This window comes from Stegodyphus dumicola, chromosome 7 (genome assembly GCF_044657685.1).
Source record: "Stegodyphus dumicola isolate Sdum_Otavi_A_Nest chromosome 7, ASM4465768v1".
NCBI lineage: Eukaryota > Metazoa > Arthropoda > Arachnida > Araneae > Eresidae > Stegodyphus > Stegodyphus dumicola.
In genome coordinates, this window is record NC_140774.1 from 14,498,868 (window position 1) to 14,622,877 (window position 124,010).

Here is a 124,010-nt window from a genome sequence, read left to right on the forward strand (position 1 = left end):
AAAAAACAAGTCTTTGGCCTATGGCGTTTTTTTATTCCTTGTTGAATTTTGATGCAATAAATGCACGCATATTTTTTTTTATCAACAAAGAAACCACCTACTGGGCATCGAGCCCGACGCTCATGTATGAAAACACTGGCATTTCAAGTGATAGAAGATTATAGAACGACAAGAAGTCAACAAGGAATGCTCCTACAAAGCCTAAAAGTAAAACTGGGCAACAATGAGGCCGACACACCTCCTGCTAAGAAGGCAAAGACGACATATAAAAGGTATGCTGAATGCGGGGTCAAATAAGACAGAAAAGATAAATTTGTCTGTGAATAATGTGAAAAACATGTATCCATGGTTCATATGGCATGAATTTGCCGAAAATATGCAAATTAAAGGTAAAAATTTTAATATATGTTTAAAACTATATTTTCTCTTCCATGTTTTTGTTCTTTTATACTTTGTGCAGAGTTAATGGTAAATTAGAGGAAGAAACCGCCCTGGGTATGTCACACCCAGCAGGTGCAATTCCGTTCTTTTTTCTCAAGCGAGTAATGCCGAGTTAAATATGCTTTGCACTCGTTTGTGTTTAATGTTCTTAGTAGTCTGAAGTGCAACTATTGATCGAGCCCTGTGATAATGAGAAGAGTTGCACGAGTACTTTTGTAGAAAATTCCAGAACGTTAAAGTCTTCTTTTTGGTAAAATAAATGTTAATTCTTTGATGCTTGCGTGATTTTTGCAGGATCTTTTTTCTATAACAATAGTACTTTTCTGCAATCCTAAAAAAATCCCACTATGGGTCCCGTGATGATTGTTTCATGAAATATATCCCGGAACGAGCGAACGTCACGTAGAGAAACTGAGAACTGATGCTTTCATCAGGCTTATGTAGTTTTTACCAGGCCACCGAGAAACCTATAGTGTCTTCCATTCTTGAACTTACTCATAGGCATGTGCGATTGAAGTTACAATACCAATTACATGTTATACAGGGACCGGACCAAAAATGCTATCAATACATTACGAACCCGTAGCCAAAAAACTATAAGGTGTTTTTCCCGCCTTCTTAGCTAGCCTTCGTGGTGTAGTGGTCAGCCAACACCTCCTAACAGAAGAAAGCATGGACACTGGATTGTGACGTCACGAGTAGTCGTCTGAGTCGAAACCCCGAGAGGGTAAAGAAACGAAATAGATTACGCGCTTGTGCCATACTTAACAGTGCTTTCACTATTTGATATAGATATTTAGGTTGGATTTCATTCAAAGATTAAACAATTTTGTTGTTTATAAACAGTACGATTAATATTTCTCAGATTTTAATAAATTAAGAAAATAAACAAAAAATAAATAAATAAAAATCTGAAATGTTTCAGATTTTAAATTACGTCCAAAGGGGCGTTTTTTAACATTTTGTGTGTTACCTTTCTTTATTAAATATCATGTTCCTCGCACTTAAACCATAAGATCCAGTGCAACAGCAATATCGCAAAATAGTTTTAAACGAGCATATCTTTAGAATTTCCGATACAGAGACTCACGCGCTGGAGATAAAAATGTTTTTTCTGCACAACGTTGCCATTGCTCGCTTTGAAATTCTTGAGTTTGTTAATCAAAAATTCGTCAAAGTTTTAAAAAATAGGAAATCAATCATAAAACAAATTTCAAATTTCAAATTTGGTCTTCCACATGCTCATATTCGTTGGAGGATTACGTTATTCAAAATTCGATGACTCTGTGTACCGTTATTTTATGACAATGTGAGAAATATACATACATTTACGCAGATTTCCATTATTTAATTTCTTCAAATATAATGCAGTACTCTAACATTTTATGGCAACAGTTTGAAAAGTGAACCGACATTTATCCGTCCGACGCAAAATGCCAAAACGAAACTAATAGTCCTTCGGGATTCAAATCCCTTTGGACTAATAAGATTTTTATAAATTCTTTGGCCAAAGAACGCTGCAACTTATTCAAAAATGGGATTCTTAATCAGAAAAGCGTCATGATGCAGCATCTTACGGAGTACTTTAAAGTTGCATATCATTTTATGTAATTGGAAACTTCAAGAAAACTAGCTTCAGAAATTCCACAATGATTGGCAGATTTCGTTAATATATTCCTAGATTATAGAGTAAGCTAAACCATCATATGTTTTGCAAATTTCTTCTCGTATAAAAGCGTCAAGAAGAAATGGATTAAGGTACTTTTCCTATGATAACTTTATGCAGACTGCAAAATATTCGAAAAATATTTCATCTGAAGAATAATAATCATGTTAAAATCTACACAAGGTAAGATTCTTTTATGGTTTAGTAACAATAACAAATTGAACAAAGTTATGTTTTATTATCTTCATCTTATTAAGATTCTATGCACTGAAAATATTTCTTTGTTTTGCATGATAAGTTTAAAGGCATGGGTATACTCACTGTGCCTGAAAAGTCTTTTATTCAACTTTTCTATTCGCAATCATTGCTCTTAGATATTTACTTTCCTACAAAATGATTTAAATGAACGCAAATATACAGGTTTGGCCCTTTTAAATTTAAAATTCTACTTTGACAAAATTTCGAAATCGGAGGATTTAATAAAATCCTCCGATCACCGTAGTAAGTAATTTACCGTAGTTTATTAAATATTTAATAATAATAGAATAAAATATTCTTTATAATGAGCCTCAAACTAAAATTGCATGAGCGTCGAATAAACTGCATAATGTGAGAAAAGCTGACTGGCCGTACGTAGTAAATGAAGTATGTAAACGAAGTATTTTAACAGCGGAATGTTTTGGGTATCATCTCTACATATAATAAAAGAAAGAGTGTGTGTGTGTGTGTATGTGTATGTCTTTCGTTCGTGCTGCGCGCAAGCTAATAGACCCACGGCTACGAAATTTGGTACGTAGGTGCATCTAGACAAGAGTCAGTGCACCTCGAAGAGTTTCATTCTTTTAGAAATATGGGTTTGGCACCAATTTTTCATCGTTTTTCTTATGTCACTGTTTTTAAGAGAGTGGTATATTTCATTGTCATATTTATATATATATAATACATTTTTATTGATTTTTTTGATAAAGTTGTCGTGCAGAGTAAAATTCTGCGCGAAAATTTTTGTTTTTTGAGTTTCTTTCATGTTATTTTTTGCTTATTTCATTGTCTGTAAGATATTGAAAAGTTTTGCATAATTTATTTTTTCTTCAACGGAAGGTTGGTTAATTTTTTATTAGGATGATTAATATTTTTATTAAGGGATATAGCTTATTTCATTGTAACTTTTTTCTCTTGAAAATATGAGATAAAACATCATTAATTATACTTTGCTTTTCAGAATTTTTTGTATTCTTTTATGTTATTTATTGCTCATTTCACTGTTTTTAAGATATTGAAAAGTTTTGAGTGATTTTTTTTTAGGAAACAAAGTTCTTAACCTCCTTTATACCATTTGAGTTCTTGAGATTTTGCAAATGGAAGTTGGTTAATTTATTTATTAGGATAATTAATATTTGTATTAAGGGATATTGCTTATTTCATTGTAATTTTGTTATGAAGTGAACTTTTTTTATGAAGTTGTTCTGCAGAGTAAAATTCTACGCAGTTTTTAAAATTTAACGTTTGGTATTCCTTTCAGCCATTTTTCCGGTACATTTAAAATCCAGACGAAGGCTGGCAGCGAAGCTGCTAGTATTTAAATAAAATATCCATTTCGACCCTTCCCTAATTCATAGAACATTTTTTGTGCAATGTCAGTATTGACACAGATTGTTAATTGGATTAAATATTGATTTTCTTCGTGACCTCTGTACGTACGTATGCATGTATATTGCACAACTTTAAGCGATTATTCGTAGAAAGTTGAAATTTTGTATATGGGACTGGTATAACATCGATAGTTGTGCATATCCCTTTTTAATGCGATCTCCGTAGTACCGAAAGTATATATATATATATATATATTTAAAACATCTAAGGTTAAAATTCAATTAGAATCAAAACAAGGCAATTCCCCAACAATATTAATAATCGCAAGCGTGGATAAGAGTTTTAATACAGGATCTAAACAAATCCAAATTAAAATAAAAATTCGTCAGTAGAATAAACCCAAAAAATAAAAATGCGAAAAGAAAAAAAAATATAAAAATAAAAATTAATCTCCTTTAAACTGAACTCCTATAATCTGAAACCCTGATTCAGAACTAATTAGGGGGGAAAAATTAAAGTTTCATAGAAATCGATTAATATGCTTCGTTCTTCTAATTCATTTGAGATCAACATCCGAAAAAAGATTCCATTAAATTTTCATTTAAATACGAATGAATTTACACAAACAAATCAATCAGACAAAGAATATAAGTATTTTTTTAATGCGTACATATTCAAAATTTAAAAATACGCACATGTAAGCTTTGTGAATGAATCTGTAGACGCAGATAGTTTGGGCATTTTCCAATTCAGTACAAATGGAAGTACAAATGGAGACTGCTTATACTGTATAAAAATGCGTTTAATAACTGCAAATTTTTCCTGTTTTTAGGAAAAGTGTCAAAAACTGGAACTAGCAAAGGAGGTGAATGGAGCCCTCCTCTCGTATGGAATAAAAAAGTTCCAAATGCAGAACTTGACAAATTTAAGAAAATCATAGAAAAGAAACACAACCTGCATTTCAGTAAGTTGACAAAGTGCTTAAACTGTTTATAATATTACTGTGATGTTTTTTATATTTCTTTTAATCATGTTAACTCTCCATAGATACAATTAAACGTAACTGTACGATAAAATTCGTACATATAGATGGAAAGGTAGGTACAACGACAGAAACCGTTTTGAAATACAGAATTGTATTTAGTTTTATACACGTTTCTGTATTTATTGTAGACGTTTTATATATAATACAAAGTGAATGAAAACTTCGTAAATTGAAGCTTTTTTCCTATAATATAAAAACATATATGCCTCTGATTCTATTACAGATTCTTATTGGGATTTTCATAAGTGGTCTATAGAAAACTATGAAAAATTTTGGGAGGAAGTATGGAAATATTTTGATGTCATTGCATCCAAACCATATGATCAGGTAACTATAATCTTCGTAATTATCTATATTACTGTTGCTTGCGTACGGGTTCATAAGAGTTTGAATACACAAGTCGATAATAAATTTAATAAAAATTTATTTTTATTAAAAGAAATATTTCAGAACTCTGAAATTTTCGATAGAAATATTTGTACAAGTTTTCACAATATTACACCGTACAATCAGAAGTTATACTTCAAACTACTAAGAACGTTAAACACAATTCAGTGCAAAGCGCATCTAAAGATAAAAATAACTCGGATTTACCTCAGTTCACGCGGAACTACAACTCGCAACAAGAATAAGTAAGCAACTGGAACTCAGATGCTCTCTTTCCGGGCTTTTATAATTTTCAACCGGCCACCGAGATATTTCTAGTTCTTTCTGTTTCTCGAAATTACTGGGGAGCAATAAGACTGGAATTACGGTTGCAGCCAACACAGCAGTCAATTATATTTCTTCAATTTCAATACATATTAGGGAACGGAACACAATGTCGCCAAATGGTCGTCAAACAAAATAAGATGCCAAAATATTTGTCAGCTTGGGGATATCTCGCCAAACAAAAAAACAAATTACACAAAAAATAACAGTTTCACATATATCTGCACTACAAATCATCTATCTATGGACAAAATTCGTAACATTATCTTTTAATCTATTGTTAATGCGCAGTTCGGAAATGGAAAAAATGTTTTAATAATACTTGACGAATCATGTCTGAGTGCATTTTTGCTTATTTATTTAATTTTTTATTTTGTTATGATGTTTGATATTGCTTTACGAGAAATTAAAAAATTGCGCTGAAGCAAATTATGGAAATAAATATTGTTATTCCATAACAGAACATACAAAATAAATATAAAGGATATAACATAGAGGGAGAAAATATATGTGTTTAAATGTAAAATTATGGTTAATGATAATATGAATGAATGAAATTAAATCATATGGAATACAAACGAAGATTTAAAAGGAACTTCTTTATGTTGGCGCATTTTTCGTAACATCTGATTTCTCGTCATGATGAGCACGAAAACTATCTCAAAATCTATATATTGTTGCGTTCTACGGGTTCGGGAATTAGGAGTAATTAACCAAAAAATTGATAAAGAATTAAAACACAATTTTGCGTCAGTATTTCATATGACAGCTCCAAAGAGCGTTCACAGTCATCGAAAAACTATGACAAACACGCTGAAACAATCAGCATCGTAGCCTTTAGGTTCTCAGGCTATAATGGTGAAGATAACTTCTCATCAAAGCTCTAAAGTACAGATCCCGACTCGGTCGATAACTCTGAAGCTAATCTCTGAACTCAGAATGAGTTTCATGATAAACTGCTACTCCGCGTACATGCAGGGTTTATATAGCTTTTGGCCTGCATTCGAGAACATTTTGGGGAAAACCGGCACGAATCCTTTCTAGAAATATCCTCGCTCCGTCTAGGGCCTATCGCCGATTTTGTCGCCAAATGGGCTATATCGTGCTAAATCTAGCAACCTTGTCTTTCCTTGCCACTTTCTGGCAAACCTAAGCCCGCTTTGTGGGTGTTAAATATAAGTTTGTGATTATGTATCCTAAGATTTCCAAAAGATGGGGGTAGTGTTTATTTGTAAAAGGAAACTCTGATGTCATAATTGTGTATGTGTAACAGTTCGTCATCGGTGTTTGTGAAAAAACGTTGCGTAGAATAACGCTCTCTGTTTATTACTTTAAATTCTATCCAGTCTGATTTATTATAGACTTATATTTTTTTTTTATTAGAGAAGCTATCTTACCGCAGGTGGGCATTTCGTGACAAAGATTGTATGAAGAATTTATCTTCAGGTTTAAAGGGAATTAGACAGCAAATTTTATAGACATTAGAATAGTTACGTCAACGTAACAATTTAAAATAAGCACTTCAAATTTATAACTCCCCTCCCCACATTTACGATCTTTAACGTATGTCACCATCAACTGATAAAGATAATTGGGGTGTTATAGCAAATTAGAGCATTCGACTTCATTTTCCTCAACCGTCGTTGTCAGAATTTGCATGGCAGAAATGGACACGGAAAGGAAGAAAACTCAATTGTTTTATTTAACTGTTAAGAAACATCTATAGAAAAATATGAAAGATTATTTCTACGAATCAGGAGGCTAAGCATACCTCAACAACATATAAATAGAATATGAATTCACACAGGTTGTGTTTCTTTTCTTGAGTTTAATATCACCAAGAATATTTAGACATCTATGGTCATGCCACACCCTGTAGTCGTCCAAAATGTTTTTAATTTTTGGACGACTGCAGAGTGTGGCTTTTTTAATTTTTGTTCATTTTTGGGTGACACCACTCAGTCGTAACCAATGAGGTGCTTTCTTTGTTGATAATAGAAATTATAGATGCGTTAAAGTTTTAGTCTTAGCATTTAGATTTGTAAAGAATGGAAGACAATTCTCGAAACGAAAATCAATGAGAGGTTTTGGGAGTTTTTGAGCTATAAAGTACTCGAAACATTCCTATTGTTAGAAGAATTAGCATAATAAAACTTTGAAACCTCAATCAAATATGCCAAAATTGGCGAGATAAAACTAACTGTTAGGCTTAGCCAATCAGCTATGCAACTAATTCTGCTATTGTACTATCCATTCCCTTTGGAAAATGATCCTGCCTCAAAAACACCCTGCCTAAAAGTTAAAACTGGAGTTACATTTAAAAGGATAATTAGTTTATGTAAGGTTTTTTTTCCAGCATTTGTAATTATTAATTTATTTTACATGTTTCTGAATTTTTCAACCTATTTTATTCCATTCGACGGAGTACTATTTCTCATTTCTTAAATAAAGAACACGTGGTATAAGGTATTTTTTCCCTCCCTTCTTCATGTCTTCGTGGTGCAAAGGTAGCATATTCGCAGGTATTCGAGAGGTCCAGGTTCGAGTCCCGCGAGAGCTTTGCTCATTTTTCATGTATTCTGCTTCAAATAGCCTAATGTCTCTACAGTTGCGCCTGAACTAAAACGGTGGGGAATATGATTCTTCGCCACCAGGACTTCGCGATTGGGGTCCCTAATCTCTAGTCGACCTTTAAAAGGAGGAGTATATAAGGTATTTTCTCCCATCTTTCTGTGTGCCTTCGTCGTGTGACGATAGCACACTCGGCGCGTATTCATGAGGTCCAGGTTCGAGTCCCGGCGAGGTCACTTCTCATTTTTCATGTCTTCTGCTTCAAAATAGCCTATTATTTCTACATTGAAAAATATCATCGTCTAACATATCGTGGTAAAAAAATAAAATGTCTACAAATCATCACATGACGATAACATCGCACACATGCGTTTTTCAGGTTTCAAAAGTTGTAAATGCATTTTCGCATTCATATTTTTGAATGAATTAATGACTTTTTGTTGAAAAAGTGTAAAGATCGTGACTTGTAAAGATCATGACTTGTAAAGATCGTGACTTAAAGAGAACGTGAAATATAAATAATAGGATAAAAATTTGCATTTTACGGTGTGGCAACAAGAAGGGATTCGGAAGATTTTTATATATTTTGTTTAGAGAGTTTAATGTTTAGTATTTTAATAGTTGTAAGAGTTTAACTGTAATAATTAAGAGTTTAAAATTTTGATAGTTAAGAGCTGCAACATTTATTTTTTTTTGGTTCTGTTTTAAAATTCAAATAAAAGTATTTTGTTCATTCTGAAAATTTAGCTTTGTTCTTCCTACAAGGTTCAATATCCGTTATATTGAAATAAGGAAAGAATTTTTACTAAAAGTAAGAAGAAAACTTAATCATTTAAAAATTGAAAAGAGTATTAATTCAACTTACAACACTTAAATTTAAATTTACACGCTTGTCAAAGTTTGCACGCTTTTTAACATCTCCAACTAATTTACATTGTTCTGATTGTCTAGAGCGGTTGTTTAGCGATACAAGATACAAGAGATTATTCATATTCCATGGTTTGCTGATGTCTTTGTGAAGGTACAAATGCTGAACAATGCTCACTTTTCATTGCTGGATACCGCTACTAAACGGTAGCTATCATCTCTTTGAAAGGTTACCTAAGCTACATTAAAAGAATTGCTGAATTAAATTTTGCAGATTAATCGTTTGGTGTACATACGGTAAACAAGAGAAAAAATTTTGTGCACAAGCATTAGATTTTTTTGACGGCAGGAAACGGGAAAAATGAACTGTGTGGCAATTCGAACCGTGCTTTTTCCATTTGCTAGGTACGCGTGCTATGATTTTCACCACGAGAGCAAGGGCTGACAGTGCGATAAACTTCTGACCCACCGAAAGAGGGATTCCTGGGGAAAGGCGGGGAGTATGATACGCGAACGACCAAATCCTTGTGGTGAGGATTATATTGAACCATGCTTTAATTTAGACACCATTGTGGAGACATTAGAATTTTTGGAAGCTAGAAACGTAAGGGAGCTACTTGTACCCTCAGGGAATGGACTCTGAAATAAGCATTTGCTGAGGTTACTACACTCGAACTACTAATTACACCTACCACTCTTACCGATCAGGGGAAAATTGCATCGAAGATAATAAGTGAACATCTTCCTTTTCGGTGTTTATATGCATAAACTACAAAATTTATATCAAATTGCTCTTTTATAAGCGTCAAGATTTCGTTAATAAGCCACAAAAATATGCGACAAGAAATTCCTTCATAATTCAAACAAAGAAATATGCGAAATATTTTCAGGAGCTTTTTTCAAGGCAGATTTCACCAAGGCTTGGATAAAGAGAATCGTATGCGTATGTGTGTGTAGTTAGGCAGAAAATTATTTTCATATTAATTTTCCAAATAAGTCATGAGTAGAAGACGTATTCTCACCTGTATAGTACTCGTGACTCTTATGCGAAATGATAGGAGAAAAAATTGCACGCCTTGCCATGGTAATGTTTATGGATTTATTCTGAATATGTCAGTCAAATGAAGTGTTGTAACGATAATAACAAATAAAAATCATATTGAGTACAAGATTACCTTAATAAAAACTATTCTACAATTTTACAAACTGCAGAAATTAAGCAGCGTAATTTTCGCAAAAGCTAAAAATTGTTATGGTACTTCAGTAACTACGTATTAGTGGTAGATACTTTAAACTGATACCTACCTTTCAATTTGTATTGCAGAGATTATTTTAATTTTATAATATCTATTTTTAATTTTTAAACTTTCTCCTTTTCTATCTTCAATTCCTTGCCAGAATGAGTTATCAGTATCGCGTTTTAGGTAGATGATATCGAACCAGTATTTAAAGGGGAGTTCAGTCTCTTCCGTAAAAGACTTCAAAAGTTCTCAGTAGAGCGTGTTTTGCCTTCAGGCCACGTTGTTGGTTTAAACCTATCTCATTACGTACACCGTAGTCTTACGTGCCTGTTAGTATTGTTGCGTGCGTACGGGTTCGTTACGAAATGAATACACAAGTGCGATAAAAAATGAACAAAAATTTATTATTATCACAACAAATATGATTAAATGTCCTCAAATAATCGTGCAGTATTACAATATCTCACAGTAGTTATCTTTTAACTACTTAAAATGTCCAATAGAACGTAATTCAAAACAGCTAAAGAACGCTAATCCGCGAATTCGCTACAATCAACAAGAGCAGTTTTCTAAACAACAACAAACTAAGCAACTACTACAAACTGAGATGTTTTCCTCCTTTTATAAGATTTTAAAATCACGCGCTAGAATTTTCCAGTACTTTCTCGAAATCAAAAAGAGATATTTATTTATTTAATGCACGCGCTCTTGTATTTTCAATTTTCCGGCTTAGCTTTCTTTTAATATTCGTCACGCGCTGCACTGCGCGAGAAATAAAACCATTTAATTTATAATTGAACTAACATTAGCTTTTTAAATACCAAATTCGTAACACTGCCCCCTTCCCAAGGACTGCACGTCCCGGGCAGTACAATCCCTGGACAGGAAGTTAAACTTACAACTGTGGCATAAATGCAACTGAGGCATAAACATTACATTACAATATCAAACAACATGAACAATAAATGCAATAACTAACTTAAACAAATCAAATACTATCAAATAATAAATAAAAAACAAATCAAATACACATTTAAAAACAAAAAGGACCATGGTCTGGTACTATTTACAATTATTTTCATTATGTACTATGGCCATAGTAATAAGCTAACCTGTCGTAAGAGTTCGAAGACTCACGGATCCGAACCACGACGTTATTCGTGTTCAGCACTGTATATGGACCATCCGAAGGTGACTGTAATTTAGGACTCAGTCCTTTTCGTTGAATTGGGTTCCACAACCACACCTTGTCTCCTTTGTTGGATCTCTGTCTAGTAGCTCTTGTGTCGCATCTGGTCTTCATTTTCTCCGTCGCCAAGTTGACTCGCTTTCGTGCAGAACGGTGCATCTTGGATGTGTTCCTCAGGCGATGAAGGCGCATCCGTAGGACGACTAAACAGGCGGTCACAAGGCAGACGAAGGTCTTGACCGAAGAGCTTCTGGGATGGAGAATAGATGGTAGTCTTGAGTTTCCTTTCGACCCTGGTATGATTTCGGCAGCTTCCCGAGCTCGATCTTTCGGACAAGGCGTCGACATTTCCAGGCGAGGATCCCTTTTGAGGATAAATAATCATGCCATCAGATGCTGAAAGCAGCTTATTGTTTTTGAAATCTAAGGAAAAATTGTATTTCCTTAAAAAGTCCAATCCGAGTATGCATGGATCTGTAATATCCGCCACATATGCCGTGTGATGGTAGGCGACACTTCCAAACGTGATGTTTACGTTTAACTTCCCAGTTATGTCGATCTTGTCACCAGACGCAGTCTGAAGGGTAACACAGGATGGCGTCCAAATAAGTTTATCTTTAAACTGTTCAGCTAAATCTTTCCTAATGATGGTAACATTAGCTCCTGTGTCAATGATCATATTGCAAGGAACTCCATCGATATTCCCATTGATGGACAGTCCGTTATTGTTGCCACTCACTATAGAGATCTTGAGCGCTTTAAAACAGGGTTTTTCATTATCTGGCAACCTCCGTTCCTTGATATGGTCATTAATTTGTTTCCTGTGTTGTTGCTCAGAAATTGTTTCAATTTTCGTACCCTGGGGTGTTCTGCAATTCTTTGGTACGTGGCCTTCAGCTCCACAGTTCCAGCACTTTGGTTTCTTGTCAGTCCTTTTCCTTCCCGTGGCATTTAATTGTTTGTTTAAATCGTATGCCTTATTTTCCGTGCTCTGGGGAGTTCTGCATTTCCTTCGTAGGTGGCCTTCAACACCGCAATTCCAGCACTTTAGGGTCGGTTTTGTTTCACCACTATTCCGTCTTAAAGCATTCACTGGTCTTGTCAACTCATACGTTTCATTATCCGTGCCCTGGGGTGTTCTGCAATGCCGTCGTAGGTGACCTTCAGAACCACATCTCCAACATCTTACAGCCATTTTGTTCTCACTGCTACTCCGTATCAAAGCATCGACTTGTCTGGATAAATCATCTAAACGAGCCATCAATTGGTCCCCTGGGTCGTGGATTCGCACAGCTCTGACTGGGTAGCGATTCCTAAGAGTTGCTTGCTGGGCTGCCTCCAATTTCACGGCGTACAACAGAGCGCTTTTTACATCCTTTACATCTGCCATTCGCAGTGCTTTCTGTATTTCAGGGTCCCGAATGCCATCGATGAAATATTGCAGCGACAGGATTTCTCTCGTTTCTCTCGGGCACTCCGTAAAGGCAAGGTGGGACAGCCTTTCAACATCCGTGGCTAGCTCCTGAAGTGTTTCGGTGGGCTTCTGCTGACGGGATTTTAGTTGAAGCCTGCTGTAGTCTTTTAAACACTTCTCTCCAAAGCACAGCTCCAATGCGCCAGATAGAGCTTTAAAGTCTAGTCTTTTGTTTTCGGGAAGAGTCTGAAGGATATCCACTGCGTCGGCTCTTAGAGAAGCGGCGAGATGACAAGCCTTAGCTTGGGAATCCCATCCACTCGCATCCGTCACGATAGAAAATTGTGTCTTATACACCTGCCAGGAGGTCTTCCCATCATATGTGGATAGCTTCAGAGGTGGACGAGCAGGCATTGGTAAGAATTTAAAATCATCACTCCTGTTCCCTGCCGACGCTACGAATTTCTTTAATGTATCCATTTCTTTGGAAACTGCAGAAACTCTCTCATCAATTTGTTGTTCGACTTGGTGTTGGACGGCACAAACTCTTCCTTCAATTCGTTCCTCTACAGCAGAAACTCTCCCTTCTATATGTTCTTTTACAGAAGAAACTCTTTCTTCTATTTCTTCTTTCACCGAAGAAACTCTTTCTTCAATATGTCCAACTTTATTTTCAACTGCGTCAATTCTGCCTTCCATAGCTTCAAATTTATTTTCTATTATGCAAGTAATTTCTCTTTTCATTTCTTCTTGACCAGCTTGAACGGCTTTCATTTCGTCCTTAACGGATTCCTGGCCCAATTTCATTTCTTCCTTAGCGGATTCCTGGCCCAATTTCATTTCTTCCTTAACGGATTCCTGGCCCAATTTCATTTCTGCTTTAACGGATCTAATCTCTGCTTTAACAGAGTCTTTCATCTCTTCTTTAAATGATGCTTGGCTAGCTTCCATCTTTTCTTGGAATGCAGCAAAAGCATTAATGAGCTGTCTCAATTGTTCTTCCATCGCTCTTGTTATTGACATTCAAATCCCACTTCTGACACCAAAAATTGTTGCGTGCGTACGGGTTCGTTACGAAATGAATACACAAGTGCGATGAAATATGAACAAAAATTTATTATTATCACAACAAATATGATTAAATGTCCTCAAATAATCGTGCAGTATTACAATATCTCACAGTAGTTATCTTTTAACTACTTAAAATGTCCAATAGAACGTAATTCAAAACAGCTAAAGAACGCTAATCCGCGAATTCGCTACAATCAACAAGAGCAGTTTTCTAAACAACAACAAACTAAGCAACTACTACAAACTGAGATGTTTTCCTCCTTTTATAAGATTTTAAAATCACGCGCTAGAATTTTCCAGTACTTTCTCGAAATCAAAAGAGATATTTATTTATTTAATGCACGCGCTCTTGTATTTTCAATTTTCCGGCTTAGTTTTCTTTTAATATTCGTCACGCGCAGCACTGCGCGAGAAATAAAACCATTTAATTTATAATTGAACTAACATTAGCTTTTTAAATATCAAATTCGTAACAGTATTCGCCGGTGAGGTTTAATTACGGGTCAACTCGATTAGTGATCTTTGTACAGCTTCGGTTAAATTCTAGCCAATTAGAATTACTAGTTTAGTTCCTTATTTTCTATCTTAAGTTAAAGCCCAAGTGAAGGATTTCCTGCAAGCCCGAGGGAGGCTGTCTGTAATATTTCTTTGAGTAATAAAAGAGTATCCAACCCTCCTTTGGACTTATATTTTATAGTTGTAAAAAGCTCAGCGAAGAGTCGCTAGATACCTCTTTAAGGTTCTAGCAGCCAAGGACATGTAAATTAATTAAACTTTATAATGTAACAAGACAGCATTTTCATAGGTTGTAAAGTTTATATTAATTAACCTTTTATTTTATTAGCTTTGTTTTACTTCTACGTTTCTTCAGCCCTCACAAGGATACAAATTACATACGTGTACAGCGTACTTTGGATTATCTGGGCTCAGGGAAGCGGATTACCGATAACTGGAAAACATGGATAATCCAAATTTTCAATTTTCTTGCATATTGTTATGTGTTTATTTCTTAAAAAAATCAGAAGGTTTACTTCGTTTGTGATAACACTTAAATATTTATTCGAATTTGACTATGCTTGTTTCAAACTGCTATTTCAAAGTGATTCCCTTTTGGTCAAGGAAGCCCAATGAAATTTAAAACGAAAGCATTGCTGTTCTCGGGAGTAATGTAATTGTCAACACCTTCTTAGCTTTAGATTTTCAGTGCCACTCTCTTTCCTTTCAGTTCTTGTGATATTTGAAAGGATATCGGCATCATTTTTAATTATTATTATTCATTATTAGCTCTAAAAGTTTTCATCAATTTTTAAATGAATATGAAGGAAATATGCGAAAAAATAGGTACAAAACAAAAGAATCTAAGTGATCAGCAGATACGATTTTTTCGACTATGTACATCCAGAACGAACTGTACGAGGTAATCGTTAAAGCTAAGCCTAAAAATGCAATTCAGAGGTTTCAGTTTTTAAAGTGTTGAACGGACTTCATAGCGTGCGACTTTTGTACGCACTCTCGCGCGCGCGTGTGTGTTGAGTGTGCTTGCTTTGGCACAGCCACATATAGATAATCTGCACCTGAATTATCGTGGCTTTTTTTATATGTACATGTTGGAGCCAAAGCTGTGGCAGCAACGCTGACTGTTGTGCTACTTCATCCCCTGTTTTGGGAATTACTTTAGACCGGTCTCAGCTTCTGCCGTGTTGCTTAAGTAAATTAGATTAGGTTAAGCCAACGCTTAATAGGATTTTGCATTTACGAATATCCAAAGATAATTACTTTCAGTTTTAATTTGCATTATAAGTTAGTTGAATACAACAAGCTGCAGAAATTATTTTGTAAGCACAAGTTCGGCATTTGTTAAGTTCAAAGTTTTAAACAGAAAAGTTTGTTCAAAACTTTCTCTGAGTTTGTAGATATAGTAGGGGATATAAATCTCTGACAGTCACAAAAAGGACCAAGTCAGTTAATAGGCGAGTGGCCCTACAAAGTGAGTAATATTTTATGCAAGCATCGTGACCTTTTTGCAATTTAATTACAGTCAGAGGTTTCTTTAATGGTTCCCACAGCTTATTATTAATAATATTTGAATGCGTTTAAATTAAATTAGGCAAAGGATTTCTAATAAAATTACACTTTAGTTAATGTGGAACTGAAATGTGCATGCATAGATGTTTATGTAAATATATGTGGTGGTGGTGTGAGTTCGTGTATTTGGGGTGGTTTGTGTGTTAATATCCATTTCTGTATGGCAAATTCACTAATCATTTAATAAGTAAGTAGTATGAACTAAGGGAACGTCAATTATTTAAAAAAATATGATAATTATCAGATATTATAGAATTTCATACAGAAAATTATCATATGAAAAATATTTAGAATTTCAGTTTTAGAAAATGCCTATTCTATTTTTTTCAGGTTGTAGTGAAAAAGGGCGACAGTCTTATAGATTACGATTGGTTTCCTGGTGCAGCTTTCAACTTTGCTGAAAATCTATTGAGGATAAGAGACGACAGAATTGCTCTGAGTTACATTGGTAATTTATACGATTATTTCTACAAACTCCATTTTTGAATCCCTATTCACAACACGATCTTCAGTATGTGCAATGAAGACCAGAAGCATTTTTCCTTATATACAGGGGTTGGACAAAAATATGGAAACACCTTTAAAAAAACATGTTTCTTTGCTTAATATGGTGTAGGAAACCCGTTGGCATCCAAAACAGCTTGCAGTCTTCTCGGAATGGATAAATACAGTTCCTGTATGTTTGCCAAGGGAATATTATACCATTCTTCCTGCAAAACGGTGGCAAATTCAGATAACGATGTTGGCGGTGGATAACGAGAACGCACTTTCCGTTCCAATGTAGACCACAAAGGTTCGATAATATTCAGGTCTTGTGACTGTGGTTGCCAGGGGAGATAGGACAACTCATCCTCGTGCTCAGAAAACCAGTCCTGGACAATGTGAGCTGCGTGAACAGGGCCTTTGTCGTCTTGGAAGACACCATCACCATCGGGGAACAAAGTTTGTACCATGGGATGAACTTGATCGGCCAAAATGTTCACATAAGTCTTGGCGGTCATGTGCCCTGACACAGTTATCATGGGGCTAGCAGAGAACCACGATATGGCTGCCCAAACCATAACAGAACCCCCGCCATGTTTCACTCTTGGCAACAAGCAGTCTGTATTATAGGCTTGAGATGGCGTTCTCCAGACGTAAACTCGGCCAGAAGTGGGAAACAATGTGAAAGAAGACTCGTCAGACCATATTACTCCCTTCCACTGCTCTAAAGTCCAGGCTTTGTGACTTAAACACCACCTTTTCCTGTTACGGGCATTAGCATCACTGATGAGTGGCTTCTCAATTGCAGCATGGCCAGCAATTCCCTGTTTATGAAGCTCCCTTCTAATTGTTTTGGTACTCACAGGGTTCGGTAACACAACATTCATTTCAGCAGTAACTTTTGCAGCTGTGGTCTTCTTATTTTTCGTCACAATTGCCCTTAATGATCGTCTGTCACGATCACTCCGGACACACTTTCGTCCGCGCTGTTATTTAGCAGATGATATTTTTCCGCTTTTCAAATATGCGGAATAAATCTTCGATACAGTATCTCTTGAAACACTAAACACTTCGGCTACCTTGCTTACGGAAGCACCTACCATACGTGCTCCAACAATTTGCCCACGTTCGAATTCCGTTAACTCTGACATAATGCAATGACAACCTCACATAACAGTACTCCGACAACAACTGAACTGTTTAGCACATTTACGAAGATGTATAGGTGGCGTCAGTAGTCAAAAACGCCAGCGCCACCTACATATTTCATTAAAATCAATCTTTCTTTTCAAACATGCATTTCACAAGGTTTTTCCATATTTTTGTCCATCCACTGTACGTTATTCTACATGTTGTTATATGAAATTATATGTTGTTCTTAGAATGTGTTAATAAGTTTCCAATATGCTATTTTAAACGTTCAGATATCATGAATATACGTTTATTCTTCTATTTAAGGCACTCTAGATTTAACACCCTATTCATTATTTTGTACATATAAAGCCCTCATTAAGGAATCTTATGATGACATTTCGCTTAACCTGCAAATTGTATTCCATTTCTATTGTTCTATTATGGATAAGAAAATAAATTACGAAACTTGTTATTTTGCCTAGCATATATCTATTCAGACATTTGTAGAACCTTTAGCTTTTTTTGGAGCAGGAAAAGGAAAAATTAGCAATACCTTCGCTTGGAACCGAATTCCAGATCTTCGGATGCTAACAGGACGTGCTTTCAATTACACCTCGAAGTTAGATGGTAAATAAAGACAATATTCGTCACATTTTTTTCTACTTAATGGGCGACTAGGGAAAAGGAGATGTACTCGTCAAACGAAGTAAAGACGAATTATCATCCACCAAGTTTTAGTTCAGGAACCGTTTGTGACTGAAAATTTTTACAAGTTATGTTTCACATAATTACAGCTAAAGAGAGGGAAAAGGTAAGATGGCAGGCAAGATTGAAAGAAGCGAGAGAAGGAATACAATGTGTTCAAGATGAAAGTTTGGTAAAGACTGATTTTACTTCATTTCGATTCAGTTTATAAACATTTCAGTTTATAAACTTTAAAATTATTTTTGGCTGAAGCATTAATTAAATGTCTGCATTATTAGTGTTATTTTACACTCATGCGAGAAGGATAAAATTGAAAATGATACAGTTTGCAGCGATTTATTATAAGCAGACAATAGTTTTAGAATAAAAAGGGGAAATTACAGGATTTAAATTAAGATTTAAGAGGCTACTTCGAATTATATTTAAAATTTTGATTTCCATATTTTTATCTTCATACACCCACATCTGCCTAACCACCCAACTATATTCTCTACCCCCATATATATAAATATATATTTAAACTTAATTTAATTTTTTTATTCACAAAAGTCATTTTATTTCCTAAATTGTTTTTCTAGATGAGACCGGATATGAAGAAACTCTCACCTATGCTCAGATGTTCGAAGAGGTCAAGTTGTATGTTGCAGCTTTCAGGAAACATGGCTTGAAAGTAGGAGATCGAGTAGCTTGTGAGTAATAATTAAAAAGTTCTGTATAGTGAGAAAAATGACATTTTTAAGCCTATTATCATATTATGGATAATAATCAAGGTAACCTGAAGCTACGCATTCTGATCAAGCAACTTATTTAGTTATTTTAACAACTGCTGTTAGAATGTAGTTATATTTTGCGCCTTTTAGCGAAATTATACTTTTATAAGATATGTTTGAATAAGATATATCGATATGATATATCGTTTGTCAGAAACGCACTAAAAAATTTCCTGTCAATATAATAGCACCTCAAACCTGAGTTTCACTAAAAACTGAACATTTTTTAGTCCAAAGGGATTTGAATCCCGAAGGACTATTAGTTTCGTTTTGGCATTTTGCGTCGGACTCATAAATGTCGGTTCACTTTTCAAACCGTTGCCACAAAATGTTAGAGTCCTGCATTATATTTGAAGAAATTAAATAATGAAAAATCTGCATAAATGTATGTATATTTCTCGTATTGTGATAAAATAACGGTACATAGAGTCATCGAATTTTGAATAACGTAATCCTCCAACGAATATGAGCATGTGGAAGACCAAATTTGAAATTTGAAATTTGTTTTATGATCTATTTCCTATTTTTTAAAACTTTGACGAATTTTTGATTAACAAACTCAAGGATTTCAAAGCGAGCAATGGCAACGTTGTGCAGAAAAAACATTTTTATCTCCAGCGCGTGAGTCTCTGTATCGGAAATTCTAAAGATATGCTCGTTTTAAAACTATTTTGCGATATTGCTGTTGCACTGGATCTTATGGTTTAAGTGCGAGGAACATGATATTTAATAAAGAAAGGTAACACACAAAATGTTAAAAACGCCCCTTTGGACGTAATTTAAAATCTGAAACATTTCAGATTTTTTTTTTTTTTTTTTTTTTTTTTTTTGTAAAAATAAACTTAACACATATAGGCTTAAATTCGGCTCATATACAGATTTAACATTTTTGCTGAATTTTTGCCGCGAATTCTTACTTTTAGGCTTATATACAGATCGCCTCATGCTTGGAAATTGTGTCTGCGCAGCAGAAGATATTGAAATAAAAAGTTCTACATTTGTTGTTCTTGTTTGTTTAATATCCGAAGCCTACTTGCGCGCGAGTTCAAAGAGTGTCTTTAGAAGGAATTCGAGATTCTGCTCCTAAGACCGATCTGGAACAGTATACCTATATCTGAGCCTATTCAGTGAACTGAATTAGATGAAATCTGTAAACTTCATAGAACTTCCCTGTTACTTTTATTTAATATAGCTTTTATTTTGGCAAGGAAAGAAAACAGATGGTGAACAGCTGCAAGAACATAACTGAAGTTCAAATATTTAAACCTATCTAAACTAAGCGTAGATTTTCAGATTTGTTAATTTGTTAATATTATATTATTAATTTGTGAATATTATATTATTAATTATTATTTTTAAATTATTACTAAACAAAAAAAACTAAAGTAAATATGAAAATTACATATAAAACCAATATACCAATATTAGTTTTACATCTAATTTTTGAATTTAACTATTAAATGAACTAATATGTCTAAGTGTTCACCTCTTTCGGAGCATGCTGAAACCAGAGAACACTGGTGTGCAAAAATTGAGGACGAAGTCGAAAAATTGGCATATCAGCTGAACGAAGAGGCAGAGCGGACAGAAAGACCAATCAGGAGATTAAGTAAGGTGATGTACGGTAGCACATGCGCAGATATGCAGGTAGACGTAATGGGGGAGTGTCTGAGTAGTATAAAGCATGTTGTCGGTGTAAGATCAGTATTTCTGGCAAAGAGATTGCACGCCGTATAGCAGTTAAAATCACACCGAGTTGCTGCCTCAGCGAGAAATGGCGAATAATCAATCTGTTAGACGACATCTGGATGCTTTTACCCGAGGTCGAATCATTGGGAAGTTGGAGGAAGGCCGCAGTGTGACAAGTGTGGCTGCAGAGTTCGGAATTGCTCACAGCATCGTTTCACGACTTTGGAGACAATTTCAAACTACAGGAACAGCTATCCGGGGGTTTAGTAGTGGTCGTCCACGAGGAACCACACCCGCAGATGACCGGTATATTGCCTTACAGGCCAGAAGAAACAGGCGGCAGACAGCGGGAGAAATCGCTAGACACACGACACAGGCGACTGGACGACCGATATCGCGTTTTACCGTGGCCAGAAAACTGCACCGTGGTGGTCTGTTTGCACGACACCCTGTACGGTGTGTACCTCTAACGCCTGCCCATCGGAGAAGGCATTCTCTGTGGTGCCGGAACACCGAAATTGGAAAGACAATGAATGGGGACGAGTACTCTTTACAGATGAGAGTAGATTCAGTCTGAGTAGCGATTCTCATCGCATACTCATCTGGAGAGAGCGGGGAAGCCGCGATCATCCCTCGAACATCATTGAAAGGGACAGGTATGGAGGTGGCGGTGTTCTCGTTTGGGGAGGCATCATGCTTGGTAGTCGTACAGACCTTCACATCTTCGACGCAGGTTCAGTTAACGGGACCCGTTATTGTAACGAGATTCTTCTTCCATATGTGCGTCTTTTTAGAGGCGCTATGGGTCCGCAATTCCTTTTCATGGACGACAATGCACCATGTCATCGCACAGTAGCTGCTGAACAGCTCTTAGAGAGTGAGGATATTGAACGTATGGATTGGCCGGCACGATCTACGGATCTCAATCCCATCGAGCATGTATGGGATTTTCTAGGCAGACGCTTGGCAGCTCATACCTTACCACCAGTAACGATTCCGGAGCTTCGATTGCCGCTGCAAGACTAATGGGCAGCAATGCCTCAACAACTCATTGACACCCTCATTCTCAGCATGGGCAGACGCTGTGAAACCTGCCTAGGAGTCAGGGGAGATCATATCCCCTATTAAAGACCGGATGTTTCTTGCTGGACACCCATCACAGGGATGTTTCGGCCTTCAGTCGCATTGCGCTCCATGCTACGTTTTCAATAAAGCTTCTTTTTATCCCTCTGATTTCTCTTTTAGTAAGTGTTGCTTACATTACTCATGTCCTTACGTATTGGGGATCTTACGGTATTAAATGTGTTGATTTGGAAAGCTTTTGTACAAAGTTATATTGAAAAAACCGTCTCGTCCTTAATTTTTGCACACCAGTGTATTGTGGCAGCCATGATCTAATTTCGATAACATATCCTAATTTCTGTTCGAAGAAATCTGTACCAATTTGACCAGGCTATTTCTTTAAAATCGGTTTTATCCTCCATTTTAACTTTGCGATCATAACATGCGGAATCATCCCCGCGTAGCACTTATTTGCCCCGGTGTCATTTGAGGATGTAGTTCGAGAAGGTCTGTACTCATGCATGTCTGTAAAGCCTTGTTTTCTATTTGGACTTGCATTTGGAAATCATATGCTAACCTCTATTTCTTAATTTTCGTCTAGATATGACGGAGCCATAATTGGCTACTGACTGTGAGTCAGACAACTCGGGTTTCAAATTTAACTGTTAGGAATTTTAGAAACTTTGCTTTATAAGGCCTGAGCAAAGTTTTGTAGTAGTTTTTCATGTTAAATTAGACAAACGTCTTAAGACTGGCATTCGAGAGCAATAAACATAAATATAAATTTTTGATCTGATGCAAAATTGAAACGCAGAAACCTGAAATAAAGTGAGAAAAAATTCAGAGGACTTCTCTACGTTTCTCTGCAAACTCTACCATGATCAAGATAACAAACAAAGAGAAAGAATTGATCTTGAGGTGCTTATCCTAAAATAGCTGACAAAAGGAATTCCAAACAATTCCAAACAGACTTCTAAATTAGATGATTATTTCCTGAGATTTTACAAAACATAGTTAAATGAATTTTAGTCAACATGTCTCCAAAAATTAAGTTTTTTTACCTACTAATAAATACTTTAGAAATATTCAAAAATTAACCTGAAAGAATTTGAGACTTGTTTTAATGTATAACTTTATGAAATTCTAACCATCTTAAAACTAATACGAACAACATTCCGGAAAATCTAAAAAAACTGAGATGCGTGATCCCTCGAAACGCCAAAACAAAAAAGTTTTGATTTTTCTGACTTTCTTGACTAGAAAAATCAAAACAAAAAAGTTTTGATTTTTCTAGTCAAGAATTGAAAACTTTAGACTACATTTAAAAAATGAATTTATTAATGAATTAATTAATGAAATTAATGAATTTCTCTTTTATATTAGATAAACTCAACTCAAAACTACGCATTTTTTCGTGTTTAAATACTAACACGTCTATGTTATTTCTTAAGTATATATATTTGAATGAGAGAAATGTACACTTAATTAGAACCTCTTTACAGGTTACATGTCAAACAGAAAAGAAGCTATCCTTACCTTTTTAGCTGCAACAAGCATAGGCGCAATTTTTGGTGCAGCTCAACCATTTTTAGCAGGAAAAGTAAGTAACATGACTTCAAACTTTCTATAATATGCTTTGATAGAGCAAAACCAGAGCTATACAGAATTTGTTATCTTACTATGTCGTACATTATATTTCGAACGAGATCCTATTATCATTTAATTTTTTGTTTGTAATTTTCCTAAAATTTTCAAAATCTATATCAGCCCAATATTTAGTGTGACCAGTTAAATGTGGATACTATAAATTAAGAGAATTAGATTAACAGACATGTAGATTCTTCATTATTTAATAGTAAATATTAATTAATTACTAGATATTTGTACTGCTGTTCTGTATTTGGATAATTTCTGCTTCCAGTTTAATACAAATGCTTACCTATGAAAATTTAAAAGCGCGGACTCTCGTTCCGGTAGTGGAGTTGTCATTAAATGCACAAATGGAAATATTGTTAAAATAAAGAAAAGAAATTCTGATTTCACTTCGGTGTTTAAGAGCTTATAGCCATATAAGAGGGACTAAACGCTGTTTCGTCCGTTACAGATCTTAAGGCAGAATGGATTTTGTCTGAGAGTCGTAGTGCCATCCAATATCTTTCAAACTGGCGAAGAGTTAGTTGGTGAAAGGCCGGAACTGCAATTCTTAGCAAGCTTAAATAGGTCTCGTCACTCTGAAGTGCACTTTCAGTGGATTCCTTCCCATGTTGACATATGGGGGAATGAAATGGCAGACATTCTGGCGAAGAAGGGTTCTGATGAACCCTCCTTCGCTAATTCATTGACCAGTTACAAATTCATTGGCATATCTTGAACTGTATTCCATTAGAAGACATTCAGACAGGCAAATTTGGCTCGTTTCCCCGAATCATCCCCTGGTATCAAGCTGATTGTCTCTTGCTATTGATTGCGATAGATGTGTTCAGACAACACTTTCCCGATTCTTCAGTGGACATCTGAAAGGACTTTTGAGAGATGTCTCAAGATGCACCCAATTTGTTCTAAATGTCAAAATGCACCGGCATCACCGGCACATATCCTTGGGTGCCTGGAGTTGTCTCTTGAGGACCTTTACAAGTCTCCTTAGCTTGGTTTCGATTTTCTGAAGGTGAATGGACTCGTGGACCTCGTCTAGTATATTCCTAGACATGGAGATTAGTAAGAACAACAACTATGAAAATATCTTCAAATAATAAAAGATGTGTCTGAACACATCTCTCGCAATCAATAGCAAGACATCTTCCAGGACAATCAGCTTGCAAATTTCTTGAAATTTTCAATATATACCTCAAACAGCGAATTTTTTCACTGAAAATTGTTGCACAACCCCCCAAGCTATAATATTATTTCTATATCTGTTGATCTTAATGATCTGTATGGATAACACAACTTCGCCTATTTCTATTCCAATTACGGGCAAGTATCATCAAAGAAAACATTGCGAGGTATCTTGCCTTTTTCTCTTTGCCACCAACACTTCAAGATTTTTAGACAGGCCGATATTAAAGCCTCTCACTTTTCATTGTGGAGTCCTCATCTCGTTAAAAGAAAGTACACATATAGATTTGAATGTTATTAATTTATTTTGAAAATTATTATTCATTTGCTTCATATTTCAGGCTTCTGCAAACATTATTGGGGTCATGGACGCCAAATTTTTAATCATTGTAGATTATCACAAAGGATGGGGCGAAGATATCAGTCTTTTGGACAATTTGCCCATTATATTAGAAAGTAAGTAACAGGAGCTTTTAAGAGCTTTTATATCAACTTCAATATGAATTCTTGTTTCAATGTAAATATTGAAAGTTAAAAAAAATAGAAATAGAGCTGCTTTTAATAAGGTGCCAGTCGCAATTCCGCGGCAAAGAACAAAATGTGGTAACTCTTTATTGCACCTCACGAATAGTTCTACCAGGCATTCAAAACTTTTTCTCTCGCATCGTCCGCTTTTAAATACTTTTTTTTAATCGACCCTCTTACATTTTTCCATATAACAGAAATTATACTGGACAATAAGAACACGAATTGCAAACAAAAATTTAAAAATAACAACAAGATTAAGAATATAAGTTTTAAAAAAATGTTTAACTAGATTTATGTTTAATTATTTTTGTATTATTATTATTTTTAATTTTTACAAATATAAAAAAGTTTTCAGAAAAAAATTCGCGTTATTCTAATGGTACAAAAGTTTAATTTTAATGAATGTGATGTCTGCGCTTTCGAATTGATACAGTTTTTATTTAATATTTGACTTTTTTTTTTTTTTTTTTTTTTTTTTTTTTTTTTTTTTTTTTTATAATTTGCTTCATTTAAATGACTCCGTTCAAAAACATTCGACCTGTTTCTTTTTTCCATTCACTTTTGCTCTCTTTGTATATTTTCTGTTTGTGTTAACGTTTTACTTCTTTGTAATGCATTAATGTAAATATATATATATACATATATATATATATATATTTAAAATAAAACATCACTTTTTAAAATACATTATATAATTTTAACGTTACCCCTTACATTTGTTTTATATAATTTCTCCTATGAAGCAGCTTTACATTAATAAACAATTATTATTCCAATGAATTGCCGTTGCGTATTCGGTTACTCACCCGAAAGAATGCTGGATTATCCATACTAAATACATTTTTCGAAAAAACCCACCAAAAAGAGGAAGAGATTTTATTTTACTTTAATTGAGTGCCAAAATGGTGATGCGAAGAAAGGTCGCGTCTTGAAATTTGAGGCTCACTGAGGCGGATCATACATTTCTGTTTTGATAGCGATTTGATTCACTTATTTTCCGGTATAAAAATTGCTCATAAGTGCTACATTTGTTGTTCTTGTCGTTGCTTATGTTCATTTGTCTGAAGTAGTCAGTCGAAGTCAATGAAAATTTTCGTGGCGAAGAGCACTAGATTACACCTGCCGTTCGCAACAGCCTTGAACACAATTCAGGTGACCGTGCGATTTGGCTCAAGTCCTGCTCAATTTTGATAGCGAGCGCACACCAGGGGGACGGGTCCGAGGGTCTCTCAAACCTCACGAGAAAACTTTCGGCTCGCCGAATATTTAGAGTACCGCCATGCCGCACCGATACTATACATTTACAAAAGGCCATGCCTTCTCCGGGATTCGAACTCGGGCGCTTCGGCACAGCAGTCAGCGACGCTAACTACTATATCGGTTGGACGGCATTACTACTGCAGGCGACAAGCAACGAAGGACGTGGACACTGTCCCTTTACCATTATGGTTAATCAGTACAGCGCCACGTCCACCTATATCTAGAGCGGACTGATGGAATGGCTTCAAAAGAGCCTCTCGCAGGGTGCCCAAACTCGGCGTCCGGACCATCCGGTGGGCAGTCCAACGGACCAAAGGTGCCAAAAATGTCCTCGGGTATGCACTCCCGCCCAACTGCCCGGGCCCAGCGTTTATTTAAAATCAAAACAGCTGATACATTGCCAAACAGAGGCTAATAGAAACGATGAGAGTTTACATATATAACTGACATTTACATAAATGAGTACATAATCAAAAAAGAACTATTATAAACAATAGGACATTGGTGGTGCATTTTGACATTACATATGTTACAATTGGCCATCATAATATGGCGTGCATATACATTGCTACTGCTGCGATCCCGAGGCTCTGGTAGTGCGACTTTTTTTTTTCTCTGGTAGTGCTTGCTCGTGTCGTTATCTATTACCAGTGATGGGAAGTGCGGCGTACGAGTACTCTGTGTTCTTGGCGATGTTAAACGACTTTGGAACTCGATCGTGGAACGGTTATATGACAGCTGAATACCATAACACTATTGCAATAGAGCTCCTGTGCCACAGTTTACGACATTTTAGCTGCCTCATGGTGTGAGCATTAGATTTCCTCGGGAACCGATACGCTGGAATTTAGGGGTGGTCAAACTCCATGTCAGTAAGGGCCGCATGTTGGATGTCAGGAAACTTCCAGAGCCACAACTAGATCTTCCAAAAGCCACAAGTCCGTACATGCATCATTTGAAAAGCAACGAGATAGCTTTTAAATGGAATTAAATGTCTGATTTTAAGCAATCATTCAATCTCAGTTTGCCTTTAACAAGTGATAACGTATCGGAGACAACGCGAAGTTTAGTAGTCTCTTTATTTTCTCTAATTACAGCTAGATGCGGTAAAAAGTACGTTTTTTATTTTTTAAGTACTCCGATTTTTCCGTGATACATTCTTGTAAATTTTGATTTATAATTGCCCGAACCGGAGAGGCAGAATTTTAGATTTAGAGAAGCATTAAGTATTAAAATTTAGAGATCGATTTTTTTTAGAATTTAGAAGAGGTATTAGGTACTTGAATTAAAAGAAAATGCCTAGCATCATACCTGAAAAGCTTTCTTCATACTCACTAGCGTAAGAGCAGCCCTGTTCGCCTGCGGGTGCCACACGTAGCCATCGAGCCGCGCTATGGCTATATCTGCTATATTTTAGCAATATTAGCTATATTTCAACGAATGGAACACTATTGAATGAACATAATTTTAAATTTTAAAATTGGAGATTTACTTATGCTTATAATAAGAATATTTTTAAAGTTTAAAATATTCTCTGAAATTTAGTTCACTTTCTTGGCGATTGTAATTTATAAATTATAACAAATAATTACTAATTCAATTTCAGAATCCCCGACACTAGAGAAGGTTATTATAATAGCCACCAAAGATGAAACTTTAACAAGCGGAATCCCACGCATCCGAAATGGGTAATTTTTTAAAAATCCTCTTTTGCCATTCAATTCTTTTTAACATTTCCTCTGTAGTTAATTAATTAATAGCTATATATTATATAATATTAAGTATATAATCATAATCTTTAATATTAGGGGTTAGTGTGAAAATTTGTTGCGTTCTTATACGCTACTTTTTTTTTTTTTTTTTTTTTTTTTTTTGCTACATTATCAGGATGGGCACAATTGGTTGTAACATGAAACAATGCATCCCAACACAGTCACTCTTAACTCTCCATCGAGATGACGTCAAGATTAAAGTTATACAGACGAAAATAATTTTAAGTCATTACAATGGCATTTTTGAGTCTTAAAAATTTTTGAGGCATTGTCTTAGTCTTTTGGCGGCTTTGAGAAAAAGGTTAGGCGGACGTACAATATCTTGGTTGTTTTTTACATTTCTTATGACTTGTTGCACAGTGTTTCGAGCACTGTGGTTTCGAGCACTTCGTACAGTGTTTCGAGCGATAAATAATTTGAATATGATTTAATATACGTGCACATAATTTATATATGATTTGAACTTTGATCTTTAACAAGTAATTTATGTTACAAATGTTAACATAGATACACATTATTTGGTCCATACATTCAATATATTGTTCATATATGTTAAAAATGCAACAGAATGCTTTAGACTAGATATAGATTTAAAATGTACAACCCTTAGGTTTTCCATTAAAGAACATAGTTGATAGATATTCTAATAGTCCAATAGTCAATAGAATTCATATTTAACATAGTGTCCAATGCGACCATTACAAGTTCCACGCTCAATGTTTTTTTTTTTAATAATAACCGAGCACGTTATTTAATAGCCATTAAGCTTGCGCCACTATAGCGGCCTAATGTGGTGGCCATTTCATTGTGGAAGCACCTAATAGGCAGCCGCCGTTGAGTCCTAAGGAAGGATTGACAGTTGCAACCATGCCTTTTCCGGGATTTGAAACAGCGTCCATCGCTACCGTAGTTAAAGTCACTACCTGCTGGGAAATGGCGTTCACAGTAAGTGTAGTGGCCTTTATTTTCAATAATCATCTGTCAACGTTGAGAGAGATGTTCGATTCATGGCCTACATAACTGAAGTGTTTATTAGTTGAAAGAGTCAGTTAGCCAAATTTGGAGTACACTTTCATCAAGAAAGAAATCTTCCTGAGTTATAAACTGGAAAACACACAAATGGTAACCCCTAGATGCTGTGCAAAGGAGGCTTAACCCCCGGTCAACCCAGGCGGGAAACTTTTGTTTAACAAATTCTAGGTTTTTCAATCGCAAGTCAGTAGAGGATGGCACAAAATACATCCACCAAAAATGAACCAGGTTTGACATCGATCGCTCCCCAATGTTAACCAAAGAGAGCCAACCCGCCGAGAACAGCCTTCGATATCAAACCAATTAGCGTCCCCACAACCAAGAACGTGATATTAAATAAGTAATATAAACACAAAAAAATTAATTATAAAAATTCAAAAATGGTTTGTAAAGCCATCTTGGTAAGAAAACTGAAAACTGATAGGACGAACTGAGAAAGACTGAAAAAAAACAGAAACATATATGTCAACACTTAACGCAGCATCGGGAATTCTGAAGTTACACTGCTATGTTGCTTTTAAATTTTTGTAATTTTGTTATTGAATTATATATGGTACGATAGCAGAAGAAAATAATGCTTAATAATAAAGCTAAAAAGGCAGAAAAAAGGCTTAGTAAGAGTGAGTGTAGCAGACTCGTAGTCTCCGAAATCTACGAGAGAGTAAAAAAAAAACATTAGAAACACATTTGGGTGACGGTTAAAGTATGAAAACTTTCATTTTGCATTCCAGAATTTGTTTTTACATTTTCATTTAATATATTTAAAAAATTTAGAGAATAAGGACAGTTTAAAAATAATCACACAGGAATTATCCCTTAGAATTGACGAAAGAGCTTAATATAGTATTTTGCAGCAGAGTATTGGATACTCTTAATTTCTATGCTGTTGCACAAACTGTTCTATATTCAATATTCGTTTACCGCATTGATTCTTAGCGTGCATTTTGCGTGCGGCTCATTTCCTTTACTTCCCTTCATAAAACGTGAAAAACTACAAAAGTACAAAATGAATTGTTAATTACACTCTTCCAAGCAAATAATTATGCACTAAATTCACCAAAAGAAATTAATTTCAGGTAAATACTTCGTAATGCAATGAAAACTTTAGAAAGAACATGACCTCACCTACTGAGAGGGGACGAAAAAACTTTTAAAAGACGTCGCAATACGTTGACATCATATTGGTCTTCTCAATACAATGGACGGCGAAAGAGAATCGCATAATAAATGAAAAGAATTAACAGGTCTGTATTTTTTTCTTTTCAGTTATTCGTTAAAAGAGTTCCTTCGAAGTGGTCGACGTGCAGATGGAAGTGTTCCAGACTTAATATTCGAGCAACTTCCAGCTAGTCATCCCATTTGCATCAACTTTACTTCAGGTACAACAGGCATATCAAAGGGCCCAATGCATTCAGCTGTAGTAAGTCGTTACACTTTGTTCCTAGATATATTTTCAGGAAGATCATTCCGTTCGTGTTGAACAAGATATTTATTATATTCAGATATAATTAACGCTTGTCAGTTATGGTTTCTGTCAAATCCGCTATCTGTCAAAATGCTTTTGAAATTTAAAATAGGTAAGAAAAGAGCTTTTAGAAAATTTAGATTTTGAAGTGATTAAGATTTAAAGTGGATTTTGAGTTGTATTCAAAATCTATTTGTAAGGTTTATGTGAATCAAACAATTATTATGATTTGAACCTTTAATATAACTTCTTTCCGTAGTCGTCGGTAGGATGTAAAATAGTTAGGAGATTATTTGAGCCAAGTAATTGAATGTTTTAGAGTTAGAGCATTTGGCAATCTTGTTTGTAGTTTACGTTCTGCCACCAGCTCTGCTAGAATTTATTCGGGCTTTAGCCATTTTGGTATCTGCCGATAAAAACACGCCGTTAATTACTTGATGTAGGATAAATAGATAACTTTGAATAGTGTCTGGCTAAGTTACTTAAAGATAAACTTAAGGCCACTCATAAGCGCAGTTGGCTACAAAGCTCAATGTAACTCCTATTGCCATTTCCAATTTGTGGGAACACTTTCAGAACGAGAAGACCTGGAGAGATTCATATTAAGAAGACCTGGAGAAAGTCGACCAAGATCCACAACGAAGAATGAAGATTGTTATTTGGTACTTTTTCAGCGCGGCAACATCACAACTCTCACGTGAACTGTATGCTTCCTCTGGAAGTGTTTCACAGTCGGCAGTAGCACAAAGGCTTCATCAGTTAGGACTGTATACCAAAAAAAAAAGAACAACTGTTTGCGTCCCACTCACTGCAGCACACAAGAGAAGGGTGTTTGTCATGGTGCAGACAATCTGTGACTTGGATGAGACTTCAGAGGAGCATCATGCTTTTTACAGAAGAATCGAGATTCAAACTGGAACTGAAAAATTCGTACTTACATCTGGAAAGAGCCTGGAGCACGATACTATCCCTCCTTCATCAGGGAAAAGAATCATTACGGTGGTGAAAGTGAAGTGGTTTGAGTAGGCATTATGTTGGACGGCAGTATTACCCTGCATGTGTTTGAAAAAGGCTGCCTGATTGCTATGAGGTACAAAAAGGAGATCTTGGAGCCCTAACATTGACTTTTCCGGCGTGCAACTGCCCTGGTTTCCTTTTAGTTTAGTTTAGTGACAGAAGACGTGGGCACCATCCCTTTTCCGTTATGGGTAATTGGTAATAGCACGACGTCCACCCTTAGCAAGAGACCAGTGGGACCACACAAGGGCCTCGCATAGGACGCGCAAGCCCAACGCCCGGACCATCCAACTGGCAGTCATACCGAACAAATGCCCTCGAAATTGCACACTCAGTCAGCCGCCCAGGCCCAGTATTTATTGATATCAACAAAAACTGAACATAGCCAAACCAGGGCGTAAATACATATGAAATTGACGACAATGCTCGTCCATTCAGGGATTAGCTGGTTGACGGTTACATGCTACTTTTGAGCTGCATTAGAGCACCATTAATTGGCCAGCCAAATTTCCTGACCTTAACCATATAGAGCATATCTAGGATGCTCTTGGAGCTCATAATCTAACCATTTCTCTTCCAGAGCTAGTCCAAAGTTGAAAAGTGCCTTGCTGCTGGAGTTTGATTGACTGCCACAGGAATTCCTCAATTGCCTGCTCTCCTATATGCCGGCAAGCTCTGCGACCTATCTTGATGTGAGAAAGAATCATATTCCATATTAAACACATTTTCATTTCGATATCACAATGTGGATTTTGGACATCGTGGGACTAGAGCTTACTGATAATCATGTGCACATGAAATGACTTTCGAATGGCTCTCTTTCTCTTTTATAATTGTATATCAAAATTTAAATAAACCCTGTCTATTAGTTTTTCGGAAATTCGACATGAAGTGCAAATTCTCTTAACTTTGTTTGCGAGTGTATTCATAGCAAAAAAAAAAAAAAAAAATTATAAATTGTAATTGCAATAGACTTTTGTGGTGTTGTACAAATTGTAAAGAACTCCATAAAATAGTATTATTTTCTATTATCGTGCGTTTTAAAGTAAAGATGTGTACATTGTTTTTAACAAATTTTTCACTATACATGAATTACAATTGTTTAATAATTAAAAAAAATCTGGGATGTTTCAGATTTTAAATTACGTTCAAAGGGGCGTTATTTTAACCTTTTGTGTGTTATCTTTATTTATTAAATATCATGTTCTACGTACTCAAAATATTAAATTCAGTTCAATAGCAATATTGCAAATTAATTTTAAAATGAGCATATCTTTAGAATTTCCGATAAAGTCTCGCTCGGAGATAATTTTTTTTTTTTTTTTTTTGTATAGTGTTGCCATCGCTCGCTTTGAAATCATTTAGTTTTTTAATCAAAAATTCGTTGAAGCATTACAAAATCTGAAATCGATAATAAAACAAATTTCGATTTCAAATTAGAGCTTCCACATGCCCATATTCTATGGAAGATTACGTTATTTAAATTTTGATTGCTCTAAGTACCGCTGTTTTACCACAATGCGAGAAACATAGCTACATTTACGCAGATTCTTCATTATTGAATTTCTTTAAATATAAGGCAGGGCAATAATATACGGTGGCAACGGTTGTAAAAGCGATACACCCTTTTAACGTTTTCGACGCAAGATGCCAAAACGAAATTAATTGTCCTTTGGGGCAAATTGCCCCTTTGAACTAATAAAATATAAACAAACAAAATCTCTGTATGCTGTTGGATAAGGCTCTGTAATTAAATCTGTATGCTTAAAAGATTATCAACGATTCTTCTGACTTTCTTACTGTTCATAAATTTAATTATAATTTAAAATTTCCCAATGCATAAGACATCTGTATCTACGATATTCCAGGTGTGTCAAATCACGCTTGTAAAACGTATAAAATCACAAATTTTGTTTAAACTAATGGAACATTTCTTTTTCGTTTTTCAGACACTTCTTTCAAGTTTAGTTTCTATCGTATTCCACCACAACTTGACAAGTGAAGACATCTTTATGAATCCTTGTCCGGTAAATTCATTTCTCTAATTTTTTAAATAAAACTTAGGAGAGTCTGAAATCTGTTTGCAAAAATAACTTTGTAGAAGATTTATAAAAGAAGGGGAAAAGGCGCTGTATGTGGATCGGATAATATAAAAGGAAATGTGGTTTTCTATTAATTTATTTCTACTTGAAAATTAAAGATTTTTATCTGCTTCAACGGATAACTATGAGATTTCAATGCATTACAAATGCGATTACATAAGATCTACTAATTAGAAAGAAGGTTTCAGATATATTATAATAAGTATGATGAAAGAGGTTTAAAACTCAGATGAAACCAGTAAAATAACTGTTTTCAAAACGTAGAACGAGACACAAGAGTTTTCTAAATATGGGTCAAGAGAATTTTTTGTGAATAAAAAAAAAAAAAAAAAAAGCATTCTGAAATTTTTAATTCGTTACATAATTATATTTATTTATTTATAATTATTGATTTGCTGATTTATGAGTACTGATTAATAGTTAATGATTCGTTTGAGATTCTAATATTAAACAATGATTTGTTTACACGCGATGATTACTTCGTTGCTTCATTGTTATCTTAAGGCTATCTTTTCCAACATGTTATTTAATCAAAGTAGTTTTTGCATATAAGTCTCAATTAATTAATTAAACACTTAAATACTATAAAATGTGGGAAGTTACGACAGAATAGTTATGATCTTTTACTATTAGATGAGGCTGTTCTAGAAAAAGCAACATTAGTTTAATCATCGACAATGGTGCAAGCGAAACGTTATATACGCATTCTTCTATCATCAAATTCAGCCGTAAGCTGTTCTGTAAGTTCAAAGTTTTTTATATATAACATTACTACTCAAAATTAAAGTAAAAGACAGATCTGCGAATAAAAAATACGGTGATGATCTGTTCGATATACCGCTTTTAATTACTTAATTATTTCATAGATGGTACGGCGACACTAATACATTATTAGTTGTATACTGCTGTTATTTATGCTTACTTTTTTTACCTTAGCATCAGCCCAAGCCTACGAAATACCTCTTAGCAAGAAGCGCCAGTTTACGCTTGTCGCGACTTGAGCACCTTACAGGTGATGGTGCAATTTGCTCTTTTCCGCCCCTAATTTTGCTGGAGAGCACCCAGGGGGGGACTGGTCCGAGGGTCACCCCCCCTTTCATCAAACCACACGAGAGGACTTTCAGCTCGCCGCATATTTAGAGTGCCGCCCTGCCGCACCCACACTATTCATTTACACACACACGGGATTCGAACCCGGGTCTTTCGGCACGGCAGTCAGCGACGCTAACCACTATATCGGTTGGTGCCTATCAGTTTTATTTATGAATATACTAAATAGGAATAATTACGAATGCATAAATGTAAATGATCCCAGTCATTAATTCCCCGTTGCTGCCTGTTTATTAGTAATAAAATTTCAACTTTACTAAATTGTAAAAGTTGTATTTTTGAAATAATAAATGGCAGCTTGGAGTCGGTCCCTCTTGGGATAGCCGGTAGTAGGTAGCCCCATATCATGGACAATCAAGCGATATGAATAAATGGTGGTACGGTTGTGTATGTTATTGTTCCCTGCCCTGCCTGTTTATTAGTATACATTCGTTTAGCATTTTAAAATTTAGGTTCTCTAGGCTGCGTTCAGACGGCGGCGTAAAGGGCATACAGGCATACTCATAAGGGCATAAAATACGGGAATTCCGTTCACACTTGCGAGAACGGTGTGTAAGCCGTGGCCAATGAGAGAAGATAAATTTGCGCATGCGTGGATGTGTCTGCAACTTTCCCGCGCTGTTCACCTGCTCGATTGATTTCCCGCGTTCGGTCTGCTTATTTTGTAACAGCGAAATCTTCTGTAGAACGCCGCTTCGTTTTAGCTTCGCTCTGATTGGTCGACGATTATCCCAAACTCGGCGTAAAGTTGAAAACCTTGAACCCTATGCCACGAGCCCTAAACCAGATTTTGTGACGTAGCAGAGACTGGTTGCCTTGGCAACGGAGCTCGGCTTTAAACAATTGTGCCCTTTACGCCCTCGTCTGAACGTAGCTTGAGCGCACTGAGGAATGGGGAAATTGCGCTAATAATTTTTAAATTTCTATTAATTGTATCTAAAAAGCTAGGAGTTAAAATAAACTAAAAAATACCGCAATTAATGTTAAATAAATGTGCTCAATCTTGTTTCAGAATATTTACTCGGCTAGAGTGGACAAATTCTTGTGTAAATGTATCATTTCCTATAAAACATCCAGTAATAACCAGCAAAAATAATTTTTTACTTCTTCAAAAGGATTGAAAATGAACCAAACGTTAGCGAAAGTATTCATTTATCGCTTAGAAATTTCTAAATATTTTTTTATAACGTACAAGAATTAAAAAGTGTTTCATAATTCTTTTCCTGCTTTATTTATTCATAATTCTTTTTTTTCCTGCTGGTACTACGTTCATTAAATGTTATATTTTCAACAAAAATGTTTAATAATTACATTTCCTAAAAGATGTGCCATTTTTTTTTTAAATAATTTTTGTATTAGCTTTTTAATTTGGATTTCTTTTGTATTTCAGGCAGGATGGGTCATTTGGGATTTTTATATTCCATGCCTAGCAGTTGGCGTCAATCTATTTCTGTACTGTGGAGTTCCTTACCATGTACGAGATGGAGTGAATATATGGGATATAATGGCTAAGCATAAAGTTACGAGTGCCAACCTTGTAACCAGCGTCGTGGACAGAATGGAGAAGCTGGAGATCGTGCCAAGTGAGTCATTATTCAAAAAAATTTAATAGTATTGCTACGGTTGAGCCTATATATGATATTTACCGTATATTCTGGCATATAATGCTCACTTTTAATACAAAATATGAGATCGAAATTTACGGGTGCGCTTTATACATCGGATATTAAATAATATATTTAAAAATAAGGAAAAGATGAGTATACAAAAATTAGATTTCTAATTATACCTAAATGATGTTTTTTCCTTAAAAGAAATGATATTTCTTATGAGCTTAAAAAACTTCCTTATCTGATAACATGAAAATTTCGTCATAATCGTCTTCCCATATATATTCATGCACATCATCGAATTCTGTTTCAACTTCAGCATCACTGCTACTCTTATCCATAAATACATGATCATCTTCCGTTCCATCTAGATTGTTCAACAAGACAGTGCTGAATTAAAACTATGTAAAACAATATAAACACAAAAATTAAAATCTGCATTGAAAAATATTACAAATTACAAATATCTAATTGCTGTCTGATTCATATAATCATTTATGGCTAAACTATCACATTTACTACGGAAATAATATTCCATTTTTAGTTTACGTTGCAGTAAAGTTATGTTCACGAATTTCTTTTTGGAAAATATTGCATTCATTTTCAGTTTTCCCGTTGAGCTTAACATTAGCATATATGGTGCAATTCTGCTCTAAAATGAAAAATACTCTAACGCAGTTCCCGCTAGGGTTAATGATAATATTATAAATCTACTTATGTATGGAATAATAATATTATGATTGTTCATAAAAAGAAAAATATGAATAATCTATTTTTATGTATGAAATATGTTTTAAATCATATATAAATATTTAAAACGAGAAATTATTAGACTATAGACAGAACATTTAGTATTGCCATGAAATGTCCAGTGGTTGAGCAGTGAAATAGCTTCTCCGCAAAACGAGCTTAAGGTTACCAGAAAATGACGGGAAAAGCAGGGTTTCCAGATTTGGAGCGAAATTGTGCATTTGGCGATAAAACTGACGACATGCAATAAACGGAGCCAGAACGTTCTAGAACGCAATTCTTAGGGGGTTTCCAGGGAACATTCTGAAAGGTAGATTACAGCTATACGTACCCTACCTGTACGCGGAGAAAGTAGCGTCCTAAGTCCAGAGGTTAGCTTGTGAGTAACAGCCGAATCGGGAGCTGTACTTTAGTGCTTTGCCGTCAAGCTGTCTTTGGCACTGTCCTGTGAAATAGTGCTTACTGGCAAATAAATCGTGTTTTGATTCTTCATCAAGTGTGATCATCAATTACTCCAAGTCCACGGACCCGTAGAACGCAACAGTATTTAATTTAAGTAACAAATTTGCTTCTGTTTGGAATAAGAGCAGTTTAATTACACACACGGGCAGATTTGCACTTGTAGTGACCAACTTGCATTATTTCAAAGGTTTGCGAAAGTGGCGTTTAAGCTTTGTGATTTGAACTCAGACTAACAACCCTTAAACATAGGTTTATTTAAGCGTACTAGAGCTATAAGATAAATATCAAAAGAATTTAATTGTTGACAGTGTAAAGCACATAACAAATACATGCTATAAATAAAGCTATAACAATCCTTGCTATAAATCTGAATTTTTGAAGTGAGTTTTGTTTGTTTTTTCATGTAACGTTTTCGTAAATTCATTACCAACGATTTTTAGGAAAGCTAGAATCAAGCAATGAAAAAAAAAAAAAAAATGATTAGGATCACTATGAAAAGAGACTGTTGTAAAATGTGAAAAAGTCATACATATCCGGGACTCCGCTGTTGCATACTGTATACCGAATGTTTCTACGATTGTGAAAAACAAAAACGCTATTCAAACGGCTAAATGTACAAAGGGGATGAAACCAATTGAAACTGTAGACGTTAGAGTACGTTGAAAAATTGCTTTTGATTTGAATAGAGAAAGCATTTATGTACAGTACCATGTACAATGCTTCCTTTACTCGGGATATATACTTCATCTAGAGCATTTGTATTTTAGCATTAAATTGCGTTCCATTAATATTAAAAGAATTTCTTTATAAGAACGGGTCAATTATTTTCCCTTAGCTTTTCGTTGAACAATTTCGTTTCGTATACCTCCAAGCATCTGAAACAGATTAATGTTGTATACGGAGTTTGTAATAAGACATAAGTAATTGACTTAAATGTACAAAAAATGAGTCTTTATTAGCAGTGCTTTATGATAGTTTTCTTAACCCAAAAAGGCGTTAGTCCAGAAGGGTTTTAGTCTCGAAACGGCATTTTGCGTCGCTTCAGTAAAAGCTTTGAATGGCTTTTCAAATTGTTGACACCAAACATTATGGCCCCGTACTATATTTAAAGGAACTAATTAATGAATAATCTGCATGAATGCATGCATGGGTCTTTTATTGTACAAAAACAACGGTACCTGGAGCATAGAATTTTAAATGACGTCATCCTTCACCGGAATATGGACACTTGGAAGCCCAGATATGTGAATTTGGAATTTGTTTGATCATCTAATTCATATTTTGTAAAACTTCAAAGAAATGTTTATCAAAATACTCAACGATTTCAAAGCGAGCATTAGCAACACTGTAGAGAAAAACCACTTTTATCTCCAGCTCCTGAGATTGTCTACTCGAAATTCTAAAGATACGTTATTTTAAATACCGTATTTACGCGAATCTAATGCGCATCGTTTTTGGCCAAATGTAGTATTCAAAATTGGGGTGCGCATTAGATTCGATGGCGTATTAGATTCGAGTGCAAAGTTCGCCGATGACGTCAACCAAATTTCTCGACTACATTTACCGTTACATTTATCGTTGACACATTATTGCATAGAGGATACAAACTGCAGAGTACGTAGTCACGAAATGGAGGGCAAACAGAGAAGAATGTCATATGACGCTACTTTCAAACGTAAATTAATTCTTTATGCTGAAAAAAAAAATGGCAATAGAAAGGCAGGGAGAGAGTTCAACGTAGCTGAGAGCAATGTTCGCTTGTGGCGGCAACAGAAATTGACATTGTTTGCAACTAAAGCTAGTAGAAAGAAATTCACTGGCCCTCGCAAAGGAAGACACCCTAAAATTGAAGAAAAAGTTTTGGAATTTGTACGGGAAAGGAGGAAGAATGGACAACCTGTGACTAGTGACACCATAAGAAATAAAGCAAAAGAGGAGGCTGAAGTTCTTGGAATACCGAAACAAGAGTTTAAGGCTAGCCGTGGATGGGTGGATCGGTTTATGAAGCGGATGGGTTTATCTCTAAGACGCCGTACAACAATATGCCATAAGCTTCCTGCAGATTTTGAGGGAAAACTACTAACATTTCAGCGGTGTGTCATCACACTTCGGAAGGAAAAGAATTTTTCAATGGGGCAAATTGGTAACGCTGACGAGACGGCGATTTGGTTTGATATGCCTCGTAATTACACCATTACGGAGAAGGGGACTAAGGAAGTTATCATCAAAATTTCGGGATGTGAAAAACAACACGTAACAGTGATGCTAGCAATAACAGCAGACGGGTGCAAACTTCCCCCTTTCTTAATCTTCAAACGGAAAACATGCCCTAAAACCCCTAAGAATGAAAAGCTGTTCCCAGATGATGTCCTGATTCGAAACCAAGAGAAGGGGTGGATGACGGAATCATTAATGCTTGATTGGCTCCGAAATGTATGGAAACGCCGTCCCGGTGGGCTCTCTAATCCATCATCAATACTTTGTCTGGACACATTTCGTGGTCATCTCACCGACGACGTAAAAAAGAAGATGCACAGCCTAGGCAGTGATCTTGTTATCATTCCTGGAGGGATGACGTCTGTGTTACAACCCCTGGACGTTAGTATAAATAAACCTTTTAAGGGGTACGTTAAGGCGGAGTACGAAAAATGGTTTTGTGAGCCAAACCGTGTATTGACCCCGACAGGAAAAATTAAGCGTGCTGCACCGCACATTGTTGCACACTGGGTTTCTGGTGCCTGCTGCCTGGAAAAGCATCGAAGCACCAATGATTGTGAAATCTTTCAAGAAATGCTGCATTGCAAATTCATTGAATGGCAGTGACGATGACGTGCTCTGGAACGCCGAGGATGACGATGACGATGATGAGGAAAGAAGAAATAATTCTGCTTCTGACGAAGAGAGCTGCGAGGATTCCAGTGATGAAAACATTAGTGAATAAAGACGTTTACTATTAATCACTGATTGTAGAAACTGTTAGCTAGATAGAAATGTTACGATTTATTTCATATTCATATTTTACGATAGGTACCGTATATACGGTAGTGCTAATTAACAATGATTGTTTCACATGTCACATGACAATAGCCCACTAATAGGTTAATTCTATGTTCTGCTACTTTATGTATAAATCCATTGTTGTATAAAATATGGTATCTAAATTTAAAGAAAATTATCATACAATTAATTAATAGTTTATATACAAATCCATTGTTGTATAAAATAAGATTCAATAAATTCCTCATATCATTGATGCGCATTACATTTGCCGACAAACAATTTTTTTATTATTTAAAGTTTTAAAATGGGGATGCGCATTAGATTCGCATAAATACGGTATTTTAAGCTAAAAAGAGTGTTACCTCGAATGCTCTCGTAACGTGTGTGTAAAGGAAAAAAAAGTTGGACGTAATATAACCACTTTGAACGTAATATAACACTTTTTTTTTTTTTTTTTTTTTTTTTTTTTTTTACTGAGAGTCTTGGAACTTTTGTGTATTTGTTATTTCTTTACCTGATACGTTCTGCAGACTGAAATAGTCATTCGCTGTTACTTTTTTTGTTCTGTTTTAAGTACTCTGATTTTTTATAAATCTACTGAGTGAGGAAGTTCGTATCAGCAGAATTGTAACCGATATGTTTTAGTGTCAGACATGCAGCTGCCTTTGAGACTCTTTGACACTGATCATGAACTTCTAATTTTTCAGGGTCAAGGGGACATTATCCGAGAAGCTACTACTCTCATAATATCATATTATATCGTCTCAAGCATCTGTATAGCTCTATTATTTGGCGCTTAGTATTTACCTTGCGTGGCGAATTAAAACGAGTAATGTTAAATTGAACATCATTTTTTACTACCAAAATTTTCAAAACTGCGGAATTTTCTCCATGAGCAGTTGGTTAATTAGAATGTTTCATTCTATTTTGTAACGTATCCATTGGTTAATGGAAACAAATACTAAGTAATAAATAAATTCTTGCAATTAAGAGATGTAATTTTATAGTCATTCAATTAATTTTTAATTGTATGTTTATCAGTATTGCTTCGATAGACAATTTTTTTTTCTGCAGGTCCAAAATCAAATTTAGAAAAATTAAAGAGTGTATTCATAATTGGATCTCCTGTCAAAGTTAACAATGTCCGATATATTCTTAGCAAAGTTCAGAAGAATGCTTTCGTTGCCAGTCTGTACGGTAAGTGTAATTCATTAACGACGCGATTACTTTATTATATTGCCATTATGTAATATATAAGACCTTATAATACATTTTAGTTCAGTAGAAATTTTACGTATATGTCCCAAATTTTGTACTACTTTCAGTACTTTTTCCTCCACACGTAAAATCATTTACCAGCAACAAAATGCTGGTATCTGTGCAATCAGTAAATACCAACAGAACACGGTAACTCTACAATACTGCTACTCAGTAAAAAGCCTTCAAAACACGCACTGGCATTTCAATGCATTAGTTACGTACTCCTTCAAGTGAGGAGGGGCGTTTGCCAATAATTCTACCACGTGCAAAAGTGTTCTAATGTTTCCTTCTAACCCTACTGCACGTAAAATCTCACATTTCCTTCTAGAAAAATGCCTAGAAATAAGCCTTCCTTTATTCTTTTTAAGTTGCCTTGCATTACCTGCGCTGAATTCTCGCGTTATGCGTGGCCTGACGTACCCTCTGATATCATGGTGCTGATATGTGCATACGCATGAATTTTCTCTTGAGTTATTCTTTCATTGTATTGATTCTGTAAGCTGTTTTCAACAATTTCATGGTTTCAGGTTAAAAAATTAATTTGTTGCTTTTGAACATTAATGTAGTTTTGACATAGATTTTTGAAACAATAGCCTGAGGTTGCCTTTGCACCTAATTCCAAATTTTGCATTATCGTGTTTCTCTTATACATAAATAAATATATATTGTACTATTTATATAAATAAATATTTATTGTACTAGATATTTGTTCCAGGAGCTACAGAATCCTTTGAATGTTTCTCTGGATTTGACTTGAACTTGCCTTCTTACGCTGGAGAAGTCCAGGCGTTCGCCCTTGGCTTGGATATCCGCTGTGTTGACGATGACGGTAAGTGGTGGCTTCTAAACAGGAGTAATAAAACTCCCAGTTCTAGAATTACTGAACAGTAAACTATAAAGCCAACGTTTTGCTTGTAATTTTATGATTTGTTATTAGTTTATGCTGAAATTTTCCCTTCATATTGCCAAAGTAAGACTTTCAAACTGTAAATGTTTTTTGATCCGTCCTATTCAACAATCAACTTACCTCTGATTTTACCTAACTGGCCAAAGAATATTTAAGGAGCAAAAACATTATTTTTGTTTTAGTATACGATAGCATTGTATTCTGAGAAAGGAGAAATGAACTTGTTAAGAACGATGTAGCCACTTTTAACAAAATTCTTATAGTTATAAAGCATGAAAAATTGGCATGATATATGTAGACTATTAAAGAGCTAGCATATATCGGCAGAGCAAAATGTAATTTAAATGTTGATTAAAGTAGTCGGAAGACAACTTAAAACTCCTAAGTGAGTAATATGACTCCTCTTTGACATCACGTGAAAGGAAACAACGTTATTAAACCTGTATTAATAAGAGATTCAATCGAAATTTAATGCTACGGTGGGAAAATATGCAGTACATTCTCCTTAACGGATATTCGTAAAATTTGGATCGAGCTAGTTAAAAAGGATACAGGAATCAAAATGAATCTTTCTTTACAATGTCAATTCATTGTGTCGAAAGCGAAAGAAAAAGGCAAACAACTTGGATTTAGTTCAAGCCCCTGGACGGAACAATAACAAAAATGTGTCGACGAAGTATTCAAATAGATAATTTCCTGTCAACATGAACAGAATATCCGTGTAAGAATGGCCAAAACACTTAAGATCAACTAGTTTCTGAGTATTTTTAACAAAATGTTCTCCATGGAATTTTATTTTAACTCTTAGTTTGACATTGTGCTGTAAAACAAAGCTTAAATGAAAAAGTTACCAATCTGTAAAAAGTATTGTAAAAAGTTTGAAAGAAGAGTTACTCTAATATAACAGATTTCTGTAATTATTAGAAATCGTTAAAGCCTGAATAATATGCTAGCACATATAAGTATCCATTTTCAGTACTTTCAAATAGACTGATCTCAAGAAGAATGATTTTACAGACTGGTTTGGACGAGAAATGTTTTGGTGTCTTCGGACATTTTGATATTCTACATTTTTATAACATACCATGACATTTTCATATCTGCTAAATATGTAATAACTGCTGCACGGGAAATCCCTGAACTGACTGGCATCCAGAAAGAATTCAGGAAGAATTCAAAGAAAGTATGACTGGCCTCCAGAAAGAATTTAAGGGCATTAAATTGATTTCACAGGAGGGAGAAAAACCACAAACTCTTGTGTCAATTTTACTAGTTTTTGCATTAAGATTTTTAATGCTATGCAGTGCTTGCATTCTTTTGTCGAAGAAAAAGAAGAATTCAGGGTTATCTTAAGTGCATGAAAGCCCTGACCTTACATGATCCCATGTTTCTCGCTATCTGAAATTGCTTCTCTTTTCTGCAAATGTCAAAGTTCACTTTTAAAACAACGTTTACTTTGGAGTTTAATTATTATACACAACAGCAAATACCGCAACAATAATATAAAAAAAATCAAGATGTGTACACCTTGCACGAAATATTAAATTATACCCAGTTTGTCTTGCATTTCATTTAAACTTATTGGATTGAATTAAATCTATTTCGCCGACAGCGCATAAACCACAATAGAATAAATGCATTTTTTAAAATTAACTCTATTTGTTTACCATAGCGACACTCTGGCGCTAGGTTCAGTTAACAGTATTATATTTTGTTCATAACTCAGAATGCAGAAAATAAAGAATTATCTAATCGTTGCCACACGTTTTGTTCAAATACTATAATAAAGCTAGAACGATGTATAAAAGAAATTAAGCAAACAAAACAATAAAGAAAAATTTTTTCACAGACGATTGAGTATTTCTCATTCAATTAATTCAGTTCTCACTTCGCGACAAGGGAAAGATACATAAAAACTCAAAATATTTGTATTAAAAATTACGAAGTAAATCTTAAACACATATTTCCTCCAAAAAAGAATTCCAGAAAAGATTAAGCATGATTTAATTCGCAATTATAAATGAAGGCGTTATCTTTGTTGTTCCGAAGCTAAGTTTCTCTAGATTGGCAACAAATCCACTATCCTGCTGTTTCAAATGCAAACAAGCAATGGCCGCTATCAAAGAAATTATTAGGCCTAGCGGCACTTAAACAACTTTAAAATTGTTGATAATTCTAAAACTACTGCATACAGATTTACTAAAGGCATAAAAAACTTAACCGGAAGATAAGAACAACATAATTCAATCATTTTGAAAGCAAAAAATGTACAAATTACAAACATATAAGAGTAAACAAACTGAGATCACTGAGCAGGGGGACAGAGTGGATACATATATAAATATACTTATATGCGTTTGGTGCGGCCGATTGCAACCAAAATAGGAGGTGCACATCTACATGTTATTGCAGTCCTATATACAAAATTTCAACGTTCTGAGGCTACTCGCTTTTGAGTTACGCGCGATACGTACGTACGTACGTTCGTACAGACGCCACGAAAAATTGTCTTCAGAATTCATTTTAAAGCAGTTTTATATATTTTTTTTTTTGAGGAAACGAGTCTTTTATTCTGTCCTTACGTACAAATATAACGCAAAAACATCGTTAAATTGCATTCGATAGCGGTCAAAATGTATATTTTCGTTGAAATATGCTGCCTGAATCTTTTCGCGATTACAGTACTTCCTTTTTGCTTCGTACACGGAAGCAAAAAGGAGTATAAAACATATCTGTGTAAAAAGCTTATTACGATGTGCAATGCTCGATATGGGAAAAAAAGAAAAAAAAAATCTGGATTTATACCTCTTTTTTTTTAACTTTCCGTCACATATGAAATGGATCCAAATGAACAGCGAACACCCCAGATTTAGAAGAGTCTTCTGAATTTCATAACTGCATGCATTTTCAAAATTAATATACTTGTTTGCTTCGAACAGTTGCGCAAACCTATCTATCTATAGCATCCTATTACTTGTCTCTTTAGCATCCTTGATATTTGCAACATAATACTTCGTGTCATTTTTATCATTATTAGTCAAGTACATTTTTAAACTAGGTTTCGTTCTACGCATCTATCCTGCATACATTTGTATTCGTCTAAACTTCTGAAGGAGCTATTATGGAGCTCCATGTAGTAATTGCTTCTAGCCAGAGTAGGACGGGGGACATGTACCTGCTTACCTCTGTTAGCCACCAGGTGCCTCCGTCCTCCGTCACCTGTGACCTGTAATCAATAGTTTGCAGATGTCTCAGTTATTTTAGACAAAGTATGTATGACGACAAGTTACATGCATTATACATGATTTTATATGAAGGGTTGTTATAACGACATTTATGTGAGTGTGATCTCTGGAAAAGCTTCCAGGCACATGAGAATACACTTTCGTTGGAACTACTCGCTGATCAATATAGCTGAAAATAAGTTCTGCAGCCTCTAGATAAAATAAAATTCATTCCCTTTCATTAAAACAATGTTACACAATATAATCAATTTTCTGCTAAAAATGATATTTTAAAACCGTTTATTTCAGGACGTCCCATTTTGGACAAAAGGGGTGATATTGTGATAGCTACTCCAACTCCTTCTCTTCCTATTTGCCTATGGAAGGATGTCGATAAAAGTATAATGAACGCCACGTATTTAAGCCAACATCAAGGTAAAGTCATTTTAAATGTAATAAGCATAGATAAACTTTAAACCATTTTCTAAGTAGTGTATATTTTTCTTAAACATGAAAAGTATTCATCTTTTTCCAGGCATGTGGTGTCAGAATGATGAAGGTTGGATTAATTCGAAGACAAAAGGCCTCATTGTTGTTGGAAGAAGGTAACGTGCAGTTCGCTTTTAATAAATAAATAAAGTTACATATGGGGTAATTATCTTCTTTCTAAAACTGTGCATGCAATTTACAATATTCAGTTATCTATTTAAAATCTTCTGCTATGATTTGTTTCTACACACTTGGAGAATTGATTGAAACCAGAATTATAATAATGGAGTGTGAATTGTTTTATCATAGTGAGTACGTTACTCTGTAAATTGAAGATAAACATGCTATTTTGCCTTAAAACAATTGCATATCTCTTCTATTTTTTTAAATAATTATTTAGGAAAACATAATAAGAAGAAAGCACAAACATATTTTCCGTGTTGGCTCTTCATTAACCTTCTTCCTTGTAGATCATATATTCTATGCGTTTTAATGTTTATAACATTTTTCCATGTCTTATATTGCAAATGATTGGTCAATGTCTTCCTTTCTGTACACTATTTTCTTCTTCGATTGGAACCCGAAACTACTGAAAATCCAATTGACAGATGTCTTGATGATGTCATTTGATAGACTTAACTGAAAATCCAATTCTTAGATGTATTGATGATGTCAATTAATAGACTCTACTGAAAATCCAATTGATAGATGTCTTGATGATGTCAAATGATAGACTCGACTAAAAATCCAATTGATAGATGTCTTGATGATGTCAAATGATAGACTCGACTAAAAATCCAATTGATAGATGTCTTGATGATGTCAAATGATAGACTCGACTAAAAATCCAATTGATAGATGTCTTGATGATGTCAATTGATAGACTCGACTGAAAAATCCAATTTACTTTCAGTCGAGTCTAAAAATTCATGTACTATCTGTTTAAATATTCTTCTTTGTGTTATGACATGACAAGCGTAAACGAAGAAATTAGGAATTAATAAAAGAAACACTCATAAGTGTTAGAAGGAATTTGCAAAGTATTTTATGTTAACTAAACATTTATTATGATTGAACTTGCGATGTAAATTCGCTTTTTGGTAGCCCTCACCAGAATGCAAATTAAGTGGTTGAATATTTTTATCGAGAGTTTTGAATGTTTTGCAGTTAGAGCTTTTGGTAGCGTCGCCTGAAGTTTAGGTCTTATAGTCCAGCTCCATCAGTGATTATTAAGGATTTAGCTATTTTTTAGCCAACATTAAAAACACACCATTTAAAATACTGAGTCAGCGTAACACTAGATGTACGGGACCCGTCATTTTCATGAATTTCGGATTTCATAGGCAAAATTACAAAAATCATTATTTTAATAAATTTATTATTTATGCTTGCTGGCAATTATCAATGCAATATGAGACGAATACATAAATTAATATTCCTTTCACCCCTTTAACTTCAAAGTTCTGTATGATTTGTATTTATCTCTATGGCTACCCATCAAAATGATGGGTAAGCTAGTTTCATATTGAATCATGATAAACCCTTATTTATGAAACTATTTTTCGGTGCCAAATAAAAAATTAGAACATAGATACTAAATAATTTAACGGACGGCTTTTCGTCAGAGCAAGGGATATGCCACGTATGATTATATGTCAATCTTACGTGCCTAAAGCGTAAACACGAAGCGTTAGGTTCAAGACTAAGGAACAGTCTGCAGTCATTGTGTTCCATTCAATGTGTCGAGACGTTTCAGTTAGTACGGGGAGATACGATTGAGAAGAAAGTATTAGATTATTTATTAGCAATATCATTACGGAATAAAAGGAAAGTGCTAGTTTTACTTTATTCTGAGGAAATAAATACCTTTCTTTAATCATCATGAGTAATTCAAGAAGAGGTACTGAATTGCTTAAGAGAACACTTGGTATCAGCGAAGATTGTTCTGGTAACACGGTCAGACATTGCCTCTTAATACGGCCACCCAGACCGTAAAGTGGTTAGGGAAGCCTGACTGCGATACCGAAGGCCCAGGGTTCGAATACCGGAGAAGGCATGGATGAAAAAATTAAACTGTCCCTTCATAGGAGGTAACGGTGATGGCCTATTAGGTGCCTTCACAATAAAATGGCCACCACTTCTGGCCTTAGTAGTGGCCAATGCCGTTCTAAGCAAGGTCCCGCCATTGGAAAAAAAGTCTGTTAACACTAAAATTACCGTAACTTTTTTACACGGATAAAAACAATTACAAACTCGTCTAACTGAGGCTTATTGGTAGATCCAGTGTTAAGATTCTATAAGTGTTTTTAAATTAAATTAATTGCTTCTTTAAAGAAAATACGCGGTTTTCTAAGAAAATACATGGTTCGTAAGTATATGTATACAAAAATATCTTTTAACCAAATGTTAAGTATAATAGTTTAGTAATTTTTGACTACACTACCTTGAATTTGAATTTTAAATTTATGTTATTTTAAACAACTGCAGGTGGCGGGGTTTTGGTTGTAAAGATGGGCTGCTCATTCCATTTCATTTCAAAATTAAATACATTCTGTCACAAAAAATACTCGTATATGCATTCAGAAGGAAACGAACTACTAACTCGAATTATAAGTGTATGAGGAAACTTAACATGTATGTAGTGTATGAGGAGATAAAAAAATTATTAAAAATTCAGAACAAAAGATCGGTTTATTAAGAAGTTATGGCATGAAAAGGGTACAGATCAGTAATTACTTTAGTCACCTTTGGCAGCCATAGAAGCCGAAACACGCCGTGGCATCGAATCAAGTATGTCACCTATGACCTCCTGGGGAAGATCATGCCGTAAACATTGCAACTAGGCAGTTAATTAGCCAATATTCCGGTTCGGCTGCTAAGACTCTATATACCGTCTAAGCATGTCCCGAACGTACTGTATTGGCGAGAGGTGTGGTGACCTGGCAGGAGCACGTCATATCCTTGAAGACGTTATTGGGAAAGTCGCGCAGTATGTAAAGGAGGGTTGTCTTGCTGATAAATGACACTGGGTGACCTGATAGCATAGGCAGTACAACTGACGTTAAAATGTCATCTACATAACTGGGAGCCAGCACAGTGCTTTGAAAGACGATTAGAGGTGTTCGTATGTCCTAACAAATCCCTCTTCACACTGCCACACCTTGTCTAATCGCCGTATGTCGCTCGACAACAAATTCCGAATCGGACTGCTGGCCTGGTAGCCTCCACAAGCGCGTGCGTTAGTCATCAGCGCTGAGACTGAATCGGGATTCATCGCTGAAGATTATACGCCTCTGTCGGTTACACTCCAGCTTGCTCGAGTTCGGTAAGAATTCAATCGACACTGACTATGATGTGGGGTCAGTGGTAGGCGTCTTAATGGACGTCGGCAACATACAGTAGCGTTGACCAGTCGTCTCCGAATGGTTTCGCTTGATACCACCGAATACCTGCAAGGTGGTAAATGGAGGCGTATCGATGCTAACGATGTTATTTGGGCGGGAGGTGGACGCTTTCATGATTGCGTGATCCTCGCGCTCATTTGTGGTGCTGGGACGACTTGGCCTTCCACGACGGTAGACTATCCCGTGATCCATTGTTTCCAACACCAAGGAACTACCGTATTGTTCCGACAGAGATGGCGGCCGATGCGACTGCTCGACCAACCCACTTCCCTGAGCCTACTATACGCCCCTTCTCAAAGTTCCACAACTGTTCGTACTGCAGCAAGTTACCTGTCAGAGTTATCTCTAGTCACAATACTGTCCATCCATGTCGACAGATTCGCTTGAATAGCCGTACGGCACGAGCAATAATGCTTTTAATCTCTCCCAGCTGCGTATCTCATATGCACATAAAGCACTTACACTTGCCCCATTGGAGTCGACATTTAAATCATTTGCATATACCTTACTAGACTACATTCCTGCCCACTTTAGTGATTGTGTTTCGATTTCTTCTGGATACATATGTAGTGTTATGACAGAGTATTGAAAAGGTTATTTAATACTTCTCAAGGCATTGTCATCGTAGTTGCAGACAGTTTACTATTTCACAATTAGGTTAACTTTAATTGTTTACTTTTCTAAACTGCACATAAAAACGTTTTAGCATACGGGAGAAAAAAGCAAAGAATGTAGTCGGAACCCAAAAGACGAGTTTATGTATTAGGTTAAGATCATCACGTATAGTTTCAAAAGGCAATCATACTCTTTTATTTTACAAGAGTTTTAAATACTTTTTCGACAAGAAAAAGAAAATTTAATTCATTTATTGAAAAAATGTCCATAAGAAAAAGCAGTACGTCTATGAGAATTTCTTAGACTTCCAGAGTAATAAACGATTTATTATGTTATAGATTAATAAAAGTCTATAAGCATTTCTTACAGAAAAATTCTATAAGAAAGAGAAAACCCTCAAGAAGAGTTATTTTATTAGGTGTAAAATGATTGCATTTTGCATCAAAAATGCAGTCACGTTTTTCAGCTTACCACTATAGGTCTATACACGCAAGATAATTAAATAATTTAAGTTAATATATTTCGGCTATGATTTTATGATGTTAGAAAATGTAAAATAACTCAATTTGAATTTCATTTTTGAAACTTATATTTTAGCGACGACACTCTGAAACAAAACTCAGAACGTTTTGGTGCCACGGATGTATATTTTGCCAGTAAGTTCCAATTTTCTCTTAGATTTTCTATTCATTAACGATTAAAAAAACATTGGAAAAAATTTAAGATATACAGGTAATTTACAGCCTACATTTTACAAAAGACAATTATACGAAATATGAAACGACACATTGCGCAGTAATAATAAAAATTAGGATTTTACACCACAATGAAAATTAAAAGGTATTTATTTTCCGCTATGCTGGAGTGGACCATTAATTAGCCATTTGGGCAATGATCTACCACTTATGTTTTTAGATGGCTCCATTAAAACGCTGTTTTTAAATGTGAAAATAAGTAGAAATGATTTGAAATATATAAATGAAAACGATTAAGTAACTTAAACTCTAATTAAGTAACTTAAACTCTAATTAAGTAACTTATAACTCTTTAAAATTTTAATTTTAATTAAACTTTTTAAAATTTTAATTCCATTAAATTAAAGTGGTAATAACTGGCGCTATAGTACTTCCTAAGGGAAATTCCAGACCTTTTTTGGGAAAATGAATCACAGTGTGTTCAACTGGTACAATTTTGTATCCTGACATCTACGTGGGAATATTCGACTAGCGACAACACATTCGGCGTCCCTGGACATGGATACGTTATATGAATTGGCATGTCACTTCGAGTAATATAAGAATACAGAAGGTGCCGCATGAGAATACGCGAGACTGGGAGCTATCTTTGGTACGTTCTGATGCAATAAAAAGTATACTAAAGAAACCATATCAAAAACATAGGAGGACCCTGGGTAATTGGTTCCACAAGTCGAATGATAAACTCAAAGTAACTTAAAAGCAGGAGATTGCATATTACATCCTTACCGGATTCACAATATAAATCGCGTAGATACTCACCGTTAGCTGGCAGTATAAACGAAAAATAGGAAATTTTGTGTGAATGGTACACCTGGATTCCCTTAAGACATTTAAAAATTTCATTAGGGAACATTGACATTTCTCTGACCTTAGTATAAAACAAGGTGAAATTTCATATAGAAGGTGTTTATTTCACAGGATAGGGAGGAAAAGTTTAGATTACCTAAATTAATACACTCGATGCTAAAGAGACAACGAAACACCAAATATTTTATGTCAACGTTTTCGCTACAGTTGTCCATTTACACTCATAGCACGTAGACGTTATTACTGCGTTTCGTGTGTATTTGCTAGTTATTTGGGAAACACTTTGTCTGCCAGATGACTACCACGTTTACACTGAACAAGACGCAATGCACTGCACATCACTGCATAAGACTGCAACACGGCTCGCAACACGTTGCACAAAATGGTTGCGGACACTTTGCATAACACAGCCAAGGACATCTAGTCTGCATTCACATTCCTCCCGATTCATTCGTTCAGCTTTTCCACACTTCCTGCCCACTCTTCTTCCTTTAGGGATACTTGAAGGATACGGCGTTTGCTAAAGCTTGAAGGACAATGTTTCAAACAGCTTATCATTCAATGTTCCTAAGGGAAGAACCTTTTTGATAAGTCGAGGTACCTCGCGAACCACTGAATGTCTCTGAAACTCGATATAAAGTGACCTGGAAGAATTCTTTAATGTGTTCGTACTGAGACAATACATGTGGGAATTGCTTCTTCCGTCCTCTTGGTAGTTGAGTGTTACTGCAGCTGAGATTTCGCGAATGACATCGTTTCAATAAACCTCCCTACAACAGAAACACACGATGCCGAATAGGCCAGCGCAGCACGGCTACTGATAGTCAAGGCCACAAAGCTCTTTCTAGAAGCCTTACGCTACCACCCGCCCCCGCATTATAACAGTATAAACACCTCTCCATTTAGAAAAATTTCCGAAACACATTCGTTTTGCATATGCAATTTGTTTCAAGAATAATTTTATCAAATGCACATGAAGCGCAGAAATTAAATATACGTACATTGCATATATAAGTAAATCGAAGACAGTAGCGAGAAGGACGACATAAAAATATGGAGTTTTATTATCTCTAGGGCTTAGTGTACCATTTTTAAAATTGGTAATCAAAACGCTCTACCCTATACTGCGTAAAATTGCAAGATCGTGAGTTCTGCCTGTGAGGCCAGGGAAACATTTGTAATATTAATGCTCTTTGCCTTGGTATGACTGGTGTGAACATTTATTTGCAGTCCACGGAATGGAAGAGATCATGGATTACATATGTGTGAGTCAAAACCGAGGTGATGGTGAATGCCGAGCCGTCCTCTTCGTCATGTTGAAGGATGGTTACGAATTTACACCAGAACTCAAGGAAAAGATTGCCTCAACTATCTACAAGGAGTTGTGGGAGTACTGCGTGCCTGAGGTCATTCTGAGCGTACCAGACATTCCTGTAAGTATTAATAAATATCACTGAATTATGCAAAGAGTGCATACAAAAACGAAATATTTACAATTCGTTTTTTGTTTGCACGTGTTGTCAAAATATAAATTATACTTTTTTGAATTCCTGCTTAAATTAATCCCTATTGTTATTTTAAATGAAAGTAGAACGAAACACAGCAGCAAGGAAACGAAATTTTCTAATACGGGAATTCATCTGGCATTACAAAATATCTAACCTCACATTTATTTATAACATACATATGAAACGAAGCTAGGGAGGTTCTTTAAAAAATTATACTTAACTGTGATGCATAAATTTAAAACAAATTTTCACATTTTTCCCTGAGGTAGTCTTTAGATAAAATTCATAATTTTGCAGTATCGGTAATTAAAAAAAGCACAGAGCATTTTAAAGCATTAAAGACGAAATTGTAAGTAACTTAGAATCCCTTTTTAAACCTAATGTGACATTTTCATGGCCAGCAAATTTGACTTTCAATCTTATCGAAAGCATTGAGAGAGAACAATTATTACTGAATGCCAAAAAGGACCTAGTGGGACAGAAAAATACAGGAATATAAAAATTCTGCAAATCATGCAGCGAAAAACTAGAAAATGATCATTATGAGAAGAAAATGTTATCTAGCTTAAAAATAACTGTAATCAGCATTTTCCAGATGTCATCATTACAGAGCTAAGGACAGCTCTTCGAGGAGAAAAAGGTTGTCTTAAGTAGCCTAGCTGTGAGTTTACTAATATCAGAACTACTATTTTTTTTAAATGAGTTTATTTCCAACGAATATCAAATCTAACTAGGCTGTTCTTTATTTGCTAAGAATTTTTTTCTCAAGGTCACTCATTGATAACAAATTTGACTCAGCATTAAAGAGTATTCTGGATCGTTCAGACGAGGGCTTTATGGTAATAAGTTTCATACGCCAAGCTTCATTGCTAGGCAACCAGACCTTGATACGTCACAGAAACTGATCTCAGGATTTTGCCTAAATATTCTAACTGTTCAGATTTATACTAAATTGGTATAAGAGCTGGTAAATCACAGCAAAAGATAAAAACTTAAAATAAATTTTCATGGCCAGCGAATTTGACTGTTAAGCTCATCGAAAACATTAAAACAAAAAATTACAGTGATAATTATTACAGTGTGTCAAAAAGGATCTATTGGGATAGTATGTCCTTACTTCAAGTATTGCAAATCACGCAGTGAAAAACTGAAAAATGACTATAGTCACTTATGAGAAGGTATTTGTCGACAGATTTACTGAGTCAGCTGCACATTTACGCTGATGCAAATTTATTTCAACCTTTAGGCCTTGTACAGTGATGAGAGTTTTTGATAATAAAAACGTAAAAAATGAAAATGCCTTCACCGGGACGTATAATTTACAAGTGCACATCAGTATCGCCACTGTCGGAGAGGTTTTAAAAATGGACCAATGAGCTCTATTGCTCTTGTGACGGTGAATCTTTTAAATTGTTCATATGAGCGGTGTTGTTGTTTACATTTTATTTTGCATTTGTTTCGCAGTTATAAATGTAAGGCCTATAAATACTTCTATCGTTTTACTAGAAAATCTTGCAGTGCTTTCCTTTGGTAAGTTTATTTAACCGTCAACATTTCACTTTCATGAAACTCATCGCACATTGATATTCGGATTAAAGTTCATGGTATATTATCGCTCTCTGTATCGAGAAACTTTGTAACTTGTGACTCAAGCTAGTCACAAGACTTGCTTGAGACTGACTTTTGTAACTTATGACTCAAGAAGTGTTACAATGAATCTATTACTTTCTTATCTCAATGCTTGCAATAATTTATTTTGAAAGCGTAAGGTTCAAAAGACATATTGCGAATGATCTGATTGATCTGAATGATCTGATTGCGAATGATCTGATCTGATCTGCGAATGATCTATCGTTAACATTCAACGTTATATATAAAATAAATTAAATATTTTTAATGGCCTTTGTAATGGCTATTATTATAGAACATCTTTTTCATAAAGACTTTTTTATAATATACAAAGGCTAAGACTATTGTATCTAACTTCGCTCTGAAAATTTTCACAAGAAATCCACGATGCTTTAATTATTTTGCACAGGAAATCACGTGGCAAAACATTTCCTCGGTGGCTATACAGTTATGCACTTACGAAGTATGCCGAAGGGAATCAAACCTGGACCTCTCGAATACGCGCCGAAAGTACACGGCGAAAGCATGCTGGAAGGAGTGAGAAAATATCTTATAGCGTATGACAACAATGACGACTTGATAATCATATGAATGCTCCCGTATGGAATTACCCTCCGACTAAACGACACCACTGAAATATTTAAATTAAGTATTTATTCAGTTACTAGAGAAATATTTTTGAAAATTTCTGAATGAGTGTAAAATCTTTGAATGTCACCAATGAGACACTAACGACTCGTGTGTTAAAAACTGTGGCATGTTGGATAAGTTTCAGCTGATCCATTATAGCTTAAAATACGAGTATAACCTGATTTTAAACTTATTTCTTTTACTGGGTCTTTATGCATTTCTTAATAACGAATGTTTGATTGTTAGATAAGATTTCGCACGGAACTGACTTCTTTTATTTGGAGTTGCTGTTTCAGTTTCGCGAAAGGCAGACGATATTCTTTGCAACAGCATGCAAAGAATTATATAACGTTTAAGTTTAAACAAAAAGAAACTGATACTTCTGCAACTGAGTTTTAACATAGAGTGATTTAATAATAGATAATCTGCATTTGTGCCTCGGGCTTTGCCAATCTACTAATGACATTTCTTTTCTGAGCATATATCGAGTTCCCGCCCCCTCACCAGCATAAGAAACGCGTTCTTTTGGCGACTGTATACGTTCTATGGCAATGATATTTCATTTGCATTCGATTTATTCTTTTAACAACTGTGAATTGGCTTTGTTCAATAAAGCATTTCTTTTATTAATTACAGTGATGACGAAAACTCCTTTGACAGAAGGTCTTGTATTACTTTACAGTATAATGACAAGTTGCCGGAGGACACTAAAGAATTGAAAAATAAATGCAGTATATCCAACAAGCTGCAAAAAGAATAGAAATGAAGAAATTACGAATGTATTTATTTATACAATATTATCTATTTATATCAAATCTATACATAAAAAGCTAAATAATACTGTGGAAATTAAGTAATGCATATCGATAGCTATACAGATAGCAGATAAATAAATAGATGCATAATATTTAACTAATTTGCAAACTGAAAAATACGAACTGTTTTATGAGTGCCATTTTGATAGTCATTACAGACGTTAAAACTGAGGTACTTGAGTGGGAATCTTATTGGTATATATTTTATATCACTTATTTATCAGCACCAGATGATAAAACTTAAAATTTTTCCAACAATTATTTTAAGATGAATAGTAAATTTGCAACAGCTTACATGTAGTCAAAAGAACTAATTTTTAATATATTATTTTCAGTATAATCTCAATAATAAAAGAATGGAAAGGATCGTTCGAGAAATCGTAGCAACGAATCGGATTCCTGAAGTCAATAACATCAAGAACCCGGAGTGTTTGAAATACTTTTGTGACATACCAGTGTTGCTGAACTATGTGAAGGAATAAAACTCTCTCGCTACTTTGCCATATTTGTTCACTGATGCTGAGCTCTAGAATCTGGGAGAGGAAAATGATATTGAAGGGTTTATGCGAAAGTTATTATCGCATAAATAACTGATGCACAATGCTGTTACAAATATTAAAATTAAACGGAAATCTGAGATGCTTCTTTCTTTGAAATTTACACCTTGCACAAGGAAAGTGGGACAGTTATATATCTCCCGATCTACTGGACCGATTGTCGAAATTGAACTTGCGTTTCTCATGTCTCGAAAGCACGACATAGAATATATGTTATATTTATATTATAGCATTGTTCTAATATAGGTATTATGACACAAAACCAGACTTTTTCTAAAATAATATACCAATTTTTTTAGTACTTCGATTCTCTACAACTCGAATGGTAGATAGTAGATATTAAATCGATAATAGTCGAATAGTAGATATTAAATTTCGTAACTTTTCGTGAGAAATTAAAAAAAAATTATTTTGGAGCATTTCTTTCAGTTTGCGCCAAGAATAATACTTTGGCGATCTTCATAATTTAGAGCAACTTATTTTATTTTCCCTTTTTTTCATTGTACACGAGCGAAAAAATATCATCGTTCATACTTTCAAATAATATTAATAAAGTGAGTAAACCACATTTGGTTTTATTTTCGTTTATAACAAATATGCCAAATTTCAAAACGTGCCTGTATGTAAATTTAAGTATATTTTAAGAAATTTTGAACAAAAATCTCTTGCAGGTATGCTTAGAAATATATCTACTTTAAGATGATGGTAAAACTTTTAAAGGTTTTAATACAAAATTTTTTTCGAAAAATTTATAACTATTATTTAAAAATACAAATTTTAAACATTAGTCATAAAAATAGAGGAATTCTATTTGGAATGAAGCTAAATTTCGAAATGTGAAAAGAAGACTCAAATACGTTTAATAAAAAAGAGATATTAATAAATATATACCAATTTCAATTAACATGGAGGAGCTAAAATTTTGAGAGCTAATGTTTAAAAAAGAGCTAATGTTTTTTTGGAATTATTTGAGTCGATTTGAAAGGAAATTTGAAAAGAACAGTGTTACGTTATTTCAGAAAAAGTCCGATTTTGTGTCAAAATACCTATTTTAAAATAATGCCATGTATAAATCTAATATATAACCCAAGTCGCGCTTTCGAGACATGGAAAATATTAGTTATGTTTCGACAATCGGTCCAGTAGAGCAGGAGATATAGAACTCTACCTTTTTTGTGCAAGATGTACTTTTCATTACTACGAACAGAGATCAGATTATATTTCTATGCCTTAATTTGCAGATTATCAGTTAATAATTCGATTGTTGCATACCTTAAATGATCACTAGTTGGAATATGTTTATAGACACTTCACCAGATTGTATAGCTCACCATGTATGTAGATAATCAAGTTTTTAAAGAAGAATGTCGGGAAATATTGCATTGTCGTAAGGTACTCAGATATACTAAGTTGTTAATGCAACAAACCAATGACTGCGGAAATTATGAAAATATTTGCCAGATGGAGTAAAGTAAATTATTATTACGCTGGAGTATACACACAGCAGTTTTTTAGTCTTAGGTATGCTATTTTAAGCAATTAATTTTTCAGCTTACTCCCGTTGAAAATATTAAAAAGGTTTATGGGTGAGACTGTATTTGAACTTTATTCAGTACATTCGAATTCTTATATACTCAGTGCCATATAAATATTCAGGATGATCAGAAACCGGAATAATTGAAAGTACAAGCACAAGAAAGTCTTTTTTAACTCCTTTATTCGTCTAAAATTCAGATAAATAATTTAGAGTAAGTTTCATTTTGTCAAAGTCGTAGAATTTCATTCATGTTGTTAAAGTATGGAAAAAACGTTTTTGGTCACTTTTTGAATCATAGAATAAATGTAGTAAGATAGTCGGTATTTTGAATGTAAAAGCAAGTAATCATGTAGTTGTGTAGATGTTGATTTTGGTTTTGTTTATTTCCAGCAATTAAACATTCGAAAATATGGCTGATCGTCTAATGTTACGATTTTGCATCACTGTAGCTTTGTAAAACTATAAATAAAAATTTATGATACTAAATTGTGCATTTTTCATTTGCTTTGTTTTTATTTATACAAATTGCATAATTCTAGGATTTGTATGTAAATGTTTGTTATTTATACAAATTGCATAATATGTAAGATTAACTAGAAATGTAATTTTTGAAATGATACTAATTTTTCAGTATTCAATGATATCTGTAAATATGGAGAAATTTTGTTAAGAAATGTTTCGAGGAGCAGAATGATATGCACGTTGTAAGCGGGTATTTTTTAAAAAAAGGAAATTTTTTAAAAGCAATGCGGTAGCACTTGAAAATATAAGCGAATCATCTCATATACAAATGGTTTAATTGAGTAACACATGGAGGTAATAAAGGAAAATTCAGATCTGATGTTTTACTAAACGTTTCCTCTTAGTTTAACAGAAAACGATTCCCTAAAGAATTCCCTAAAGATTTCCTAAAGAATTTCCCTAAAGATTTCCTAAAGAATTTCCCTAAACGTTTTAAAAAGAGCTTCACGAGGATTAAGAGCACTTTCTGCAATCGGATTGGTATGGTGGTTAGTGGTACCGCTTGCAGAGCACTGGACGCGTGTTCGAATATGGAGACGGTATGGATGTTTGTAAATGTATAGTGTGCTGCTTACAGCATGGAGATATTCAATCGAGACAAAAATCTATTCAACAGGTTGAAGGTAGCAAAAGATGAAATAGAAGACACTTGGATCCTTGAACATGAGTTGTATACTGACATAGATTCTGACATAGATTCTGTTGCATGTGTACTGGTTCGTAATAGATTGAATGCACACAGGTCCGCTGATAGGTTAATAAAAATTTATTTTAGCAAAATAAACACTTCAGTGTTCTGGAATATTCCGCAGAAATACTAGTACAGGACTTCACAGAGTACAGTCAGTAGTTACGCATCGAACTACTAATAACGTTAAACACAATACAATGCAAAGCGCGTCGAAAGAGAAAGATAACTCAAATATCTCAGTTCACTTAAAACTAACAACTCGCAAGAACAACAACGAAGCAACTGAGAGCAGATGCTATCTCTTTGGCCTTAAATAGTTTCCAGCCACCCTCCGAGATATTTCTAGTACTTTCTGCTTCTCGAAATTACGGGAAAGCAATACGAGGCTAGAATTACGGTTACAACTAACACAGTGGTCAATTACATTTATTCAATTTCAGTACATATTACGGTGATACAGAGGCCGGGCCCAAATGTCGTCAAAAGGTGCCCAAATTTGACGATTTCTAGACAAATTTGGAGACAAAATAAGTCGCCTAAAACGTTGTCAACTTGGTGATATCTCGCCAAATTACCGAGACACCCATTTACTCAATGTTAAATGCACTTTCTGTATTCTTACTTCTCTGGCATAGCTTCCCTTTGGATTTTTCATGTTACAAAAAAAAAAAAAAAACACAACAGTTTTACTTATAATTCTACAATTTTAGTAGAATCTAAGCACAAAATTCGTAACAGTATCAAAAGGACATATTTGCAAAGTGCTTTTTGTGAAAAACAAAGGGAAAATAACAAGAGAAGGATCGGTTTTATAGTATAAGTCGTGAATGTCTAAAATCAGAAGAAGTAAGTTATATAATTTAAAGTATTACATTATAATAGTTGTAGTTACACTGCATGTATATATATAAATATAGGCCAAAGTGCAAATATAAATTTAATTGTAACTTACAGTTTAAACTCTATAGATGTAAGTGGTTAATCCACTGTCTAAACGCAGAGGGAGGTTCTTTCAAACCAACGATTAAGAAACGCCGCAGTTTGCCATAAAAGAGTGAGTGAGTGAGTGAGAGGTTATTGGCGCAAAACCAAAGATGATTATAGCGCGCCAAACACGAGATGGGATGATTACAATTGATGAAATTAAAATAAAATAAATAGAAACAAGAAGACAAATGTACCAAATCCAGAGGATAAAGTCATATAAAAACAAGTTAAAAACACACATTAACATCCAAGACGCAATCTTCAAAACAAATTACTTTAGGTAATAAAAGCCAGTCTCTTTTAAATAATAAAATAAATTACAATTGACCTCTCTTCCGATTAAACTGTCGAGAGGTAAGTCACAGCTATTAAATTATTTCTGGCGAAGACTATTAAAACATGGACACTCAATTAAAATATGACGAACAGATACACAAACATTACAATTAAAACAAATAGGCTCATTTTCAGCTTTGAGAAGATAGTTATGTGTCACTCTAGCGTGACCAATTCTGAGGCGAGTCAAAAGAACTTCCTCCTTACGATTTCCAGAAAATCCCAATGCTCAATTCTAGGCTTTAAATATTTTAACTTGTTAAGCTGAACGTCCCAAATTTGCTGCCATTTTTTCCGGATCTTCTTTATGACACAGCAGATGTCTCTAAAAAGGATGAGTCGAATGGACACTTCAACAGCAGATTTTGCTGTGATATCTGCAAGCTCATTTCCCTTTATTCCCGCATGTCCAGGAACCCAGCAGTACATGACTTCCTACCCTCGCATTGTTAAGTTTATATGAACCTTGAGAATATCCACTACTACAACTTGGGAAAAGCTTCCAACGATTTAAGAGCACTATATGAGTCTATATAAACTATGAACTTTCGTGGCAGAGCTTTGAGATGTACAAAAGACCATAATATATTGCAATTAGTTCAGATGTTAGGACTGAGAAAGCATGGTGCAGACATCTGCCCTCTATGTAATCTTCAAATACAAATGGCATCCCGACATGATCATTTGACTTGGATCCGTCTGTATATATCGGGTAATAACTGCAATATTTGTGCCTGTGCTCAGCGAAGAGTTGTCTGTAAATGATCTCGTTGGTACTTGCCTTCACGTGATGTTGCCATAAAAGAAGGAGAAAGTTTTGTATTACGCAATATTGGAATGGAGCGTGTTGCAACCCCCTAGTATTGCACAGTGGTGCCGATTTATTCTCGTCAAGTATATAAATGTAACGCTATATATTTCTTCTTGTATGTCTAGCAGATTAGGTTAGATTAGGTAAGGGTTTGAAGCGAGTCTCCGGTGCTATATCCGGATAGTTTTGCTATGAACCGAGATTAAATCCTCAGTAATAATAATGATATTTTTTTAAATTTGTTAATAAAAAAACTTAGTTTACTTTGAAAGACTGATTACTTTGGTTCCTAAATACGATTGATGAAAGTTACGTTACGCATCTACAGAGCGAAACTTATTCGAAGGCAATTTTTAATTGGTTGTAGAACATGAAATTTAAAGTGGTATGGCTGAATGTTTAAATCCAAGTGCTTTTGATCTCCTTTTTGGCCTGAGTATGAAATTAAATTGTCCAAGAGCAAAATTATTATATTAAAAATTTGTTTAATTATGACGGAATGTCAAGGAAAAAGAAAATAGCGAGGATAACTATCAAACCTCTTCACTCAGAATCAGCGATATTTGGGACTTAAATGGGTTTTAGTTAGTAATAAAAATAGTAGCCAGATTTATGTACATCAAGTAACAGCTTTCTGGCAAGAAATCACCAATAATTAATTTTAATTTTCTTGTGTTTTTAAATATATTTTTAAATTTTTTTTATTTTTGTACGTTGAAATTTTTATGATGACTTAACAGTTTTAAACTTCTTCTAGGTCTGTTGAAAGTTTAATAGTTTTATATAAACTCTTCTCAAGAATTAAATTTAAATTTAAATACATTCATTTGCAATAGTTTTGCTCATATTTCCTAGGAGATAATATTACGTAAAAATTATTAATTTAATTTAAATTTATGAACCCAGATATAGTGCTAGATTGTTACATTTTGAGTCCGTTGGGCATCAAATGTCGATGATCGAAAATCCCACACAAGGTTTTGTATATTTACTAAGTGGTTCAGCCATAACGTGGGAATCACGAAAACAACGCAGTATAGCTCTGTCTTCAGCGGAGGCGGAATATATGGCTCTATCTGAGGTCGCCAAAGGAAAAGGTCTTACCTGCGTCGTTTCCTGAAAAAGCTAGTTTACAACATAGAAACTCCAACAACAATATACTGCGACAATCAAGGAGCTCAGAAACTTAGGAAGTACTCTGTGTTTCACTCTCGTACAAACATCTTGATCGAAAATGCAAATGATCAGTTTCAAGGCAAATGAACATGAATTGCGATCCTAGCGCGCATTTGCGCAATTTTCAAAATATAAAACAAGTAACAAAGGCGGGAAATTTATCTTCTTTTGTTGCTGCCATTGTAAATCCTCAAAGAAGCAACTAAAGATGCCATTACGACGATATCGAAGATCTTACTGACAACTAAACAACTAAACGACTTCGAACGTGGTCGCATTGTAGGGTTGCGTGAAGCTGGGTGGACACTGCTGTGCAAAGATGTTGGCAACAATAGTTGCTACAAGGAAATTGCCGACGAAATGAATGCTCTGGAAGGTCAAGGAGCACAAATGGGAGGCAAGATAAGATGATTGTTCGGCAGGCCCGAACCGCCCCAACGGTATCATTGTCGACTATTTTAAACACACAACCAGCTACGTCTACCAGCAGTACCTCCCGTGATACTGTCCACCATCTCACGGTGCTTATCTGAGGCGGGGTTACGCTCACAGAAGCTTTTAAGACGTTTGACTTTGACCCCACAACATCGACGGAGACGTCTGGAGTGGTGTCGCAGCCGATCATCATGGCTACCATCAGACTGGCATCGTATAGTGTTCAGCGATGAATCCGGCTTCACTCTTGAAGCAGATGACTACTGTGTTAGTATCTGGAGAGGACGGGGCCAGCGGTCCTAATCAGCCTTTGTTTTACAAAGGTATACAGCCAAAACCCCTGGTGTGATGGTGTGAGGCGCTATTTCTTATGACAGCAGGTCATCTTTAGTCATCCTTCGTACATCTTTAACAGCTCAACGATATGTTGATACCATCCTGCTGCCCGTTGCATTATCCTTCATGGCACGTCATTCTGGGACCATTTTCGAACAAGATAATGCCAGGGCACATACCGCTCGCATATCTCTGTACTATCTCCGTGCGGTTGATACCCTTTCTTGGTCAACAAGGTCACCAGACCTTTCACCAATCGAACATGTCTGGGACATGGTAGGCCGCCAGATTCGGATCTGGGGAATCACAAAATATCGCAGCTCTGGAGCGATAACTGATGAATGCCTGGCAGAATGTGTCGCAGGATGACATTAGGAACCTCTACCACCCCTTGCCTCGACGAATTCAATCATACATTGCCGCCAGGGTCGGTTCGACCAACTACTAATTTGAAAACTCAGTGGCTGATTGTGAGCCGTGAACAGGTACTATGACCTTGAATTTTAGTAATTTTATTATCTGTGTATGAACTATACGCATATTCAATTTCATCAAAAACAACCACTTCTTTCATGATGCTTCGATTTTTTTGCAAAAGATTTGTTTTGTGATTTATTGGAGCTTTATTTATCAATTCGTAACATTCGGTGCATCGAAAGAATTTTCAAGCAAGTAATTACAAGCTTTCAAAGTCTAAAAATATTTTACTCATATTCTCGTGAATTTCTTTAGAATCATTATCTGCAGATAATGATTTTTTCGATTACCATGGTAATCGAAAAAAAATCATTAAATGATAAATGTTTTTACTTCCTTGTGCGAAGTAAAACATTGCAATCGCGAAGGAAAGGAAGTATTGCAGTCGCGAAAAATTTCGGGTATAGTATTTCAAGGAAATATCCGTTTCGACCGCTCTCGAACACATTTCAACTATGTTTTAGCGTGACGTATGCGGACAGAGAATAGGACTCTTTCTCAAAACAAATTGTAAAATGCATTTAAAAATGGATCCAAAGAGACTTTTTTGTGACGTCTGTACGTACGTATGTATTTCGCGTAACTCAAAATGAATAGCCTGAGAGCGTTGGAATTTTGTCCCTTTGTTGCTCAGTGTTCCACTACATGGAATACCCAACTTGAATCGCTTCTGAAACCGTTAAATTCAACCATAAATGGATAATAAAACTGCTTTTATAATATACTTGGAACTTCTCTTTTTAAATAGTAGATAGCAGCATATCACAAGGAGACCCAGAATTTTCATTTATAATGTGTTTTTAAAATCCACTTTTTTCCTAGTAAATTTCCTTTTTTTTTTTTTTTTTTTTTTTTTTTTTTTTTTTTTTTTTTTTGTACAAAAAAATTTTTTTTGAAAACAAAATTCCGTATAATTTTGATGGCTGTACTTTACATTAATTGTTATATATTTTTTCACATATTTTATACAAAAAGCATGCGCAGAATCATTGAAGAAAACGGAGTGTTCTATTAGCACTGCGCCTTTAGCGATCTTATGCTCATCAGAACATTTGTCTTAGGAGACAACATCTGTTGTATATGTTTTCTATTTCCGTTGTTTTGGAGGGGAATGAATTCAAACAAAGCAGTTTTGAGGGGTGAGGTGGGGTTTGTGCTATGAAAGCCCTAATATTGGTATCTTGAAATTTTTGTGAGTAGGTTTTCCAGGTGGGAAATTTATCAGTAGTTTGAGTCTTCTTTATTTAGCCGAGCCGCGCGAATTTTTTTGCTGTCGCTTTTAAGTCTCATTCCCGTTTATTTACAATAAATGTGTAGATATTTCTTGTGTATGTATATCTTAAAGCTTATTTTTCTTTATTGTTAATATTAATTGCAGTTAATTTTTTATTATTAATTTTCCATAAATGGCATGGAGAGGTCTAAATCTTTCCGAAGCGCTAAAAGTGCTTCATGACTTACCCTCTGATTCTGAATCAGAGCATGAAGATAGCAGCGATACTGAGATATACGTTCCTGAACCACTTGTGTAATCCGATGATGATATGTCGGATGAAACTCATTTATTTGATGAGAAGACTGACAATCCATCTCACCCAAGCCCCTCTACACAGCCTAAAGTTTTTACTTGGAATTCTAAACATATTGGGACAATCCTGTGGTTGTTAACTATTGTTATGATACTAGGGACCCCAATTTCAGGAAACGCCCAAGGGGGATCCTAAATGTTAGTAATGTGCAATTTTGTATATGTGTTATGCAAATTGTTGCTCAGATTCTTTATTGTATAATGTTTTTTTTTCTCCTCCTGATTGCTTTTTGTTTTTACTAGTGGCACTAAGGCGTCGCACTTCGTATTTTGTTTCTCTTCTGTGTACATATATTCTTCTGTGAAATAGTTGTTAAAAATAGTTAATTATGTATGGATTCGTAATTAGGTACTTAGGGAAAAAATATGTATTTAACTATTAGCAATTATGAATTTAAACTCTTGCTCATTTAATTATTTAGCACATTCAGTTATATTTCTCATAATTCGAAACTTTTATCATGTTATTCGATGAGGGGTAGGGCTATGGCACCCAGGCACTCTGGTGGTTAAGCACCGCAGTTCAACATCTAAACATATTGTTGCACGGAACAGAAGCCGCACAAAACAAGTTTTATGTTCAAAACCTGCAAAGTTGGTTTGTGTTCTATTAAAAATATGTGACATGCTTTGAAAACTTCACGAAGCTATTAAATCGAAAAATTTGTAAATATTTTTGTATATAGAGTTTGTGTATATACATATATTTATCTCATTTATCCATATATATACAAGAAAGTTGTGTATATGCAGAAAATCATACATACAACTATTATACAGTGTTTTTTCATTACTATACATAATCTTCTACTCATTTCCGTGCTTCACTACAATGCTCGCTTTGTCGCACTTTTAAGAGCTCTGGCGGCGCAGTGTTCCATCTCATGGAACACCCACACAATTGAAACGGTAAGTGCAATTTTTACAAAAATTTACTTGTATACTCCTTTAGGCCTGATAGACTGCATACAACTTTTTTTGTTGAAATACCGAATTTAAAGTATAGTGCACCAAAAAGGAATATAGGACTGCCATAACATGTAATTGTGCACCTCCCTTTTTGGTTGCAATCGGCCGCACCAGAACTTTAATTTTAATTCTAAAATTGTTTTTGTAACTCTTTTTAACTGTATTTGTTGTTTCATGTTTTTTTCTATTTTGCAATATAAAGATTATTTGAATTTTGATATTTTTTATCTTGCCAACTGAATTAATTGAATGAGAAATATATGTTTAACGAAATTCGGGGGAATACGTTTAAGGAAATGCAACAAAAAATGTGTATAATTTAATAGGCCGCGCAAGGAAGTCATGTGGTGTCCACATCAGATTTTTTCACTTTTAATTAATGCCTTTCTGAAAAACAAAATTATACTGATAATATTTATCTGCATAGAAATGCTCGTCACGTAACCTCTCAACATCAAAAATATTTTCTTAAGTGATATTTTATTTTTAGTTACGCATTACTATAAATATTTTCCTCTTCAATTTGTATACGGTCCCTGAATATGATTCCCGAATTTCATATCAAATATCTCGCCCAATTTCTGTTTTTACGCGGGTCAAACTTTTTGCGTTTTATATTTATAAAGAGTACCAAAGTTTTCTAAATATAAGTATAGGAGCAACGCGTAAAAAGCTGGACTTCGTAATCTTTATTGAACTGATTAAAAAAAATTATAGCACTAACATAAAGTGAGCATAATGTTCATCTTGAAACCGTCTGCATTTTGTAAAACTATTCAAACATGTTTCCATCACCGGCTGGAATGATTTTTAAAACAATATCTTTTAAGTAACATTTTAAAAACTATGATACCTCTAGAGTAACATATGTATAAACTTAAAATTAATTAATTAATATTCATAAAAAAGAAAAATTTGAAAATTAATGATATATAATAAATCTTATTTTATCCTTATTTTTATCTCTTGTCATCCGTTAACTCAGTAGGTTCCATTGTGTTTAATAATTCTGTGATTATAAAGAGTTCAGCACAAATTTTTAATTGCAGTGATGATAATGTTTGCTTCTTCCTGGTCTAATTGATTTCGATGTTTAATTTTTGGTAAATATTAAATTAACAGTTTATCTCGTCCATTTCTACCTCCTTTTTCAAGTTTCAATCTATCCCCAAGTGTATTCATTAGTAAAAATTATGTATTTTTAAATATGTTTTTATATCAATTACCTCAGAAGAAAGAAACAAAAGTCGACTTTTTAAAATATGTTCTTTTCAGTCAAAATCAAGTACATTAGAAAAGGCCAGAACAGTTTTCATTAAATCTCCGACAGAATACTCAAAATTTTAAACTTCCTTCTTTTATTTTTTTAAACTAAAAAAAATCATCTTATTATTTCACTATAAATAACAGAATAAACTCAAAAAAGCGAAGTTATATCTTATCTTAGATATTAAATTCGAGTTGACAAAGAATGTACGGATTCATTTCATCCGTCTAGCAATATGCATCTGGTTCAGAAAAAATATAAATGAAACCATATGTACGATTCGCAGGAAAACTAAATATGGTCACAAGAAGACTGACGTCAAACCATGCATCTTGTTCATTGGCAAGTAACTGTTGGCATTTACATCGCTTTCCATGCTCAGTTAGTTGACTTTGGAGAGCTTTTTAATGGCGAAGTAGGTTGGTTTGGTTTATATGATTACGGCAAAGTACTCGAAGAGTATCTGTCTAAGGGAAGGGATGCCTTCGTGGAAGACTTTCTAAAGGAACCTGGCGCGTATGCACATTACACGTGGGGAGCCTATTTCGTATGCAATTTGAATCTATAAAACTCGTTACAGTAAGCGTAGATTAATTTCAGTATGAAATTTCCAATAGCAAATTTCAGCGTTAGAAAATAATGCATACATTAAACTCTTGAACCCCATACCAAATTTGAAAGGTGAAATCATAATTTCTTTTTCAAAATTAATGGTAAATAAATTAAATTAATGGTAAAAATGGTAAATATTACAGAAATAAATTAACACTTAGAATGCATATATAGGTAATATTTGTTTATTTTTTTAATAAAAAAAGCATTATTTTGTAAAAATGATGCACATAAGTTTTGCTGACAAGAAGGTGGAAAATATATTTCAGAAAACCTTCTATGCACTTCATAAAAGTACTTAAGCATATATTTCATATCCTTGCATATATGAGCCGAAACTTACTTAATGTTCAGCTTTCCTTTAAAAACCTACAAAATACAACGGTATAGATTAAATGAGAGGATAAAAAAGCAGAGCAGAATTTTCTCAGATATCGTAATTCAGCAGATCTGGTATGTTACAAAAATATTTTAAACACTCTGGATTTCGGACGTTGTTCATCTGAGGAATTTCGTTGTTTGCCACAATCTTTCGAACAACACTTTCTAATCGTTTATTATTCACGCTGTACTGAAAAGAAAAAAAGAAATACTTTAAACAATAAGTTATTTTAATGATAAAAAAATGTCATAATAATCGAATATAATTCAAAAATATTTTACTTTGTTTTTAATACTAAATTTTGTTTGGTTTCTTTGATTATGGCAAAGCACTCGAGGGCTATTTGCCTAGAGATATTGCAAAGCACTCGAGGGCTATTTGCCTAGAGGTATTGCAAAGCACTCGAGGGCTATTTGCCTAGAGATATTGCAAAGCACTCGAGGGCTATTGGCCTTTGTAGTGGTCTTCTTAAGGAAAACTGGTTCGCAAATACGTTACACTTGGGGAAAACCACGAGACGCCCGTGCAGCCAGCCGGATCGCGGGATTGGAACCATGGTCAAATTACTAGTTTTAGCGGCTTTACCGCTCGGCCGCTGTTGGACAAGAACGAAACGAATGTAACAGGTCTTTGAAGTTAAGCTAACTAGCAGGAAAGTTAGGACTTTAGTGTGACATCTCATAATATCAGCTGCTTAAATGTCCATTCTAGATTTTTTATTAAAAGACTCAGAAGCGCTTTTTGAACTCCAGTATGCTTTAAGCACTAGTTACTGAGGTTAACATTTCACATAAAATATTTGCAAAGTTAACTTTAGAAATAAAGTAGAGCAATGGCAGTGCGAAACGGATTAAAAGAAGGACGAAATGAAGATCACAAACATATTTCGAATGTATATCATTATTTGCTTAAGAAAGGTACAAAAAAAAATCAGATATAAAATTAGATAAAACCTTTGCGTTTTATAGAAAATTCCGTCCCTTTTGAGGAAACTAGGCAACGAAGTTCCTTTTCTTTCAAAAGGAAAAAAACATTCTTCCAACATTCCAATTCCAATTGATTTTTGTTGAGTTTTATGAATATAAAGAATTATTTGAACACTCGTAGCAAACGTAGTTATACATCCGCAATAAAACTGTAAAATAATGCCCAGTGTTTTCTCCTTGAAGAAGGAGGCACTTATCACTTTATGAAACTTATCGATAGACTTTGAATCTGTATCTATCTTGAATCGGTAGACTTTTCCATAAAACCAATATCAGTGTGAGGTGTTTTTTTTTTTTTTTTTTTTTTTTTTTTATTATTTTTATTAATTTAACATCTGTTATCGATATGTGACCTTTTCCAAATATTTTATCCAACAAAGAGTATGTTCCCTTCAAAATATTCTTTGAATGATGCCATCTCCTTGTCTAAAAGATTCAAATAACGGTGCACACTCTCTATTTAACAAAGGTTTTTTCGAGATCTTCCTTTCTACTTTAAAATTATTTACTAATTTTCTGCAACACATAACTGTGTTCGGCCGTGGTCCTAAAGAAAGCAGGTGGCTCGTTATCTGTTGTCACATTCTATTCTACCGGATGGACGGTAGTCTAGTGGTGGGATAGATATTCTCAAATGAAGGAATATTTACCCACCTATTGTTAAAAATTCTTGCTTCTCTAACCAGCTTAAGGTTAAGCAAGATCTTCACGTTATTCTTGTTTCTCCTTTTCTTGGTTTTATATTGCAGATCTTATAAGGTGATTCTCCTGCCTTCGTAGTGTAGTGGTCTGCACGCTGGGCGCATATTCCAGAGATCCATGGTTCGATTCCCGGCGAGGGCGTTACTCATTTTTCATCTCTCCTGCTTCCCGTTAACCTAATGTCTCTACAGTGGCGCCCGAACTAAAAGGGTGGCGGATGATGATTCTTCACACACATGATTTGGCGTTTGGGTCCCCTAAAAACCCCAGTCGCCCTTTAAAAGGGGGAGTATATAAGGTATTTCTCCTGCCTTCGTAGTATGGTGGTCAACACTCTGGGCGCGTATTCCAGAGGTCCGTTGTTCTATTCCTAGCATGAGTATTGCTCATTTTTTATCTCTCCTGCTTCCCGTTAACTAATGTCTCTACAATCGTTTTTAAAAGTGTGTGTTGAATGATAAAAATTATCGGAATCAAAGTCTCTGACACTTAAAGGAAAAATGAGAAATAGACAAATGAATTCTTTACGAAGTTGATGGTGTAAAGAAAAGAACTGTCATAAAATTCGGTATTTTTCAAAAACGTTTATCGACAGTCCTTAAAAGTATGGACAAAATTTAAGCTTTCATTCTAGCGATTCAAGTGCCAAATGCAAGAAAACTTGCTTTTATGCAGACATTGAAGAAGTGACGTTAAAATGGTTGGGCACAATGAGAAAAAATGTTCTAGTATCAGGGATCCTGGAAAAAGTTAGGGAGTTTGCCAAAGCCTTAGAACAAATCGAATTTGATGCTAGCAATGGATGGCTTGCGAAATCCAAAGAAAAAAGAAAAGGTTTGGAGTAGCTGCAAAAATCATATGTAGCGGATGCAAATATGCTAATAAAGATGACTGTATCATATGGAAAGATCGAAAACTTTAAAAGATATCATGGAAATATACAAGCCAAAAAATATATAAAAGTCGAATAAACATGGTTATTTTATCAATGTTTACCACACAGAACATTAAAATTCCGAAAAAGATAAATGTTTCGAAGGCAAGCACAGGCAGGTTAGAGTTATTCTCCTGCTAAGTGCAAATATAGAAGGAAATGAAAACTCTACGATAAATTAAAAATCCAAGACTTTTCAGAAGTTTTTAGTCATCGCTGGAAGTAGATTATGATTTCAACAAGAACTCGTGGATGACGTCAGACATTTTACAGGAAGTGGCTAAAAAGTTTAGATAAAAACATAGCTGTACAGAAATGAAAAATTGCTCTAGTGATAAGTAGCTGCAGTGCTCACCCTCAACATTTTGATACTGGAAGTATTAAAATGTTAAGGCTCTTTTTTTTCCCTCCAACTATGGCTGGAAAACTACAGCCTCTGGATCAAGGGATGGTAGAAAGGGATAACATGTATTTTAGCAAAAGAAATTTGAAGGTGCTAATAATGGGAATTAAAAATAATGAGGATTTATGTGTTATAAATTTTCGTGACTGCATATATGAATTGATAAAAGTGTGGAATTATGACGTCACTGAAAAACTTGTTTCAAAAAAGCTGGCTTCATCACCAAAGTAGATACTAGTGATAGTAGTAGTGCCAATGTTATTTATAGATAAGCGATGCGCTGAGTCCTCAGGAATCCTTCATCAAGAAGCCATATTCGAGAGCATAAAAAATAGCAGCCAGAATCAATTGGTGATGATAAAGAGCATGTAAACGTTAATGAAAATGAATGTAAAAATCGTCTCAAGAAGATGCTGGAGATGATTTTGTACAAGCGCATTGGATGCATTTCGAAGCGGTTTAAGAAAGTGTACCAGAAGACATTTTCCTTGCATTATAAAGATGTAAGACTTATTATGACATGAAATGTTGTGTTCGACAATGACAACAAGCTAACTGATTATGCTTCAAAATTAACTTAAGTGATTTTCAAGCATAATATTGATGGAATGGATACATCAACGTATGCGATTTTGCTTTCATATTTCTTTTCATTGCTATTTCTGCCACCCAACTGGTATAGTGATTAACGTCGCTGACTACAGTGCCGAAGGGCACGGGTTCGAATCCCGGAGAGGAGATGGATGTTTGCAAATGTAGAGTGCCCGTGCGGCGAGCCAAAAGTCCTCTTGAGAGGTTGGTGTTAGGGAAGTGCTAGGAGACCTTCGGACCCACTCCCCCGGGATGTTCTCCATCAAAATTGGGGGCAGAACTGAGCTAAATCGCATCGTCACCTGTAAGGTGCTCAAGGCTGTTGCCAACGACAGGATTAAACTTGCGCTCCTTGCCACGATGATTTTCGTGAGCTTGTGCTGACTGTAAGTCAGGCAAGTGAGCATTAACAACAACATTTACTGTTTCTCATCTTCAATACTGTTTTATCACCGTCTTCTTTCTCCGAAATTCCTCCATTTAGTGAAGTTTTTCGCAGGATTCTGAGGTTCCGTTTAGTAGAAATTCGACTATATTTGCAAACGCAATCCGATTTTCATCATTAAATTAAAAAGCAGCGCAAAAAAATTCGGAAAAAATAGTTGTTCCTAATGATGCGGGAATGAATTGACTTTAAAGCAGAAGAATCAATTATTTCTAGCACATTGTTTGAGGGCATTACCTTTTCAATATTAATTTTATTACACGGCTTTTTATTTTCACTCTTTTTGTAAAAATTGCTACTCACGGGGATGTCTGGCACTTCTAAAATTATCTGAGGCACGCAGTCTTCCCATAATTCCTTGTCGATAGTACGAGCGATCTTCCTTCTAAGCTCAGGAGTGAATGTATAACCAGGTTTCAGCTTGACGAAGAGTACCGCTCTGCACTCACCATCTTTCCTACTTTGATTGACACATATGTAGTCCATGATTTCTTCCATTCCATGGACTGTAAATAGAGAATCGTATGCAAACCATTAAAATTAAGAGAAACATCCATTCAAATATTGATTCACTTGATATTTCGAAATGCAGTGCAGTTTATATTAATTTAAGTACCATGAGTCAGTAATGGAAATAAATGTTTAATTTCTGGGAAAGAATTTCTTTCAGAATATTATAAATGTTATTTCGAAAAATCGTAAATGTTGAAATGGAAGTTAGCGATAACCCTCGAGAAAATACTTTATTTCCGAGAGCCACTTTGATTCAGTAAAATTCAAAAAGAAGAACGAAAAATATCATTTCCATTTTTATGACTTTGAATATTCAGTAATTAATAAAAATAAAAAGGTTGATTAGCAAAGCATACACTTACTGGCAAAATAAACATCTGCAGCTGCAAAACGATCACCATTTTGAATCAAAGTATCATCACTAGAAAAAATAAAACCACAGACTGAGATAAACGAATAAATGTAGTTAATTGTTTTAATAAGTGACATCGTGATATTTAATTAGCTGAAATAATTTTCCTTTACGAAATAAATAACTAAAGTTTTTTAAAAGTTATGATTAAACAGTGTTTGGTAAATCTTTACACTATGGTAACTTGGCGATTTTTTGTCGAAAATTTGGCGACCAACCCTGCTACAGCAACCTGCTAGTTTTATTTTGGACGCCATTTTGTTTTACGAAGTAAAGGCTTTTTTTTTTTTTTTTTTTTTTTTTTTTACATTTTTTAACATTTTAACATTTTTTCCAACAGTCTGCTAGCCGAATTATGCTTATACTAGAACTTTTATGGAAAAAAATGCTTAACCATGACGAAGATTAGGTGCGAAATTGGGAGAAAGTGCAGAATCGCAAACTGCTTGCCGCGTTTTTAAGGATTGCACATACACGGCATCCATGTACATGTCGACCTATTTTCACTTAAAAAAAAAAAAAAAAATTCCAGTCTTGCACAAAACTGGCATTATGCTCACTCTTGACTTTATCCATGTACACATCTACCTATTTTCACTTAAAAAGTCAAAGAAAATTGACAAAAATCCAATTCTTCTTACTGTTCTTCTTCTTCTGTTCATTGTGCTCACTCTTGACTTTATCCATGTACACATCTACCTATTTTCACTTAAAAAGTCAAAGAAAATTGACAAAAATCCAATTCTTCTTACTCTTGTAAAAAGCGCCAAACAAATAAGTGGGCGATTCTGCACTTTAGCAGCGAAATTCTTTCTAAGTGCTTATTAGCTAAAATCACGATCGGAATTTTCCATAAAAATGTCACATTACATGTCTCATGATCTCTCATTTCTCTGAGACAAAATAATCTGTGATTCGAACTGTGTACTTCTCAGATTATTGCTAAAGTCCTAGCTAGGAACCTTTATCGCCTTACCAAAATGTCGCCAAACTACCTGTTACCATATTCTAAAGATTAGCCCAGTGTTTACATGCAGCTATTAGAATTAATGAGATAAACGAAGTAAACTGCTTAATCTGTCTGTGTCTCAATCACTTCATTGCACTCATCAACTTGCGTTCATTATTAACTTATTATCAACTGATGTTTCTGTGGAGGACATTGTAAGGAAAACTGACTCATACACATAATAAGCATGGGAAAAACTCTGAAAACGCCCATGCAGCCAGCCAGTTCTCCTGGAATCGAACTCAGGTCGAAACTACAAGTGTTCGAGATTTTACCGCTTGGCCGCTGGTGGGAAGTCCAAAAGTGGTGAAACTTTTCAGCGCTTACGTCAAGAATAAAGCACTACGAAAATTTCTACTTTTCCATTCCTTCAATTCAATTCCTTTCTTCTTTCTCTTTCTTTCTTGTCTTCTTTGTCGCCAACTATACCAAAACAAATACCAACATTTTTCGAACCAAAATTCCCCCTGTAGAAATGAGAGGAGAGCACATAAAATCACCTGTCAAATTCCCCCAACTCTGGAAGTTTAAATAGCATCTTAAATTTGGATTTGGAGGCATGAAAAGCCTTTGCCCATTCTAATGAGAATGTAAACTTATTTACAAATAATTTCTCCATTTAGTTAACCTAGATTAATAAGACAGAGGCAAATTTTTTTTGTACACTCTGTATAAATTCCAAATAAATAGATCAATAGTTTGCGTCTTTAAATTCAAACAGTACTGAAAAATGACTTAACACCTTTGTCTCTCTCAAATGAAGGAAGAAAATCCTGGAAGCTAAAACTAAAAGCCGATTATCTGACTTTTCCAAAATAAAGGAGCCTAAACAAATTAATTAGCAAAAATTAATTTTAACATGTATTAAATTCGTAACTGAGCAAAAAAAAAAAATCTTAAAAACTAACAAACACTTCCTAATTAAAAAGGTGCTCTTGTATGTGTTCAGGGGAAATAATTTAATGAATTAAACTAATTTACCTACTCTGCACTACTCTGTTAATATTACATTCTTAAGCTCTTAAAGATTTTTAACTCATCAACTTGACGTATAATCTGCTTAATGAGAAATTACACGTCTTAGAGGAAAAAAGGCCAGAAATTAATCAAGTAGAATTTTAAAGAAACTTTATTGAATGTAAAACTTCACACTTTATTTTTAACGTTGAATATATGAATTTGGTCTTTTTTCAAATAATATTATAAATTTATTATTTACCTTCTTCCAGTTATTATGAGTCCCTTCGTTTCTGGATTAATCCAGCCTATATCATGTTGGCACCAATAGCCTGAAAAAAAAAAAAAAAGACCATTTGTTCCATGTGCAAAAGAACTCAAACCCCTAGTCCGTTCATTGCAAACTTACTGAAGTGATTTAAGAGTTCGCTACATCTTTTAATAGTATGCTGTCATGCCATTTGATTTCCCATACAAAGAAATTCACATTTACATCTGTAAAATATGAAAATCTTTATATGTAAAAGCGGCTAAAGTGTGTGTCGCGGATAGTTTATTGTTGCCACTCGGAAAAAAAAGCGCGGAAATTAACATTTCCCCAGTTTTTAATTAATATCTCAACCGATTAAAGTCGTACGAAGATGAGTATGTATCGATGGATTCGGAGAATTTTTTGGAATCCGAGGACCCACGTCTCGAATTTCAACTCGGCTCTGTTCCGTAGATATTCGAGAAAAAAGGATTTGGCACGTATCCAAATCCCTCTAATAGGAAAACCCAAGAAAAGAAAGTGGAAAATGTAGGGAAAACATAGGGGAAAATCAGTTTTTAATTAATATCTCGGCAACGTAAAGTCCCAAGAAGACGTGAATGGTCAAAATGGCGTGCCACGAACCTGCGGAATCCAACGGTGTGCTTCTTTAAGCCCGGGAGCCAGTCGTTTCGGAGGAGATAATATTACATCACCCCATATATATATGCAGCTTAAGTGTCTGTTTGTCGCCGATAGTTTATTGGTTGCTCGCGTAACTGTACTAGCCAATGAGGTGAAGATGCCTCGGCACAGGGTTGCCTTTTCAATTGAGACGTAGACAATTTCCTGTAAATCTTTGCTATGACCATCCATAAGTCTCAGGCCCAAACTCTTAAGCGTGTTGGAATTCTTTATCTGAGCCTGCATTTGGAGACGGTCAACTTTATGTTGCCTGTTCAAGAGTTCGTGAAAGAACGGACGTAAAATAAAAATAATGGATGGTCCTCTGCAAGGCGAGCTTAAAAATGATGGAAAGATCTACACAAGAAATGTTGTGTAGAAAGAGATCTTTGACATGTGAATTAACATTTCATTATTTAAATCACCTTTATTTATTGAGCTAGCGGTGGCTCTTAAGAAATGTACCGCCAGTGGTTTCCTTCATTGCACTCTACTTCAAGCAATTAAGCAAGTAGAATACCCCGTGCTATGTAGGAACCAATATTTCCCAATATTGGGAAACCCGTGGGGCAGTAAGCGAAGGGGCGTCCTTGCCGCCTGCCCTGGGTAATTTAGTTTGTATTAGCAGACACCTTTGCACAAATTATTTTAATTAAAATTTATAATATCTAGAACAGCGGTCATTTCGTATGACCGCCGGCTTTCTAGTATTGTTATAAATCAGTGTGAATATTTAAATATTTTTGCTGCATTTTTGCGATATTGTGCATTGTTTTATTTATTTTTTTATTTAATATTACATTCAGAGTAATCCTTTTAAATGTTAATTTAGCGTGTAACTAATTTATTCATTTTTTGTTGCATGTGTACGGGTTCGTAATAGATTGAATGCACTAGTCTGAAGAAAAGTTAATAAAATTTATTCTTATCACAAGAAATAAAACTAAATGCTGAAATTTTTCCTCAGAAATATTCGTACAATATCACAATATCACACAGTGGTTACATTTTAAACTACAAAGACTAACGTCTTAATAGAAGAATTGAACGCAATTCAAAGCGCAGAGAAAGCTAATCCGATCTCTAAATTACAGCAGCTAAGTAAACAACAACAATTTAGTAAACAACTGAAAGGAGATGTTCTTCTCCGGCTTTTTAAAGCTTTTTAATGGTGCACGAGAACATTCTGGCAATTTCTGTTTTCTCGAGGTTTCTGGAAAGCAAAAGAGTAGAATTACAGTTAATACACTACTGCTTTTATTCAATTTAAATATAAATTAGGAGATATCTCTTTATTAAATGCGATTGCTCCTGTATTTTTACTCGTTCGGCGTAGTTTTCTCTTAAAACTCGTCACGCGCTGCATTGGACAGGGAAACAAAACAATTTTAATTACAATTCTACTTTTAGTAGTTACAAAAACCGTAACAATATTTTTGCTGCCTTTTAATGATATTGGGCACTGTTTTATTTATTTATGTATTTAATATTACATTCAGAGTAATAGCTCTAAGGTTGATTTTTGTATGTAATTAAATTTGTGGGCACAAATTTGTTTGTTACTTGTAGATAACTGCAGATATTACTACTCTGATTCCAGTAACATTTCACTTATTAAAATAGCTCAAATAGAACTCCAGAATATACGTCTTGTAGATTTTTGGCGAAATTTGGTTGTTTCTCGCCGACTTGGCAATTTTCTGAAAGTATCTGTAGAAAGCGTTTTCGAAGCTGTTGGACTAATTTTCCCTGAAGCTTCCAAAAACCTGTGCAGCACCATATAAATAAGGCTGCAAGAGCCAGGACAAATTATTTGTAATGTTTTGGTTCAGTTCTTCAATAAAACTAAACTACTATTTAAACTGTTAGCTGAGTTATTTTTAGAGCTTACGTTTCAAGTGATATTGGCAATGCATGATATTTCTTATGATAAAGTGAATTTCCCTAAGAACACCAGTGCTCACAGATCTACTAAATACAATAAATTGTCAGAGTTTACTAATTATTTTGTGTTTCTGTTTATTAAGTACGAAGACAAAGATTCGTTTAAGTAAGAAAATTTGAAATAAGATTAGTTAAAGGATCAATTAAGTTTAATTTCACAATTATAGGTTTTCAGGCAAAAAGGAAGAAAATGATAGTGGCATGCAAAATTTTTTTGAAACTTTATTAAAATTATATGAGGTAGAATAACTTTCACTCAATGATAAGAATCGGCTAAATCGTATAAAATTAAAATTTCCTTAAAAATCTCGAATTCCAGCATTTTCCACAAATTTTAATTTAAAAATAAGCTTACAAATACGCTGTTTTCTAATAATAATGGTCGACTGAAGGAATGGTATAAAATTAAATTTTGTTAACTACAAAATTAATATTTCATAAATTTTAATTTAAAATTAAGCTTATTAACTGGCTGTTTTCTAATTTTTAAAAAATATCTTTTACTTGTCCCCATTAAAAACCTTAGTATACACAGTGATGTTTAGAAATTATTTGTATACGAACCGTAAATTTTCATTTTGATTGCTTATGTAGTTTTGATCGTGTTAAGAAAGATATCTTTCTTAAAGACTCGCTCGAATAATTAAAAGTAATTGTCTGAATGACTTTCTTTCCTATGGTGTCTGAAATAAAATTCAGGTTTAGTGTACCTTTGTATTAAAATGTGTCATATGAACAAAATCATGGCAAGCCAAAGGTCTATCTTCTTAAACATACTTCTTAAAGAATAAAGATCAAATTCATTTTCAATGAAGAATTTGTCTAAAAATGTTTTACCTGGATATTTAGAGAGATATATCTCCTTTATTAGAGTGTGATCAATATCCTTCCACAAGCAGACAGGAAAACCTGGGCATGGTGGCGAAAATATTATTTCACCCTTCTCACCAATTAAAGGCTGACCTAGGATGAAAAATTTATATACTTTACAGTTAGATCTCAGTAGTTTGAATAAACTCAGTGTGGTTAAACCAATGTTTAGATCCCACAGAAATTTCAAAACAATTAGCCAGAGTGGCTAACCTATTCCGTTGGGAAATACAACTAAAATTTGATAAATGACAGCATTTGATTGTGTTGATTGTGTATTTTCCCCCTAGAAATATAACTGTGAAGAAAACCTAAATAACAATTTTCCAAAGAGAGAAGTAAATTGATGTTGCTTTTGACACTAATAACAAGTTGATAAACCATAAGATGCTATAATTAAACATTAAAATTTACAACAACCATTAAGAATATCTAATTATGATTGCAGAGATGCAGTTTTTTACTGAAAATTCTATTTAGTGAAACAGATTTTCTCACTAATAAATTTTTATCAAAAGGTATTTATAATCAGCTTTAAACGATAACAACAGTATTTCATTAATATTCCATAAATTGGTTGGTCCATATATTAATTCCTTTTAGCATGTGTAAACGGACATTACGAAGCACGCATTAAAAATTATTTATCAGGAAATGCGCCTTTTGCCAAACTAATACTTATATCCTTACCTGTTTCATCAACAATACGGAGATCCATCCCCAAAGCAGGCACTTGGATTTCTCCAGCATAGGCAGGTAAATTCAAGTCAACCCCAGTGAAGCGACCGAATCTTTCTGTCGCTCCTGAAAGAAATATATTATTAGCATATAATTTTATATCACTAACTGCTGTTATAGATAAAGCCAATATGATGTTATAGTACATAGAAATCTCTGTTGCTCGTGCTAATTAGTATATAAGAGAACACGAATCAATAAAAGCGAAGGCTCTACACATTGTGAAAAATGAACTCTTTAGCGCTTGTAAATGAGCAACGTACATTTTGCAAATTAAGGAGGAATTTAATTAAAATTATAATGGGACTTCCACACATTATCAGCTTCTTTTTTAGAAAGAGAAAGTTATAATTCTTTTTACTCAGACAGTGTTAAAACACTCTCCGATTCAGTGATGACATCATTAAACTGAAACTAGCTTTCTGCCCGCTAAATTAACAGCATATTTCCCAGTTCCTTTAATGACTCACCTTGCATATTCAGTTTCCTTTTTGCTTTATTTTTTTATTCTTTTACTATTTATTTTGGGAAAATCGCATAGAAAATCTCAAAATCTTAGTCCGTTTAAGTCTTTCCGCCTCTATGACTCATTCTGCAGATATCTTCTTCGCTGACTTCTTCCTGTCCCTCTTTCGTGTTTTCTTCCCTTACAGTTTACATTTTCTCTTACAGTTGCCTTTCACGTTTTCCCCTGTAGATACGGCTCTGCTTTTAAAGATTTCTTGAGTTTAAAAGATAAACAAAATAAAAGTCTCTAAGCTACGGGAAATGCGAAGGAAGGCGAATGTCCCTTTCAATTTGCTTCTTTCAAGTAAGTCACAGAAAGCGCCAGCCACATGACATAAAACTTTAAAACGGAAGGTTTTATACGTAGATTTATCAGACGTTGATAGCGTTTCTTCCATAAACCTTCATAGACCTTCTGCCTTATAGTAAATCAGTTTAGTAAGTTGCAGTAAATTCATTTAATAAACATTTTGTCTGTTGGATATTTCATGAGTATGAACGTTCTTATTGTGTCAATACTACATAACAATAAGCGCTACTGAAATTTGTAAAACTCATTTCGATATTTAATAGTAACATATTTAACTGTAATTATTTACGAGAGCATTTCGAAAAGTAAAGTACAATGGCTCACATTCCTTAAAAAAACATCTATTTAGAAAACGTCAGTTACATCTTATTAACTGGATTATTTCTTATTTTTCGACATAATCACCCCCGTTATCCAAAAATTTGTTAAGTCGATGCACAAGCTTTTGTACCCCACAGTCATAGAAGGTTGCCGCCTGTTGGAATCCAGCGCGCACACAATTTCCTGTACCCTAACTTGACAGTCATAACTTCATAAAGAGTTGTCATTGACACTTCCGGTATGAGCTGATGCAATTCTTTCAATTTGAGATGTCTATTCTCACGAATTGCTTCCTCTGTTCTCTGAAGAAGGGCATCAGAGATCACAGATGGCCGACCTGTTCTTTGTTCGTCATGAACATCGATCCTACCTTCAGAGCAATGACGACACCCTTTCGTTACATTTTGTCGATTCATAATGTTCCCATAAACAGAAACAATTTCTTTGTGAATATCCGCTGGTCGCTGACCTTATGCATGAAGAAAACATATGACGGAGCGCACTTCGCAATTAGAGGGATTCTGAATCGGCGCAGCCATTTTAAACACGACCTACTCCAACCAGAAACAACGTTGAAATGCCGAACGACCGTGAGGAGAAAGCTAACGGTTCAAGGTTAACACCTGTGTTTCCAACTTTCTCACCAAAACTTTTCTTTTCCTCTGGCGTACGGTGCATCTTTACTTTTCGAAATGCCTGCGTAATATTTCAGTTAAACATTGTGCAAGCATGCTAATATGAAAATGTTTAGACTTCATGAATTCATACTCTTTCCGGTCAACCTTTCTCTATCTTACCAACCCAGTAAATCTAGCAAGAGCTTTATTTCTGTCAGTGCACAAGAAACCGCAGCACTTAACAACTGCCTAGCCGTTATTCAAGAAATTAAGTAAAGTAATATGACTGAGAATGGTTCCTTAGACGAGCTACCTAATTAAATACGACTGTTATTTGTGCACATGAAGTGAAACTCTGGTTTTCATAGCCCTACTTGAAAGCTTTAAATCAATTCCTTCCCAAACTGTAATGTAATCTTCACTTTCACAGGCCATTGTTTTTTCCCAAAGAGCAATTCTTCTCTGTAGAACAATCTCCTTTTCCCCAAAGAGCAATATCTTTTCTTTTTCAGATTCTTCTCCTAACGGAAACGCGCTGTGATGCTCGCATTTCCTTTTTGTGTTTTGATTCCTAATTTGTTAACAACAATGAAGCTTAGAACTTTCGATTTGAACTCTGTGTGTGATATCGGAAAGAAAAGGTTTGGTGATGTGTTTGATAATTGTTCGATAATATGTTCGAAAATTAGAAAGTTGAATATGCAATATTGAGGCCCTGCCGTGTGTCTAAATAGCTAGTGCAGATGGAATATTCGCACATGATGTGTGGTTGAACACTGGGTGTACACCGCCCTTCAGTCTGACCTGAGGTGAGAGATTACCTATTCCAAGAAGAAAATTATAAACTGAAGTACGAAATTACTAGGAAACTGGCCATTATAATGATTAAATATATTTAAAATATAACACTGAATAGCATGAGCGAGCTGATAGAATATTTAATTGGATTTACCATATAAAATACCGATGAAAGTATTTTTTCCAACTATGCTTTGGACGAACTTGATATTTTGAACTTTGACCGGACTTCCACCTATGAGTATCATTCTCAGATTTTCTAAATTAGAGTTTGGACCTAGAATAACAAGAAAAATCTGTAAAATCTATCGGATTGATTATACGGCAAATAAACAAGTGCAAATTCAGCTTACACTGTACACTATCAGAGTTTTAAAAATATTTATGAATGACTTTACATTACTACTTAGTTTAGAAATGAATGATAGTAAAATTATTTTAAGGAAAAAAAAGAAGTTTATGCAGATTAAAATAAACAAAATTTATTTTGTACATTTTCTAAATTCTTGCAAAAATTAAAAGAGAAAACGTATTCTACATCAATAATAATAATAATAATAATAATAATAATAAAATAAAGCGTATACCATACACATTCTAAAATTCTTTCAAAGATCTGGATTATATTTGTTTTGCTATCTCGTTTAGGGAAGAAGTGCGATTTCTTTTTTCTTTTCCTCGATAATTCTACCACGTATTTTTAATAACATTAAAGCTTTAATGATAGGCCTAAAATTTACTTACGAAACATGAATGATATCTAGTACTGTTAAGTTAGAATACAGCGCCACATATTGAATAGGGAGAGAAACGCCCACTTGGCCATCTGGAGAAACAATAGTACATGATTTAATAGTAGCAAGTAATGATTCTGTGACTAGTGTTTCTAAACTAATGAGTGGACTTTATAGCAAAATAATTAATTTGACAGTAATTAACTATTCAGATCTAATACATGCTCTGGCATGTTGTTTAGCCGAATCCAGATGGCCAAGTGAGCGTTTCTCTCCTTATCCAATAGGATAAGGAGAGAATAGGATAAGAATAGGATAAGAATCCAATAGGATAAGAATAAGCTACGCTGTATTCTAACTAAAAATTTTTTTTAGCAAAAGAACTAACTAATTTATTGACAGTAATTAACTATTCAGGTCTAATACAAGTACTATATTAAAAGTGTTAAGGACTAAATATTAAGTTATATAGATTGATTCACTGCAGCATAGAGCCTGTTCGACGTTTCTGCCAACAGCTACTACGAAAGCCTGATATCAGTGCAGTATGGAATCATGGAATTTATGAAATACTCTTGGTATCTCTTGGATGGCTGTGGTATTAAGCAGGCTTGTACGCCAAGATCTTTCTTACTGTCCACGGGTGTAATCTACACTAGATTTTTCAAGTGACCTCAGCAAAAACACAGAGAGGATACGCCTGGTAATCGTGCAATCAAATGGTTGGGACAAAGCGCCAGATTCATTGTTCTCCAAATGTCGCATTTATGTGTTCCTAGACGTCACGATTAAAATGGACTGGGACCTCATCATACTGGAATCGCATATCACAGCGCAGCGATGGCTAGATCTGATTAGATCGGCAAGACTTCCTCCACAATATCTTGTAACGTTGTTTGTCCAAACGAAAAGGCAAGAAATATAAATCTATTAAATGGTCTACCACAATGCTTTAAAAAACGCTGACTGCCAACTGGTTTGCGCTGCACATATTCATGTAAATGGGGTTCTTCGCCGACCATGAATCCGATGGCTGTACATTGTGTCAATCTTCCATGGTGAATTATGCCTCATCTGTAAATAAGATGAAAAGCCAGAGAAAGGGACCTGCCACATTTTCTGCAGTTGCCGTACAGAAAAAGCAACTGTCTGTCGGTAATCATCAGTTTACAGTTAGATGCACGCGTTGCTTATGGTATGCGTGCAATTCCGTCGGATCAAAGGACCTTCAGATAGTGGTTTGGGGAAAAGCGAAACGAGCAACGATTGCTCGTGTGCTGCATGTAGAGTATCTTCTACAATTTACTTAATGAAGCACCATCTTTTCAATTCCAGAGGTCCGTGCCGTTCGTCCCCGTTTCATGACATGTCTCGAACGAAACCGTTTTAAATGACCTTTGATGCAGTCATTCAGTCTTTGATACATCCGTTTTATCCAGTAGCGCTCTGGATGAGGGCGGTGGTTCGTCCAGCAGCTTCATATGTAGGCAACAGCTGTATAAGCCGCATCGGTTTCCCTCTATCGCATTGCGATAGCATTTCAAAACCTGAATTGCTATCTGATCTAGATTCATCTTTAACTTATCTCGCCTAGAAATTCACATGTAAAGTAATGAATCGCACTGCATATAACATGAAGCAAGTATAGTTTATTGGTTGTACTATTTTTCATATGCACTCGAAAATTTCCCTAAATAATGGGAATAAGTTTTTTCCCCCTTTTTCAAGAAATTTGTTCGAACTAATACCGTGGTCTAGCACGTTCAGGGTCTGAAGTTTCAAAGAATGCATAGGGAGCCCTTCAGCTAGAATGGTCTGTTAATGGAGGTTAGACTGTATGTCTGTAGGAGTACTTAACGTAAATGAAATGAATTTTAAATCAAGGTTTTATTTTGACTTACTTGGTACTACTCCAAAATTTTCTAATTTATCCAGCATGCTGGGTAAAAAGGAGCAGTAATTGACTTTGTATTTGGCAAGTAAATCCCATATGTTGATTCCATCTCTTATCCAAAAAAGGCTCCCACAGTATAAAAGGATTGTAATGCCTAGTGCCAGGCTTGGCATGAAGCACTCCCAAACGCTCCATCCCATCTTATACATGTAAAAGGATAAAGATCTTAAAAATATTAATTCAGCATTATACAAATACAGTTAAAGTATAATGCTAAAGTCTCTTTAAAAGCTAACGTATCTTTAATTAAAAGGAGTAATGATCAAACTATAATAGTTACGAGTAAGCACAAATTTACATTGTACAAAAGCAATATGTACAAAATTAATGCTTTAAAGAATTTTAAAATAAAATTAAATATGAATACAGAAATCCATTAAGGACGAGGAACACTAGAAAGAAAATTCGGTTTAATTACAGACATTTACAAGAATATCGTTTGTTTTTAATTTAATTATTCACATAAACAAACGCCAGCTACAAATTATGCATCCCACAGATGTTAGAATTCATTTGCGAGATCTAGATTGACTCTTTCTGAAGACCTTAGGGTCAGCATCGATCGCTGCTGCAAAAGTACGGACATGAAGGGCATTTCGCAGAATGTGCGCTAGTCACTGTATTGTATTGATGGTTTATTTGATTACGGCAAAGCAATCGAGGGCTATCTGCCTAAGGAGAGGGATGCATTTGTGGAGCGCTTTCTAAGGGAAACTGACCCGCATACACGTTACACATGGGGAAAATCACGAAAATGTCCATGCAGCCAGCCTGTTCTCGGGATTCGAACCTAGGACCGAATTACCAGTGTTCAGCGACTCGGCCACTGGTGGGCCTTATTGTCATCGAAATGCATGTCAATGGTTGTTCATCTGAACATTTTTATAAATATCAGACATTATATCTTGAAAATATCTGTGATTAAAACGAAGTTTTATTGTCCAAATTCTTAGTATTTACTGTGCATCCGCGTTCCATTGTACATTGTATTGAGATTATTTCTTTTCAAAGGACGTTCTATCACACTTTGAAGTTGCGCATATTAATTCTGTTATATCCTGTACATTTCAGGACAACCTGATATTAAAATGCATAAAACTTTCAACAAAGCACTTTCTTAAATACGTAGAGCATTATTAAAACTAGTTTTTTTTATTTCTTTTCTGCATAACCTGAAATGAATCTTTATTCTCTATATAAACAATTAAGTAGAAATTGAAAAAGATTTGCTCCGAAAGTTTCCGTCACATATAAGTAGCATGCGCGTTTGTTTAAGCTACGATAATAATTATCCTAATAACTTAGGTATTATTTATTGCTAGTTTCAACTCTTTTATTAAAATTATTTTCACGTGATATTAAAGTTTTAAACTTTTAGCTCTTGAGCTCTTATTATATTTTGTTGAAATAATTGCAATCATACCTTTCTGATCATTCTTTTCTAACAATCCTTTAAGTTAGAAACTGAGCTGATTAAATACTCAATTTAAGTTTTACATAATGTTTCCACATATAATTATTTATAATATTTCTAATTGTTTTATAATACAAATAAAACTTATTTCACCATATTTCCTTTATCTTATATATTTGTTAGCATTATTCTTAAAAATTAACTCAGGTATATTTGATCTTCAGGATATTTATTAAAAATCCTGCAAACGCTTTTAAAGGAAACGCATAATTATATTTAGAAAAATTATATCTGACAAATTATAACCAAATGCTGCGTACTAAAGTAATGGCAACAATATTCTACCTCATGGATAATTAATTACCTTTCTTCTTTTGCAACATTTATATCACAATATTTAGCAACGATTCCAATTTGGATGATAGCAATATTTATAAATTTGTCTAAATTGTGAAAATTTACAGAAGGAAATATATTCATAAACTATCGATTATTGGGCAAATAATTTGACCCTTAACTTCTATCCTTTTATCCAAATGTTTAAAAATAAAATTACCGGGCACCAGGAAATAACAACGTCTCCAGCTTTCAAGTTGTAGTCAAAAGTAATGTTTTCGAAATGATTTATTAGCGTCTGAAATAGAATTAAAATGATTATTGATCCAGCAATGATTTTTGAAATAATTTTAAGTGATTACTTCAACATAAAATAATGAAAATAGTTGACTTGAAGTTTAAAACATGAAAGCAAAATAAATCCTCTGCTGATATATTACAAGCTCGTACCTTAAACACTTGAAAGTCCTTCTGATGCTGCCTAAATGTATCTAGTTTTTAACTCATAAGCACACAGAGCGCGATAAAAGTTAACGAAGCCAGTAAAAATTTAGAGTAAACAAATGAACACATTGTGTAGCTATCAATATGCTTTCTTAGGTTATTTAGCAAAGAGTGTAAATGAAAACTATTTTAAGATTATTTATGAGAGTATTTTTATGCCAAGTTAAACATTTTTAAGTATGAAATATAACAAGGCTACACCCTAACATTTTAAAAATAATTCTGTCATTTAAAATAATTCACAGTAATATAAATATTTGTAGTTAGTAGATGTGTGTAATTATAAGATTACTGAAGTGTTCCGAAATAAACGCATAAAAAATTCAGATAAAAGGTAAAAACATGATGAAACCAACGGAAATATACAAATTTTTTGGAAACTTGTGAATCATCTTCGATTTAATATTTATTTCGAAACGTCTGCTAAGACTTCGCAAACGTGCAATTATGCTTAAAGTTTATACAAAATCAGAAAGAGAGGCTGCCCTTCAATTTGTATCTTATCGTTAGATGAAAATGATAAAATAATCCTTTGAACGCTAATAAGTGCCTAATTTAGGGAATATATTACTATTAAGAAAATCAGACATCATTGAAAAGGTAGCTAAATTATCTGCAGGCAAAAGTCATGGCAACTATTTTTTTTCCCTTGGAGATATCAGTCCGGTTGGAAAATGTGACATACACAGACGAAAGGAGAAGGTCTTAACTACATGTGTGAACAATGAATAGCACTAAAATATCGTAACACACGAATTTAATTAGTATACACGGCAATATAGCCTTCACTGTGCAAAAGAATGATAACACAATACACATGAAGTTGACATGACAAACCTGGGCCTGAAGACCCTCAATGTAGTCCCCTGCTACTGTCAGCCCACGCTGCCAACGTTGTGGGAGGCACTGAACACCATCAGTCTCAGCATTTGCCGCACCATGTGTGAATCGGGTCATTTGTTGACGCACATCATTAGCAATGTCCTCTCGTGCTGCAAACCGAATATCACGTATTGGTTCCTTAATCTTTGGAATGAGATCAAGTCACAGGGCGAAAGGTCAGGAGAGTACGATGGGTGCTCCAATTTTTCCCATCCCCTACGTCGGAGTAGCTGCCGTAACTCTGTTTTATGTGGTCTTGCATTGTCGTGCATAATCATTGCACTGTCCAAAAGATCCGGACGTTTTCCCCGAACGCCACGTCGTACCTGTCACACCAGGGGAAGGATTCTGACGGACCTTCTGCTGCCTTGGTGATCCAGGATGTCGCCACTCGCGGACTGACGTTTCAGTTCTGGTTCGCAAGCTCTGGCCCGAAATTCATCGATGGCGATTATTCATGACAAGAATTGATCGCCGTCCTGTTGCCAGCGTGCAAAGTGGTCGGAGTATATTGCATAGCGCACACACCTTTGAACTTACGTCCGTGCATGCGGTACTCACCGCGAAGCGATTTTGCGTAGCTGTAGCTCATTACGCAGTATCCTGTGGACGGTGAGTTTCTCGATGCCACTTGCCCTCTCTAACTCAAGTAACGTCCATCGTCTGTCTTCATCCATGATGACGGCATGTGGCAAGTCGGACCGCACACTCACCGGTAGTCTCGAGCGTTGCTCACCACTGGTTGACACACGTCCTTGCTGAAACTTTCCTACCCACCATGCTACTGTACGATATGGCAGGGCATTATTCCCAAAGGCTTCTACTAATTTACTGTGACATTCCATTGCATTTCTCCCTCAGAGAACGGCTATTTTGATGTATGCGCGCTGCTCAACACGGGTTACTTCCATCTCGCACGACACTCACCAACTGACTAATTTCAGAGCCCTCGCTACCACAGAGCCAGCTATCACAGAGCGATCTGTTGTTCTGCATACACACTATGCCTGCAGAACTTCCATACGACACATATACGTTTTGTGATCCGTTCACATATCTACAAGAAAAAAAAAAGTTGCCATGACTTTTGCCCCAACCTAGATAGGACAGCATTTGAAATACCCTTAGTATAACTAAGCGCCAAGTGATTTCTTTGCATTTCCAACATCGAGAAAAGCATTTGCGCGTAGAGTTCGCTTCTGTTCAAGAAACGAAAAACATCACATCATCAGTTTTAAAAAGGATATTACCAAAAAGAAGGATTTTATATTTTTGTGTCGTTTATTAAAGACTGTAGAACTGTAATTCAATTTGATGCTTGGAAAAGAAAGCACATATAGTACTTGTAGGGCCACTTCATTCTGAATGCAAGAACTAGTCTCAAATTTTTATACCTGCGTATATTAATACAAAGAAGTAGAGAGACATACAGAAGTGAGAAAATTTTCTTGGAAAGCTATAATTGCGTCATGTTATAAATATAACTGCTGCAGTACTTAATATAAGTATATAAAACATTAATAAGAGGGTGAATTAAAAAAAAAGGTTAAAACGGTAATAAAAATTATTTATCACCAATAAACAGAAAATACAATAGGGAATTAAGAGGCATATTTGTCTATCATAATGCCTATATGCCTTTTTCCACATAATCACCAAATCTATCTAGGCAGTTATCTGAAACCAGGGCTAACTTTTTTGACCCGGCGTGGCACATCCCTGCCCATTGAGTCGGTTCTCGGTAACTGTTTTCACATCACTATCTGAAGATAACCTCATTCCAGATAAATATTCCTTGAATTTCGGAAAGAGGAAATAGGCACTGTGTGCTAAATCTGGGTTATGTAAGGGGTAACTCCAAACTTCTCACCTGAACATTTGCAGCAATTCTTGAGTTTAGCGCGCATGGGACTGCCGGAGGAGACATCATCATTCAGCGTGTCAGGGCTCTTGCTTCGGCTGGCTTCACAGAACCTTGTGAAAGTAACACGGTAGCGATCTGCAGTAAACGGTACGGCCACGCTCCAGATACTTGAACAGAAATTCGAATGAAGGCTCGCACCTCCAAAGACCCCGCCCTCCACTACTCTAACGTCTCGACATTTCAATCACTGCAATCGTCTGCAAACTTACTCTACATAGCCGTAATAACATTTCTAGACAACGATTGCCATCTATCTACATTCTAGGGGAAAATTATTCTCTCCTTGAAAAATTTCTTTTCAAATGCTGTTATTTGTAACTTTTTTTGGAGGTTGGGATACACCTCTGTAAACCTATCTATCTCTGTATATAATAGGTATGTATATTGGTTTAAAGTTTCATGCAGAGAATCACATTATAAAATCTCAAATACATTTATATTCTTACCCCTGCTGAATGAACTACCCCTTTCGGAAGGCCTACAGTCCCAGAGGTAAAGTTTAGGAAGGCTGGATGGTTATAAGAAAGTTGCTCAAATATTATGTCTGGAATGCTACCATCCGGATTTCGTCCACTTCGCAAAAAGTCCTCGAGAAAGATACTAGGGAAAAGTAAGAAATATAACAAATGAAACCTATAGGGAAGATTAAACAGCGCGTTGACATATAATGCTGCTCAAATTTTATTATATTAATTACGAGATTGTATCACGAAACAAGAATAAAACTTAAGGTTCAAACAAGCATTTGGTGTTGCATTTTACTATCATGTGGTTGAAAGGTTAAAATATTAAAATCATGATAAGATTTTTTTAAAGAAAATTTAGGTTTTATATAAAAGAGATTCTGCTAAGTACGTACAAAATTCTGTGAAGGATAGATTTCGCAAAAACAATTCAGAATCATATAGCAGTGCAAGATCACAAGCGTGAACTTCATGTGTTAATGTATAGAGAGCACAATAAATGAAAGAGCATCACATAAGCGAACAAAATACTTTTCATTGTATAGAAAAGATCTATAAAATGCGTTGAGATCAGAAAAGTTATTTGAAGTCTCAACCATGAACTGAAACACTCGCTTGATGCCTTTGGCGCATGGGCTAGCGTACATTTTGGACATTTTCTATCACGTCTCAGACTTAAAGAGAACGTTACTTTTTATTAAATTAGTAATCTTTCTTTACCAAATATAAGCCAAAAGGTGGTGCAGTAACGTGTCTTTGTCAGTAAGTCTGATACCATTCACTAACTTATGGAAGTAGTGTAGTAGTGAATAAAGTAGGTGTAGAGGTGCATGATATAAATCGCTGTATATCTATTAATTTTCAAGTCATTTTTAGTGAACTCAAGCTCTTAATAACTCTGTGGCAGACTTACAAATGAAGGTATATTGTAAGAACGTGTCGGCATTCTCACGGCCAAAAAGAACCACCTGCTGCATGAAGGTCGTGTTTCCTATCCTGCATTTGCTATATGATTTTAATTTGTCTAGATGCAATTTACAAATCCCAGATGTTCGTATACACTCAGAGAAAGAGTATATATGTAGGGCAGCTACAGAGTGATTCACAAATATCTGGCAAAAATGTAAAGAAGACCGTAATAAATATATTTTTTAATGAAGCATATATATGCGGAAATGAAATATTGAAGTGGCACATGACATTGTTGAGAGATGGGTAAACGCGTTCTGCTGGCGTAAATCATCCATCTCCATTTGGATTTCGAGCGGTATGCATCGCTGCACAAAGGCGGAGTCTCTTGATGTTGCTAATGCTCACTTGTCTGATTCATAGTCAACCAAAGCCATGGAATTCCTCGTGGCAAGAAGCACAGGTTTAGGCTCGTCGTTGCAACAGTCTTAAGCACCTTCACCTTAGAGGTGCCGGTGCTATTTAGCATAGTTCCGCTCCCAATTTTAATGAAGAGCATAAAAATACACCGGGGGTGACGGGTCTGAGGGTTCCCCACCACTCTTTCCCTACCATCAACCTCTCGAGATGACGTTCCGCTCGCCGCATATTTAGGATGCCGCAAGAGCACTATAGATTTACAAATGTCCAAGCCTTATCGAAGACGGGAACCCAGGCCCTTCGGAACGGCATTCAGAGAAGCTAAACTCTATACCATTGGGCGGCAGGCGAAGCTTACCAACATGCATTTAATCTATGGACCGTGAAGGGAAACGAAAGAACTCTTCATAGGAGGTACTCAGCAATCGGTCTCTGTACCTCCTTTGAGTAACTGTCTTAGTTGAAGCCCCATAGATAAAATAGATCGGTTAGCAGCGATGCATATCGCTTGACCTCCGAGCGAAGATTCGGTCCATAGGCTCTCAAGGGGATATCTGCTCATTTCGGTCCCCTCCACCTGTATTTATTTTCATAACCCAATATTTTTTAATGTCTATTATATCTAGGTATGCTTCCATGTCTATTGATCTACCACACATTTTGAGGTATTTCAAATGCTTTGTGGAACATTATAAAACGTATAATGTAATGCAAATAATAAAACGTGTTTAAGATAATGCTAATAATAAAAGAGTACCTTTTTTCGATATGTGAAATGCCATCGATTTTCGTTTCCACCTTAGAAGGAATGATAATAATCTTCTGTAAAGTAGGACAACCTAAAAGTATTTCAGAATTGCTTCTTCTAGCTACATTATTTACAAAATATTTAACAACTGTTGTATAATTCAAATAAATATTAAATTTAAACATTTTACTTTTATTTCCCGACTAAGAACAGTCCGAAACCTAATAGCCGATAATATTGCATGATCATAGTGGAACACTAAATGTAAATTACGCGTATTTCCAAAGCTATTTGTTACATCCAAAACTTTTAGCATCTGTATGCCTAATCTCAGCAGTTAAACATTCTTCTGTAACAGCTGCATAACGTCTGAAATTCATATTGATGAATTCTTTGCATTTTGCTGAGAAAAGCTTCAGAAAAATTATGAAACAGGAAGAATAATTAATCTCTATTGCAGTTATGAAAAATATGTTAAATTGGCAATAATAATTTTTCATTGTTTTCAGCAGCGCAGTAATAATTTTCACCAATGAGTTAATGTTAATCAAAATTTTGTTCCGAGAAAACTCAAATTAGTGTAATTGCTTTAGCAGAAATATGATTACGCTCTTTTATGCTTGCATCCGTGTGAAAATGTACTGTCTGAAGAAGCTTGCTTCTTTAATATCATGATTCGGAAATACGTATGAACCAAAGAAACCATCTGTGATATTAGCATTACACATAATATAATATAATAAATAATATAATATATTATGATATTAGCTTTACAGATTAGCGTTTTGGCCATGACCCTATTGGCTGCGACTAGTAGCCAAAACGCAATGTGTGGGCGAGGTCACCTCATCTGCACTTGTGAACTCAGGATGAGAACCTAATGTGTGTTCAGTGTAAATCAGATCCCTTGACCACTTCCAAAGACCGTCAATTATTTTCTAAATTTCAAATTCAAAACGTCTCCCTCCAAAAAAATGTTCAGGAGCTTCTGAGTACAGGAACATATCTACAAAATAGTAGAAATCAATTAAAGTCTTTCTACATAGAGCAAAAACGAAGTGGGTCCAATACTTGTCGTTTTTAAATAAAGAGGCGGCAGTTCCTTCAGAGTACAATATGAAGGTCTGGCTAGCTTTGGCGAAATTTCCGCAAACTTTCGCTGTCAAAGGGACGGTACGTAAATACCCAAAATATTATAAAGAACGCAATTTTTTTATATTGTTTAAATTTTTGGAAGGTTTGATATTTTCATTTTACGAAATGACAATATCTAAAATGTTTCCATTGTACGGAAACTTTGTTAAAATATTTTCAGTGTTGAAAAATACAAAACAAAATTCATTCTGCATGAAAAATCGTATTAATGGGTGTATTGGTGTATTTAATTATGGCAAAGCACACTAGGGCTATCTGCCGAAGGGTAGGGATGCCTTCGTGGAGGACTGTCTAAGGGAAATTGGCTCGTATACACGTTACATATGGGGAAAACCACGAAAACACCCATGCAGCCAGCCCGTTTGCGGGATTCGAACCTCGGACCGAACTACCAGTATTCAGCGACTTTACCGCTCCGCCGCTGGTGGACTCGTATTAATGGAATATTTTTTAAAATTCAGAACAAGTAAGCAATTTATAAGTCACTCAGTACTTTAGACTTAACATATATATGTTTACGGCAAAGTATGAAATCTACTATCCTATAGAATACTTAGGCATTTTATAGAATGCCGAAAACTGGCGGCAATCTATGAAATCATTAAATATTTCACACATTGCTTAGCATTCTATAGAATGCCAAATGACAAACCGGCAAAGTAGGAAATACACCTTCTATTCGTTTCGAGTAACCAAAACTATTTACCAGAAATTAATAAATAATGTAAAAATGTTAAAACGACTACTACTTTTTTCAAATTAATATTTGAGGTTTTGAGAAATGAACGTCTTTTAAACTACAGCCTTATCATAACCGTTTTTTACTTTGCTTAAAGAGCATTTGTCATTGTATAGGATGCCTAGGTATTGTATACAATGACGAGATAAAGCATATAATAATTCTCATGTTTCAAACTTTTCCTTAAAACGCCAAGGCATTTTTAAAATGCCTAGGTATTCTACAAAACCATTTCATGCATTCTTGTAACATACAAACATATTGCTTTAAAAGCAAAACTGAAGTTCATATATATACTTACTCTTCACTATAACGGGTAGATTTTCAATAATATTATAATCCACTCCATTGTCTTGATGATGGTCCACTGCGATCAAGAATTTTGGTTCTATTTTTCCAATAATATTTGATGCAATCTGTAATGTACACTACTGTTATGATTACAAAGTTAAATTTCATTGATTTATTTTTCATTCAAATTGCAAACGCAAATTTTCTCCCATTATTTTGTGATTCACATTTCTTGGAACTTTCAATAACAATCAATGTCCTCTCCATTTTATTTTTACAAGGAATGTGGATAATCTTAGTCTGAATAGCTTTAAAGTATCCATCCGACCACGTTCTAATCGTCAATTTTGATGAAATTTTTCAAAACACGTTTTACTATTTTATTATAAACTTTGTATTTTTAGCTTTCCCCAAATATTTTTGTTTTGTAGAAGCAGCGTTATGGCTGTTTTCGCTCTTCGCCGTGAGCCGGAAACTGTGTTGAAAAGGATAAAAGTTTTTAAAGTGACGAAGATATCAGTTTTAAACTGATATTTTCTCCAGTACCCTAAAATCCGGTAATCCTAAAATAGTTCTTTAAACTATAAATGTTTTTGGCCTTTAATTAACGTAAAGACCATTATGGACTGGCTCCATACCATTATGGAAGCCTGCAAGTGTTTTCTAAATTACGAATTCTGTAAGATTTTAAGAATAGTAATTCCATTTTGAAACTTTTTATATTGAATCATATTTTTCACAATAATCACAACTATATAAAAATGTTCACCATTTAATCTCTTATCATCAGAAACGCTTTTCTAAACTGATATTTATCTTAACTTACGTATATATGCAATTATTTACATTTTTAATTTGTATACGGCCCCTAAATTTGATTTCGGGCTTTATAATATCAAATAGCTCAGTCAATTTTTCTGCTACTGTAATCACATCTTTGTGCTTTATTTTCATAGCGTATAAAATTTTCATAACTATAAGTACGGGGAACGGGGAAACGTGTAAAATGTTAATAATTTCATATTTTATACGAAACTGAATTCTTCAACTTCGAAACACGAAAATGTGAGCTTTTACATCATTTAATACATTAACTAAAACTAATACATATTGTTGAGTTCTGCGGGTTCGTGGATTTGGAGTAATTGATGCTGACATTTTATTAAGAATCAAACAACAATTTATTCTCCAGTATTACACAGGACAGTTCCAAATACTCGTTTACAGTCGTCCAAAAACTACCATAAACACGCTGAAACACTCAGCAACACAGCTTTCCGGCTATAACGGTGAATATAGATTCACGGCAAAGCACTAAAGTATACCTTCCGACTCGATCGATCGTTCTCGAGCTAATTTCTGAACCCAAGATACTACTTGCTCCACGTACAGGCAGGGTATATATAGCTCTAATCTACCTTCGAGAATAATCTCGAGAAAATCGCTAAGAATGCGTTCTGGAATGTTCTCGCTCCGTCGGTGGCCTACTACCAATTTTGTCGCCAAATGAAGGATTTCCCGCCAAATATGGCAACCCTAACCCCGCTTTGCGAGAAAGCTATCTCACCGCAGCTGGGCTTTTATCAACAATATCTATGACCAATGGTTCAGAAAATAAAGGCCGGGTAAAGATTTTTGTGAACACGATGCCGCCTATGTTACATAGATTGGCATTTTCCTCCTCTGTAGTCCCATAAATATATTTTAAAATAAAATCAATTTACTATAAATACTTTCAGTAATAGTATATAACTATATATTCTCTATCAGTTGCAAACAACTTTATACAAAATCACGGCGAGTTATAATGAATAAATGAAGATTTGTACATTTTTTTATAAAATATTATTTTTATAGTAAATAATTAAGAATATTTTACATTCGTAACTTTTCAAAGCTAAATTATATTTAAAAAGTTGAAAATGCTCTTAAAACGAGAACTCGCAGATGCTAGATTTAGACTCAGAACTCTCGACTAGCAGCTATGCAAGTTGACAACATCGCGTCACATCGCGTCACTAACAATTGCCGCAAAACCTTCATATTTAAATAATATGAAGGTTACTCAGAACTTTAGACTATTTTTTGGTTAATTTTTAAAGGTGCCCGGTCACGTTCTAACTATATATATTCATTTTTAAGGCCTTTGTAATATGCAGAACTTAGACGAAATTTGTGAGACCAAAGTCGGACATTACCTTAGTGAAGTAATTTTTACAAATATTCACAATATGTGATGCGCTAGGGGCTTACATTTATACACCTTTATGTAATTTACATTTAAAAAATATTCCACTTTTATCTCGTTTTCTCCAAAACTATTTAAAAAAATTATATTGTTACGGATTTGGTATTTAAATAGCTAATGTTAGTAGAATTATAAATAAAATTGTTTTATTCCCCGTGCAGTGCAGCGAGTGACGAATATTATCAGCAAGATAAGCCGGAAAATTAAAAATACAAGAAAACGTGCATTTAACTTTTAATAAATAAATATCTCTTAATGATTTCGAGAAAATACCATAAAATTATCGCGCATTTAAAACGCTTATATAGGCGGTAGGAAAAACTCTCAATTAGTTATTTAGTTAGTTGCTGTTTTAAGAGTGTGTTTAGAAAACTGCTCTTGTAGACTGTTGCGAATTCACGGATTATCTTTCTCTAGCTGTTTTGAATTAAGTTCTGTTGAACGTTTGAGTAGTTAAAAGATAACTACTGTGAGATATTGTAATACTGTACCAACATCTGAGGAAATTTAAGCATTTTGTTTTATTTGTTGTGATGTTTAGAAAACTGCTCTTGTAGACTGTTGCGAATTCACGGATTATCTTTCTCTAGCTGTTTTGAATTAAGTTCTGTTGAACGTTTGAGTAGTTAAAAGATAACTACTGTGAGATATTGTAATACTGTACCAACATCTGAGGAAATTTAAGCATTATGTTTTATTTGTTGTGATAATAATAAATTTTGTTCATTTTTCATCGGACTTGTGCATTCAATTTATAACGAACCCGTCCGCACGCAACAATATTATTTACCTAAGATTTTCAGGTACAACATTTATAAATCTGAATTGAAAGCAGATAATCATAAAAATAAAGAACCATTTAGATAGATAAAAACAGATAAAAGATTAAACAGATAAAAAAAAACATTTACACATTTCCACTTTAGTAAACTCTGGCACTGAGGAGTAGAACTTTTATGTTAATCGCTTTTGCTTATCATACAGCCATTACTTACACGGGCTCCAATGTAAGGCTGGGGTCCACTCCAAATAGCTCCAATGCTCGTTGTTGCCAACATTGCAAAAACCGCTTCTTTTCTATTTGACATGTAACCTACAAAGAACTTGCGTGCTTTTTCATAACATCCAATTAGCAACAATATTTTAAAAATAACAGATATTTTATTTCATCTGATTTCACTAAATTAATTTATTAAAGTGCTCTTCAATTACACAAGAAGCAGCATTTTGCTGTGATCTGCAGACGCTAAGTTTGGTATTCCCAACTAAATTACGGGAAAATTTGCCAAAACATGGTTTTCATTATTAGGAAAAAAATCAAATAATGTATTTAATGTAACTCTTGTTATTTTCTAACGTTATGAATAGATTTTACTTTAATTCCACATTTCATACTTATTACAGTAGAGTGCCGCAAATTCGACATAATGTGGACTAAGAGAATGTGAAGTTTTACGGAATAAAGAATAGGTTTTTGAGAACTCTTAATATTTAAAGTATGCAGTGTGGGTAAAATTGAGTTCTCGTGGGCAAAAAATAGCATAAAAAATCATGTAATTTTAAAAAACATTAAAAAAAAAGGATTCTTTTGAATTAAAAATATAATCTGTTTTGCTTGTTTCTTTTGAATTTTATGCTTTCTGTATAAATTTCCGTTAAAAAAAGTTATGAAAGATTTCAGATTTTAACGGTCACCCAAAGGGATTTGTTAAGGTTTTTACGCTCTCACTAATATCGGAGTCTATTAGTCTGCTGATACATTCACTCCTGTTAACGCATCTTTTTTTTTTTTTTAATTTTTTAACTTTATTATTAAGCACTATATTCTTCGCACTTACGCCATATAGAGTTCAGCAGCAAAATTGCAAATATTTTATCTAAGGCATAGCAATATACGTTTACAATTTCTGATGCAGCATAAAAATTGTTGGCATACATTTTTCTATTTTCTTTAGTCTTTTCTTAGTTCATTATATCAATGTTCAATTTTGTTACTAAGATGGCTTTACAAAAGTTTTTTTTTTTTTTTTTCATTATTAACATTTTCTGTTTTTATTTATTAAATATCATTTTCTTGGGGTTTACGCCGCTTAAAATTAGATTCAACAGTAAAATCACAAAATATTTGAAAACAGCGCATCTTAATTTCCGATAGACAGTCTCGTGGCTCTGGAGATAAAAATGTTTTATTCTGTACAGTATTACCACTGCTCGCTTTGAAACTGTTGGGTTTGCTAATCAAATTTCTTTAACTCTTTCATATCCAATCCGCCCCACACAGCCCTACATTGAAGCAACCAGAACCGCCCGAAAACGGCCGATATTGTAAACTTGTTTTACTCTCTCACCCTAAGGTATGCAGTAGCAGGTGCAGTTTCCCCAAATGCATTGTGTCAGTTTACTGCAAACAATTTGTCCTAAGAGGTTTCTTATCTTTTGGTTAATAGTGACATTTCTTTGTTGATTCTTTTGTGGTACAGTGTGCTTTTAAGCTTTAAACAGCAATAAAAGTGCGGTATAAAAATTTAAGGATTATATTTATTTTTAAACAATTTATTCCTTCCTACAAAAATAACGGAAATAAACAAAATCTCAGTCGTGATCCGAAGCCAGAAAGACTTGTTGGTCTGACCGTCAGAAACGTTTTATAAAGAGCGGGGTCAAAAGCTAATGGAATCTTTGTTAGAAGGTACAAAGGATGTCATTGGAAATTTTCACACCTATTTTCTGCGTTAATGGACAGAGAGGGGAGGAAATTGCTGTGAAACTGGAAAACTATTTCGGGCGGTTCGGTATTTTGAGGATACAGGTTAGTGAAGGGTCTGGATTTCAAAGAGTTAAAATTTTACAAAATACGAAATAAATAAAAAAGCACTTTCGGTGGTTTTGGTGGAGGACTATGTTATTTAGAATTGGATGGCTCTAGGTACAGTTGATTTTTCACAAGTGTTGTGCGAGAAGCATACATACATTCCTGCAGATTCATAATCATTTAATTTCTTTAAATATAACACAAGCCGATAATATTTGGTGGCAACAATCTGAAAAGTGATAAAACGCATTTAAGTGTTTCGACGCAAAAGCCGCTTCAAGACTAAAATCCCATTCGGTGTAACGTCTCTTTTGGGTTAATTATTAAATAATACGTATTTAATTAAATTATATTCCATTCGGAAGATACTCACATCCGACAGTTTTCATCCTAGCATTTGATCAAAACTTTTTGTTGGACATAATTCTTGAGTTAGATAATCTTTTAAAATGAACGATGATTTAAAATTTCTTTGTTATATTTTTTATATAACTATGAAGTAATAAATCCTTTTAATTACCCTTGAAGATATCAAACTTGAAATTTAAGAGCTTCACTTTCCTTTTTTTTTTTTTTTTTTTTTAGATTTTTTCTTATTTTGACTACATGTTAATTTCAGAATATCTTTTTCTGAGGTTTGTTTGAATTTATAATAGTTTGGAAATCTTATATTTCAACTTCGGAAAGTATATTTAAGACACATGAGGCTTTTGAAAGTAGTTCATGAACAGATTTTCCCTTATTTCCATTATTATTTACGTATAAAAGATTTTATTATTTGTTAATCAATAAGTTTTTTTTTTATTTACGTGCAAGTATTCTGTGATTATATTGGTTCAGGATTTTCAGGAGAAGTTCCATAGTTTCCTTTGATAATTGATCTAATTCTGAAAGGAAAATATTCATAAGATATTTAATAGTAACATGCTACTTCTTGTTATAAGAGTAAATATTACTTCGAACTTTCTCACTGGCATATTTTCCCATTCATAATCATCTACTACCAGCGGCTATTAATGATTCTAAAGCCTATTAATATTAATAATATACACGAAAGGTAAAGGAGGAATTTAACTGAATTTATTTGACGTGTGTATTATCTTTATTATCTCCACATTTTAAAATTCGAAAATAATAGATTCCCGCAAACTCTCGATATCTCGACAACCTTTTAGGAACTCTTTTAAGATATCTTTAGGCCAAACAGAGCAAATATTACATACAGTACATATAATTATTATTTATGTGTATGCCTTTCTCATTCTATTTAAAAATTTGAGTATTCTTTTCCTGTAATTTTTGCCGTTTTTGTATTGGCCATTAAACTAAACCGCATTTTAATAATTGCCGTGGATTTTTGCAACTGTATATATAATCCAAATTTGCCGTGATTCTTGTTTTTTAATAATATGATATTAAATGCTTAAAATTGACCGCCTAAAACTAAGGTATTACAATTTATTATAATGCTTTAATTTAAATGGTAGTTATTAATTTTTTAAAACTTTATTAAAAATATATATTTTAATTTTTTTTTCTTACAAGCCACCGCGTCTCCTTTCTTCAAGCCATGTTTTCTGAACGCTGCAGCATACTGCTTGGCCTCTTCGAATACCTGAGCATAAGTGACTTTTTCTTCGTGACCAGTCTCATCTGAAAAAGGAGGTCGTAGTAGCATAATTAATCAAAATATTTTATTTGCTTGTTGCGCTTACATTAAAAGCACTACAAACTGAAACTTGATCATATAGTAAACTCTGTTACAATACATAATCATAAATACTCAAATCTAAGTGTAAAGACAAGACTCTACATTTCATATATAACAGGAGTATTACATGAAATATATATAATAAACGCCATACACATAACCCAATAGAACTAGATCGTAGTTTAGGGTTTCCTCAGTTTTCATAACAAATTACTTTAAGTTTGGTACTTTTCCTAATCCTCGCATTTACTGTAAAGAGAGGAGGATGAGAAGGACCGAGAGTTTTGGTCGATTCGTAATTTTCGACTGGACGTGAGTGAGTTAAAGCCTTCTACTTTTGCGGTTAGTTTTAAATCTGAAATTATTAAGAAGAAAAGGCGGTTACTGTCCGGAGTTGCTGATTTCTATCGACGAACATTGATTTCAGTAAGCTAATTCAGTTATCTGACGTTACTGCCTTTGCGTCGTCTCATGAATTCTACAAGGCGTAGGGCCCTGATGTGCTTATTTTGCTGCTTGTGGCTGTTGTTTCGTCTTCTATGATGGAGCGTCTGATTAACTACATTGCATCGGAAATTACAAACCTCGAGTTACAAGCTGAGGTTTACAACAATCTTCCTGACAATGATGCTCGCGACTTGTCTTGTTTAAGACGACTAAAACGAATCATTGACCAGAAGCTGCTGCAAGACCAAATTAGTGCTGCTACTTCTGCGACCTGCAGTGATAGCTAAAATGAGGAATTTCTTCATCTTCCAGTTACTAAACCGATTGTCGGACGTGCTGGAAGTCCTGCATATTCCGATGAGGACATCAGAAAATATAAAGCTTTGGATGAACGTTTGGATTCGGAGAACAGTCCGAAAGGGGACACTACGAAACGCACTCGCAAACCTTATGAAGAAGACTACCCCTCACCCTCCACCTCCTCAGTATTCTCTTTTACCGATTGCTGATCAGGCAGCTGCTGCCTTCAAACCTGACGTTATGGATACCACTCCAATGATCAACCTGCACTGATGTCATCTTCAACTAATCAAGGCACCCATTATGATAAAAGATGAAAGATTCACCTTCTCCCATGTTAAAGCTCTATTAATACGATATAATCTGCAAGCTGAAAGTGATTATTACACACAGTTAATTAAGGGGGTCTTCAAAATCTAATCTAAGGCTCCAACTTTATGCAGACAAATCATTAAGGTGCTTACGGATGCTGGAATACGCTATCACTATTTTAAACTTCCTGAGAACAGGTGTATCAAAGCCGTAATCAGAAGTCTACCTTCATATATTCCGATTGATAAAATAACGGAAGAGCTACTTGATAAGGATTACAGTGTTATTTGTGATAACCAGGTAAAACGTAGAAGAAACGGTGAAGTGATCAAACCCCTCCTGTTCCTAGTAACTCTTGAAAGAAAAGACAAGAGCCATGAGATTTTCCATGAAAAAGTTATTAATGGAATGGGAATTACTATGGAGATGCATAATGGTCGTGCTGGGCCACAGAAGTGTTTCCGCTGCCAGGGTTATCATCATGCTCAATCACACTGCAACCACGAACACAAATGCGTCCGATGCGGTGCCTCACATGAGTCATATACCTGTGACAAAGATAGAAGCACTCCACCGAAGTGTGCCAACTGTCAGCAAGTGGGTCACACTGCAAATTACAGGGAATGCGAGAACTTTCCTAAGCCAAAACCGATCCCACTAGTAACATTTATACTGACAGAGTTATTACTAACAAATCCTACTCACAAGTTCTTGCAAGGATAAGGATAAGGAACGGGGGACGTGGGCACTATGCCTCTACCATACGGTTAATTAGTATAGCACCACGTCCACCATGATCTAGAGAACCCTTAAGACAACACTAATTCAAATACGTGAGTACATTATTGAAAATGAATGATATATTACAAACAATTGTGGTATACCTTGGCAGTAAAATTGTTGCATTTGTGTAAATAACAAGTTGCATTTGTGTACAAGTTCTTGCAAGCGGTATTGCACCGGAAGTTATCTCTGAGGCAAAACCCATAGTCAACGAACTTAAAAGTTTCGTTAACATCATTAAAGATTCTGGCCTCCCACTCCTATTTACACATTTCACTCAAGACATGAAACCAGAATCTCAAGACACTCCAAAATCTAATAATGAGGAGATCAAAACATACGGCGAATTATATACGCTTCATGATATGGAATGCTAAATCCAAATCTCCAAAATCGAAAACATGAACTGCAAGAATTTCTTCATGATCACGACATTGACTTTGCGATTATTACAGAATCGCATGCGCAGCAGTGTCACCGTCTTAATATTTCGAATTATCACAGCTACCGTTGTGATCGGATTTCTCATCGCGGAGGAGGTGTCATTACCTACGTTAAAAGAAATTTTCCTTCTTGTCTCATAAATAAATGCAATGATAACGGCTATGAATCAGTGACTGCCTGTGTTACCCTCCCGGTGTTGAAAGACTTATATTTTTTGTGCATTGTATAATCCACTTCAAAATCACCTTATTGAAAGGCTACTGGATACGCTATTACCTCAGGATATTCCTGTTACACTAGCGGGGGATTCGAATGCCAAAAGCACTGTATGGAACTATAGACGCAGTAATCCACATAGCAAAATTCTACAGGATTATATTCTAAATCATCCTGCAGCACTTTACGCACCGGATGAATACACGTATCGCCCTGATAGAATTGAACATTCTGACATTTTGGACATTGCATTATGTACAACCACAATTCCCATTACTTTAGAAGTTGCCCATGAACTCTCATCAGATGATCTACCCGTCAGATGATCTACCCGCATTATAGCTACACTTGGGGTTTAAAAAAGTGGTTTCAATTCCTCAAGGAAAATAACAGATTGGTAACTTTATAGAAATATTATGAGAATTTCTATAATTAATCTAAATGATCTTTAACAAAGTACAAGGAGTCGATGCAGCTGTCTCTTCTATTACTGAACATATTCAAAGCGCTGTGGAAGAAGCAAGTTATACGATTAATAAAAGCGAAACGATTTTTCGTCTCGCTAGGGATATTCGGCAACTTATGACGCAGCGTAGAAAAGTCTACTACTTAACCTGCGATCCCGTTGCAAGAACGGCGATAAATCGCTTAAGTAAGGACATTAACCCCTCAAGAACCAGTGCCGGAAGAACGAAACGTAGTCACGAGGGCCGGACGCGCTGAAATGGATCGTCACCACTGGTCCGCGCGTTTTCAGCAGTTAAGCTTAATTTAACAAAAAAAAAAAAAAAGTGTATAAAATCAGCATTTTGATATTATAACTTCAATTTTTGAAGTTGCGTATTTAATGTACTTGTTTTTAATGTGTATTAATAAAAGGAATATCACATTAATAGAAATAAATTAAACAGGCAAAATACTAAAATCATAACTATACACACAGAAATAAATACTATAAATACGGAAAAAATTTACAAATACGAAATTTAGAAACAAAACTAAACAAGAATTACTTGTAGGTAATTAAATTCTAATTTAAAAATTCTGCTGTGTGTGAAATAATTCAAAATAAGGATCAACACACAGTCCTACATCGCATATTTCGTACTAAAAATTCGTTGTTTGCTTTTGCTTTTCCTTGATTTTATCAGACACAACACATCTTCTACCTTTATTACCTTTTCCGTCTACGTAAATTTTCGGAAACTGTCTTCCCGTTAGACGAAAAGGTGGAGTGTCCCGTAATTTTGAACAAATTTTTAAGTTTTTAAGTAAGGTCTCTTAGCCATGTTAATGGAATGAAACTGAATATAACCCCAACACATGTCCCAAAACTTCTTCAAAAGACACTCAGAAATATTTCATCCTCAAACATTGTGTGACATCAGGTTTATATTAGAAAACTTCCTATTTTTCTAAATAGAAAACAGCATCCATAAGGACCGGAAAGTGATCAAGGAAACACCCCCATTGGCGGGATATCCGTTACTGATCACGTCAATATATACATTATATATAATTACATTAAAGTAAATACATTATATACCAAACTACAATGCCTGTGTCATTATATATAATGACCATTCAAGGCATTATATATAATTACCTAATAAATCGAGTAAGAAAAACAAAAACACTGGCTCTTTCCTGAGAAATGCGAGCAAGACGCATTACGCGTCGAGAAAGCTGATAGTCTTTCCCCATCTGCAATAATGTTGTAATGTTACCTTTTAATTAACCAAGAAAGTTTTGTTAAGCTTCAAAATAAATAGAAAAACAAAACAAAAAAATGCTAACGAAATAAACAAAAAAATCTGTTACTCTTTAATTCACAGGCGCATTTATAAAGACAAGTGATTTCCAGATTGTTTATTTCACAAAATCTTTCAAAACCATAAGCACAAAACAGAAGCTAATTGCCAGTATATGAAGGTCAAATGCAAGCCATGTGAAAACAATTTTGTCCATTTACTGGCTTTTCAAAATTCAAATAAATCTTTCCGTTTTAATGTCACATATACGCGACGCTGGGCTAGGAGCAGAATCGTTGCGTCGCGTATACAGGACGCTGGGCTGGTAGGAATTGAATCGTTGCGTCGCGTATACGCGACGCTGGTCCTGAACAGGTTAAGAAAGCAGTGAAATCCCACAAAGACGATACGGGGAACTAAATCAACTGTTTAATTTAGTTGCCATAGGCGCTGCAGGTGAAATGAATACTGGAGCTGTGGCCCGAAAGACAACATTGGAGATGGATTTATGATAGCGAAAAGAACAAGATCTAACAGTATAAAGACTTCTAGATATATTTACATGTGCCTAAAATTTAAATTTAAAAATTATCTTATGTTCTTTATCTACCTTCTATTTCAGTCAGAGGTCTAAGGATGATCATTCTTCGCTTTTCTACGAAACAGGAAATTCATGTGCATAATGGAAGGAATCTACCCTAAAGATAGCCCTCCCAGAACAAAGCTAAATGCTTTTATTTGTGAACCTTAGAAAATAGATCACGAATTTCCCATGCTAAGTGGCTAATTTCAAAATGAAGCAACCTGTCCTATTCATTTGATGCTTCCATTTGGAAAGATTTTATAGGAAAAACCTCCCTGCTTCAATTTAATCCTTTCTTACATGCATGCCATTTGCTTTTAAGGACATTCCATAAATATTCTAAGGAAAATTATTAGAGTGCTTCCAAAGGAGGGTCAGACACTCGCATGACGAGATAGGTCGGATATCTAAGGCGATCGCATCGGTGAACTTGAGGCGATGGTGGTAATAATGTTTTAATGTCAAAGCGTATACCCACGATCAAATTCCAAGGTCATTTAGATCCTTCAAGAGCACGCACACCTATTAGTTGGAATTTGGAACTAGTCGTTATGCTGGCATGCAGCTATTATGAAGTAGTTCTCTCCAGCTGCTTAGGCTGCCATCCCACATCCGTTTGTTTCGGAAGAACAACTCTTTGGAACAATTTTTATGCTTTGTCATAACAGCTAATCCCCGCAGATCACTTTGGGGTTAACATGTAAAGGGGAAACTGGTTCTCCATCACAAACAAGCTGATAGCTGATTGGTTGAAGGACAACTTTCATTCTTTTCGAAAGGAAGGAAAAAATCGCACATCTTAATAGAAATCAGGCAGAAAAATTGTTAGTATGAAACAAATGCATGTGTAATATACGCCTTAAAACTTCCCCGATGGGCATGACGAAAGTAAGAGTTCCTTAACTGTATTTCCCAGGAAGTAGTTGAGTACATCCCATCTGTACTAACAGACGACGACAGCAAATGTAACACCAAAGAAACACGTTAGGTAACGCATGGCACCACCAAAATGTGCCCATAATTATGATTTAATTTTAGTTATTTTAGTAGAAATTACATCGACATAATTTTAGATTTGCTACTAATTAACAGAAATTATAAGTAAAAAATCATTAGCTAAATTACCGAGACAAATGAGAGCAATTCTGTCATCTCTTATTCGCATGAGATTTTCTGCAAGGTTAAACTCCGCGCCTCTGAACCAGTCGTAATCCAGAAATCCATCACCAGTTTTCACCCCAACCTAAAAATGAATAATTCACTTTAACTGTTTGAAGAAGAAAAGTCATCACTTTGTTGGTATGTTTACAATTAATTTTTAGATTTTTTAATGCAGTTCTTACTTTAATATGCTAATATTAATAGTCTGCGGGTCATTTTCAGTAAGAAACCTAAACTCAACTTGCAAAACTTACCGCCAATACTCGCCCTAACCGGCAGAGTCAGCTCGACCTTTATTCTGCATAAATTCAACAATAATATTTAAAATAAAGTATAATACAACTACATAGTAGTTTGTGAATGGAGATTTTCCGTCTTTGTAAAACATTGAATCACTAATCATTTAATTAATCAGCTTTACATAACTGTTAACATAAATTCACAATTGTGAAATACATTTTTGCGTATTACATAATCATTCTAATTAAAACACATAAATAATCAAAAATATACAATTCAGCTTGCTACACAATCATTCTAATTCAAAATATTCATATTTGATTAGATTACTTAGAATGTTTATAATTCCAAACCTAGATTTTCCTTTTGTAAATTATATTTTCTCTTGAAATAGTTTTAAAATATTCTTCTCTAACAGAGATTGTCAGTATGCATTCACAAAAATAGTGTATAAAGTCTGCATTTTCTGCTTCATATCCACATTTATATTTTAGTTTCTTTCTGTGAAATCTCTTTAAATATTCTGGATTTTGTCCATGACCGGTCAATGCTTAAAAAAAATTTAAAAAAAAAAAAATATTCAAAACTATTCAAAAAACATCTTCCATTGGTGAACTGGATTTTCTAGAGGCATTTCACATTTAAAAAATCTTTCTATTAGTAGATAACGACCCTAATTTCAATCCATCTTTGCCTTCAGCCTTTAATGAAGTTATGTTTTAGTTCTGGTTTCATCAACAGATGGCGCCAGTAGCTTATCTGCTGTCCAGGCTTTCTTATCTTATCTAATCATTATATCCTATCTCGTTCATTTGCGTTTTTGCAGCTGAAGATAGTAGTTCGGTAAAATCATCGAAACTAGTCCTGTGAAAATTTGAAAATAACTCGCTGGTTTTTGTTTTTGAATTCTGAAATAGTATTTGTTCGGCGTGTTATCGTGTCTTAATTTAACCCTTGTTTTTTCTTTCTGGTTCCATCACACTGGAGCTCCATATAAGTAGGGCCAGATTTAGACTTGAGGGCATAAGCTATTTGAAATATGGGGCCCTTTATAAGTCTGTCATATTGTATTTTAGTACAATATTTTAAATCTTTTGGGGAGACACTCAAAAAGTGGGTGTCCTAAGCTATAGCTTGTATAACTTATACGTAAATCCTGCACTGCATATAAGGTAATTCTTTTTGTGCCTCTTCTATACAACTCTTTGAGTATGCTTTTATTTTTATAATTTTCTTCCTTTATGGATCTAATGACTACTACTATGACCCCAATTGCAATCCATCTTTACCTTTAAAGAAATTTTGTTTTAGTTTTTCTTGTTTCATCAATAGATGGCACCAGTAGCTTAACTTCTGTCCAACTTTATCTCTATTCTTATCTTATCTATCTTCACCCTGTATTTGTTTCATTTGCACTTAGCAGCTGAAGAAGGTAGTTCAAAAACTGTCGAAACTAGTCCTGCATTTTTTTTTTTTAATTTAGGCTGATTCTTAATGTTGTACTTTGTTTTTTATTTTTGAATTTTATGAACCTTTAGCTTAACATTTGTCTCAAATGTGAAATTCAACTAATGTCCATAATTATTCTCAAATATTTTGTAGTCTCTTTGCTAATAATTCGATCTTTCCATGATACTCTAGGTGGATGAGCTAGCGTCGATTTCTTTGGAAAAGTTATCATGAATATTCTATCTTAACTAATTTCCAACTTATTTTCTTCACTCCACTTGAAAAAAATATCAAAAGCTTTTCTCTCTTTCTCAGTTAGGAAGCTAAACTCTAAAAGTTTCACATAAAAGAGTGAATGCTCGCAAAGTTTTTCTGAAAAAACAGTTTTACTTTAAGACAAGACACCATCCTACACATGAGAGTTAATTAAGAGCAAAAGGTGAAGAAAAATTAAAGCACTTAATCTCTAAGATCACAGCCTTAATACAGCTCATTGAAAATAATCCAATAACTTGCAAAATCTTTATAAATCTTGCACATTATCTATGAGATTACTGCTACATGGCGAAATGTTAGGAGATCAGTTCTCAAGATATCTAGGAAGAAAATTCTGCCTGACACTGAAGACAGAGAAAGTTTTTCAGAGTGTGACGTAGACACATACGAAATGTCACCGATCTCACTCGAATTGCAAATATTGTACCTGGTGGCGAAAAACCGCACAGTGACTGTAGTGTGATTGCGACTTGTCGTGGTTAGAAACTCTCACATATGAACAATCTGTGAACCCATCAAATCGAGAAGAGAAATTAAATTAGAAGGAAAGAAGCAGCAATAGACTAACTACAAGCACGTGCAAGGTGCTGGGATAACCACATCAAGTGTCTTCTCGATTGCTCTGAAAGACAAAACGGTGACTGCTGAGTGACAAGATGACGTTTCACGAGATTAGGTGATTGATCTTAGAAAATGAAAGTTGGACCAGATAAATAGATAAATAAATGAAATTATAATATTCTAATCGACTTTCTTACACGAGTTTAAACTCAATTATACTGTTTAGTTCTCTTGCAAAGATTGTTCTTTAATATTTTTTATAACTCACTCTCTATACTTTTATAGCTTACTTCGCATTCATAATTTGTTCTTTTTGGTTTGAATACTGATTTGTGAAATTAATAGTATTATTCCTTAGATTAAAGTGCTTCAAAACACACTTAAAATAGTGATATTGTATTTTGTTAATTATAATATTTAATCATTCCTCTGGCCCGTGTTTTTAACTATTTTCCAATGAATAGTGATTTTGCATTCATTGGACGTCCGTTCGCAGTATTACACCACTAATCGGAAGCCAACTGAAGAACGGAGAGTTTTCGTAACTAATCACTAGGAGTCCGTTAATTTTAGAGCTTTATTGGTGTCTCCTTTAAAACTGTAGTTTCTAGGTAATAAATTCAGGTATTTTTTGTAGATCATAGAATGGCACTTCAGAATTAAATGTGATTGGTTAAAAGAAGAAAAAATAAACTCTTATTGTTCGTAGAAACCACGAATTCAATTAAGACTTTTTGTTCTTGTTGTTATGACTTTATTTCACTTGTCTGACAGTAAGATCAGAACGAGCCCACGAAATTCATCGTGGAAAGGTTTGCAAGGTTGGCAACACCCCTGAGCACCATATAGGTTACAGTACGATTTTGCTCACTTCCGCCCTCCTCCCAAATTTGAGGGAGAGCACCCCGGGGGATAGTCTTTAGGTCACTCACCTCTCTGCCCTACCACCAATCCAGAGAGGACTTTCGACTCGCCGCAGATTTAGAGTGAACCCATGCCGCACAGACACTGTGCGTTTATAAACATGCTTGCCTTCTCCGGGATTCGAGCCTGGGTCTTTCGGTACAGCAGTCAGCGTCGCTAAATACTATCCCTGTTAGGCGGTATTTAATTAAGAGCTAAAAATTGAAAGAATGGACTCATACTTAAACCATCAAATATATCATTACCTTATCGTAAGGTTTGGATACAATAACTCCGAAGTAATTCCATATTTCTTCCCAGAAACTGGCGTAATTCTCTATAGACCATTTATGGAGATCCCAGTAAGAATCTGTAACAAAATTCGTGTTTAGTTAATAAATTTACTAAGTAAAGCTAAACTCTACCTCAAAATTAAATGGAATAGCCTATCATTTTTAATGTAAAAGCTAACACTAAAATTTCAGTTAAAAATTTGAATTTAAGGATTCGCATCTTTACCAAAATGGAAGTTTCCTTGTGTTTCTAATATGGTAATAAACCTAATTCATTTTCTTTTGAATTTTAAATAAAATTCATTTTTTATATCATTTATAGCATGAGTTAAGCTACTTTAAAATTATTTAACAATTAGAGTCTTGAATCAAGAAACCGAATTCTTCAAGCGAGAAGTTCTGCAAAATCTTTATTTATATGAATATATCACTTAACCACTGAATTCTCAAACTATATAATTATCTAGAAATAAAAATTAAACTATAGAAAGCATTTAAATCATACCCATAACAAAATGAGTTTTGGCCAAGTGCATTAAAGTGTTTAATAGTTCTATACTCAGCTTAAGCAATGTGATTTACAGCGTTGATTTATGGCTTTGATGTTAGAAAGTGCTAATATACTTAAAATTACATATTATATCTCCTTTTTTTTCGAAACTGAGTGAAAAACGTAAAGGAAAAAGTAAAAATATGAATTTTGTGAACTTTGATATACGATAAATTGCGTTAGTTAAACATTTGAAGATTCTGAAACACGTATTATGTGTTCTTCAGCACTTGAAAGCCTTTACATTTTTAGCATTAATACATAATAAACAACTTTACTTTTGCTTCAGAAATTCTCAATTTCTTCTCCAATTTCTGCTGCCCAACTTGTTACGACATTTAGGTTTCAGAGTTGTACGATAAAGAATAGAAAGTAAAAGGTACATTTGTTTTTCCTTGAAACAATGAAATGATGAGTATATGACGGTGTTGTGCCATTTCATTAAAATTTAACTAATAATATTTATTTGTAATCTTTCTTTTGCACCTCGATTCGTCACGTATTCGCTTAGTCCAAAGGTTTATGCAGATTACTTTGTAAGAGGCGTAGTCTTATTTGAGAGGAAAACTCGCAACCGTCACGACTTGTAGCAAAGACTCAATTTTTGCTGCCAGCGTCCGCGTGCCTGTTAGAGAGAAAGCCGCTAAGTTAAACGTGGACGTCTGACATTTGGCGCCGTTTTGGTAAATATGAGCTTTAATAGACCATCACTGGTGTTATCACTGGTGTTATCACTTCGATCACTGGTGTTATGGCCAAGTAATTTATTGTATATTTCAACCAGCAGCTGTAAATCAAGAAGACTTAAAGCACTTGTGTTTCTTTAATGTTAACGCATTAGTAGTGAGAAAATGAATTAATATTGGTGAAAACATATTTACGGCTGTCCCTTGACGTAAATTGGCGGTACATGGATACCGAGTTTGTGCAATTCTTTGATTTGTTATTTTGGCTTTATGTAGCATTCCCTTGACTTTGACCATGTACACATAGATCTGTTTTCACTTAAAAAGTCAAAGGAGCAGCCAACAAAAAATATATAATCTCAATAAACTGCATTTTAAATCAAACAATCAAATAACATAAAAAAGGAAATTCGTCTTAACACTACGCAAAGGAAATATCCACTTGCATCCTTTAGAAGTTTCCCTGCCTTCAGTCAAACAAAATTTCGTAAAAGTTCCAAAAGCTTCCTAAAATTATCTGTATACTGGCGTCTCCACATAAAATCACAAAGATAAGTGGCAAAAATAAAATATCCTCCGTAGTGCCGGTATCCTCCGACGTTCGACCATATGTATTTCCTTCCAACAAACTGGAAACTTATAATGGCTACTTAGTAAACCTTCATTTACGCACCCATCAATTAATGCTCTTTTCCCCTTTCGTTCCAAATCGTAGAGAAACTTCAAATTACTCTTACCACATTCAGCCATTTTACCGTCTAAACCACAAAACAGCAACGTACTTCCTAACCAACACACACCACAAGCCCTTAAAAATCTTTTCCCATCATTCCAATTTACCGCAATCACGCAACCAGTTACGTCATAACAGGATTTCCAAAACATTCAACTACTCAGGTTCCCATAAATGAAACAACAACTTGGCGATAATACATGGGGCACCCTTAAATCTACTCTAACCTTAATATTTTATATTCTGGTGTTACGACTTGTTCTTACAGTCTGTGAATCACAACGCGTAACTTACACACACACACATTGTTTAAGGCTGTGAATTTGATGTATATATCAAAAGCGTCATGGGTATGCAATACTTTCTTACTTACACATTGGCAATATCAAATATATTAAGAAGAAAAGTTAGTTAACTTAGGATATTAATCTTTAAATATCAAGCAAGTATTACCACTGCCAGTTATTGAGTCTTACCAAAATGTAGATCATATTTCTTTTCAACAACTTTTTTGAATTTTTCAAGTTCTGAATTTGGGACTTTCTTGTTCCATAAAAGAGTCGATCGAGATCCTCCTAGATTGGCTTGTTTTTCTAAATGAAATAAATATTAAAATGGTTAAACTATTTAATTAGTGTGATAAGGTATATTTTGTGAAACTTTAAAATAAATCGTTTCTGTTTCCTTACCTTAATAAACTTCTCAGCTTTAAAAAGAAGATTATCCCAAACAACTACCTTTATTTTCACTATATTACACAGACACATTATATTTAGTTTTCAAAAATAATAATAAAATGCACACACCATAACTTGAGCTTTAAAATTTACAGTTTTATAAAGTTCCATTCAAATTCTATTTACATGAATTTTGAAGAAACGTTATTATGAAACAAAGCATATTGTGACAATAAGATGAGTGTGTAAATAATAATGTAAAATTAAATGTAAATAATGAATAACAATCGCATGTTTTACACCAGTGATAACAGAAAATTAGAAGTAGAATCCTGGCAAAAAGCTGCATAAGAGGTTTCGTAGTTTTCCTTGCGTATAACTTTTATACGAGCTAGTTTACTAAAAATGTCTTTCACGAACGCATTCTTTCCCTTGGACAGATAACCCTCGCTTGCTTTTTCATAATCCAGTCCATCACAGATTCTTTTACCAATTTCTTCATGATGAAACTATTTCCGTTATTCTGAATTTTTTTCTGAATTTATGCCTTGTTCATAACATTATTTTCAAAAGTAGAGGCATTCAGGAAGTGACATAGTAAATCAAACAGACAATTTACCGATGTCACATGACAAATAGTCATAATTCCTCTGCCAACCTCCAATCATTACCCGGCACGGGACTTATATGTAGCTTCTATCGTCCAATAATAAAACCTTAGAGCTTATGCTTCATTGAGATGGGCCATCATAAAACAAGCATTGTTTCAGGGCATAAAGCAGAACCAGGAACTGGGAACTCACAGTCAAGTACCTGACCATCCTCTCGAAGCTTGTTTAAAAATTTTTGAAGTTTTTCAGATCACACCATAAGGAGTAATTTGAGATAATTAAAAATGCTGCTTTAAGATAACAGAGAAATGCATTACTAGATATCAGAATCCAAGAATCTAGATTTGCGAAAACGATTTCGCTTCTGGATAAGAACATATCTTAAGCCCTTGAAGTGTTATTCAAAATATACGGTAGTCAAAGTTTACATTTTTGCCTACTTGTAAATATAATGAGCTAACGCGATTCTTGCAAAATGCTGAAGTTTCTTTAATTGTTAACAAAAAGTAATTTACAGTCTTATAAAGTTCCATTCAAATTCTATTTACATGAATTTTGAAGAAACGATATTATGAAACAAAGCATATTGTGATAATAAGATGGGTGTGTAAATAATAATGCAAAGGTAAATGTGAATGAATAACAATCGCATGTTTTATACCAGTGATAACAGAAAATAACGGACAAAAATGTAGTTATAGATCTCAGACTCAAAAAGTCAGAAATTCGTTTCTGAAATGATTGAATATTTTAAAATTTCACAGAGGAAAATTACTTAGAAAAACGCTTAAAATATATAACTTTTAAAGACTGTAGAATACCATAGTCAGAGTTCAGAAAATTTGAATAGATATCTAACAAGAGACTAAAATCTTCCACTGACTGCAGAGTGCTATTCAGTCAGTGTCTCCAAAGTTAACACGAGAAAGATATTTTGCAGTGTGATATTACCATTCTATAAAATAAAATAGTGTGCGAATGAATTCAGTATATAAATTGTATTATTTCAGTTTAAGAATAAATGAAGTGGTACAACTTTGAAGTTAGAAGAATTCGATATCAAAGTAGAATATCAGAATTCTTTCGAAATGGAAACTTCCGTATGGACTTCTGCACTTTAACTTTTCAAACTTTTGCACTCAGTGTGCCAATTAAAATTTCTTAGAGAATTTCATACGTGTACATAAATTCATTAAATATATTTTCATGCCTTTAAAGCACACTTAAACCATTATCATAGGGTACAGTCTAGAGATTTAGGAAGATGATATAACAACACCTAATTCCTTAAAAGTAAAAAGGTAAAAGTTAAAATTAAAATTATTATTACAAATAAATATAAAATATGAAGTTAAGGTAAAACGCATTGTAAGAGGAAATTTAAGTAAAAATTGCATTTATGGATTTAATGTATTTTAGAACGACTTTTTTTTTTAAGGAAGCTTATTTTGATTTAAAAGTCTAAATTATTTTTGATTTATTGTAAAAAATGCACTTTCCGGCATTTACGCATCGTATACCATTAACGTTTCACCGAAGTTTTTCAATAAATTTGCACTTTGTTTAAAACTGAAATTAATCGTCCACATGCTGTGATAAGCTTTACAAAATTCTGATGCTTTTATAATTACGCAACAAATGTTATTTGGAAATAAAAGGAAACCAGTCTAAACGTTTTCATAAGGCATTACACGGAATGCTTTAGAGGAGTACTTAAACATGGAATGACGGTAAAAGTCAGCTTTCTTTGCAAAATTACTCTATTATTTTAACGTAAGACGAAGAAAAGATACGTTAATTCAACTAGACAAATAAGAAGCACAATATAGAATTTATGAAAGATTATAAAGATATATGAAAAATTAATGAAAAGATATGAAATATTTTTATCGTTATTTGCACCAGTTTTAATATAATATTTTCGTTTTGAAGATTATTACTAAGCATAAATGTAACAGTAGTGCATAATTTTAAATTTTTTATACTCACTTCCCATGATTTCCTTTCCAGTGAAGTGAATAATACTGCTTGGAGAAATAACAACCGTTATTTATTCTAGTGCTTTACGGAAAGCAGTTAAAACATAAGAAAACTTTAGAGAATTACGAACATATCATAATAGAATGAATTTCGATAAACAACTACGATAATGATAATATACAGGTATTGTAAACAGAACAATGGGGATGAAATTTCCGGAAAGAAAATTTAGTGCTTTCAAGGAGGCTGTATCAGTAAACGTGAACTATCGCGCAGTGACGTTGTATTACAGAAAGCCAAGAGTCATTGACATCGCACGACACCATTTTTTTAATCTCATATTTTGTTTCTATCCCATCTTCACTGCTAACTATCTTAATCATAACTACAATGATCAACAAAACTAGTTAATATTGTCATATTACAGAGGCAGTTTGCATATTTTTTAAACAAATTTGCTTTGCTGTAAAAACAAATCTGCTTGGAATTTTTTTAACTGCAGTTACATTTTTGAAATTAAAAATAATCGTCTGCTACTTGGCATTTTTTTTCATGCAAAATGTAGCTTTTAAAGAAAGAATGATGAAAGGCTATGTTTGCCTTTCTTCCGAAGAAAAGTACTGGTATCTACACTCATGTCCATAAATTAAGGATAATTCGGAGTCACTCGGAAATCGAACTCTAAAATAAATATATCACCTGTAAAATCACTACACACATCTTCAAGAATCATATGCAAATTTCAGGAAGTAACCAGATGACACCGATAATACGTCACAATGACGAGAGTGTAAGTGAGTGATATATAAGGAATACAGGCTAAGAAGTAAAATTGTTCGCAGGCGCTTTATAAGCATTTCAGTGCAATAACCGAATAGTTATGACACAAAGGCCGCATTTGGATGATTTTTTACGTGGTAGAATTATCGGCGGTCTGGAATATGGGCGTACCCAACTGGAAGTATCAGACGAACTTGGAATTGCCCAGAGTATCATCTCCAGGCTTTGGCAACTATTCCAAGATGATGGTAATGTGAGTAGACGTTACAGCACAGGTCGCCCCAGAGTTACAACGCCGAATGAGGACCGGTATTTGGCAGTTACTGCCAAAAGAAACAGGCGGAGCACAGCCTCAGATCTCTCTCGTCAGCTGTCTTCAGCCACTGGTCCGAAAATTTCAAGGCAGACCGTGTACAGACGTTTAGGGCAGATTGGTCTATATGCTCGTAGACCTGTCAGATGCGTTCCACTTACTGCAACTCACTGTCGCCTGCGGTTAGCCTGGAGTAGAGAGCATGCATTGTGGACACCGCAACAGTGGGCTTGTGTGATGTTTTCCGACCTGTCCAGGTTTAGCTTGCAGTCTGATTCTCGCCGGACGTTCATATGGAGAGCTCCAGGTACCCGTTACCACCAAGAAAACATCATTGAACGACACCGTTACAGTGGTGCAGGAGTGCTCGTTTGGGGTGGAATTATCCTAGGTTCCAGAACTGACCTGCATGTTCAAATTGGAACCATGAAAAGCCAAATCTATTGGGACGTCATTCTGGAACAACATGTACGTTTGTTTCGGGGCGCCATGGGCACACAATTTGTGTTTATGGATGACAACGCCCGTCCTCACCGTGCAAACATCGTAAGCGAATGCCTTTAATCGGAGGATGTCACCCGTATGGACTGTCCAGCATTCTCACCGGACTTGAATCCATTAGAGCACGTGTGGGACATGCTTGGCCGATGAGTTCCAGCCCGTCAACCTCCTCCTACATGTCTACCGGAACTTCGGAGAGCATTGCTTTTTGAGTGGTGTAATATCCCCCAAGATCAGATCGATAATTTGATACTCAGCATGCCTAGGCGTTGTACGGACTGTATTGCATCGTCTGGGAGACATACAATGTATTAACAATCATACAAACCATGTAATATTGTTTTTTGTAAATAGGTTTTTTTTTGTAATTTGCTCCAGGGAGAAAAAAATGCTAATTTTTTTAATAATATCAAACATATAGCATCTTTTTTTGCTCTTTACCTTTTGTTTAATAAATAAGCTTTACAAATAAGTCAAATTTGTTTTGCTTCTAACTCTCCCTTTGCCTGATTTTGCATTATCCTTAATTTATGGACATGAGTGTAGTTATTAAAAAATGGCGTATAAGCCGTAGCTTTTCAGTATAAAGCTACGATAGGTAATGCTGTTAACAAGAAAGGAAACAACGTCGAAGTATAGCGTCGAGGCAAAACATTGTTCTAAACACATATCACAACAACAACAACAAAAAAAAATGGAGTGTTTCTAATATTGCAAAAATAACTTCATAATGTTAAAAGAAAATACGCCAAATCAAAGGGAAGTTGCGGAAAAGTGCTCCTTAGAATGCTCTAAGTCAACTGGAAGCAAAGTAATTAATGTCTATTTGAAAACATTTGTAAGGGAAAAAAATAAAAATATTGCCACAACAGATGAATCTCGGATGTATTCAAATGATACAATGAGAAGAAAACCATTTATTATTATCAAAGAGGAGAAAAATATTTTAAAAATGATCCAAAGAATCCAAAGAAAGGTTTTCAAAAGGATTTATAATTGTTGTTGATTTTGCATCTAACGCCAAATAAAACTTAAAGAGAAAACTGTTAAGATCAACTCCACATATTATCAGAAACATATTTGTTGTCCAATTTTCAAATATTAAACACCTTCTCTTTACCCACTGTGCCATCGATCAGAAGAACTGCATCAAGACAAAGAAAGCACCCACACGTCAAAATCCATTGTTAATTTCCTGAAAAAAATGGAACAAGAAACGAGTATCAACGTCGCTACTAAATCATCTGATAATAATCTTCACTACAACATTTCACAGACATTGAAAAGCTGTTCAAGAGGAATGGTATAAAATATTTCTTCCGATGCTACAAAAGGCTTTCTTGGAAATTACGGTGTAGAAAGATAGAGAAGAATAAAAGTTATCAAATAAAGCATTTAAAATACAAAAATGTTAGGTAAAGTATTTCTGTAAATACCGGGTGGTTATAATTAAACTTCCTCTTAAACGGCATCCTACAGCGGAAATGGATGACCGGAATGTAGCGAAATTTTGTATATGAGATGCGCTCACGGAATTTCGAGAAAAAAAAGTTAGTTCCAAAATGTCCACCGCAGAGCGCCTTTTCGGAAGAAACATGAAATGTAACACAATAAACGAACAAAACGGAATACAGAAACAATATTAACAATTCAGAACAAGAATTATGTGTAATAAAATGCAAAACCAGGAAAAGCTGTCAGTTGTTACATGTTTGGGTTATGTTACAAAACATGTTAGGGGTCAGTTGTTACATGTTAGGGTTATGTTACAAAACATGTTAGGGTATAAAGCATTTGCGGACCTTGTCATGTTTAAGTCGATGTTTCCGACTGTACTAATGACGGGTTGTTTAGTTGAATGTGCATTATTGGTGAAGCTGTTTTACGAAAGCAAGGGGGATCCTTCTGCTGAAGTTCGTGAATTTCGTCGTAGGAAGAACCTGCGGCGGGGACCATTGCCTTCTAAAGGTACCCGGGCCATGATTAAGAGATTTGAAGAGACGGAGAAATTAGGAGTTCAACCTGGAAGAGGCCGTAAACATGTCACACAGGTACTTCTTGATGCCGTCAAGACAGTTGTTGACGCATAGTCACAGACATAAGAGTTTGCGGGCAGGAACGTGCGTGCAGTTTCTCGGCAGACAGACTATTCTTACAGCACCTTCCGAAAAGTACCCAAAAACATAATTCACTACTTTCCATACAAGATCCGCCATACCCAGGAGCTGCTTGATAGAAACAAGCCAAAACTTCTCTCATTCGCTGTCAGTTTTCTCAACAGAATGACTGTTGTTTTGTCATGGCCTTGGAATATTCTGTCGAGTAATGAAACTTTTGTCTACCTCAATGGGACTGTCAACACACATAATTGCCGCATTTGGGTTAAAAAAGTTCGGCGGATCCACACTGAAATTCCCCTATAGTCTCCAAAGGTCCTATAACTGGTCCTAACTGGTGTGAATTCAAGGTGACATTCATCCTTGAGCCATTCTTCTTTGAGGAAATCGGTGAACGTGGGCCTGTTACATGCTCCGTTACGGGCCGTCGGTACCATGACATGCTGCAGACGATTGTTGTGCCGCAACTACAGCAAAGGCGGGTCCTTACATCGAGCATTTTTATGCCGGATGGTGCGTCATCATTTATCTATGGGTCCGTGAAGCAGCTAATGTGCTAACACTTCACAGAGAAACGTATTATTAGTCGTTCCTTTCCTAATCCATGGTCACCATATTCGCCTGCTCTAACTCTAATTTCTGGTTATAGGGCTATTTAAAAAGTCTGGTGTATCGTGGAGGTATTGCGACGTTGAAGAACTCCATAGCGATTCATATACGAGGCCTCACAACTGATCAGTTATGATCTGCTGTTGAACACACTGTCCATCGACTTCAAGTTTTGCAGGTGAATCAGAGTGTTCACGTGGAGCACCTTTCCCTACATCGTCCTAGAAACTATTAACAACTGCTCCTCTTGTGCAATTTCGTCCTAATCTGTTCTTGTATCGGCAAACTGAACTGTTTTAGTTTCTCCCTTACCTTTACTTAATGTAGTTAGAGGAGAAGGTGATCAGAAACTAGATAATAAATGTTGATATTATTTTCGTATTCAGTTTTGGTCGTTTATTGTGTTAACTTTTACGTTTTTTTCTGAAAAGGCGCCCTCTGGTGGACATTTTAGAATTAAAAGGGTTTTGTTTTCGGAATTCCGTGAGCGCATCACGTGTATAGCCGATATACAAAATTTCGTTGCATTCTGTTCACCTGCTCGCGCTGTAGGATGCCGTTTATAGGTGAACTTTAATTATACTCACCCGATATAATGAAAATCATCTAAGAAATGTACGAACAGTCTTTGAAAAGTATCTGAAGAGCTTCAAGAATACTGTCTTTGAACAGCATCCTTGAAAAACGATTGTAGAGACATTGTGTATTTTTTGGAAGCAGGTAAGATAAAAATTAAGCAATCGCCTTCGCCGAGAATCACACCACAGACCTCTGGAATACTGGCCCAGCGTGCAGAATCACTAAACCACGAAAGCACGCTAGGAAAGTGGAAGAAATACCTTGTAATTCCAGACTTTTAATTAAGTTAATGCATTGAGATTATCATTCTAACCAAGCATTCCAACTATTCTAACCAAGCATTTGTACATTTATGCGGCAAAATATGCAATCTTAGTAACTAATAAAATTTAAATAGTGAAAGTTTCTGCTTTTAGTACATTGAAATGAAGTTTTCATTTTAACTGCCTTTAACTTGCGTCAGGATATTTTTGATAACTTCTTTCATAAAAATAACATTCTTTATCATCTTATCATCTATTGTGCTTTATACTCATTTTCTCTGTGATTTTTTTCAAGTAAAAACGGCGGGTGATCGTACAATTTTTAGACGATTTTCATTGTAGTTACAGAAATATTTTACCTAAAATTTTTATGTTTTAAATGTTCTATTTGAAAACTCTTATTCTTCACTGTCTTTATACACCATAATTTCCAAGCCAAAGCCTTTTGTAGTACGGGAAGAAATGTTTTATCCCATAGCTTTCGAACAACTTTCCAAAGTTTAAAGACATTGTAAGTCGACTTTCGAGAAACCCGCTTTTTGAAAGTCCGACGCAAAAATACGCAAAAATCCGGAGGTTTAGTAGGGATATGAGTGAAGGGTATGGCTTTGATACCCGTTTCCTGTTGAAATTTTTCCAGGAAATTAACCGTAGAAATTGACGTGTTGCTGCTTTCTTTGTCTTAATGCAGTTCTATTGATTGATCACACTGTGTGTAAACAGAAGGTATTTCCTACTTGAAAATTACGTATAAAATATGGTTTTGATAATATGTGGAGTTGATCTTAATATTTTTCTCTACTCTCTTTGTTTTCAATTTGCCGTTATGTGCTAAACAGCAACAATCATAAATTCCTTAAAAACGTTTTTTAGTTTCCTTGAACTACGTTTTAAGATTTTTCTCCTCTTTGATGATAATAAATGAATCTTTTCTTATTACAGTCATTTAAGTTGCAAAGATTCGTCTATTGTTTTTCGATTTTTCTCAGCATAAATATTTCTGAAAAAAAAAATTCTACAGCGCGTTCCGCTTTTGGCGCTATGGCATGGAGAAAGTGGATGAACATTACTTTTTTTCGCCTTTTTCAAATTCAGATCAGCATTAATCAGATTTTTTTACAGTAGACACTGAGCATTTTAATTCTTTTGCAACTTTTATTCGACTTAGAGGGTTTCCTTTTAGCATTAAAGATCTTACTTTTGAAACAATCGAAATATTCCGCTTTTGCCCTTGGATACGTATTTGGAAC

At 34.7% G+C, this 124,010-nt stretch overlaps 2 protein-coding genes across 6 annotated transcripts; one reads left to right on the forward strand and one right to left on the reverse strand.

The window, feature by feature from the left end:
- The first annotated feature begins 1,910 nt into the window (after positions 1–1,910).
- Positions 1,911–59,303, forward strand: LOC118183306 (acetoacetyl-CoA synthetase-like). 3 transcript variants are annotated; one of them, XM_035352794.2, is made up of 18 exons: positions 1,911–2,290; positions 4,530–4,661; positions 4,966–5,069; positions 16,222–16,339; positions 18,792–18,902; positions 23,237–23,334; positions 24,911–25,025; positions 27,964–28,045; positions 30,428–30,581; positions 33,593–33,670; positions 36,246–36,438; positions 41,752–41,874; positions 42,653–42,766; positions 46,378–46,503; positions 46,604–46,673; positions 51,174–51,232; positions 53,372–53,574; positions 59,208–59,303. In XM_035352794.2, the coding sequence occupies exons 1-18, from the start codon at positions 2,272–2,274 to the stop codon at positions 59,232–59,234; spliced, it is 1,926 nt and encodes a 641-aa protein (XP_035208685.1). In that variant the 5' UTR covers positions 1,911–2,271; the 3' UTR covers positions 59,235–59,303. The 3 variants fall into 3 exon arrangements, with proteins under 3 accessions (XP_035208685.1, XP_035208686.1, XP_035208684.1); XM_035352795.2 differs by lacking the exon at positions 59,208–59,303 and adding an exon at positions 56,545–56,757 and having other exon boundaries at positions 1,912–2,290; XM_035352793.2 differs by having other exon boundaries at positions 1,915–2,290; positions 57,059–59,303.
- A 9,089-nt stretch (positions 59,304–68,392) lies between these two features.
- On the reverse strand, positions 68,393–117,769 carry LOC118183307 (acetoacetyl-CoA synthetase-like). Of its 3 annotated transcripts, XM_035352796.2 has the most exons (18): positions 117,608–117,759; positions 114,807–114,923; positions 112,335–112,438; positions 108,604–108,721; positions 102,474–102,584; positions 99,115–99,212; positions 95,882–95,996; positions 93,696–93,777; positions 91,592–91,745; positions 88,056–88,133; positions 86,033–86,225; positions 83,552–83,674; positions 80,797–80,910; positions 80,074–80,199; positions 76,621–76,690; positions 74,343–74,401; positions 73,771–73,973; positions 68,393–69,595 (listed from the first exon to the last, which is right to left on the reverse strand). In XM_035352796.2, the coding sequence occupies exons 1-18, from the start codon at positions 117,612–117,614 to the stop codon at positions 69,452–69,454; spliced, it is 2,016 nt and encodes a 671-aa protein (XP_035208687.1). In that variant the 5' UTR covers positions 117,615–117,759; the 3' UTR covers positions 68,393–69,451. The 3 variants fall into 3 exon arrangements, with proteins under 3 accessions (XP_035208687.1, XP_035208688.1, XP_035208689.1); XM_035352797.2 differs by lacking the exon at positions 88,056–88,133; XM_035352798.2 differs by lacking the exons at positions 68,393–69,595; positions 74,343–74,401 and having other exon boundaries at positions 73,778–73,973; positions 117,608–117,769.
- Positions 117,770–124,010: the final 6,241 nt, after the last annotated feature.

Bases quoted from the DNA above. Each gene is read 5' to 3' on its own strand.
- LOC118183307 (XM_035352796.2), bottom strand. The intron at 95,997-99,114 runs GTAAGTAATGGC...TGTACATTACAG, and splicing joins AGCCTTACATTGGAGCCCGT to ATTGCATCAAATATTATTGG. The intron at 91,746-93,695 runs GTACTCTTTTAT...ACTTTTCCCTAG, and splicing joins ATTTCACATATCGAAAAAAG to TATCTTTCTCGAGGACTTTT.
- LOC118183306 (XM_035352793.2), top strand. The intron at 25,026-27,963 runs GTAAGTAACAGG...ATTCAATTTCAG, and splicing joins TTTGCCCATTATATTAGAAA to AATCCCCGACACTAGAGAAG. The intron at 51,233-53,371 runs GTAAGTTCCAAT...ATTTATTTGCAG, and splicing joins CACGGATGTATATTTTGCCA to TCCACGGAATGGAAGAGATC.